The following is a 144,179-nucleotide window of genomic DNA, read 5'->3' as shown; positions in this document are numbered from 1 at the left end:
CTCAGAAGGCAGGAAAACATAGTGATTAGGATTATAAGTATTGAGAATGTCATATCCTTAACTTTATTTAGTTCCTAAGAAGTACATACCCATTTTATAGGTACAGATGTTAAGGCTGATAGAGGAAGGAGAATTCCTCAACAACATGTAACTCAAAAGTTGTTCAAATTAGTCTCAAGTGCAGGTCTAATTGTAAGGTATGTATTAGTCATTAAGGTATGTACTAGCCATTTGCATACTTTAAAGAACAAGAATATTATAAGCAGGAGTTGCATTACTGATTAATAGTATAAGTAAACAACTATACATAATATCTGATATTGAATATATATGATAAATGCGACTAAAAATAATAGCATTAATTTTATTGAGTTTTATGAAACATATGTAAATGCCATTAATGTCTCCGACATATTATTAATGATGCTTAAATTATGTAGTAATTCAAGTCTTGGATCAGGGAAATAGCTCAAAGAGTTGGAGTTTATGTCCTGCATTGAGAGGCCCCAAATTTTGATCCCCAGTGTCACATGGTTCCTAAACATCACCCAACTGGGCTCAATATCACTGTCTTAGGCTCTTGGACCCTGTCTGCTGCGTAGGAAGTTAAAAATATTTTCTTTTTCAAATGTTGCTTATCCCTGAAAGAAATTCCAGGGGTTTTGGGAGAAAAATGGGACAGTTCTCTTTTTAAGGTTCTCTGGAAAAATTCCGGATAGATATTCTCTACTTTCCCCATTTTGGGGTTGTTTTTTTCTATAGCAATGAAGGCCTTCCAAATTATTTGACTGTCCTAACATTGTGTGCCAAATTGGATTGCTTTTGTTCCCTAAATAGCCATTATTGTAGCTAAAGATTTGAAAACCTGGTTAATGATTTTGGTCACAAAAATTTAGAGAAGCGCCTTTTTCTACAATGATTTCTCTCTCAGTCTTCCAGTCTTTGATTTTCAACATCAGTCTTTCAGTCTCTTTCCTGTCTCAACTGCTCAGTCAAAGAAGTAACAAAAGTGAATGGGGGGTCTGTATATGGGAGTTATTTGAAGATTGATTTTATGACTTTGTGCTTCTTTCAGGCTGGCAGGCTCTTGAGGCTTTCCAGAATAAATGTCCAACTTACGTTGCCTGTTTTATCACACAGAATATGCAGGCAAAGTTAGCAAAAGGTAAAGAATTTTAGGAGAGCAGAGAGGGAAAGAGGTACTAAAATATCCAGAGTATGCCCAATGTAGGATAAATTGACACAATTAAGAGCCAGATCAATTTCCTAAAGTCATTTCAGGAGCAAAATTCCCATTTTCCCTTGGACTTGATGATTACACAGTAGCACAGTCCTATTTGCCATTGCTCCGTCCCTTTTCCATACTCTCTCTTGACTGTTTCTAAATTTAGTTATTTTTAGAATTTAATACTAATTTTCTTTTCTGTTCACTCTACATTTCCAAAACTGTGTTACATAGAATTTGTTTTCCAACCATTTTAATTTCTTTTCTGTCTTTACCTTGGATTTCTTCCATGCTCAGATTTACTTCAACTTGACCTGTCAATTTTACTGTCGTTCCCAGGAATTTCACTGGCATCTCAAACTCAAAGTCATTGAAACTTGTTCACCTTCTTTCTTCTCCCCTTTTTAATTTGTGCATTTCTTAGTAAATTTTAACTCCCTATACCTGGTTGCTTATGCTGGAAGCTCAGGAGTCATTCTTTTTCTTTATTTTCTCTTTTGGAATGGTAATTTAAAATGTAGTCCATCTATAATACAGGTTTCTCTGACATCCTTCAGAACCCATTACCAAGATACTCTATTGTACTTGTCTGTCTGATTTACAGATCTGTGTGTTTTCTGGCACTTGGGCATCATTGGAGTTTGGACAAGAGAGCAGTGACAAAATGAGTGAGAAGATTTTAGAAATAGTTAAGGCAAGAGACTGTTATGATTCTAAGACAAATGTTCTCATTATTATTTTATATGTGGTTAATAAATTAGGATCATTAGCATTTATATTCAAAATATTTTTAAGTTTTCATATTATGTTCATATTTGCATGATGAATGCTTGTTGTAAGTGCAATTATCAAAAATAATAGACATTGATAATGGCTATCATTAGTCTATAATTATACTTACCAATTGCTGTGTTCCTTATTAGTGGTTATAATGCCTTTGGTCTTTGCTTTCTATTTATTTTGTTTTCATAGATTTCTACCCTCTCAGTCCGAATACATGTTCAAATTCCAGGTCACTGGAAAGGGACTGTCCTTTGCCTCACAACATCTTTATATAGTGCAGATATTATAAGGACGACAAATCAGAATGGAGTATGGGTTGAGAGGTAGATTAGGGCTGAGTGAGGGTTAGGGTAAGTGGAAATATTGAAACGCGAGGAATCAACTTTAACTTCTCCTTCCCTTTCTCTATATCACATCCTGACAAAATTACTCAAACCCCTCCGTCTTTTTCTCCCCACCAGCCACACCTTCTCTTCTTGGGCTATTTTATTCACCACCCTGGGACTCCACCCCCTTTTATTATGCCCCACTTTTATTTTCTTTTATTTATTTTTTAATTAAGTCACTGTGAGATACTTAGTTACAAAGCTGTTCATGATTGGGTTTCAGTCATACAATGATCCAACACCCATTCCTCTAGGGGTGTACATCTCCCACCACCAGTGACCCCAGTTTCCCTCCCTCCACCCTCCCCGCCCCCCCCCCCCCCCCCCCGTCTGCCCTATGGCAAGCACTTTCCTTCTCGCCCACCCTCTCCCTCCTTCTGGGCACTATGGTCTGCAACACAGATACTGAGAGATTATCATTATGCCCCACTTTGAATCCAGTTCTTACACTTCAGCTTCTTAAAAAGCATAAATCAAATGGATCTTTTTCCCTTTAAAAAACCCTTTGACGTATCCCGCTGACAAATCAAAATTCCTAATATGCCCCTCAAAGCCCTGTATTACCTGATTGCTTCTTCAGACTGCTTTAGCACAGATGCTGGTTTTCTTCACACCACAGCTGGGGTTTCTTCGAGAGCCCGTGAGCTCTCCCACCTTCTGGTGGGGTCCTGCTGTCTTCTGCCAGGAGGTTCTGCTGTGCTCTGCCAAGCCAATTAACGCTTCCTCCAGCTCTTGGCTCTATTGTCACTCCTTCAAAGGGACAATTCTTCAACTTGTTGATCTAAATTGCCACCCTATAGTATATTCTCACAAAACACCTCACTTTATTACGTTTATCAAAATTTCTAACTGTAGATTGCTCTTATCTCTGTCTCCCCGCCAGTGGGGAACTCCAGGCCCTGTGCCTACTTTGTTATTGTTAGCACACATTTGGCATGCAGTGGGCAAAAATATTTATTGGAACAGAAATAAGATACCTGGTGTTATAAATGGAAGAAATTGTTTTCTGAAAAATAACATTAAAGTGAACCAAATTATTTTCTGAAGACTACCACAAAACTCATATAAAATACATTATTAGACAGTACAACAGATGATATGTTTAACTAGGATTTATATGAGATGAAAATCTTCATTAAACTGATATTAAAATTTCAATAATAGCTGAAGTTTTTAATCATCAAACAGTAATTCTTGCATAACAGGTGTCTTGAACAGGCAGAACTCTAGGAATATATTCAAAAAGTCCATTTATATTTTATCTCTCACTCTCTGTTTAAAATGTAATCATGGAAGAAGAGTTTTTTAGCCTCGGTTTGCTTTTACATAGCAATAAAAATGATTGTACAGTCATAACCAACCATGCTTTCAATTCAGAGATTTCTCAACCATCCTTACTAATGTTCCAAACTAGAATCCTGATTTATTCTTTTTTTGTTGTTGTTTATGTTTTGGGGCCACACCTGGTGATACTCAGGGGTTACTCCTGACTTTTCACTCAGGAATTACTCCCAGTGGTGCTGGGGACCATATGAGTTGCTAGGGATTGAGCCCGGGTTAATCAAGTGCAAGGCAAGTTCTAACCCACTGTACTATCTCTCTAGGCAAAAATATTTTGGACTGATATTCTCCTTAGATGGCAATGTATTATTATTATTTTTTCTTTCTGGGTCACACCCGACGATGCTCAGGGGTTACTCCTGGCTTTGCACTCAGAAATCACTCCTGGTGATGCTCAGGGGACCATATGGGATGCTGGGGATCAAACCCGGGTTGTCTGTGTGCAAAGCAAACACCCTACTTGTTGTGCTATAGCTCCAGCCCTGCAATGTATTCTTTGTGTTGGTGAAATTTTTTTAATATACTTTTTCCTTTCTCTGTTTCTGTATTTTAATTCCTCTTTGGAAGCCCACATGATATGAGTAAACAAATGATAAAAATAAAGTTTATTTGTGAGTCTGTTGGTAGAACCAGGAATATAGAGATCAAATGGAAAGTGCAGAGTTGTCTGCTACAGGTGATAAAATAATAACTGCAGATGGAATATAACCTTTCACACCAAAGTCGTGAGTGATATCAAGAATTCAACCAGGTATCACTGTAATGTCTATGAGTACTTTGACTTTACCAGGCAATAAATGAATGGAAAAAAAAAAGAGGAATCTACTAAGTTCAAAGTTCCTAACAGTTACACGAAAACATATTTATAGAACCCCAAATTCAATCAAAGAAATGTTTGAAGTCATTTGGATGGGGGTTTTAGACTCTGTACTAATTATAAATTAATAATATTCAATTTGTGAGTCTGGGATTGCTGCTTAGTGGTAAATGGTTGCTTTGCCCAGGTAAGGTCCTGGAATTAATCACTCAGACACAGATAGAAGAAATTTTTTAAGAAAACCAAACTGACACACATTAAATGGCCTTCTCCTTTAAATTTTGGTGCCATGGATAGAGTGACTGAAATTAGGACCCTTCATAGCTATAGTCGCTGTGCCAGTGTCACAGACAAGGACTAGCTCTATGCAACAAGAAACTTCACCCAGGTAAGGAGAATCGCCATTTCTTCATGATCAGTTGCAATGACCCATTTGTTTGTTTACAGAGTATCCTGGGAATTCTCTTATTCTGTGTATTCCTTAAGGTTCCCTATTCTCCTCAACTCCACCCTCTTCTCTGCCCCCGGAGGTTTGCATTCACTAGAGCATCTGGAGTACAGAGAATGGCAGAGTCAGGGCAGTCCTTTCCAGGTTTCTCTGCCTGACAGGCTTCAGGTTGTTAGTGGCTGAATTCCTTTTGATCCTTCAAGTGAATGCCCAAACTCTCTAAGTCTAATCGTATTCTGACAAGCATTCCATTTGCTAAGACCCGAGTATGTGATCTGGCCTCTTGAAACCAGCCCTGTGGTTCTCCAGTATCATTATTGTCAATAATCACTTAACTTAAATTGTCTACATCACTTTGCTTAAATGTTCCATCTGTATACTGCCAGCACCCCGGTGGATCAAATGATTGGTACCCAGGGGGATACCAGAAATGAATATTTAAACAGGATTTTAGGTTGAGTTTGAACATCATTTGATAAATACATGAATAATGGTTTTTGTTTTGTTATCTTTTGTTGTTTGTTGCTTTGTTATCTTTTGTGGTTTTGTTGTTTGACTAGGAGAAATAAGATATTGGTATTCATTGTGTGGAATAATCACAGTTAGTTTAAATATGATGTAGGACAAGTTATCAAATTTACTCTACTGCACTTATTAAAATCATTACCCTGGGGCCAGAGAGATAGTGCAGGGGTTAAGGCCCCTGGCTTGCACATGGCCAATCCTGATTTAATCCCTGGCACTTCATCTGGTTACTTGAGCAGAGGCAGGAGTGACCTTTGAGCACAGAGCCACAGTAAGCCCTGAGCACTGCTGGGTGGAGTTAAAAAAAAAATCAAACAAAGAAACTCAATCCCGGAGGAGAAAGTAATCATGGAATAATGGGAAGGAACCCTGAAACACTGGGGGAAGGATTTGTGTAGTCTTCTGCAATTATAAAATAATGACTTTGATATTATTGCAAACTATGACACTTCAATTAAAAAAATCTTTCTTCACTTTTTTGTTTACAATAAACTAAAAATTCATACATATATTCTTTATATATGTTGCTTATCTATATAATATAACATAATGTATAATTATGTATGTAGCACATGTGTCATATATAATTTACACTATACATGTGTAGCACTATAGCACTGTCGTCCTGTTGTTCATCAGTTTGCTCAAGTGGGCACCAGTAATGTCTTCATTGTGAGACTTGTTGTTATTGTTTTTGGCATATCGAATACACCATGGGTAGCTTGCCGGGCTCTCCGAGAGGGATGGAGGAATCGAACCCAGGTCGGTCCCGTGCAAGGCAAACGCCCTACCGGCTGTGCTATCACTCCAGACCCATATGTGTATATACGTGTGTATATATGTATATATTATATATGTACATATGTATATATGTATATACATGTGTATATACATATAATTTCCTATTTTATCCATGTATCTGAATACCACATCATTACTTAATTTTACTGATTTATGAGTCAAGGACATAACAGTGGTCTATGGTCAAAATAACCTTTATTTAGCTAGTTACTTCTCTGTATCAGATGCTGTTCTAAGTCTCTTATATGTATCAACTTTTCTTCACATCAATGACATAAGTAGAAGTTGTCATTATTTTTGTGTGCAAATGGAATGCAAGTTCTTGGTACCAAATTCTGCAACCTAAAAGCATATAACTAAGGTTTGATGCTAGGAAATCTGGATCCAGAATCTGCCCCACTAACTACTCTATTCTACTACCTCTGCTTATGAGAAAATGAGGGCATTTCTTTGGGGGACTAGATAGATATAGTTTAAGTGCATTGCTGCTGCAATTCTAAATTAATCAGCTAGAACTTAAATAACTTAGAAAAATTGATAGTTTTACTATATCCCCTATGCTGTCTCTTTTAATTATTTGTTTTTTAAGTTACCTTCCAGTTACTGTCAGATCTCATCTGCATCAACCTAGCAAATCATGTCCAAATCATTTTATACCTGCTTGTCTTCCCTAGTGTTCATATACTTGAGCAAGCCAAATAAATTGAATGTTTTTCTACTGCAGATTTTCCAAAATGTTACAAGACTGGCACCTGTATATTCGGAAGGTTCTAACAGTATTATTTTCTCATTGTATTATTATAACAGATCATAAATTATATTTGTGACTTTCTTAATGAAATAAGAAAAAATGCATTTTAATTGTGTAAAATTCTAACTTCTTAGTCGGCAACAGGATAATACTAACATTCATAGTGTTAGAGTGAATATTATAGTAATATCACGGATGTGAGAGTGATCACTAGTGCCTGGCATATGATAGACATTCAGTTGGTGGTGATGGAATTTAAATTATTATAGAATATGCTTATTATATGGCTTAAACTCCAGGCAGTAGAGAGCGATAGGGGAGAGATATATCTGTATCTCTCCAGCTCTCACTCTAGAGAGAATAATACTTTTCCAAGTCCACACCCTAATGGTTGGTGTTTTACATGCAGAGATATAGTTTGATATTATGAAATTGGTATTTTATAAAATATCTTCTCTGTGTGATTAAAAAGTCTAAAATTACGCTGACCATGTTTTCTTGAGATAGCACAGCGGGAAAGGTGTTGGCCTTGCACGCGGCTGACCCGGGTTCGATTTCTCCGTCCTTCTCGGAGAGCCTGGCAAGCTACCGAGAATATCCTGCCCACGTGGCAGAGCTTGGCAAATTAACCCGTGGTGTATTTGATATGCTAAAAACAGTAACAACAAGTCTCACAATGGAGATGTTACTGGTGCCCGCTTGAGCAAATTGATGAACAATGGGACCACAGTGCTACAGTGCTACAGTGTGAAACCGAGGAGAGGGGAGCGATTTTTGCCACAAGTGCCCTTCATTTCTCCTGAGGTCAGACCCTTAAGCCAAATACTCTCCTTATGAAATGGACCATGTGCATCCTACTTACCTGGAGGACAGGTTTCCATTCCCTGCAGCTCTCAGAATTACTTAAATAAGTCAACTGCATCTTCCAATGGGAAGCAGAAGGTGCCTCACCTCTTTGATACCAAAGCCCTAGGCTGTTCCCTTGATTTCCAACTACCACCCTGTATGGTTCTGTGAGGTATACCATGTCCTCCCTACCTCCCAGATGTTAATGTATGAGACAGATGTGAGTAGCTGCCTTATCTGTCCATTGTAGGGTGTCTATGTTGGTCATCCCCATAGTCTTAGGGTAGGAATTTGTCTTTCACAACAGCGTGAATAGATTGTCAAATAGCTTAGAAGAAACTGAACACCCTGGGTCATTGCATCTCCATGTTTCATGTGGAAACCAGTTTCCTAGAGATCTTGTTGAAAATATCCATTGTGAGGGGCTATCAAGTTAGCACAAGAGCTAGTTACATGCTTGCTTTGCAAGTAGCTGTCTGAGCTCAGTCCTGAAGAGCCGTCTCTGAGCTCAGGATCAGAAATAAGCCTTGAGCACTGCCTGGTTTGACCTCAAAACAAATAAAAATATTCATGTTGAGGACCAGAGAGCTAGAATGGGGTATAAGATGTTTGTCTTGTAGGCACCCAACCCCAGATTTGATTGCCAGCACTCATAAAGTCTCCTGAGCACTGCTAGGAGTCATTTCTGAGCATCAAGCCAAGTGATAGCCCTGTGCGCCACTAAGTGAGACCCTCCCAAATAAACAGAAAGCAAAAATAAATAAAATGGACCTGCAGAGAGGAAGCATGTCATGCCCAGGCCCCAGGATTCTGCATTTGTAACAACTCCAGATAATACAGCTGCTTCTCAGACCACACGCTGAACAAGGCTATAAGAAACACAAAACCCAGGGCAGGGATAACTTAAACATTCACTCCTTCCAGTTGTCAAAGAATCTGGCACACCCAGGCATGACTAATGGTAACTTCCAGGAATTGGGTCATTGATCTTAAGAGATTGGAGTGACCAGGATGTGTAAGATGAAGCAATCCACTCATCTAAGAAAGAAAATGCTGAGAGATCAGCTGGCTAGGAGACCCACAGCTAACTGGAAGGTATTGACCATCTCCTCCCTCTTCGAGCTTCTCCCTGATCAAAGAATATTGTCATTTTTAAAGAAGAAAATAAATGATCTTTGTGTAGTTTGTCACTGGATTTTTTAGGATTTCTTTGGATTTAAAAAAAAAAGACATTGCTGATTTCCACTCAGTTTTTAATAAAGCTTTCAAATATTTTCCCTCGGAAAGTGTGTGACTCAGGGGAAGGAGGAATAGGGACAATAGATGTGTTGCATTGTGCTCTAATAACAAGCAAGCCAGATGCTTTTCACTGAGAAGAGCAAGAGGAAAAAGGAGGGAAGCAGAAGGAGAAGGACTGGATGAAATCAAATCATAGTTTCTCCGGGAAGCTTGACCTCAGTGAAAATCCAAAAGCAGAGGCCCCAAAGGAGCCTTCCCGCTCCTGGGGGACGGTGCATATTAGATTGGCCTTAAGCTTATCAAATAGGCCTTGATGCTAATTTCTCTCCATTCTTGTCAGCAGAGCCCTTATTTGTTAAGCTTGCTTTAATTATGTGCATAATGACTCATTATTTTTTTATGAAGGAAACAGCAAAGGAAACAATTATGTAAATGAACAATACTTGTTGTTTACTGGGGGTTATGGGCTAATGGGCAAGAGCAAAACGCTCAATTCTCACACCCGTAAACAGGTTTGTGCTTGTGTTGCTGATCAGGGTTCAATCCTCGATACCCCTGTATGGTCCTTTGACAGGAGTAATCCCTGGCTATACGTTGTGATAAGAGAGACACCTAGAAAATAAGTAAAAGAAACTCAGAACCTCTATCTCTGAGATCTCTTGAAATATATGAGTACCTTAGATAAACTAAGTGTCCAATAACAAAGATTAAATTCCAAAGGCTGGGGGTATGACTTGAAGTAGAGCACTTGCCTTGCATATGTGAGGCCTTGGTTTTGATTCCTAGTACCATATGGTCTCTGGAGTACCTCCAGGAGCGTGTGTATCCCCACCCCCACCCCTATTCCCCCACAAGCTGCAAGGAGGAGTAGCACAGAGCACAGCCAGGTCCATACAAACCAACTCTAAGCAAACAAACAAAAATAAATTCCAGAAGAACACACCAAAGACCAGGAGTATTCATCAAAACAATAAGCTTTCCTTGCCAAGGATAATTGTCCAAGACCAAACTTCTTCAAGAAATAGCTCTTTTTCAGCTTGTTTTTTTGTTGTGCAATAGTAAGGATTTTTTTTTCCCTGCATTTTTGCTCCTGATCTCCACTTTGGAATGTCTCGGTTTATCTATATTTCATTCATTTACTCTGTTATAATTCAGTGAAAATATTTACCTGCAGGCCCTGTTTGCTTTTTGCTTTAATGAGAATTACCTCCTCCTGATCACATCAAAATTTGGTCTTATAACTAAGACCAAATATCACTGGAGCGATAGCACAGCAGGTAGGGTGTTTGCCTTGCACTCAGGCGCCCCAGGTTTGATTCCTCCTTCCCTCTTGGAGAGCCCAGCAAGCTACCAAGAGTATCTTGCCTGCACGCCAAGCTACCTGTGGCATATTCGATATGCTAAAAACAGTAATAAGTCTCACAATGGAGACATTACTGGTGTCTGCTCAAGCAAATTGATGAGCAATGGGGATGAGAGTGACAGTAACTAAAATAAATTTTTCTTTCTCACTCCAAGTATTCCATATTTATTCCCTATTTGTATTTATTGGGATAGATCAGGAATAAACATTGCATGCCATTTTTCTGTGCTACCCACTATTTCATCCTTAGGAATTTACCTTTGAAATAAGTTGGTGTTAGAAAATGGCGCACTGGAAGCCGGAATGATAGTACTGTGGGTAGGGCATTTGCCTTGCATGCGGTTGACCTGGGTTTGATCCCTGACATCCCATATGGTCCCCTGAGCACTGCCAGGAGTAATTCTTGAGTGCAGAGCCAGGAGTAACTCCTGAGCATTGCTGGGTATGACCCACCCCCCAAAATAAAAAAATACATTAAAAAAAAAGAAAATCTTCCATTAACTTGGTCATTTACAATCTTTTCCCGATCTCAAAACCAGCAAGTGGGGAGAAAAAAAATTAAAAAGAAAAAAAAAACAGCAGAAATATCTATGTTTCTAGAGGTAGGTCTACAAAAGGATTATGCTCAGCAGCTGTTATCAAGGAGGCATAAAACCACATTAAAATTTGTTCTGTATGTTCATTTGAAATTTTAGCTCTGACTTCTTAAGCATCAAGACAAATTTTCAGTGGAAGGGTTCAACTGAGGTAAATGTGAAAATCCAGTAACTACTGTCAGCCAAATTTCTAATTAGTATCAAATAGTACCTAGATGGTAGGATTGGGCTAGAATAAATACCAGGGCCTAAGGCATCATTTTTAGGGATGTAGTATTATCAGACTCAGTGATTTTGCTCTTGACGAGTACTGAGCCAAAAGATAGGCTATAGAAAGAATTTTTTTTGCAGTGAGTTGGAAAGTTGGAAACAATGGTAGTGGGAGGGTGACTTGTGATGAGATTGGTGTTAGAACATTGAATGTAATAAATAATGTAATAAATAATCATAAAACTAGAAAATAAATAAGTAAATAAAATGACAACAATAACAACAACAAAAAACCTTTCTTGCAGTGAGGAATGTAGAAGGATGTTTCAAATGACTTTCTTCCAAAATTCTGCCCTCTGGGAAGAATTTGTAACCTTCAGGGATTTTGTATGCCTGAGGATATTGGGTAGCCTGCAATCACCTGGGTGGCTGTATTTGTTTTGTACCTGCCTGTGGGTCAGACCATGCTGCCTGTGTTCCACAGAATGGTAGGAACATTTTCTCTCTGGGTGGGGATGGTATTCAGGTGTTGGATGCAGGTGAGATTCTTTGGATGCAGGTGAGATTCCTTGGATGCAGGTGAGATTCTTTGGATGAAGGTGAGATTCTTTGAGTTCTACACATACTGCAGTAGGGGGCTTGGATTATCAGCAAAAGCATCTTTTAGTCCTAGATCTGGAAAGTATTACTTTCAGAAAGCTCTGAAACAAGACTAACTGGGAAGACGAGTCTCTCTACAGCTGTAGGGATAGAGCTGTGATGACAGGTCTAAGGCATGACGGGGGAAGATAACTGGACCTGGCTAACAAGAGGCCTTTCAGGTTTGCTGGATTCCTACACTTATTAATGCAAGACTGGAAGTGCCTAGGCCAATTATTAGTCAAAAAAACCTAAAAGATAATTGATTCCACTAAAGAAATATCATTTTTGTTGTTGTCAGTAAAGTGTGGAAGGGAGTCGAAGAGTAGAGTGGAAGAGCCACAATAAAAGACTGTGATATCACACTGCTGCCTGGTCCAGCTTGATGCTGGCCAAGTGAATACTGAGGTCAGGATGGGTAAAAGTTTGCATGAGCCCCTGCAGCCTGAACAATGACATCGTTCCAGTCAAAATGCACCGACATCGCATGGGAGGTGGCTTCTGCCACCCTGGTTTTGGGGAGATCATGATTCTCAGGCTAAGATTAAGGTGATGTTCTTTGATGCAAAAGGAGAAGTCAGTCCCAAGCTCCAGAGTTTCTAGGTTCATTGTCTTGCAGAAAGGAATTACAGGAGATGATAAATAAATAGTGAAGCAAAATAGTTTTACTAAGGAAATCTGAGAGACAGGCATTCCCAGTAAAGGAAGAAATTTGCGCATCCACAGCAGGCATGCAGGTGACAACAGAATGGAGTGACCCAAGTTTGGGATGGCAGAGAATGGGGGAAGTGGGAGGGGGGAAGCTAGTTATACAAACTTTTCCCAAGCTGACCTAACTTGAAGTTCTCTGTGTGAGTAAGAGTCCATTGTCAAGGCACTGTTAAGAAAAGATGACTTTGACCTTTGTTGATCTTCATTCAGAGGCATATTAGGGGGTGTGCCAGTGTTTCTGAGGAATAATTTCTCGATGTCTTTGTCTCTGTCTTTTTGTCTGTCTGTCTGTCTCTCGAACTCTGTCTCCCTGTCTCTGTCTGTCTCTCTATCTCTTCTCTCTCGCATACCAGGAGTCGAACCTAGGGTCTCGTGCATGTGAGTAATGCTTCCTGTGCAATATTCAGAGCAGTATGTATCGACACACATCTGTGGGTCTGAACGATTTCTTGATGACTTTTGAGTTGGCATCTGAAGTCTGGCACTGGGGCCGTTGGGCAGGCTAAGTCTTAAAATTTTTTAATTTTATGACTTCCTGAAATTCATTAACAACGCCTCACCCTACCTGACCGCCTACTTCAGCTTGTTATGTTCTTTATTTTAGTAAACAAACCAGCTGTGTTTGTTTAAAAGGCCCCTGAAGCAGTAAGGTCTGACCCAGTACTAAGGCCTAATGCTGTTGTGTGGGCAGTGATCAAGATCATCAGGACCATCCAGCAGTGCCCGGGATTGAACTCAGGGCCTCACACATGCTAGACACATGCTTTACCGTTTGTTTCACACCCCTGGCCCTGGAGTGTAAGTTTTTATTAGAGTCTTTGAAATACAGACTAACTACTTTCGAATGGTTCCGGTATTAACCATCTACTCATAAGATATAAATTAAGGTGCACACAGTCTATAAAGTAATTGAATCAAATTGCAAAAAAATAGCAATTACTAGACTTGCAGGTTAATGTTGGCTTCATTTAATGGAATGTAAGCTCCATGGAGGGGGAGATGACATATTCATTTACAAAGAATCTGCGCAGTTCCAGACCCAAAAATGTTCTCAGGCTTCATGAAGATACTCTGCCAGTCTCTCTTCCTTCCTTCCCAGTTATTTCTACTCCTCACTTATTCCTCATCGCACATTTTTCTTCTTCTTTCATTCTCTCTTGTGTGATCATATCTCCTTTCTTTCTCTCATGTGGCAAAGTCATGTGACCTTTATAGACTTCTGGTTGAATATTCTATTCTTGAAAACCAGAGTGCTTTAAGATTTGCTTTGTATTGTTATAGTAGCTTTGAAGCTTTGTTTCCTACTCTGTTAAAGAGGAACTCCTGCCTTGAGGGCTATTTTGAAAACTCATGTCATATTCCTACCACACCTAATACTATTCCTGCATGCATGTTTCTAAGTTAGCCAGAGTTCCCATTTCACTAATCATTTTATTACTTTAATTTCTTTTACAGTGTCATTCATTTCTTTCTCCTACTGGTATTGAAAATATTAAAAGAACACATATTCTTTGCTAGGTGTGGATGCATTTATGAGAAAGGTGAAGGTCAAAGACAAATTTTTTTGCAATATATTTCTTCCAGGTTCTCTTCGACAACCCAGTTAGTCCCTTTCAGCTCCTGTTTTGTTTTTTTTCTTTCTGGTGATGCTATATTGCCAGCTTCACACAGAGGATATAATGAGATGAGTCAATATGAGGAAAGTTGATTTCCATAGCTGCTCAACAAAGCAGTGGAATTAAATGATTCTCAACAATGGAAACATCAGACTTTTATCTGAAATATGGCCTATATGAGCCCATGGGAAAATTTGTATTATAGGAATTAAACTCTACAAAAATGAGAGGTGCCAGAGAAATGAAGATCTGAATGATGGGATGGAGGCTCTTAGAAGATACTGCATCAGTTTGCAAGTGGCACATCCAGCTACCAGAATGAGAACAAAAGGGAAGTTGGTGGGGATTGTCAGAGTTGCTTGTCTGGATTCAAAGGCATCTCTTATGAACCTGGAATTTCATGAATTAGGGTGAGCAGCTGGGAAGAACTTAACCTGCAGCGGACAATGAGCAGTCCTTTGCTAATTGCATCTGTCTCTCAGCCATGTCTAAATTTCATGAACATAACATTAGAGAATAAATGCTACTGCTTCATATATACCTTTCAAATCTCATACAAATTCTATTTCCAACTTTAACTTTTTGTATAATGTATAGACCATGCACATTCTGGGAAATGCGGCTCAGCTGTACTAAGCTGACCTGAAGAAACTCTCTCATAGCATTATTTTCCATTTTGCAGTCTCTTTTGGTTTTGATTTAAATTATCTCCCCTCTTCCCACCCCTCAAGAAATGCAAAAATTACCCTTTAGCTATGTTAAGCTTGTAGAGTTACATAAAATAATATTCTTTGGAGACAATATCTTCTATTTTACATATAAAGAGATGGACTTGAATGTAATCACATATTAATTTGTGTTTCCTTACAAAGTGGTAAAGAGACACTAGTAATTGCCACACCCAGAATATTTATAATTTATTCATTTGTTTGCTACTTATCTTGACCTACTAGACTTTAAGTTTCATGATAACAGGAATATTGCCTATCTGTTGTGCTTTGTGGGACTCTGGCACAAGAAGGCCAAGTTTTTCCAAACTTGTGTTCCTTTATTCTCTTTGGGTCAGAGAACTTGTAGGCAAAGACTAAAGTGGGAAGGAATGTTCCTAAATCAATTAGAAGAAATAAGTGGTGGGGTAGTTAAGTACTAATGTTAGAGCCCTACAGTTTCCTTTTTTTATTGATTTTTTGCTGCAATTTTGGTAGCATCGCTGCAGTTGTGTCAAGATTTGTGATTTTGATGCATAGTAACTTATCTTCATCATCACCTAAATGCTTAAGATCCACCTCGACCCCCCACCTCCTTCCTCCATCATTGATTGTCCTTGTGCTACTTCTATTTTTTTAAAAAAATTTATTAGTGAATCACCGTGAGGTACAATTACAGAGTTATAAACTTTTGTGCTTGCGTTCCAGTCACACAATGATCGAGTACCCATCCCTCAACCAGCACCCATTCTCCACCACCAATGATCCAAATATCCCTTCCCTCACCCAGCCTCCCCTCCCACCTCTGTGATGGGGCATTCCTTTTTATTTTATTTTATTTTACAATTCTCTCTTCTTTTGGATGTTGTGGTTGGCAATAGAGGTATTGAGTGGCCATCGTGATCCGTCTGTAGTCTACTTTCAGCACACATCTTCCATCCCGAGCGGGTCCTCCAAACACCCTGTACTTGGTGTTCCCTTCTCTATCTGAGCTGTCTTTTCCCCTGCATGTAAAGCCAGCTTCCAAGCCTTGGGGAAAATCTCCTGGTACTTGTGTTACTTCTAATTCACCTCTTCCTTTCTCCTTTCCTCAACTCCCCCACCCTTATGCTGCTTGGTAATCCCAGTTTTGTGATCAAAGGTCAAGAATTTGTCATTCCCATCTGCATTTGTATGTTCATTGCAGCACTGTTTACAATAGCCAAAATCTGGAAAAAAACAGAGTGCCCAAAAATAGATGACTGGTTAAAGAAACTTTGGTACATCTACACAATGGAATACTATGCAGCTGTTAGAAAAGATGAAGTCATGAAATTTGCATATAAGTGGATCAACGTGGAAAGTATCATGTTAAGTGAAATGAGTCAGGAAGAGAGAGACAGACATAGAAAGATTGTACTCATCCGTGGAATATAAAATAACAGAGTGAGAGACTAAGACCCAAGAGTAGTAGAGATAAGGACCAGGAGGTCTGCCCCACAGCTTGGAAACTGGCCTCACATGCTGAGGGAAAAGGCAGCTCAGATAAAGAAGGGAACACTAAGTAGAGGATGTTGGGAGGACCCATTCGGGTTGGAAGATGTGAACTGAAAGTAGACTATAGACTGAACATGAAGGCCACTCAATACCTCTATTGCAAACTACAACACCCCAAAGGAGAGAGAACAAAAGGGAATGCCTTTCAACAGAGGCAAGGTGGGGTGGTAGGGGTTGGTGTGGGGGTGGTGAGAGGGATACTGGGATCATTGGTGGAGGAGAATGGGCACTGGTGGAGGGATGGGTAAAAGATCACTATGTGAGTGAAATGCAAACACAAAAGTTCATAAGTTTGTAACTGTACTTCACAGTGATTCTCTAATAAAAGATAAAGAGAAAAGAATTTGTCATTCTTCAGTAACTATCTTCTTCTCAGGTTTCTCTGTATTTGTCCTTCTTCCTCTGGATTAGTTTGCTTAACATGATGCCCTCCAGGTCTCTCCAAGAGTCCTACAATTTTCTTGATAAAGTTTGTTTTCCTAACCTGAGTCTAGCTAGTAGCATTGAGTGTGAGATTGCTCGCGTTGGGAGGTCAGTATAATTGAAGGCACATCACCTCCTTTCTTAAGTAAGCTATAGGGAACAGAAGATGAAGAGGCACTGTCTCAAGAAATATAAAATATAGTGTATTGTGGAGAGGGGACGCACCAATGAGAAGATGAAGATAGCTTAGAGTTTATGAATGAGGTACATGGGAGGAAAACTTCGTGGGTTTGATTGAAGAGACAGCAATCAAAGGAAGTAAACTGGAGAAGGTGACTTTGGGTGTTCATTAGGCAAAGAAATCAGGCAGGGTGTTTATTCCCAGTAGAGGAAATTTAAGAAGTTCTGAACATTTAATTAATCTTTTAGCAGCTCTGGTTGAATGAGCTGAGGAGTTTAGTTATTATTTTAACAAATTGAAATCCTACAAGAGTGGATATCGAATCAGATAGAAAGAAAGCTTAATAAAATGAGTTTGTTATTGCAAACGCAAATTATTAGTGGGAGGAGGTTTATTTTACAACATCTCTATTTATCCTCTGTGTGGACTTTATCTCCCTTTGCATTTAGGTTATCAGTAACCTATGCTACCTATTGTTGTTCCTTGTTTTAATGTGATGTTTTGATTGACTAGATGTGAGTGTCTTTCCCCTATTAAATTTTATGGGTCTTTATCTTATTCATTGGGGATCTCTGTTGTTTATTAGATCACTTAAAAAAATCCTTCCTTCCTTCCTTCCTTCCTTCCTTCCTTCCTTCCTTCCTTCCTTCCTTCCTTCCTTCCTTCCTTCCTTCCTTCCTTCCTTCCTTCTTTCCTTCCTCCCTCCCTCCCTTCCTTCTTCCTTCATTCCTTCCTTCCTTTCTTCCCTCTCTCTTTCTCCCTTTCTCTTTCTTTTTCTTGACCCCTTTGTTTCTCTCTTCCTTTTTCATCTTTCTTTCTTCCTTTCTTTCTTTCTTCCTTCCTTTCTTTCTTTCTTTCTTTCTTTCTTTCTTTCTTTCTTTCTTTCTTTCTTTCTTTCTTTCTTTCTTTCTTTCTTTCTTTCTTTCTTTCTTTCTTTCTTTCTTTCTGCTGGGGAGTACAGAAATACTACTTGCTCCTTAAAATACCTTGAATTATACAGTTCCTTATCTTTGTAGATTATTTTTATATTTGTTATTGAAGATTCCAATGTAATGAGAATTAGAAACTCAAGTAGACTGAAAGACAAACTCTCTTAAGGCTGAAGGGCTTCACACATCAATGTAACCACAGTTGAAACCCCAAGGATGCCCTTGACATGGGAAGCCCCAGGGATCGGCACCCCTGAAACCATGATGGGAACGATGAGCTGCTAGCCCAGAAATTCTGCTAAAGCTAACACTTCATTCTCTTGGTTCCTCTGTCCATGCCCAAGCCAAGGCTTACACTTGTCCATCAGGAATAGCTAAAGGAGGGTTGCATGGAGGGAAACCTAGCCTTCCACTTCCCAGGATGGATAAACAAAAGCCCCATCCCTTCTTCTGGGAGTCCAGAGCTAATCATAATGATATGCTTGGCAGGGAAATTTTTCGCTCCAGGCACAGAGTTTTCTTCCTGGAGTTATGATTAAATCAGAGACCAAAGATTATAAAACCATATAAGCTGATCCTCTCTCCTAGGTAGCTGTCATTTGCAGCTTAGTTGCTATGTTCATGTTGCCAAGGACCTGCAGACAGGATGCTGTGATTTTTGTATTTTTCTGATGAATTCAGAAGGCACTGGGAATTTAGAAATTGTTTGTATGAATGCTGAGTGCTGGCTGCCAGTGCCCTTTCTTATTAACCACTTACACCAAAGTGGCATTTTTATGTTCCCTAATACGGCTGCTGCAAACTCATTCTCCCTTGTGACACTTCTGCTCAGAGTTTCTGCAGGTCTCCAGAAACCACTGGTTGTTCTAACAGACGATCAAGGAGCTCAACAAAAGTGTGACAATTGTAGAGGAAAAAGAAATATGAAATTAATTATAAGCTTCAGAGAAATCATTTCATTTTTGACCAACCCAAGATATTCTAAAATCATAGTTGGTGTCAAAAGACCTCATGGGTCAGCTGTCTCTGTTAATATTCACTTCATTCCATTATTGTTTTCCTTTTGGGTTTTAATTTCAAAAAGCTTATAGTCTTTGCCACAGGCAGTTGCAGGTAGACTGTCTAGAGTGTGTAAGAATCATCAATAAATGACAGACAGGTTTCTTTAAATATTTAGTCATTATTTTCTCCTCTCACCTCTTTGTATTCATCTTTCTCTTTTCCTTTTCCCTTTTTCCATTCCTCCTTCCATCTCTTTCTCTCCCTTTCTTTTTCTTCTCTCTCTTGCCTGTCTTCTTCCCTCCCTCCCTCCCTCCCTCCCTCCCTCCCTCCCTCCCTCCCTCCCTTCCTCCCTCCCTCCCTCCCTCCCACCTTCCCTCCCTCCCTCCCTCCCTCTCTCCCTTTCTCCCTCCCTCCCTCCCTCCCTTCCCTCCCTTTCTCCCTTCCTTTATCCCTTCCTTCCTTCCTTCCTTCCTTCCTTCCTTCCTTCCTTCCTTCCTTCCTTCCTTCCTTCCTTCCTTCCTTTCTTCCCACCAGTGCTCAGGGCTTACTCCCAGTGCTGTGCTCAGGAATCACTCCTGGAAGTTCTTGGTGAACCACATATGCTGTTGAGGGCTGAATTAGGGTTTGTCATGTGAAGGGCATGCGCCTGATCCCCTCTATCTTTCCATCCTTCACATTCTTATTTCTATATTTCAGGACTAAAGGTTTGCCCATATTGATATCTTTCATTCCCTTAACATACTATTCTATATATCAGAAATAGTGAGAACACCTCATATTTTTACTTTTCTCTCTTGATTTATTTTAATGTGACATTGTCTAGTTCCAATCTTGCTGTTCCAAAATACAGCAAGCCACATGATTTCATCCTTACTTGTGGCTGCATAAAATTCCATGTGTATATACTATAACTTCATTATTCACTCATTTGTTGTTGGCACTTTGGTGTATTCTATATTCTGTGTATTGTACTAAATACTGCAATGAATATCGCTGTGTATTTATATTTTTGCATGACTATTTTTGTGTTTTATGGATAAATGCCAGTAAGTGTAATCACTGGGCAAAGTGGGAGCTCAGACCTCTGTTATTCCCTTTTTTTTAGAAATCTTTATACAGTTTTCCACAGGGACTGACCCTGACCCAAACAACATTCCTACCAGCAGTAAATGCAAGTTTCTTTTTCACCATATCCCTGCCAATACTGGTCATTTCTAGTATTTTTGACATATTCCGTTCTCACTGGTGTGGGATGGTACCTCACAGTCCTTTTGGTTTGGATTTCTCAGAATATTTTGGATGCGATAATTTAGCCATGGTGATTTTACAGTGGAACAACAGAGTTGTTTGTTAATTAATATATAGTTGTTTGCATAATTAATATACAGTTAATCCCAGAGGTGAAAGATAAACCCTAAGAAGAACCAAGGGTCAGCAGCGTGTGTTTTATTTAATATAACTCTTCTGAGTCATGCTGGAAACTCCTTTCTTAAATTGGAAACAGATTCATACATCTAATACTTCCTATCACCAAGAGGAAACATAATTCCTGACCATTTTCTTTGATTTCTAGAGACATATCCTAGTCTACCTATAAACTGACATAAGAATCTGTGAGCTCTGTGTGGAGCCCAGTCCAGAAAAGTGAACTGGATTAGGTCTAAGCTATGGAGTCCCTTCCACACTGAATTAGGTACATATGCCAAATATGCATTTGCCTTTTCTGGCTGCAGGGCCTCAGCTAGTATTATTTATCAGTGACTTACAAAAAGTTTGACAGATAAGTAAGAGATCCCACAGAAAATTGCACTGAACCAAGGAACCTTTCATAGAGTACAGGGGATGAGCCGTCAACTCATGGCCGTAAGAGTCAAGGTCCTATCGTGTTCCTCACTTCCATAAGCTATGAGACTGATAGGCACCCAGGCACCCGAGACCGTCTTTGAAAGTCCACTGGAGATCCTGGAGAAGACTCAGAGTGACTCACTATGAAGATGCAATGTTGTCTACTAGGAATTATTCTATAATCCAAATCACTGAGTATCAGACGGTGCTTTCTTTGTTTTGAAGATGGAGAAGACATGGACCCAAGAATCAAGAGGGGGAAGCAGCAGGAACTTCCTCTTATCATCAACCCTGGAAGCCCCCTTAGAAAATTTGTATTTTCCTTTTTCTGAAACTCTGGATTCTAAATTGTGGTAGTCTTGGTTTTTTGAGAGGAAATGCTTCCACCAAGGAACTGCACGATTTTTCTATGATCCTATCAAGGCTATGAACACAACCAAGCTCCACTTTATCTCCAAGATCTTATCTCGTCAGACCAGCAGGCAAGAACAGTAGTTACTATACTGGCAGGAATAATTAACCTTGGCAATGAGACAGAAGTAGAACTGCTATAGCACAAAGATATGTTAGAATCTATCTGACACTTAGGCAATCCTACTTTGATTGTTTTTGGTAACTTCTTCCAATTTTAATTGTGTTGGTGCCACAATTTGGAGTGGTCATGGTAACCAAAAGTTTATGTCTGTTCTTTGAGAGAGAGAATTATCTGTGTTATATCAACTGCTTACCTACCTAAACTATTAGAGATGCTAATTGAGGTCAGAGACTCTAGAATAAGTATGGATGAAGACAGACAGGGTGAGTGTCGGTTAATTCCTTAAGACTAGAGTCATGTCATTTGTGGAATATAAAATGACATCACATGAGGCTGACACCCAAGGACAGTAGATACAAGGGCCAGGGGGATTGCCCCATAGCTGGAAGACTGCTTCATGAGCGGAGGGGAGAAGGCAGATGGAATAGAGAAGGGATCACTAAGAAAATGATGGTTGGAGGAACCAGTTGGGATGGGAGATGCATGCTGAAAGTAGATAATGAACCAAACATGATGACCTCTCAGTGTCTGTGTTGCAAGCTATAATGCCCCAAAATAGAGAGAGAATATAGGGAATATTGTCTGCCATAAAGACAGGGGGAGGGTGGGAAAGGGGGGGTATACTCAGGATATTGGTGGTGGGGAATGTGCACTGGTGGAGGGATGGGTGTTTGATCATTGTGAGATTGTAACCCAAACATGAAAGCTTGTAACCATCAATTCAATACAATTTAAAATTTTTTTAAAAATCAAAATTAAAAAAAAAGACTAGAGTCATGAAATCAATGGTGATTTTTCTCCCGAAAATTTCCTTTCTAATGCTGCAGGAAAATAAACCAAGGTACTAGAGGAACGTCTAGAATTTATTAAAATGGAAAGTGAATTCAACTGAAACCAGGAGTTATCCACTGAGGGTACCGTGGTGTACTGCACAAATCCTCCATTTGTGTGGGTTCATTCATTCCTCCAGAGGTAAAAACATTATTGATATGTAACTCTGACCTACGTTTCTTTTATGTTGTATTTATGGGCTAGAGAGAACTGCATTTTCCAAAGTTATGCAGCGAGGAGCTTACCACTAGCACTCCAATTTGAGACAATTCTGAAAGATCACCTTAGTCCCAGAACTCCCAGAGAGTTGACTGAGATCCTTGTTGCCTTATATAGCAATTTCAATTCACCTTCAGTCCAATCTTGCCTCTTGTCTTTCCTCTCAGGTGTTGTTCCTCTAATCTACCCCTCCCCACCAATAAATCTCCTACACACAAAATCTTTCTTGCGGTATGAGACCTCAAGCTTTAAATCCATAATAGAAGGTTTGTGCCAAATCATAGAAATTATAGAAAATAATAGTTCCATCAGGGAATTTTTGCCATTGAACACTCTGGATTTTGAAGTTGAAGGTCTAAGAGATCTGGAATATTTGATGCATGCATTTATTTCAAAATTGCACGTTAGGTTTTATATAAAAATTTAATAAATACTAGCAAGTTAAAAATATTCTTACATGCTTATTTTTAATGAATGGCTGTAGGCATGAATATGTTGAACCTTGTATTTTGATGTTATATAGATAATGGGTATTTCTTTTCACCTTTCCTTCTTCTTTTGTGCAATACACACATTTTGAAGTATGCTGGTCTTGATTACCATAGACCAAGATGCTATTCTGTCCTCCAAATCTCCCAATTCCTAGAAGGGTCAATTAATGAATCAGGTGTGGAACTGGACTGAATGTGCACTAAATATAAATAGACTTTTTATTAAAGTACTATAAACATACTCAGGACTTCTCTTTCTTGGCTTGAGCTTGTGACTTGAGCTTTTCCAAGGTTGAGCTATTTTTTTCTGGGTGCAGTGCGACACAGTTCCTGAGTAAATGTGCATACAGAACACTCAGCATCCATGGCTCTGGGTTGGAATCCCCTTTAGACTGACAAAACCTTCAGTTTTCATCTTACTTCATTAGGGAAGATTAAACAAACTGGATGACAGTGCTAGAGTGCTACAGAGGATATTTGGAAGCCTTTTTAAAAGTCAAATATACTTTGATAACCCTCCAAACTGCTACTGACATTTTAAAACTTGATTATGCAAAGAACCTCATCTCCGAGACTTGGAATTACCTTCTGCCAAAAATAACTCAACTGAGATCTAGAATTTTTTTTTTTTAGCTCTGAGAGAGCAATGTTAGTAGGATTACTTAATGGACCAGAACCCCCATTTTGAACAAAGGTATCATATGTAATTAATGGAATATTTGGAAACCGTCATCAACTGACTTTAGGGTGGTTTAACCTGAGAAGTTTAAGTGTTGTAGGCTTATTATAAGTGGCACTTAAACTTTAATAAGCTTTGCAATGATGATCAGTAAATATCTGAAACTGATGTACTCTTATTTTTCTGTTGGGTTTGTTTGTTTGTTTTGGTATTTTGGCCCAAACCTGGTGGTGCTCATGGGCTTACTCCTGGCTCCATACTCAGGATCACTCTTGGTGGTGCTTGAGGAACCATCTGGGGGTTCTGGGAATCAAACCTGGATGGGTCAGCATTGTGCAAGACAGAAGCCTAGCCACTGTATTATCTCCCTGACCTGAAACTGATGTATGCTTAATAGTTAAAGCAGTGTAAATAATTAGTGGTAAGACAATGTGATATGCTGACTTGAGAGGTGAAAAATAACTTGATAATCTAGATTCATGATTGGCTAAGGAGTATGTTCCTGAACTAAACTATATATTCTGGCAAAAACATCCATTGCCACTAAAAATTTTTTGTGAGTGGAGTTTGGGAAACTATCTAGGAAAGTGGTAAGTGAAATAAATGACAAGTTAATCATTCAGAAAGAGAAGCAGTTGGTATATTACCAGATTGTAGGGGTAACTTAAGGGTTGGAGTCAAAGTCTGGAAGATCTCTCCTGAGATGTTACTGAAATCTTTGAAATTTATGGCAACTACTGAAGGTTAAGTTCTCTCTGGGTTTCTGGAAAGGGATCAGAAGATCACTGAAGAAAAGTCACCGTTGAAACTCCTTAATTATTTTTTTAAATTTTTATTTATTTTTTATTATTTTATTTTTTTAAAATTTTTTATTAAAGAATCACTGTGATGTAGTTACAAATTTATGAACTTTTGTGTTTGCATTTCACTCATACAGTGATCATTTACCCATCCCTCCACCAGTGCCCATTCACCTCCACCAATGATCCCAGTATCCCTCTCACCACCTCCACCCCATCCCCCACCACCCCACCCTGCCTCTGTGGCAGGGCATTCCCTTTTGTTCTCTCTCCTTTTGGGTGTTGTAGTTTGCAATAGAAGTATTGAGTGGCCTTCATGTTCGGTCTATAGTCTACTTTCAGTTCACATCTTCCAACCTGAATGGGTCCTCCCAACATCCTCTACTTGGTGTTCCCTTCTCTATTTGAGCTCCTTTTTCCCCCAGCATGTGAGGCCAGTTTCCAAGCTGTGAGGCAGACCTCTTGTTCCTTATCTCTACTACTCTTGGGTGTTAGTATCCCACTCTGTTATTTTATATTCCACAGATGAGATCTTCTATGTCTGTCTCTCTCTTTCTGACTCATTTCACTCAACATGATACTTTCCACGTTGATCCACTTATATGCAAATTTCATGACTTCATCTTTTCTAACAGCTGCATAGTTTTCCATTGTGTAGATGTACCACAGTTTCTTTAACCAGTCATCTATTTTTGGGCACTCTGTTTTTTCCAGATTTTGGCTATTGTAAACAGTGCTGCAATGAACATAGAAATGCAGATGTCATTTCTACTATACCTTTTTGACTCTCCAGGATATATTCCCAGGAGTGGTATTGGTGGGTCAAATGGGAGCTCAATTTCTAATTTTTTGAGAATCATCCATATTGCTTTCCAAAAGGGCTGAACCAGTCGGCATTCCCACCAGCAGTGAAGGAGAGTCCCTTTCTCTCCACATCCACGCCAACACTGGTTGTTTTTGTTCTTTTGGATGTAGGCCAGTCTCTGTGGTGCAAAATGATATCTCATTGTCTTAATCTGCATCTCCCTGATGATTAGTGACGTAGAGCATTTTCTCATGTGTCTTTTAGCCATTTGGATTTCTTCTTTGAGAAAATTTCTGTTCATTTCCATCCCCCATTTTTTTATGGGGCTGGGGAAACTCTTTCTTTAAAATTGACCATTCAGTTTACTAATTCATGAACAGGAAATTTTACTTCAAGAAACCAAATAATAAACATTTTCAGAGTTTCTAGAGAGCTGAAAATGGCTGAGACCCTACTAGGAGACGAAGACCTCTTTGGTTCACATTTGACTAGACTCATGCATATAGGAATCAAAATATTTGCCTGTTGCCAACCCCCAGTTCCCAAATATTTTAAAAGAAAGATTTGTATTTGAATACACACTTTGGCAAATATATGTAACATATAAACAATATTACTGGTTTTAAAATGATTGTTTGGCATTTCAATTATATAAAATGGATTTTTAACAACAAATTTTTGTCAAGATCCAACTACGATACTCTTATTTATCATCCAGAAATTTTCTAGTAGATCACATATGCATTTATAATTCCAATTTTTCATTCCTTTTGAGGAATAAAAAAGCTGATGTGGGAATTAGTAGTTATTAAACTATGCATAAAGGATCTCATTCAGAATTGATAAACAAGATTTCCAAGTAATTATTATCAGTTGCATTTTTCAGGTATACAAAACTCAGGCAAAAAGACCAGGGTTATTACATGTAGTAGTCTGCAGATTTTATTTATAATTGCAACTTTATTTTCATATACTTTGACAATAATATATCCCAATATATAAGAGGAGATATGGTATACAATAATTTGAAAGTAAAATTGTGATTTTTACTTATTTTTATCCAAAAATCTTCCTAGCACAGTGCTGGCACATACTCCAACAGGAGTATATGGAGAAATAAATAAAGCATGAAACTTTGGCACTAGTATTCAGAGCCACACTTCCACACCCTGGTGTTGGATTTACCACTAACCAAAGACATAGTCTCAGGCAAGTCAGTTTCCTCATGAGAATGTAGTGTCTTTTAGGGTGGTTGTGATAATTAATGGAGTTGATGCTAGTAAATCATTTAAAATAATGTCGGGAATGGTGGTGGTTGGGAGATAATATAGCTGATAAGGTGCTTAATATGTATGCAGCCATTCTTGATTTGATCACACAGTCTCCTGAGCCCTAAGCACAGAGTGCAGAGCTGAAATTAAGCCCTGAGCACAGTTAGATGTAGCCCCCAAACAATAAAGAAAAATGGTATATAATAACTTCTCAATAAATGTTAACTTTTATTATGATTAATCACATTTCATCACACTATAGCTGAGAATATGGATGAGCCTTGATGTTCTTATCTATAAAATACAGAAAACTAATTTGTCTTGAATGGCTATTTCATTCACAAAGACTATGCTACTATTCTTTGTGCCACATCTATGCATTTTACACATATTCATTTGCTTAGTTTACAGGTATTCATTTTGCTTAATAATAGCATAATGATGTAGGTTCCATTCTGATCCCCAGTTTACAGATGAAGAAATAGAGGGACCGAGAAGTTAAGTAATATTGTCAAGGGAATGCAACTGGCTATCAACTGGGCTAAGATTCTGACCCAAACACTTCATTTCCAGAGTCTGGGTTTGAAATGACTACTACTCCATGTTATAGATTCAGTGAAATAATGTTTGTAAAGTCACTTTCCAGTTCTTTACACATAGCAGAAACTTAGGAGATGTCTGCTTCTCCATTGTCCTCTCAATAAATCACTGTTTCACTGTCATCCTTGTTGCTCATTGATTTTGCTCAAGTGGGCACCAGTCTCCATTGTAAGACTTCTTGTTTCTGTTCTTGGCATATCAAATATGCCATGGGTAGTTTGCCAGGCTTTGCCTTGCAGGCTGGATACTCTTGGTAGCTTGCCAGGCTCTCTGAGAGGGGCAGAGGAATTGAACCCAGGTCGGCCTGGTCTAAGGCAAACGCCCTACCCATTGTGCTATCGCTCCATCTTTGCTAATTCCCATGGATTGAAAAATGTTTTAAGAACAATGATTTGATTTGATTAGTGGGTCTCCAGGTTGTCCTAAGATTCCCACTTTTGTGTAATAGCAGCATCGCTGTTTTTTTTAGGGAAACCAGAAATATGTACACATACCTCTCTGTGATTAGATTCTTTGTGGGATATCATTTATATTGACATGTGGAAGATTCAGGAAGAAAGACTCAACATGCAGTCATGCATGTGCAGTGATATCATATAGAACAGATGTCCGTGATGACAATGTGGAGAAGAACAGCTGGAGGACAGAACTGGTGTTTCTAATGATGGACAACAAATCATGGAACTATAGCAGCCAAGTGGATCGTGTCTGACAGAAGTGCACACAACACCGCTGTTCAGATTTCCTTAGAAAAATTTTAGGTGGATCAGTTCTGGGCTGGACTGCACCGTCCTGTGAAATCTATCTAGATAATTTGGTACCTTATATAGGTTTGCAATGTCCTTGACTGCTCAATATTAAATGCTAGTAACTCTGCAAGACATAGATACACTAAAAGCCCAAACCAAAATTTGCCACTTGAGGGGTGGGTGCTGGGAACTTATTACAAATGTCATCTCAAGTCCTCACTGAAGCCTATGAATCAGAATCTGCATGTTAACATGATCCCAATGTACATTCAGGATTGAGAGGTACTGTAACTAACACTACCTGATAAAGAATGGACTTTGGGATAAGGGGACCTAAGGCTGAAATGGAAACTCTGCCTGTACATTAATTATACAACCATGAAATGGTCATATAGATATGGAAGATGAAAAGAGGGCAAAGTTAATCTCTATATGATCTCTTTATGATAAACATCTCTGTTTCTTGGTCTGCAAAAAGTATTTCAACATTTTATTCATGATGTAGATTCAGAGGAGATATGAAAAAAAAAAGTAACTTTCCTTCTCCCCTTTTCCTTCCATCTGAGAACACACTAAAAAAGTCCATTTGGTTTTTTGGTGTCATTAGGAAGTAATTACCGTGGAAAGTTGTGGCAAAATGGAGAGAGGGTGATATTCTCTCCCATAGGTTCTCCTTTGCTTATGATTTGACTGTGTTGGATTAAACGTTTATTAAGTTTAAGGAATCATCTGCTTCAGTGATCAGGAAGAACAGGTTGTTGATTTTTTTTTTTTTTTTTTGCTTTTTAAATTTTTCTTCCTTTACTGGTGAAACAGCTTTCAGCCTCCTTATAGGATGACTCTGAAAATCAGGACCCAAGAAGTTAGCTCAGGAACTTATCTCTGATGAGAAGACTGTAAATGACTTATAAGGGACACACACAAAAAGCAGTATCCCGTCTCTGGAGAGGATAAGTTATGCAGGAACCTTTGAAGGGGACAGGCAGCGCCTCATGAGCAGGGCTGCTTGGTGGTCTTGGATGCTTTCCAAAAAAATAGATATTTTGGAGAAAAAGGCATAATGCCCTAGCAGGCTGTGGGACTCAGGACTTGAGATTAATTGCCACTGGGCATTACTCAACCTGTAATAATTAAATATATTTCATTTCATTGTCTGTCGGTGTCAAAGCTTGTTGTCATGGCTCAACAAAACCATCTGCAAGCTAGAATTTCCTTGTGTACGGGAAGGATGGGTGGATCAGTGGGGTGTGGAGGGAGTGAGAGCATGGAACTTACATGTTGAAAGTGAATAAATTGGAGGAAACTATGCTTTTCTCTTCCCCACTTTTCCTAGCAGGTTTTGAATTAAGCGTCAGCTTTCTGAAGAATGCATTATTCTCCTGCATTGTTCTGAGAAGAGCTGAAACAGAAATCAGAGCTGAGACAAGTAGGTAGGTAGGTAGGGTATGGGATGACCCAGGGATGTAGCAAGCTAAGTACTGAGGATGGTTTTGAAAACTTTCTCTATTTTTTCCTTCCTATATACTCAGGGCTAGGACAAATGGAGATGTTACTGAGACTGCTCGAGAAAATCGACAATCAACAGGATGATGATATATATCATATATACATAAAAGTAGCTTTTCTTAACTATATATATAACTTTTATTATATATATATATAACTATATATAGCTTTTCTTAACTATATATATAACTATATGTATAGTTAAGAAAGTTAACTTTACTATAAACTTTACTATAAACTTTCTTATAGTTAACTCACATTATGTATATATATATATATATAGAGAGAGAGAGAGCACTGTAGCACTGTCATCCCATTGTTCATCGATTTGCTCAAGTGAGCACCAGTAACGTCTTCATTGTGAGACTTGTTGTTACTGTTTTTGGCATATCAAATACGCCACGGGTAGCTTGCCAGGCTCTGCCATGTGGGAGGGAATACTCTCGGTAGCTTGCCGGGCTCTCCGAGAGAAACAGAGGAATCGAGCCCTGGTTGGCCATGTGCAATGAAAACACCCTACCCGCTGTGCTATCACTCCAGCCCCATATATGTGTATATGTATATATGTATGTATATATATATATATGTGGAGAGAGAGAAAGAGAGAGAGAGAGTTAAGTAGTTTTTCTCTGGTTTCCAAGTTTGATATTTTGACTGAAGGTTGAGTTACTGACCATGTAAAGGCTCTGACCAGGTGGGAGGCTGACTGAGGACATAAGGGCCATGACGCAGTGGCAAGTGGAAGAGGAGCACCATGAGTACTAACATGGCCATGGGGCCAGTTGCAGCAAGGAAATTCCTCAACGACTGCACAAGATAATCTTAGCATTGATGGGTATATGTCAGTGACATAGATATGAAGTCAGCTCTTTATCCTTTCCTGGCTCATTTCTCCTCTATTTAATAGGCCATGGCTAACTCTACGATTTGTCATCGAAGAATAGGATACCAAAAGATTACCTCAGAACTAGAGATGAGTGAATTCACCCCGAGATACAGTGACACACGGGACATTATTTTTAGAGGGCTTGTGAATACATCCTTGGTCATGCAGGGGCTGTTGCCTCATGCTGACAATTATATGACAATGTCATTATCCTTCCGGGAGAGTCCTAATCAGGAACAAGACTGCTCACGGGGGACTGTACTCATTTCTGTTCAGTGCAGCACTGTTATCACTCTTCTCTAAGATCTTCCTGGCAATACTGAGGCGACAGGAGCTACATTTATTACAATCATTTCTCCTGAATGGTCTTGGCAAAGCACATCTCGTAGAGATTCTTCGGCAAGATACGGAAGATGGCAAAAGGGCAAAGTTAATCTCCAGAAACCATTGCCCTCAGGTGTGTAGGCAGCTGCAGTTTCCCAGTGATCTCTGAGACTTCCCCTTCAACTGGCAGTTCTCCCTCTTGACACCTCCCACTCCCAGCCAGGTGCACCCAGACTCAGTGGCAGCATCCCAGATCCCAGCACTCCAGCCCTTACCTGACAGTGGTTCCACTAAAGTTCCCTGCTCGTCCGTGTGTATGATTCTAATTTTTATGCAAATTCTTTAGCCCCTTATATGTAAACTCTTAATATTTTAATACCTGTGGTGGGATAGCAGAGAAGTGGTTTTGTTTGGCTTTCTCCAAGGACCCTCTATTACAGGCCGAACGTGCTGGCACCCAGGGCCAATGGCAGCCATTTGTTTCTTGCACTCTCTACCAACACCCGGCTTCTGGTTGTTGACTTGAACTTTCCAGCACTCTGCTCAGCAGGATTTGTTGCAGTGAATTGGGTCTAAATGCCAGCGAGAGGCCAGGTCAGCATTCTGGACTGCCTCGCCACAGCTGTTCTGTGGATCTGGTGACAAGGGGCGGGTCAAGCTGGAGTTCTGGCTGCTCCGGAGCCGATGACCTTGGCTGCAAGTGCGGAGGGAGGCAGCTGAGTCGGACAGGCTGAGTGCGGTGGGGTCCTCTGGAGCAGGACCTTGCATCTGTGCTGGACGCTCAGCCTAGAGCCCAGGCTGGCCCACACTGCAGTCAGACATGGACACCCTCTCTGCTGACCGGCCCCGTGTGTGTGCCACGAGCCTGTGACCTGGAGCGGGGCTTGGTGGAGGTGTTTGTTTTAGAGCCAGGAGGGACTCAAGAGGTCGGAGTTGCCATTCATTTCTGCCTTCCCTGCCCCACACTTTACTTCTATGACGTGGGCAAGTTTGTACACCTTTTTGGCCTTTATTTTCTCAGGCCGATCAATGGAATGATTAATCACATCTGCGTCACAGGGATATTAATCCATACAAAGTATTTTGAGCACTCTGGGTCAGGGTCAGTGTCAAACAAGAATATGTTTTTATGACACCAAGGAAAGGCCAATTGGTGCAATAGTGGAGACTTGGGGAAGAGAGGGGTGTGACTCAAAGGGCAGCAACCCAACTCCAGTGCTCACAGCCAAGTCCTCCTGAGGGGAGGGAGGAAGCCAATAGGTTTTCACTAAGAAAGACTTGGGAGACTGTGGGGCCCTGTGTGGGTGCTCCAGCAGCACAGGGAGTGGGGACAGTCTTTCCTGTGGCAGAGAACATGACCCAGCAGGGCAGAGGAGTCAGCCTAAAGGTGACAGTATCTGGCAGGTGACATAAGCTTAGGAGCTGACTTGGTTTGCTGTGAGCTGCAGGTGAGACAACCTCAAAATGGCCTAAAATAGTTGAGAGGTGGAAACAGCAGTATTAGAGGTCTGGTTTGAGTCATACCTTGGTCTGCACTGCAGCACTGTCGTCCTGTTGTTTATCAATTTGCTCGAGCAGGTACCAGTAACGTCTCCATTGTGAGACTTGTTATTATTTTTGGCATATCGAATACGCCACAGGTAGTCACTTAACGAAATTACAAAGACTTGGAGAGCAGGGCCTATCTTCATTATGAAGTGTTTCAAAGATTGGGTATAGGCTAAGTTAACTCAATATTCCGAAACCTCAGTCTTCCCCTCTGTAAGACTAATCCCCATTAGAGCTGATGTAAGGATCACATTCGACAATGCCTTCCTTTTTTATAGTAACTCTTCAGTGCCCTGCTTAAAATAGAAACAGTACATATGTTGACTGATTAATCAGTTGAAGCGGATCCATTCTATTTTAGGGCAATATAGTCCAGTCTATGTTTGGAAAATCTAGATCCCTTAAGATAAGAGATTCTGCTTCTTAAAGAGCTCCCTCTTCCCTCAATTCGTTTAGTGCTTTTCAGCTGTCTTTTATATTTCAATACTTTCTACAGAAAAAAAATAGAAAAATATAGCTAGTGTTCATATATGAGTGCCATGGAATTTTAAGAGAGTGAAAGATAAGTTGCTGAAAAATTGAAACAGATTATGATCTAATTTGTAAAAGCTATAATACAGAAAAAGTATTGATTTGGACCCAAGAATACAAAACATGTAAATACTACACAAGGATTAGACCTTATTTTAAATGTACACTTGAAGTGCTTTCTCATAAATCTTGTTCAGGCAGGCTTTTGGAATAATGGAGTCTCTATTTGTTTATGTGCCCAGGGCAATTCTTCAAAAAGTGAATAATCAGTGGGAAAGGCCGCTTTTTAATCCTTGAGTCCTCATCCTCCAACCTGACACTTCTCATCAGATCCTCTGTGCAGTAAACAAGTTAGTTTCTAAGCATTTTAAGTTTGACCTTCAGTTTCATCAATCATCAAATCTATGACCTCTAGTTTGCAGGTTTAGTTTCTTCTTTTGGTGTGGGGAGAAAGGGGGAGCCACATTCAGTGGTGCTCCAGGTGTATTCCCAGCTCTGTGCTCAATGATTACGCCTGGCAGAGCTTATGGTAACATATGAGGTGGTCCGGATCAAACAAGGGTCAATTGCATGCAAGGCAAATGCCCTACCTCCTGTACTATCACTCTGTTCCCACATTTACTTCCTATCTAATGTTTAAAAAAATACATAGGCTTTGTTGTTGCCGTTTTCTTAGAATCAGAAAAACATTTGTTAGTTTCTGAGTTTGAAATTGTAGAATTTGGGATAATTGAAATTGCTTGCTATTTAACAGTTAGGGAAGGATGGGTACACCAACTTTAATTCTATGGATACTGAAGCAAACATCAAATGTGCCACTAATGGTTATCTGCCCTAATATGACTTTATTATGTCTCACTATATATTTATTGAATCAAAGTGTTTATTTTTACATGTATTCTATAAGGCATTTATGTAGTTATGAACAGAATTGCTACTTGAATAGTTTATTCATTTTTAACATTCTTCAATTCTGTTTCAAAATCAGGCCTTCTTCCTGCTTGGCAGAAAGTATTATTTATTAATGTGGAATAAATTTTCTTCAAGAACAAACCAGGGTGATTAATACGTGCATTATTAAGCATATCAACTGAATCCTCTGAATAACAAAACATCAAAATGTGAACCACTGTCAGGTGCAAGCTTTTAAAACTTTAATTGATATAATTGATATGCAATATGTTTTACAACAAATGTAGACACAATGGCATCAAATATCAAAGAGGGTTGAGCATCTTTGTATCTTTCAATGATGTTGGCTAACTCACCCTAAGAAAACAATGTGGCATTGATCTCTTGGTTAGCACTATTGTCAATATCAACTAGCACTTTAAAATCAAAGTTGAAATGGTACATTCATTTGCCAAAAAGAGGTTAAAGGCAAAGAAGGTGAATCAACGTGCAAATTAGCATCTGGACCAGTTGCAAACTTCATTTCCCAGATGCGACGGGTTGAACCATGCACCCTTGCATGCAAGATGAAGGGCAAACATGACATCAAACCAAAGTCAATTTTACGAAGAACCCAGTAGACTTCAGGATGGTAAAGGCTGGAGGCTGACTACTACAGTTAGTGCTCGCGTATTGTACTGTGTTACCCTAACCTCCTGGATCCTAACTCAATAGTCCGTGAGACCTATGTCTCTGATGATCCTAACTCTTAGATGGAAACCATCCTTCTTGGTCCTTGGAATGGTTCATTGTGTGGTTAGTCAGCTGCACCAAGGGGTAGCCCAGGACAGTTGTCTGATGTGGCTGTGACACAGTTGTTATTTTTCAGATTTAAGTAAAAACAACACACCAATATAATAACAAACAAGAAACGGAGATCTCTTATATATATCTAATTAATACTTAAAATGTTTATAAATACTTTTCTCCAGAAACTGAAAACACTGTAGACATGATTTCACTAGTCCTCACAATACATTTGTGAGGTAGCATTGGGTGAGGTACGTATGAAAGAGTCACCCCTGTTCATGAAACAATGACACAGATTTCCAGGGAGGGTCAGAGATATCACTGGAAACATGGGAAAAGAAAACAAAGCGGAACCCCACTCTTTCAGCATTTGCAGTCAAGGAGACTGATTGCCTTTCTCTAGCTATGACAGTCCTGTTCATGGATGTTACATGACTGTTTATATCCACTACTGCAGTGTTTCTCAACCTTTATCTGCCCACAACCCTTCTGACTGTTTCTCTTCCGTGGCACCCCTGTCCTATGGGTTGTTTCCCTAGTTTTGTGCCATCCAATGATCACCCTTTATGTAATTTCCATTCATGGTATCCTTGGAATATCCTGAGAGGGACCGGGGGGACATACGGCCCCTAGTTGAAAAATTCTCCACTAGCACCTGATCAGACTCTCTCCCTGAGGTAAAAGATGTCAGTTATGGGCATGTAGTTTTGATGCATGCATGTACATTATGAACATGTGCAAGTGGGTGTGAGGGGCTATTAAGTAACTTTTGTCGAGTTAAAGTTGCTCAAATCTTTTGAACATTACAAAAATTGGGGGGAAATGCACTTGGCAAAATAAGGTTAAACCCACAGGGATTTTACACTAATAAAAAAGAATGTGTTAGAGCTTATAAGAAAGCTGTCACTTAGGTCCAGGCACCGATCTTTACCATATGGCACTGGAAGTTCATAACACCAACAAATCCTACAAGTGATCTTGTACAATAATCCCCACCTGGAAATGTGCTAACTGAGGCTGTGCTCGTAATCATTCAGGATTCTCTGGGAAGAGGCCGGTCCCTCAGACCCAGTATTTATGACTATCGCAACATCCAGACTGCACCTCTCCAAAGGTGTTTTATGGACAATTTGTCAAAATATTTATGGTCAAGGAGGGAAAAATTGGAATGTCTTGTTTCTATTGAGTCATCCTTTATCAAATGGAAAGCCTATGAAAGAATGACCTTAGGGAAGAGGCAATTATTCCATCTATGCAGGGCCAGCGGGAGCATCATGTTTCTGAGAATATTCTCTTTTTGTCTTTTAGAAATGTGAGATATCAGAATTCCCAATATTCCCCGCACCTAGTTGTTGTAAAATCACGTCTTGCTGTTGCTTGGGCTTGGGAATGGTTTCTGTCACAGTGTGGGGTGGCAGCGTGTGCAATGACACTGATCCTAGTGTGTCTGACGGACATCAGAGAGGCTCAGCATGGTGGTGGGACAGTGGGGTTTCCTGCCATGCCGAGGAACGGGGAGGAGCTAAGAGTCAAGGGTTTAAACAGACTCGTGGCAGCAGGTCCAGATTTCAAACTACAAATTGATCCAGTTTTAAGTTCTTATGACATGGTAGGACAATATAACACTTTCTGCAACAGGACCTAACACATGTTTCTACTACATGAAACTAGGAGATAAGATGCTGGGTGCTAATCTTGCATGTTCCAGGACAGCTGAAGCTAAGGAATAAGGCTTTTGGGAAAAAAGACAGAGAAATTAAAGATGACCACACATGCCCTGAACAACCTACTAGCCAACATACCATAAAATAAACACTTCACGAATCATTTCAGTTAATTAAAAATAAAAAGATATGCTACTCCGTGGGTATCTTATTCTGTCAGAATAGAAATCAGGGTTCCTCAAACGCGGCAGTTTTGGGGGGTTGGTCATCTGTACATTACAGGATGCTTAGTGGATCCATGGTCTCTTTCCACTAATAGCACCTCCAGATTGTGACAGTTCAGAACATCACCAGACACTTTCAAGTGTTCCCTGTGGGGTGGGAGGGAGGGGGCAACATTAACTGTTGGTTGAGAACCACTGCCATAAAAATGAATTTGTCTCAAAATTGTGATGTAAAATTTTAAGACTATATACCCAAGGGCAAACATTTATTAAAGAAAAGAAGCAGTGAGGAGAATGTATCATAGGACTAAATGTATTATTATGGAATCCTTCTCCTATGGAAATACCTTTCTGAGCAACTGAAGACTGGTGCCTTGGAAAACATGTATAATAGTTTACAGCCATTCTAGAGCATCACAGCAGTGAACCAGTTACTTAATGGGTATGAAGTAAGATTTGTGGGCTCCAGCAGCATTGCGTGTCTCTGACAGTAACGAAGGGATGGTCTCCACTTTCTCCAAGGGTCGGCCCCATGCTTGTCCCTCCCTGGCCTCCTTCTCTCTCATCCCTCACATTCTGGTGGCATCACATGCCTCTCCTTTTTTTGACTCTGTAACTCAGCTCATTCTCATAGCTGCCTCCTGTAGAGCTGCAGCTCTGCTTGAAGCATGTGGGCTGGGATTCTACTCTGTTTGGCTGGAACTGGCCTCATAGCAGACAGGTGGCCTGGAGGGTGAAACAGGGGCGGGCACGCTTCAATGTCACAGCATCCCGCTACTCGATCCCTGGGCCCACTCACCTCCCTGGAGCACTTTGCTGGTTTCCTTTCATTAATCAGGCAGCCCTGAAGCTTCTCTTTGGCTTGTAGAGCCAGTCAGCATCCTGTCAAACATGACCCGTGCAAGAGAGATTGCAAAAGGAATTGGAGACCTCAGCTTCGTCACTCCCGACAGGGTGAATTTCTACCAAGCACTCATTTTATTTTCCTGCATTGGTCTTTAATGTAACTTCATAACTTAAGGCTTGAGAAATACCACAAAGAAAGCGCTCTCTAAAAGTAACTTCTGATGAAACAACAAAATCTTCGGTTCTTTTCGAAGTGGGTTCTGAGTGTGTGTGTGGAGGGGTGTGGGGTGCAGAAGTCTCCACCATGGGTTGTCTAGCCTGACTCGCTCCATGTCAGCCCATTTCGGCCGCCAATCAGCCTGCACACACCGTGAATGATTCTCTTTGGACCAGAAAGGGGAAGTGGTTACAGCCAGCGGTGAGGGAGGGAAACAGAACAATCATACCAACAAAACAGGGCTTAAGATTGTCGCTCAATGTGCATCAGGAACTTATGAATTCTACTGGATAAGCACTTATAAATAAAGAACAGTTCTTCCACATCCCAGACCTCCTTCCTGTTAGGAGTCATCATAGAGAGGATTGTTGTAGTTTCCCCAGGACCCGTAGTCGTGGTCATCCAACAGCCTTCCGTAGGAGGAGTGCCTGGTGGGAGGAAGAAGGCAGTGGTTAGCTGGAGAATCCACTCGTTGGAGGACGGCCCCGAGCCCCTGAGTCAGGAGATTTGCAGACAGACTCAACAAGAGGGACACAGCTGTCTCTTCACTCGGAAAACCCTCTGGAGAGAGACCCATCCACGCGGAGGCCCCGTCCCACAAACCCCTGTATGTTAGGATTGAACTTTCAATAAAGTTCAGCTGGGTCCGTGCCCCTTTCCTCACTAGAAGAGGAGAAATCATTTCTATGGCTATTTAATAAGAAGTAATAAAAAAAAGGGAAGGTTGTATTTCTGGCATTTTGACAGGTCCAAGATTTATTTTCCCGGAAATCATAGTGACATAATTACAACTACCGCATTTCTCACCATTCCTCCAGACATTTATACAGTGTTTTACAATATACAGCTTGCATAGGTCAGAGCAATCGTATAGCAGGTAGGGTGCTTGCCTTGCACAAGGCCAACACAGGCTCAATCTCTGGTGTCTCATATCCCAATTGGTCCCCCAAGCACTACCAGGAGTAATTCCTGAGTGCGGAGCCAGAAGTAACCCCTGAGCACTGCTGGGTATGGCCCCCCCCAAAGAAAAAAAATAGTGTTTACACATACACATTGAGCATCCAAATACTCAAATTTTACTTGATTCTCAAAATAAACCCATGGGGCAGATATTGTTCATCTTTATTTACCTGATGAGGAAAGTGGGGCTCAGAGATATTAGTTAATACGCCCAAAGTCAGAAAACAGAGCTGCGAGTCAAATCTGTCCCCCTGCATCTAAATCTAGTCTTCCGAATTCAGTTTCTGGGAGTAGATAAGCACCTTAACTCTGTGGTACTGGGCTTAAATAGTCTTTGGTGTGTCATTCTGGGAGCCTGTTCCAGAATGAACATTATTTCTCTAAGAAATCAAAGTGAGATCATTCTTATTCCTCTGTGTAAACCACTGAGTGGATCCTCATCTCACAGTCACTCTAGATCCGGGAGCTGGAGCGATAGCACAGCGGGTAGGGTGTTTTTTTTGCACGCGGCCTACCCGGGTTCGATTCCCAGCATCCCATATAGTCCCCTGAGCACCTCCAGGGGTAATTCCTCAGTGCAGAGCCAGGAGTAACCCCTGTGCATCGCCAGGTGTGACCCAAAAAGCCAAAAAAAAAAAGCAAAGACAGTCATCCTACAGTGTCTGATGCCTCTTATGATTCTAAGCACATCAGTTGTGTTCACAGTCTCTCGTTCCCTCTGCTCCAGCCACACTGGTCTTCACTCCCTGTCCCCTTTTGCTCAGAGTCTTGGTGCTCACTGTTCTCTCAACTTGGAGCGATGTCCTTGAGACACAACCTAACTTGCTCCCTTCGGTCTTTCAAGTCTTGGCTCAAAGGTCACTCACTAGTGAAGACTTCCTCATAAAAAGTCTTGGCTGAAATGTCAGCAGCTCAGTGAAGACTTCCTTCTGAACTCTGTTTGAACTTGAAACTCTCATTGCAGCACACCCCGCTTAGTTTTTCTCACAGCAATATGCATCACCTAGTAATAAAATAGTACTTTTACTATTAAAAGTAAAAGTACTATTTACTATTAAAAGTACTATTTTACTATTAAAATAGTACTTTTAGTAATGAAATAGTACTTTTACTTTTAATAGTAATAAAAGTAAATATTACTATTTACTTTTGAACTATTATTGCTCTCTTCCTTTACTAGACTGTAAGGATAGATTTTTAAAAACAAATTGTTCACACACACATATATAATATTATAGCCTATATATTGGTTTTGTTTGTTTTGTTTTGTGGTCCACACCAGCAATGCTCCGGGCTTACTCCTGGTTTTGCACTCAGCGATCACTCCTGGTGGGCTCAGGGTGTCAGGGATTGAACCCAGGTCGTATGCATGCATGGCAAGTACCCTAGCTGCTAAACTACATTAACTATCATTCACGCCCCATTATAGCTTGCATATTTATAATGTATATAAATCAGTCTATTTACAATGTGGAAACTTCATAGAGATGATTATGATCATTGCAACCTAAAACTAGTAACAGGATCGGGACAACACCACAAAATGAGCAGCTGGTACCTTTGAGGTTCACCTGGTGTGTGAATTATTATACCTTGACATTGGAAATTAGAGATGCTGTTTATAGGCAAATATGTCCACTCTACCTGTTCATTTTCAAATATAGAAATTGAATACAATGAAAACACATTCCTAGAGGCACAAAAACTATTTTTCTAGATCAGTTGTTGAACTAATTGTTGTGGCTCTTCTGAAACTTACTTATAGCAACTTGAACATAAAGTGATCTGCTTCCTTGGATCATTCAAATGCTTCACCTTCAATATCCTGATGCCCAGGGCAGGGTAACAGTACAATGGGTAGAGCACTTGTCTTGTGTGTGGTTATCTGGGTTCAATACCAGGCAACCCACGTGGTCCCCTCATCCCACCAGGAGTGTTCCCTGAGTGCAGTGTATGCTCTGCGCACGACTGGGTGTGGCCCCCAAACAAAAACAAATATTCTCAAATATTCTTGTATCCATTCAGAGGGTTCGCTCAGCTGGCTTTGTCAATGTACCTGGGAGCTTGTGAATATTCCACAGTGTACTTTATTTCCCCTTATGAACCTATGCTCATTTCTGTGGCTCTGAGAAGGAAAGAGGCTGCATAGAGCATGCCATGGGTTTATGGGATCAGGGACAGTGTGATGAAGGGAAATTATGACCACCCACGTCCAACACTTCTTTCCATTCCCCCCGACATTTTAACACCCCCAGTTACAATGCAATTCTTTAGCCGGAGAGTTAACAAAAGGAAGCTACAAAATGCACAAGTGAAAAATCTGAGAATTCTGAAACAGGAGCTAGGCCTGTGCTTTAGTGTGGCTTATTGTTGCAGGCTTGGTGCACACCGACCTCATAAATGTGTTCCCTTTATTAATGGGGTGTCCCTGTTCCACCTGTGTATGGTCATTGAACTTCTCACAGTTTATATCTCTCATATAATTTTATTCCTGTAAAATGTCAGCTTGGCTAATAACTTGATGTCTCTTCTTGAATATGTTTTTAGGCCCCTGTTTCTTTGCTAAAATGAAGAAACTGAAAAAAAACTGTACTGGGGTTGTTAGAAGAATTAAATAATGTAAAAGACCTAACACACACATATATATATATATGCACAACAATTCCTACCCATCATTGCCTTTTCATTTTTATATGAGATTTACATAAGCACATGGCAAATCTGTAAGTAACATTAAGTGAAAAGTGAATATCCCGACACTAGAAGCTCCTACAACTACCCTCCAGACAGTTACAAAACCAGCTTCTCACATTATTGGGATGCTTATTAAAAAAAAAAATACTTTCGGGGCTGGAGCAATAGCACAGCGGGTAGGGCGTTTGCCTTGCACGCAGCCGACCCGGGTTCAATTCCCAGCATCCCATATGGTCCCCTGAGCACCACCAGGGGTAATTCCTGACTGCAGAGCCAGGAGTAACCCCTGTGCATCACCGGGTGTGACCCAAAAACCAAAAACAAACAAACAAACAAACAAACAAAAAAAAACTTTCATTCTGGGGGCCAGCAAGATAGAACAGTGAGCATGGCACTTGCTTTGCACACAGACAACCTGGGTTCCACCTGACCAACACACGCACACAGACACACCCACACCTCATCCCTCTACTCCAGGCACCACCTAAGATCACTTGAGTCCCTACAGTATTAATCCCTGAGCACAGAGCTAGGAGTAAACCCTGAGCACCACTGGGTGTGCCCACCTTGGCCCCAAGCAAAACAAACCAAAACAAAAAAATCCCAGTCTCTTGGATTGATAGTGCAACAACTGCTTCATCTAGTTTCACTACAAAGAGCAGTGCATGAATGACATCATCATCAGGTGAAAACAGTTGTGTTGACTCGGTGCCTTCATAAAGACTGTTCCTCCTCTGCTTTCTACTTGCTATTCCTCAGCACCCCCGAGATGGCAAACTCATTGCGGGGTACACCACATCTTACTTTTCTTCTAATTTTCTGAACATCTAAGATGTAGCTCTTGATGCAATGGTTCTTTTATAAATATTTTATGACAACCACTTGCAATCAGTAGGAAAGAAACAGTGTAAGAGTATCTGCTTGGCCAATACCAGCCGGAAGACGTATGTGCTGTGATAATTCAATGTGCAATGTAACTGTGACAAAGTGAAGATATCTCATTAAAAAAACAAAAGGTCAGTACTACTATTTTGACCTTAAAGACAGAAATTGGAAAGTGAATTATAGCTAAATTTCTCCCATGAGATGGGTGGATTTAAAGCACTCAGCACAGAGCTTACAGTCCCTGTAAATCAATGGTATTGCGCTTATTGGCAATGATCTATTCTATTGTACAGTTTAGTTAGATAGAAAATAGTTTAATACCTTGTCCCAATGCTTCATTCCCAAGCTTTGCTCAAACAGATGCTGCACTCCCCCTGCCTAATCAGTGATACCTTGTTGGTGACAACTGGTACATAAGATCTTGACATTTGCCATGAGAGCGAAATGGTATTTTAGATAATTATGGCATTAGTACTTAATGGAATTCAATTGGCTTTGAACATAGGTGAGGTGTTTTACTTTCCCTGAGTTGCAACCTGTTTTAGTGAACCTTTCCCTGTTTAAGTGTTAACTCCGGTTCTCCATCAAGCCTCCCTCCTTCTTCATTGCCACCCCTCCCAAAGTCCCATCCTCTTTAGTCAAATGAGTTCCACCATTCTATCAATAGTGCTATCAAAGCTATCAAGATGAATAAGATTTTGGTGTTTAGTGGTGGCAAACAACAGATGAACTGGAGACTGTCTCATCGTTAGTAATTAAACCTTGAAGTCTAATAATCCATTAGACAGGTTAGTTTGGGATATCTGGGACGGTCTCTTTACTGGATAATTTTTTTCTTTCCTATTTGAGGATTTCCACATATGATCATCATTCTCTTCTCTGGTTTATTTCATTTATGCATCAAAACCTAACTATCAAACCACCAAACCCTTTTGTGGAGACTGGGGCATAGTTAACTGGACAGATCAAAATCTTTATCCAAGAGAGCTTACATTCCGGGGGGGAACAGAGCAATAAGTAGATAATGAAAAACAACATGGTGGATGATAATAAGTACAAAAGTACAATAAAGGAATATAAAACAAGGAAGGGGCATGAGGAACTCTATATGTGAGGTGTGAGTTATCATTTTGAATATGCTCATGATGGCAAATCTCACTAAGATAAAATTTCAAAAATAAGCTAAAGGAAATGAAGGATGAGCTACATGGATACCTGAGATCCAGAGAAAGACAAATGTGAAGGGTCTGGGGGTAAGGCCAAGTGACACATTGTGTGGGAGCTTTGCAGCTATAATCTTTTTCAAACTAAATTTTTATTCTGGAGTAGTATTAGATTTGTAGAAGTTGCTAAGATAATACAAAGATTTCCCATCTGTCCTTTACTGAGCTTTACTGATGTTATCATCTGCCATAATATATGGCACATTAACATTGTGAATTACAATTCTGAAGCTAAGGAAACTATGGCCATTATGGGTGAATTCATTTACCCATAGTTAATACAGCAAGGCAGAGTGAGTTCCATAACTCAAGAATCTTCTCAGTTCTGTCTTTTTCTATCCAAATCCCAATGATAGAAACATTTTCAAACAATCATTTTTCAAAGTGCTCATTCCATGGTCTGGGTTTCTTCAGAAGCAACACTACTTCACATTTAGCTACGAATAATCACCTTACCCTGAAAGGTCAAATAAGATTTATTTTAAAAAAGTTAGCTGCTAGATGTCAAACTTGTCACAGAAAATGCCTGTGTGCTGGAACAACGGACTATCCTAAGAGAGCTCAGAGTCATGAGGTATAGTCAAAGTCCACAGCTGACCATCTCCCTATGACTCCTTCTTCTTCAAACCTAGTTTCTCCTGATTTTAAATAAGCAAATAAGGCTTCCGCACTCCAAAAATTCCTCGTCACAATCATTCACTAGCAAACAAATATTTATCACACAACTATTATGTCAAGAGACTTCTATCTCTCCAGTGGAGAAGGCTGGCAGAGAAAGCAAAGACTGCAGTGTGGAGAGGAGAGAGGTCCTAAGGTGGTGTGTGCAGCGTGGAACTCCCCCAGGAAAAGGGGGGATGACGGTACCTACAGGAGGTATTTTTTGAGCCGCAGGAATTAGATAAATAAACCAAACATCTTCAACAGAGAGACTAGTATTTCAAAGTTCAGTGTCTAAAGTCAAAGTTGAAATGTATGTGAAGTAACAAGGCACTAGAGTTGGGAAACTCAAGAGCAAAGCATGTATGGAAAGTGGAGGGCGATGCAGGTCTATACAAAACAGGGCCCTCTGATTAGTAGCACTGGTCTCACTTGGAAGCTGATGAGAAATGTCAAAGCAGAGCCCTCCACTGACCTATTAACTCCGATTCTATGAAGGTGAGCCTCAAGAAACTGGATTTTAACAAGCCTGCCCATTGATCATTAGGCACATAGACTTTGAGAATCACTGTAGTGAAGAGCCCCATCAATTAGACTCCAGGGATGCCACAAGCTGGTCTGCAAGAGTCAACCTGTAGTTAACAATTTCAGACTTCATGGCTGGCTGGGCCTTCTTTCTCACACTAACAACAATCAGAGAGAAGCCAGAAGTATGAGACGGAATCACTAGAACTCTGAAAGTCAAACAGGTGACTTCTAACACGATACCTAAGAGCCAGGGGTGGTTTTATCTGTGGATCCAGATTACATTTATTTTTGTGGAGGGAACAGTCTGTGTTGCATGTGTGGGTTACCAGCGCCACCAATTATAGCAGCAGCCACAGTGCTGGGGACAGCAGATACAGTCTTCCGCATGGGGAATTATCTTATGCCTGAACAGTTTTTGAGCCAATTTGAACCAAATAGAACTGACTCACCTCGTACTTCAATCATCACTAATTAAAGATACCCGTCTGCATGCGGCAGGCAGGGCACTTGCTGTCGTTGAAAGTTGCAAACAGTCTCTCAAATAAAGACTGCTTGGAGACAGTTTCTATTTATGAATGTTAACTTGGACACCATTTCTAAGGCATTTTTAGAAGGACAATTGAAACGTCCAAAATAGTATATGGCAGCTCACATGTTAATCCAGGCACATCTCAGAGATATTCTGAGACACATCTCAGAGATTCCAGACTGTTGTAATAAAGCAAACACTGCAAGAGCAAGTTACATGTATATTTTGGTTCCTCAGTGCGCATGAGAATTGCATTTACAATATACTTAGCTTATTAAATGTGTAATTGTGTTGCCTAAAGATATGTAAACCTTATTGTGTGTACCTTAATGTGTATGCTTTATTGCCAAGAAATGCCATCCGTCCTCACATGCTGCTGAAGATAAATGGAGCCCTGTCAAGACTTGTTTGACTCAGGACTGTCACCAACTTACAACTTGTGAAAAGCATAATAAAGGAAAGTGCAGTGAAACAAGGTGTGTTGGGCCTGGAGCAATAGCACAGCAGGGCGAGTGATGGCCTTGCAAAGGGTCAAACCGGGTTCAACCCTTGATACCACAGATGTTCCCCCAAGACTGCCAGGAAGTGATCTCTGACTACAGAACCAGAAGTAAACCCCGAGCAGCTCTGAGCAAAGAGACAAAAAACAATAACAAAAAAAAAAAATCACAAAAACCAAAACACCACATGAACAAATAAAACAAATGCCTCCTAACCCCCCCCCCCTCAAACCCTAAAAAAGTATGTCTGTACACAATTAGAAATCTGAGCTGCTCACTATTTTTGTCCCTCTCCTCTCCTCTGAGGCCTTGATGCCTGCCAACGAGACTGCTGGTAGCTACTGTTTTACTCAGCACCTAAATAGTAAGAACTGTTTTAACAACAACTCCAAGAACTGTAGTTAGTGCTTCTTTTCCCCTTACCTTGTACCCAGCGTTTATCTGTGCCATAATGTAATCCCCACATCAATCCTTCATAGGCAGAAACTAAACACAGAGTGATTAAGAGCCTTGCCCGAGAGTGACGCTCTTAACCCACACATGATCTCACCAGGTCCTCTCCACTCAACATTTTACTTCATAAGCCTTATTTGCTTTCTTTTCTGTAGGCAAAGAAATTAAGGATTGAGGAAATTAAAATTTGCTCAAGGCCACTTACCTAATACGTATTGAACCTATCTGCAAGTATATATGTTCCTACCTCTACATCATTCTGGCTGGCTAAAATGGGCGGGGGGTGGAGGGGTGTCAATAATAGAGAAGAATCTTGAGGGGGAGGGGAATTTCATGGAAGCACCTAGAGATGCTCACTGGCTATTCCTGGCTCTGTGCTCAGGAGTGACTTCTGAAGGTGGTTGAGGAACCATCTATGGGTGCATGGGATCGAACTGGGGTTGGCCCATGCAAACATCTTACCCCTTGTACTATCCCCCTTACCCTAGGGAAGGTCACACTTAGTAGTATAGTGCTCAGGGATGACTTCTCGCTCTGCACCCAGGAATCACTCCCGGCAGGCTTGAAACACCATATAGGGTGTCAGGGATTGAACCAGGTCAGCAGCTTGCAAGGCAAAGGCTACTCACCTCATTCTACTGTATTACTGGCCCTGTGGCTGATGATAATTTTTATAAACCATGGCCTAGAGTGACTTAGGTTACAGAAATAGGTGGTTCTGTAATCAGAGGATAAGATGAAGAAAAACTAAAGTTTACAGATCTTGAAGAATTGGAGTGTGAAAGAAAGAAAGAAAGAAAGAAAGAAGAAGAAAGAAAGAAGAAAGAAAGAAAGAAAGAAAGAAAGAAAGAAAGAAGAAAGAAAGAAAGAAAGAAAGAAAGAAAGAAAGAAAGAAAGAAAGAAGAAAGGAAGGAAGGAAGGAAGAAGGAAAGAAGAAAGAAAGAAGAAAGAAAGAAAGAAAGAAAGAAAGAAAGAAAGAAAGAAAGAAAGAAAAGAAAGAAAGAAAGAAAGAAAGGAAGGAGGAAGGAAGGAAGGAAGGAAGGAAGGAAGGAAGGAAGGAAGAAAGAAAGAAAGAAAGAAAGAAAGAAAGAAAGAAAGAAAGAAAGAAAGAAAGAAAGGAAGAAGGAAAGAAGAAAGAAAGGAAGAAAGAAAGAAAGAAAGGAAGGAAGAAGGAAAGAAGAAAGAAAGAAAGGAAGGAAGGAAGGAAGAAGGAAAGAAGAAAGAGAAAGAAAGAAAGAAAGAAAGAAAGAAAGAAAGAAAGAAAGAAAGAAAGAAAGAAAGAAAGAAAGAAAGAAAGAAGAAGGGAGGGAGGGAGGGAAAAAAGGAATAGGAGTGGAAAATCAGGTGGCTACTGAATTTAGCAATGTTTTCAGAGTGAATTGGAATTTGAGAAAAAGGTGACATAATTGATTCAGTTACTAGAGTCAGAGGTATCCTGTCTCTAGTTGCGAGGCTGCTCTTTCAAGCAGTCTCCTCTTTTGCATTTGTAGAGACCTTGGCTGGGCCTGGGCTATCGTCAATGATTGCAGGCCAGAAGCCAATGGTCCCTCTTGGACTCTTATTTCAATCACTTGCTGCTTCAGCCAAGTGACCTAAAAGACCACAGACAACAGCCTTCTTGTCATGTTATCCTCAGAAGTCTAAGATGATAGATAGGAAAAGAACAAAATTTCATCCAAGGCAAAGTCTCACCTCAGGTGAACACGCACACACACAATCACACACATAACCTACAACAAGTAAGGCAAATGGATTTCTATACGTGACTGTTGAGGCTTTCCAGAATTTCCACAAAATTATACTTAAAGAGGCTTTAGCACAGCTTTTAAGATTCATGAGCATTATCAACCGCCTTATGTTATCATTTTGCGGAAATAATTAACACAGCACCAGAAAGGGGTTTCCCTTAGGGGGGTTATAAACAGAGTGTGCTCACTTTCTCCATCCTTAGTTTCTAGTGCCAGAGATAAAAAGCAACCTCATATTTATACCGCTGGGCGCATTTCTGCATTCAAGGGGTGGACCAACAATACGGGGGAGATAAACAATTACTAATTCAATTTAATCATTCAGTGAGTTTATCTAATGTTGAGAATGCCTGGAGAAAATATACTTTAAATGTTTAAAATAAAAATTTAATGTTATTTTAATCTGCACTCATTAGAACTTTTAATGACCTGCTAACAAAATTTCTTAAGCACAGTAAGTTGTATTTCTCATCACTTCCTGTTTCTGATGTGACCTTAGAGCTTTAGGCAACAAAACTAATGGTGTCAGTCCAGCAATTCTCCAACTGGGTCCATTGCAGTTGACAACTTTGCTGCTGGGGATAACTGCAGTACCAAGTACTTGGGAAGTGCCTAGTGAGCCTCCCAACAATTCTACTGGGTAGTTCAAGTCACAGCACTTATCTTGCAGTGCAAGAGAAGTGAAGGCTAGTAAATTGAACATTCTCGGGTCTGACCTGAACCTATCAGGAAGTGATATAGCTGGGATCCGATCTAAAGTCTACCTGTTTCTGGATTTGGAAGTCTTAATTAATCAGAGTCCCTGTGTATTCTAGATATTAGTAGATTTTAGATGCAAATAAAAATTCTTGCCTGAAGGCAAGAGTTCTTGGATTATTTTAATATCATTTGGACAAGTGGAGACTCTGGTGCCAGTCATGGCTTTGATGACAGCCCTTCAGAAACTCATGGTTGGTGATTCCAAAGTCACTCAATGTAGTGAACTTCTGCCACCATACCACAGAGGTAGAAAGGTTGAAAACCATTGGTCTGCCCCACTGCAGGTCTGTGTTCTGGTTTGCAGGTCAGGTGCTTGTCCACAGGTATAAGAAAGTTAAACTGCTCTAAAGCTTACTATAAATTACCCCTTTGTATGGTCCCTGCCCCTCCCCACCAAAAATAAAAAAAGAAATTTTGTTATAAAGTGGGAGTCATTTTCAAGACTGGTTCATAAAAGTTGAACTAACTTATAATTAAAACACAGTGTCTTTGCAGTTATATACTAGTAATTAGGTCAGCTGAAAAAGAGTGCCATTCAGTGAAAGACAATAAAATTAAGGTTGCAGCTTAAGAAAATAAAGACTTAAACAAGAGAAGATTTTTTTTTAAATAAGGAGACTTTAAGATAGCTTTATGACACCTTTCACAGAGGAAGCAGAAGATCTTTAATTCCTGTTTCTCTATGAAAGCTAGCCTCCCTGTTCTTTCTCCCCTAGATGCAGGTGACATTGCAAGGCCGTCTCATACTTGACATGACCATTAGGTTGATTGGTGCACACTGAGAATGAAGGTAGAGGATGACAGAGGCAGGTAGAAGGGATGAGGTATGTCCTCACTGTGCCTGCGTGACTGTATCATCTTAGTGGCTCATTACTTAACTTACAGCCCACCTTCGTTCTGGCACTGTGTCCACAGATAAGATCTGAGTTCTCATGGGACTGAAATTTGAAGAGCAAGAGAGACAGTAGACAAGCAAACAAATGTATAAAGGGCAAATAAAATAGCAGCGATGGCAACCAGAATAAAAAGACAGCAGGTCTTCGGATTACGTCACGTCATTCAATATCATTTTGTCTAACTTTGAAGACAGAAAACAAAATTGATTCTCAACAGGAGTCACTGTGTGGCGTTTGTCCATTCTCCCATATCTGTGTGCAGATTCTGGGAGTAACATGGTTTCCGTCCCAAGATGTTGATGACGAGTTTGTTGGTGTCTCTCAATGGTCCCAGCTGGTGTGAGTGTGAAAGGGAGCATCCCCTGTGCTGGAAGGGCACGCTGCCCAGGCTCAGTCCTGCTTCATTGCAACCGAGCTGCCAAGATAGGCTGTGGGCACTCTCACGCTAAACTGGAACAAGCAGGTTGGAAAATCAATGAATGGATGGACGAGTGGATGCAAATGACTGCAGAATATCTGTGGTATTTGTGATCTTTATTTAGAAGTTTTCCTTCTTTGTGTGACTGAAAGGATGCCATAGGAACTTTTGCTTTTTGTTCCAATTGGCCACTGGTCACCTTAGTTTCATTATACATCATTTTATTTATAAACTGCCATATCCAAGAGCCTATTGATAACATACAGTGAAGATTCAACGTAACTGAAGCACTAAGAGAATAAACGACAAGAGGAGTGAGTGCGTCCCTGCAGAACGTGATGTGAAAACAGCCACTAAAAGAGCAAGAACTGGAAGGAACTGCATTTCAGGGAGAGGAGCAAGAGAACCAAGGTTTTGGAGAGAAAAAGAACCTGGAGTGTTCGAAGAACTGCACAGAAGGGCAGTGAGCTGCGAGTCAGTGGCCAAGAGAAAAAGAGAGAAGAGGCAGGCAGGAATGGTCATGAAGGACAGTGAGAGCCAGGGGAGAGTCAGAAATTAATTTTAAGTGCAGGGAAAGCATTGTGGTGGGAGTGATGGGGGGTGGGGAGTGATGGGGGGTGGGGAGAGCATACTCAGCAGTGTTCAGCACTTACTCATGGCTCTGTGCTCAGGGGTCACTCTAGGCAGTGCTCGGGGGGTCCTTATACGGTATTGGGAATCAAACCTAGATCAGCAGCTTGTGAGATAAATGCCTTCACCCTGTATTATCTCTTCAGCCCACTGGGGGTTTTTAAGGGAGGTTGTACAGGGTTAGAAGTGCTTCTGTAAAGGTTCTGGCTGACAGAGAAACACGTGTCGAATGACTGTGTTCATCATGGCAGCACACATCCTTCTGTCCCCTGTTACAGACACTGCATGCATGGATAAATCAGACTGTCACCTGCTATTTGGGGTTTTGTAGCTGAAGGTCACTGTGACTTTGAGACTTCGTGATTTCACAGACAACAAAAGTGGGAACCTACGGAGTATCCTAATGTTCTATTTGGCTAAGGAAAGTAAGAAATCAGTGAACATCTGGGATCACATACATTTCATAACACAAAATCTTGAAGCCAAAAATATAGGAATGTAATCTCAAGGGGGGAAAATAAATACATATTTTCAATATTTTGCAGAACCAGTGAAAAAGCTCATTGCAGGCTGGGTAGACAAATATGCATCAGCATTCAGAAATCTTAATTTAAAAATCAGAGTACTCCCCTCTCCCACAATTCATGGAGGAGGGAACTTGAGGTTCAGGAACCATGTGGCTTTCTCAGGGCGATGAGGTAAATTTAGGGCAGAGAGCCAAGGCTTTAGACTCCTGACTCAGGGTCATTTTCATCCCATTACCTCAGCACGCTGCATATTTCAGTCTATTCCTTCATTTGCCAAGGTTTCATCTATTCCTATCCAGTGTGAGTACACGGGGCAGTTTCACGTCCGTTGCGTGCCAGTTCTTCTGAGAGCAAAGATGCTTATCAACATGCCAGTATGCCACGCAGATCTCAGCGGGGCGCCCAACACAATGAAATTCTTTTTTGTGTAAGGGGAGTATGTCTCACCTGATCTTTAGATAGGCGGCGACTCCAAACACCAACAGCACCACAGCGATGACGGTCACCGTGATGGCCGCGACGCTGCCTGTGAAGGGGCAGAGCAGAGGGGAGAGAGAACACCAGGAGCCGTTATTCGTTTCAGACCATTTCAGAGCCAGAAGAGATGCAGGAGTTAATTCTGTTACCGACCCATCCTCATGTTGGCGAGGCTCAGTGGATGATCAATATTTATTAAGACCTTTTGCCAGGCTTAGAATTTAGAGGACAGTTCACAACAATATTTGATTATAAATATGACATCAATCTATTGTTGCTGCCATTACTGTTCACAGGGTAATAAATTTAAATATCCTACAGTGTCATTTTTCCCTCTCCTCTCCCCTCCCCTCCCCTCCTCTCCCTTCCCCTCCTCTCCCCTCCCCTCCTCTCCCTCCCCTCCCCTCCCCTCCCTTCCCTTCCCTTCCCCTCCCCTCCCCTCCCCTCCTCTCCTCTCCCCCTCCCTCCCCTCCTCTCCCCTCCCCTCCCCTCCCCTCCCTTCCCTTCCCTTCCCCTCCCCTCCCCTTCCCCTTCCCCTCCCCTCCCTCCCCTCCCCTCCCCTCCCCCTCCCCTCCTCCTCTCCTCCCCCTCCCCTCTCCTCTCCTCTCCTCTCCTCTCCTCTCCTCTCCTCTCCTCTCCCTCTCCTCTCCTCTCCTCTCCTCTCCTCTCCTCTCCTCTCCTCTCTCTCCTCTCCTCTCCTCTCCCCTCCCCTCCCCTTCTCTCTCTCCTTTCTTCTTCTCTTTTTTTCTTTCCTTCTTTTTCCTTTCCTCTCTTCTCCCTTCTTTCCTCTACCTTATTGTATCCCTCCCTGCCTCCACCCCTCTCACTCCCTTTCTTTTTTTCTCTCTCTTTCTTTCTGTAGATTTTGGCTTGTCTTTCAACTCTTGTTAAATAAGGAAAGGCTTAGGCTGTTTAATACAACTATCACTACCAAGTTATGTGGCTGGATTTTAAATAGCCAGGACCATAGAGCTTTTTCAGTAGAGAGCACTTCAAAAGGGTCATCTGGGAGTACATGCAATCATTTCAGTGATGCCATCAAATCAAAGCATCTTCATTTATTTTGATTTTATTACTCTTTAGTACTATGTTTGATGGGCTGGAGCGATAGCACAGCAGGTAGGGGCGTTTGCCTTTCACATGGCCGACCCATGTTGGATTCCTCCACCCCTCTTTGAGATCCCGGCAAGCTGCCAAGAGTATCGATCCTGCATGGCAGTGCCTGGCAAGCTACCTGTGGCGTATTGGATATGCCAAAAACAGTAACAATAAGTCTCACAATGAGAGACATTACTGGTACCCCGCTCGAACAAATTGATGAGCAACGAGATGACAGTGACAGTGACTATGTTTTGATAATTTTGTACAATATTTGGTAACTCTCCCCTCAAATTTTATGGTATAATTGCTATATATTAATTTAAAATATCAATATTTGATGATCTTCACTTTGCAGAATAGGCTTATTTAACACCAGTCACCTCAAATAATTTTCTTCCTCTCATGTTTCATATTTTGATGCACACTAGGAACATCTTTCTATTATATATACCATTGGATTATTGTTACTTTAGTTGTACCATTTTTGTCTTTAATCTTTAGGGCACTACTTTTAATGTAGAGTTATATTTGCCAGTAAGAGTTTATATTTTGCATGTTTTCTTGCTTGTGTCATTTATTTTCAGTTGAAGTTTATTTTCCTTATTTTTAAATTAAAAATTTTTTTATTACTGAATCATCATGAGGTACGGTACAGTTACAGACTTACAAACTTTCATGCTTGCATTTCAGTCATACAATGATTGAGTACCCATCCCTCCACCAGTGCCCATTTTCCACCACCAATGGTCCCAGCATCTCTCCCACCACCCCCACCCCATCCCCTCCACCCCGAACCACCTCTGTGGTAGGGCATTCCTTTTGCCTCCCTCTCTTCTTTTGGGTGTTGTGGTTTGCAATAGAGGTATTAAGCGGCCATCATGTCCAGTCTATAGTCTACTTTTAGTTCAAATCTTTCAACCCGAATGGGTCCTCCCAACATCCTTTACTTGGTGTTCCATTCCCTATCTGAGCTGCCTTTTCCCCCAGCATGTGAGGCCGATTTCCAAGCCGTGGAGCAGACCTCCTGGTTCTTATCTCTACTTCTCTTGGGTGTTAGTCTCCCATTCTGTTACTTTATATTCCACAGATGAGTGCAATCTTTCTATGCCTATAAGTTGAAGTTTCTTTAACATTACTTCCAAGGCTTACTGAGTAGTGATGAATTTTGTTAGTTTTTGTTTATCTGGGGAGTTCTTAATAACTCCTTAATTTCTAAATGTTAACATTATAGGTTTAAGAATTCTTGATTATATGTGTGTATGTGTGTGTGTGTGTGTGTGTGTGAGTGCATTCCCTTCAGCCTTTTGAATATGACTTGTAATGCTTGTCTAGTCTTTCTGTTGAAAATTGTTGTTAGCCTAATAGATTATTTTGCATGTGATAAGTTGCTTTTCTTTTGTTTTTCACATCATCTCTAACTTTTGCCATTTTTTAACTGAGGTATCATGGTTTACAATAGTATTGATGTCAGTATTTAAGGTATACAATTTATGTACAAAGTTATATACCGTAAGACACCATACCCACCATCAGATAGTTTTTACCATTTTAATGATAATGTGTTTTAGTGTGGATCTCTTTGGCTTTCTTTCACTTGATACTCTTCGGGTTTCCTGTATCTGGAAGTCTATTTCCTTTCCAAGATTAAGGAATTTTTCAGACATTAGTTCCTGAAAACATTTAATTATTTCTTTTCCACCTAGTGTGCCTATAATATGAACTGGTTTATATAATATGAAGTCTGTTCCCTTCACTTTTCAAAATACCCTTTTCAATTTTGTTGTTATGAATTTTACTGCTTTATTGTGGGACTCATGATTCCTCTCCTCCACTTCACCTCCATCATGACTTTAGCATAAAAACATCTTAAGGCATAAAACTAAAATGAAAACAAAAACTCAATATGCAACAAAACTCTTCTTTGGGAAACATGCCACTTTTCAGTCCTGTGTGCTGACTTTGATTTTGTAGGGAATGAAGTTAATTTTGGTGGAAATATAAAGCCTAGTCTGGTAGGTAACACTACTTTTTGTTTGTAGAAATAACCAGGTGCAATTATAAAGTAACATGAATGTTTTATTGTTTGAAACCTAATTCCAAAGGCAACTATTAATGGGCAGTTAAAAAAATCTTTTGAGCAAGTAGCCTTCTGAGAACAACCATACTGTTTCCAAAAATTACAATTTGAAGCATAACACTCTTTTTGTGTGAGCTTGGACTATAAATGAATATAACTCAGGTTTACTTCACCTTAGAAATTCCAAGAATCAATTGAATTCTTATCCCCTCATAGTTAAAGTGACTTTTTTTGGCACTGAGACTGGTATTAGTGACCCCATTTACTGTTTTAGGCCATTGGGAAATTATTTACTACTTTAACAAATGAATGGAACTCTTAAACACCTTGGAAAAAGCATCAAAGATCTGGAGTCTAATTATAGTGCAATCATTATTAGCTTTTGTGTGGTTCTATGCATATTAGCTATGTGATTATGCTTTATTCACTTAACCTCACTCATGTACTACTCACCCACTGCAAAGGAGAAAGAGAAATTGTTCTAGCCTCCCAAACAACGTTGATGGTTGCAGTGAGCACTAAGCTAAAGTCCTCTCCAAAGGTATCACCCTGGACCACACCTGTCTAGAATGCACCAGGTTTCAAAATGTGTTGGCTTTGTCCCACAGTTTTGGAGACTTGCATTTGTAGATTGTTTCCTTCTGATATATATATATATATATATATATGCATATATATGTGTGTGTATAATGTTCCCACTAGCCCTTCCACCAAAGAAATTATAGCAAAACTGAAGAAGCAAATTGGCTTAATTATAGTCTCTTTAGTAACTGCCCCAAAGGGGAAGCACTAATGCTCCCTATGTTATAAATTTTGTATGACAGCCAAGGCCACACTGGTAACACTGACTTTAAGACTGAGTTTGATATGTATAGAGGACTGATCAGGTCATGCCAGTTAAGAACTTTTCACCATTCTGGGAACATATGTACCCATCCATCTCATTGTTCCTAGAATTATTTACAGATAGTATAATTATCAGTACCTTACTCTCTTCCATTTTAAAGTGTAAAGGTTGAATTGTGGACCTGAACGCTCCAATGCACAGGCTGGATAAGGAGAGACCACTCTGGGTCACATCCTCTAGAAAACCTCCAGGCCTATATCAAAACTCTGCACTTGGCTTCTCAGCCTCCAAACAGTGCTGAAATTAGAACAGTTCCACGGATGGCTTCTAACAGCTCTTTTAAGAACTTGTGAAATGAAGATTATTACTGCAAGCCAAACTGATAGAGAATTTGAAGATTTCAAAGATATGAAGATTGCAAGTCAGTACAGCTTTTTATAATTTAAAAAATTTTAAATTAATTTTTTAATTAATTTCTTTAATTAATTTCTGCCTTTTAAAAAAAGTTAGAAAGAGAAAGCAAAGAGCTGATTTCCCTATGATGCCTGCCCTCAGGAGTTTACTCTAGGAAATCGTAGGTTTGACCTTCTCCAGCGTTTTTCCCCTAACTCTAGGCAGTTGGATCTCCTCCAAGACCTTGATTTACTGAATTGATTTATATACCACCTCTTTCTAAAGATAAATCAGGCAGTTTCCCAACTCAAGTGCTGCCTTCTCTTCTCTCCTCTGCTCCCTCCTTTTCCCTCCCATCCCCTCCTCTTTTCACAGCAAGTGATAAAGTGACCCACTTAGATGACAGTAGCTGTTGGAGAACCCCAGTCTTTAAAAGGGGTCTCTTCAGGTCAGCCTTCCTGTTTCACAGAGAATACCCTCCATGGTCAGAGCCCCTTGAAGGCAGATAAGCAAAGGGGCCCACTGGAGGGTGGACACCACCCAACAGGGGGCCAGAATTCAGAAGTCCTAAGGCTGCACTACATAGTCAGATGTCCTCACAGCCTATTCTGCCACCTGTCACTCTTTTCAGAGGGTGCTAGCCTTGGGAGCCAACGGTCCTCAGTAGGGCACCACCAGGCTGTGTCACCATCCTGAGCTGGCCTTTTGGAACCAGCCAGAACCTAACCCAGCACCATTCTGAGCGTTGGGCCACCATGGTTTGAGCCAAGGAGGGGTTGCTGAGGCATCTTTAGCACAGCTTTATTTGGTAACGGAGAAGGTTTGATTTCCTCCTCCTGAAAACAAACATCACTTCCTGCCCCTGAGTTCTGTTTAAATTAGAACAGAATTCCCCCTTTCTTTTTACTTCGTCTTCTTTTTTAAAAAAATAAATGGTGCAGAAAGAAGGGAAATGAAGGTGGGTCTGGTCAGAACAGGATTGCTGCTGCGAAGAACAAACGGACACTTGGTGGGCAGTGAACTTCCATAGGGGAGGGGTAGATGGCGGGCATCTCATATTTTTGGTTGAGATTTTTGAGTTACAGACTATTTTACTCATGAAGTAAAGCTCTGGAGCCAAGAGAAATTAAGAAAGAATCGAAGGGAACGTCTCTATATACTGTAGAAGCCATCGTGCAGAAATATTCACTGTGCTAGCACATCCAACTCTACCAACTTGTTTCACTCAGCCAGAGGGGTGCTGAAGGTTTTTGGGGCTTTCAAAGGGCTGAGAATTCTAAGAATACAATTTTACCATTTTTAAATAATAACCCTGAAAAGAGTAAAGAGACTAAAGAATAATCAAAGCTGCTTTTAAATGATTAAAGAATAATCAAAGCTGCATGCTTGCTTCAGGATAGAAATGGCATCAAGAACTCTAAGCCACCATCATATGCAGATCTCTCCATGAGAGGCCCAGGGTTATACCCATTTCATAGAAGAGAAAGTATAGGTTTAGGGAAATTAAGATAGTGATTCAGATTTGACTGTCTGATAACTGATTCAATTGACATTCAATCCAAGGCTATTTCATTCCAGGCTATGCATTCTTTAAATCATTAATATATTGGTGATGTTCTCCAATCTTTGTCTTAAATTAGCTAACTGCTAATCTTTCTTCCAGGTCTACTTTCCTCAATCCTTCCAAGCAAACTCGGTAATCTGTTCCTGACTCCAAATCTTCCTTGACTATTTCCATGACTTATAGCTCTGGTTTAAACACAGCGGCAGGCTCTGGAGTCTCTGTAGACTCCAAAAGCTAGGGAGAATTATTTTAGGAATATAAGTGAACAGTTAGATAAGATCTTTGAAGTAGTCTGAGCAAGTAAAGTCCCAGAAGACCAAGCTCCTAGTGGCTACCTGGTCTGCTTTGCCTTTGTTCTGAGCATCAGGAAGTCTGGGAACAAACTTTAGCATCCTTTTCAAAGGCCTGTCTCACACCTGCCTCTCCTAGCAGACAAGCCCGTTTTCTTCATCACAGTCTTTTTCGAACTACAGGACATCCTTCACACTCAGACGAGGCCCTGCTGGTACCAAACCCTCTTTCACCTGACCTCAGACTGGCCGCCTATTTTCCAGAACTTAGCGATATTTGCAAAGCTCAAAGAGCCCTCTGGGGACCCTTGTCAATGAGAGATTTTCTTATTTCCCCCCCCCCTTTAAACATAAAAGAAACATTTAATCTGACCTCTGGCGGAAAACTTGCTAGTTGTATACAAAATGAGAATATTAAGATGTGATGGGGTGAATCCAAAGAGCCTTAGGGGGAAAGGAGCTTTATTAGGTTTTTGAAAAATGGTGGCATTACTTTGAGAGAGCTGGAGGTGGAGGAAGTGATGGAGGAAACTTCTCGGGGTGAAGCAAAGAGGACAGTCTTGCTGTGTCTGTCGATGCCCCTGAACGAAATTCTCCTTGGAAAGTTTATAGTCAGCTTATTCAGAAGGGCCTGGCGCGTACTTGGAGGAAGTTCTGGGTAAATGTATGCCTCTGATCTATTTTGAGAAGAGTATTTAACAAACCTCTTGACTGTTTTTCAATATTCTTGCTCTTTTCTTTCCTCTTCCTGCTCCAGAAATTGGGTAAGAAATTGAGAAGAGAAGCAGGTGGCCACTTCAGAGTGTGCGGAAGGTCACTGAGCGGAAAGGAACATTTTGTCTCTATCAAATTTGTATCAAAAGCACGTGTCTGTGCAAGTTCTGGAGGAGGGAGGTGGAGATGGTAAGAACGGGACTTGGAGTTAGACATCCCTGTGAACCTGAATCTCCATTTGTTAGACTAAAAAAAGGTTCTTCCTTATTTATAGAAAGAGTCATTCATCACATCTTTGCTCTAAACAACAGTTTAGACTAATAAGTAATAACAATAAAAAATAATAATAGCAACTGCCCCTTTTTGATGCTACTTAGGGTCATGGCCTGTTTAACTATTATCACTTATTTTAATTCATGTGATCCCGATAAGTACTCTATAAAGTAGGTATTCTTGGTATCTTCAATTTACAGACAACAAACTGAGGCGAAGAGAGACTGTTGGTCCAGGACCATCTGATCAGTACTTTAGAGAATTGTTTTGGAGCCGGTGAAATAGCTCAGGGTTCTATCTACCTTACCTGACATGTGCAAGGTCCTAAATTCCAAACCTGGTAGGGAATTTATGTTATGGAATTTCAGACCTAAATTTCGATCTGAAATTCCATATCCCACAACCCCCAAATACCACTGGCCGGAGTTCTGGAAACCTCCAGGCAATGCTGAGCCATAGCTTGGAACCTGCTGACCCAAGAAGTGCTGGGAGTGGTCTTCAAGTTCTCAGAGCACTGCTTGAGAATCCACCCACACCCAACAAGAAAGAATTAAGGGGTCCAGAGTCGGTTATCCACTAGGCGCCTATGCCCTTGTTTTGGCATTTGGGCTAAACCACCGTGAGCGTTCTGCTGAATGCTGCACACGATAGACTAAATGACCCAAATGTTGAATTAAATAAAGTTCGTGGTTGTATTTCATTTGGGGTGTGTCTTTATGTATGCATGTACGTATACATATGTGGAACTTAGGATATGTGGGCAGAAAGTGAAAATGTAATCCCAGCTTCTTTTTTTCCCCAGTTTTTAATTGAATCACTGTGAGATAGACCCTTACAAAGCCGTTTATTATTAGATTTCAGTCACAGTGTTCCAACACCCATCCCTCCACCAGGGTACATTTCCCAGCACCAGTGTCCCCAGGCTTCTTCCCACCACCGTCCACCCCCTGCCTACCTCTATGGCAGGTGCTTTTCTTCTCTCTCTCTCTCTCTCTCTCTCTCTCTCTCTCTCTCTCTCTCTCTCTCTCTCTCTCTCTCTCTCTCTCTCTCTCTTTCCCTCCCCTCCCTCTCTTCCCCCTTTTGGGTATTGTGTTTATAATATTGATACTGAAAGTTTATTAAGAATATTCCTTTACCTAATTTTAACACCCAGATCTTGTCCAGCATGATCATTCCCAGCTATTATTGTCATACTGGTCTCTTCTCTATCTTACCTACCCTCAACCCCACACACACTTGTGGTTAGTTCCAACCATCAACCAGTCCTCCTAGCCCCTGTTTTCCTGCCCATGGATATTAATCTTCTAATATATATATACATATATATATGTGTGTGTTTGTGTTTGTATGTGTGTGTATTATATACCACAAATGAATGCAGTCATTCTATATCAGTCCCTTTCCTTCTGACTCATTTCACTCAGCATGATACTCTCCATTTTCATCCATTTATAGGCAAATTTCTTGACTTCATTTTTCCTAACAGCTTCATAGTATTCCATTATGTTGATGTGCCATAGTTTCTCTACCCATCTGTCTGTTCTTGGGCACTCAAAACCTGAGCTTTTGGACTGTTATTAGGGAGATGGATCCTGGTTGACCATCACAGAGAGGCAAGCAGATAAAATGAGACAGGTGATATCAAACTGTATTTCTATCTTTCCTTGTAGATGTCTGTAAAAGCTGGGGCAATCTTGGGGAGAAAGGGAAATGAAATAGTTCCTTAAAGGATGGACAGAGATTGAACAGATGGAAATGAGGTCTTGGGTCAAATAGTGGCTAGAGGGGTAAATATTTAACATCTGCAGGCTGTAAGGATGATCTCAATTTGGATACAGCACCTCATCTGGGTCCTATCTCTAGAGAAGAATTCCCTTCCTTTACTTATTTGGGTTGAAGAAAGGATCAAATAAAATGAAGTACTTAGTAAATTATCACACTTACTGTTGAGGTAGACTGTTGAGACCTTTGTAAAGTCTCGATTTAAGGGACAAAGACTAGGATATTGAGGGATTAACTAAATACTTACTTATGGTCACACTTAACAGAGATGATAAAATCAGACAACTTTTTACACAGAAGGTTATAAAAGAAATTAATGAAGACTCAGGGTCCTATAGTGGGACACTTGGGATCAAACCATGGAAAATTCTATAAGCCAGATATAATATTTGACCTTGGTAGTGTGGGAAAGAGTGCCATGAAGGTATTTGGGGCAGAGGGATAATTTGAAAGAATCCTGGAGTCCAAATTTCTCTTGGAAATCATCATAATGACATCTGCACCTTGAGCCCTCATTGCTTTTTTTAACAGAAATTTAACTTTTCACTTTATATGTCAGAGCAGTGTAAATTTATTAAAATATATAGCCAATATTAACATATGTAGCTCTGAGTCGTTATATATGTGTGTATATGTACCAGACACACATATGCAAAATGCAGCTATTCTAATGGTTTCATGGGGGTTGTTCTCCAAGATCTTTAGTCTAAATGTCCCTGAAACCAAGGAAACCAAGTGTGCCTCTTTATTTGTCTAGGATAAACATAAATCAATTACACTGATTTCTTGTGAAAGTAGAGCTAGTTTTTATTGGACTTTAGTAGAACTTATGAAAAAGTAAAGCTCCTTTAATAGGCATATAGCTTGCATACAAATGTTTTTAATTAACACAACCTACATTAGTTTCAGTAAATTGATCCTTCTCACTACCTCTCCCCTAAAGTCTTTAAATCATTAAATTACTGCTTAGTCATTTCTTCACATAGAGTGGCTAAGATGAACTTTATCCAAATTAGTAAAAAAATGCCCCAAGTAAAATCTTTCATGTAAGGCTCATACTCTAATCTAAAAGCTACTTAGTAGGCAGGATTGGTTATTTGTAAGTCCTGGGACTCAAACATTGGGGGAGTTTCCACTTTTCCAACATTTTCAATTTCCAGTAATCAGAGGATACAAGTCTGGGGATTAGCTTTGCTTTTGCCTAAAAATTATTTGCCCACTGACATAGCATAGCTCATCACATACACCAGAAATATGAATCTCTCTTGAGATGATAAAATATTTGCACTGCCCAAGTTAAGTGCTTGTTTCCTTCTCATTCGCTTTTCTTTCATGAGGTCACAGCAGTTTTACCATCAGGACACAGGGATTAAGGGTTTGCATTTACGACACCCGAAGGCACACAAGGACAGTTCACTGGATCCCACGGAGCTGAAGTACCATTTCACTTAACAATCACTATCTTTCCTTGTACAAAGGAGACCTCTCCCCCGCCTGGGATTTATTATAACTAACTGTTGCATTTTCTGGGCCCCAGGTTCCCCTTTGATACCTGTAATGATGAAACTGGAATTCCAAGTTTAGAAAATGTTGATTCTCATTCACTCTCACCATAGCATTATGGGAAGACATTCACGTAATCTACAGCAGCTCCAGGCCCGTGTCACAGAAGATTCTTCTTCATTCCAGCACTCCTCAGACCAAACAGAGCTTGCCCCAAATGAGAATTCCTCTTGAAATGTGGGTGACCCCTACATCTGAGTCCTATTAACAGAATCTCCTTAAGACTGCTCTAACTCAGTCTTGGCTTCCCAACAGTTCTCAGGGGACTTATGTTGTATTTTGCCAGGAACAGTAATAAAAGCCTTAAGAAAAACAATCCTGGTCATAAGTCAAAGCTGTTATCATTTCTGCAGCTACCCTGTGCCTGGTGCTGAGCTCGCATAATTGGGGAAGTATCTCTATGTTGGAATTTAGAAAATAAGAAGCCTTCTGAGCAGTTAACAAAACTCTGATGAACCGGATAGTAGGGAGAAACGAAAAGTGGCCATTGAGTCTGGATTCCCCACATATATACCTCACTATTCTCTAAATGCTTTGTCCAGCATGAAATAAAACACAAAGGTCTCACATTCTGGCTAGAAACACCTCATTCACAAAAGCACTAAATCTAGGACAAAACCTTGGATTTAGAGATTTGAATCAATTGGGGCAATGGAAATGATTGTGGATCTCAAGTCAAGTTTTTATTTTATCCAGATCATGACCTGGAATAATGCAATTTTTTGGTGAGGGAAAATCTATGCGGGTTCAATGAATTAATGTTTTAGTGAATGCCTTATTGCACTGTTTTCCAGTTGTTCATTGATTTGCTCGAGAGGGCACGAGTAATGTCTCCATTGTGAGACTTGTTGTTACTGTCTTTGGCATATCGAATACGCCAGCCACGGGTAGCTTGCCAGGCTATGCCGTGCAGGTGGGATACTCTCCGTAGCTTACCGGGCTCTCCAAGAGGGATGGAGGAATCGAACCCAGGTCGGCCACGTACAAGGTAAATGCCCTACCCACTGTGCTACCGCTCCAGATGATGAAATGAAGGGTTATAGACATTTAAAGATGAATATCAGGTTCCATCAGTGGAAAAGTTGGGACTTGATTCTTTTGACGTCTGATTTGCATTCTTTTAAATTTTGCATCACTTGATCACTTCAAAGCACTAGTAGCTGAAGTAGTAAACATGGGCAAGGTCCCAGCCTTTCCCTCAAGGCAATGTTTGCAAAATTAAAACACTTCCATACCAGTGTCCTGTGTTTTGCCACATCCATATCAACTATACTGCTATTATTTCATCTGTTTTTCAGGTATTACATATAGCTTAACTTAAGTAGTAGTAGCTATACAATCATGAATTTAATGTGTTCTTTGACTTTTTTTTCAATTGCACATAAAAGCAAAAATAGTTTTAATTGGAATAAAAATAAGCTCATCACCATGCATATTCCAAGTAGGAACTTAAGCCGTTTATAGGAACACTATAGGAACAATAAAGGAACACTCACAGAAATACCGTATTTATCTATTTACAGAAAGATGAGATGCTGGATGTGCTGGTCCCTCAAGTGCTGAATTGGGGTCAATCATCTGACAGAGACTGGAAGAGATGAGATTTAGGGCCAGAAGCACCAGTATCACACCTGCCATTGCTCTAGGGAATATGGTAACTTCATGAAGACTGAAAAAGTGTGACAAGGGAGGGAAAACTGTCCAGATTCACCTACTCTTGAGGGCAAGTTAATACATAAAGAAAACAGTTCACTTCTAGATCCCTGATGCTAAGGCTTGATGTCTGTCCCTTAAAATGCTCCCCGTACGTTTCTACCCTTCTCTTGCTTTGGACAGGTTTGCCAAGCCTAGCTGGCTTAGCACAAATTTTGTTTTGTTTGGGGGCCACATCCAGCAATGCTCAGGTCTTATTTCTGGCTCGGGATCACTCTTAAGTGATCACTCCGAAATCACTCTTGGCAGGCTCAGGGGACCATATGGGTTGCTGAGGATGAAACCCAGGTGAGCTGCATTCAAGGTAAATACCCTACTGCTGCATTATAACTCCAGTCCCCATCACAGCTATTTTAACATGACTGTCATTCACTGTCACTGTCACTGTCATCCCGTTGCTCATTGATTTGTTTGAGTGGGCACCAGTAACGTCTCTCATTGAGAGACTTATTGTTACTGTTTTTGGCATATCCAATACACACGGGTAGCTTGCCAGGCTCTGCCGTGTGAGCGCAATATTCTCAGTAGCTTGCCGGGCTCTCCGAGAGGGGCGGAGAATCAAACACGGGTTGGCCGAGTGAAAGGCAAAAGCCCAACCACTGTGCTATTGTTCCAGCCCATGACTGTCATTAAAGAAATGAAATCAGTGAAAATGAATTATAACTTCTACTGGGTTAGAAGAGCCATATGTTGGTTGAGGATAATGGGTAGGTTGGAGAGATTTGTGAGATATAGCCCCAAGTGAAACAGACCATAAAAATTCTTTCTTATTTCTCCTGGATAAGGTGAATTTTTCTTTTCCTTTTTTGAAAATTATAATCTATAGAGTAAATGTCCAGATCTGGCACATCAGCTTACTTGTCTCCTTTAATTGGTCTTTGCAGATACTTCCATTTTGCAGTCAAATCAGAGAGAGGAAAAGAAATTCTCACTAACCTATTGTCTTGTATCTTCAATGCAGTAAGCACTGGGACTGTCAAAAATAAATTAATGAAAAAACCTCCCCGTCCGCCCACTGTGGGGTGGAGGGGGCTTTGGGTGTGTGTGGAAATTCCCTGGGGGTTTTCTGGTTTGGGGCAGGAAGAGGCAAGTATATTCAGAGATGTAAGCCTTTTGGGAACTCTGACTTTCAATATTAATTACTAGCTTTCTGATATTAACTCTGAAGTTATTACTTCTTAAATGTCACATAGAAGAGCTTCCTGTTTACCACTATTTCGCTCAAGAGCTGTTATTTAGTTTTGTGAACACTGGAGAAGATTTTACTGCATCTTCTTTCACTTTATTATTTCGGTGATGGCAGTGAGGCGTGGCTTTGGAGAAAGAAATATGGAGGAAGGAATATAAATCTCTGAGATTCCTTCAGAGATGCTTCTCTGTAGGAGAAGCCTCAGATTTAGGGGAGAAAAGTTTCTACCATTCCATTAGCCTGAGCAAGTGAGAATTTCCACTCTGGTGTGTTCCTGGTTCAAAGGACATAATCAAGAAGGGAAGACATTCTCAAGGCTGAAGACGTGTCCTAATCCTATTTGCCAAGTATAGTGAAACTTGACCTGTTTTTATTTTGGAATATGGTTAGGGAAAAAGAATCACAGTTTCATGTCCCCTGCTCTAACAACTTGGTCAAGGACAGCAATATCAAGTATAGTGACTGCAACCCAAGGACACAGGTATATCCATGGAGCCATTAGTCACTGCAGCTTTGTCTTCCTGCAATTAATCACCAAGGCCAGGTTGGAATTGACTTTTAGATACTGTATTTGATAAAGTTTAAATTTCTTCCAAACTCAAAAGTTTTAGAGTTAAAAACTTGGAAAAGAAAGTAATTTTCAAAGTGATGCTAGTCATTCATCATCCATCATCAAATACTCAAAGGGGCAAGTGGGACATCCATGAAATCAGAGGTCAGTTTTTATATCTTGCCCCTCCCCTAAAATTTATTTTCCTACAGATAGAATCTCTTCTCTGTTAATTCTTTGCATTTTTCCATGGAGTTCCCAAGTTTCATGCAAATTTTCTCATAGCAAATGTAAATCAATTTATTTTTCTTTCATATGTCTTTGGATTATCACTGCCTGTTCCTTGTTATGGATCTTAATTACCGAATTTTCTAAGTATTATTAACCTTTAGTGCATTTTTCAGTGTTTACAAGAATTACATATTAATATATGTGCGTGTATATACATATATATATTTAAGAAAATCAAGTCTAGAAGAGTCAAACTCTTATTGGTATGCACTGTAGAGTCAGGGATATAGCTGCAATAATAGCCAACATTGATTTAATGCTAACTATGTATGAGATGCTTCATAGACTCATATATTTGTCTCATTTAATCCATTCATTTTACTTCAAGGAGTCAAAAACACAATGTAGTCACAGTTTTCATCCTCTGAGAGTACTGGCTTAATGACCCAAGATGAGCCACATCTGACACATCACCTTTTTTTCAGAAAACAAACAAAAACTGAAAAATCAAAATCAAAACCAAAACTTGTTTCTTTCAAGTTGCTACTTTCAGAGAGCTTCTGCGACCACTGCTTCTCTTCCACCAGGTCCCCCTACCCCGACAGGCTGCTGGCAGCTCTTGGCTTCCAACATATGCCACGCTTGAGCCTCGTTTTGAAAGCACCTCTGGAAGCCATTGATCCTCTCCCAGTTTTTCATTTCTACTGACTTGGTCGGAAGACTGTTGTGGAAGAATCAATGGACTTAGGGTGAGTCAGGACTACCTCATTTGGATCTGACTGAGCCATTCAATTGGGAAATGGTCAATCTATCCAGGAGAGAAGTGACTGACTTATTCATGGTAAGATGCCTGGCTCAGAGTCAACCAAAAGCAACAGAACTGGAGAGCTGGGCTACAGAACTGGGCTTACCCTGACAATGCGGCAGGTGGGTGGTGGGGGAGGGACACTGAGGCAATGTGGGAAGGCAGACAGGCTGCTGGAATGTGTGGTGTTAGAATGTTTTAATTGTTGAAGATGCTAGGTATTCTTCATTATAATAAATATACAAACACCAATAGTATCAGCAATTATATGGGGCCGGAGCGATAGCACAGTGGGTAGGGTGTTCACCTTGCATGCAGCCGACCCGGGTTCAATCCCCAGCATCCCATATGGTCCCCCAAGCACCGCCAAGAGTAATTCCTGAGTGCAAAGCCAGGAGTAACCCCTGAGCATTGCTGGGTGTGACCCAAAAAAGCAAAAAAAAAAAATAGTACCAGCAATTATAATAGCAAAATAATAATAGTAATAATGCTATCAATATTAAGTAATAAGTAGTAAAATAAGTCACTTTCATCAACTGAGTCAATGTGCAATGGTCATTAGACAAATTTACTTCCTTGTTGAAATTTACAATAACTCCACCATAAAGAAACTATCCAGATCATGTATTACTGAGGTTCAAAGAGAGTAGTTTCCCTGATATTAACTGATTCATTAATTTTTTTCAAAATTATTCATAGAAAGTTGTTCATTTGTCAGATTCTGTTCTTGGGGCAGGACAATAATCTACATTTAACTGTAAACAAGATTCTTGTCAAAAATGTAGTGGCATCAAACAGGCACTGACTCACCAAATAAATGAAATGTCAGAAAGTGCGAAGCGATCAAAAGAAAAGGAAAGCAGAGTAAAGGGATCAAGGGTGAGGGGATTACGACTGTCAATAAGGAGCATGAATAAAGGCTCAACGAGGAAATGGCAGCTAAAATCTTGATTTAAGGGCTCAAGACATTAAACACTCAGTAGGAAAATATTTTAGGTAGCAGGAAGTGCCAGTGCAAAGGTCCTGAGGCAAGGGTGTCCTGGGTATGTTCCAGAAACAGTCATTTGCAAGTGTGCTTGTGAGAGAAAGTGGAAGGAGAGAAAGGAAGAGGGCTATGCAGGCTCAAAGTCTGCTGAGCACTGAACAGGGGATAGGCCTGGCTTTCACCCTGATTCCGAAGGGAAGTAGCTCACAGATAAAAGTAGTCGAGAAGTGACAAGTTTTGTTTTAGGTTTTTAATGGCTCTGTCAGGCAAGGGTATTGTGAGTAATGAAATCAGCAAAAGGAAAATAGTCCCATGGGCACATGTTCCAAAATCCCTAGTGAAGGCATGAAAATGTGGATTAGCACCAAACTCTGCATATACTATGCTTTCTCCTTACAGTGAAGCATGTATGTAATTTAGGCACTGTAAAAACTTAACAACAATAGCAATAAAATAAAATATCGCGACAATATATTTTAGTAAAAGTTCTGTGACTATATGATCTCTGAATCTGAATATATCTTGTACATGGATATGCCAAAAACAGTAACAATACATCTCTCAATGAGAGATGTTACTGGTGCCCGCTCGAACAAATCGATGAGCAACGGGGATGACAGTGACAGTGACAGATAATATTTTTGCACCAAGGCCAAGGAAAGCTAACCCATGGATTTGACGGAAAGTGTTGAAGTCATGTGAGACAGATGGGAGCAGATAATGTGTTTGGCCGGAGGAATTGCAAAAAGACAGACTGATGGAAGAGTAGAGGAGGGTTAAAATTACTGAAAAATCAGTAATTTGTCAGTGATAGCATAGCAGGTAGGGCTTTTGCCTTGCACGTGGCCAACTTGGGTTCAATTCCTCCTTGGAGAGCCCAGCAAGCTACCCAGAGTATCTCGTCTGCAGGGCAGAGCCTGGCAAGCTACCCATGGCATATTCAATATTGCAAAAACAGTAACAACAAGTCTCACAATGGAGAAGTTACTGGTGCCCAGTCCAGCAAATCGATGAGCAACAGGATGACAGTGATACAGTGATATATAAATACCTACATGGTCATGAGTTCCTCATGGGGAGAGACTGAGTTACTTGATGACTAGAAATAACTGCCTTTCATTTGATGACTCAAAAGAGCAATAGAATTTTACAGCTCATAACTGCCCGCATGAGGATAACATTTTAAATCAGGAGATGGGATGGGATTATCTCAGCAGCAAAGAGAGGACAGCGTGTGTGTCAGGCAGTGAGTAGGGTGGGATTAGTCCTTGGGAGCTCCAGGATAAGGAGATGAGAGGGTGAAGTCAGATAACAGTGAGAAGGAGCTGCAGTTTGCCAGACTGGCAAGAGAAGGACCCAGAAAGGCACGCGTCCACGTCCTGGGCTTGAGTGAGGACAGTGCTTTAAAGATGAAAAACAAACAAACAAGACCATCTATATCAAACTACAACTGATATACAGGTCAGTTGTACTGGGCATAAAAAATTATCCTCTTGGCAACGGGGAGGGCACAGGGTACCTCAACAAGAGCAGTTTTGGCACTTAGATCCTAGTCGGCTCTTAATCCAAGTACCTGCCACTATTTCCTTACCTTTGTGCATAGATTCTTGAATTTTGCCCTTCACTGTCTCAGAGGCAAATTCCTTTCATCTCCTACAACCTAGCTCGTGTGTCTGGGCCCTTCCACAACCCCCTTTCCACAAGTTTAACTCATAGCACTTGACTTATTTTAGAATTATTCATTAATGACTATGAATGGATGAGTCTCTCGCTTAGTAGAAATATGCTTTGTGAACCCAGAGAATAATTCAAAATACCAAACAAAAATGGGGTCTTATTCATGCACAATTAAGGCAGCACAAAAAACTCTAAACAAGAGCAGCCCAAAATAGTAACCTGTGAGCACAGTCTTACAGGGTGCTGCCAGGTCTGTCGAGCTGATAAAGGGCAGTGAACCAATGTTGGTGCTAAAAGTCTTGATGATGGTTTAAAGAGTCTGGGCACTGGGCCCAACTTAGCCACGGAGCCGTGTGACCTTGGGCGAGGCACTCCTAACTTTGGGACATAATTTGTTCATCTTTTAGATGAACAGATTGTATCACTGCTACTCAAAGATTCTCACACCCACCTGGGTTCATTCTCAGATTAGAAACTAACAAACAATCCTGGAAAACAGATATATTTTTATTTATTAAAAAAGTCCCAGTAAATATATTTTTATTTTATAGACCCACAAGGGCAAGTCCTCTTTGTTCTATGAAATGCACACTAGCTGACCTCACTGATGTCCATCTAACCTGCCATGTCTCTATTGATGATTTAATCATCTCTTCGTTCATTGACTCTGCAGTTCTTGCTGCGTGCAATGTTCCCTACACTGCAAAGGTCCATGACCTAGCTCTCTCACTAATTTTGTGCTCTTTCACTTCATTGGCTGAAACTTGAGGTGATTAAGACACAGCCAGAAAGTTATAATAGAACTGTCTTGGAAAAATCTGTCCTCAGACACTAGGGTACTTGTAGAAAATAGTAGATTGTGTCAGATTGTAGAGTTTTTTAGTACAAAGCTCAGAACTTGTGCTCAGGAATATTAATCCACCCCAATTAGAAGATCCTGGGAAGAAGACTGGGAGAACAGAAAAGTGGGGTTTCAGTACCACAGAAGTCACGATAAAGGCCTGAGCTACAAAAGAAAGGAGACATAGGATCCGAGTGAGGCATGCGCTCTGATGGCACCTTCGTTAGAAACAATCCTTAAGACACTGAGTCAGAAAAGCAACATTCACTCTGTTCCAGGCACCATGCAAGCGATGTTATGTGTATGCTGCAAACACAGAAACTGTTGGGCGGAAACTGGGGTAGGGAGAAAGACACGAAGCACACATGGAAAAGCAGTGCTCATACAGATGGTGTATGCATGCTGTGTGTGTGCAGCAGGGGGGGGGGTGTTGTAAGTGGAGGGATCCACACTGGAACTGAGTCTGTCAGCGTTCCTCCTTTGGCTTCTGCAGACGCCCTCTGCACTCTGCACTTTGCTGTCTCGCCCACCCTCCGGGAGACTGGTGCATGTGAGCACCAGTGAGTCTCCTGTCGTTGACTTTGGCGGAAAGCCAGCACAGGGCACTGATTCCCTTCACCAAAGGGTGAATGTTGGGGGCATCTCTGAAGGCGGCATGTCTCTGGGGCTCTCTCTGTCTGTGTTTGAATCACTAGTCCCTCCGCCCACACCTGGGCCACAGCAGCACCGCTACTGTGACCCACTGTGTCCCCCTAAGCCCCAGTCAGACCTTTGGAATTGATTCTTTTATCCTTGTTTTGTATCTGTCTTGCTGGAAACCTCACTGGTGTACCACATCTTTGAAATAAGAATTTGTAGTTCGAGGGGCTGGACTGATAGTACAGTGGGTAGGGTGCTTGCCTTGTAAGTGACTGACCCGGGTTCAATCCCCAGCATCCCATATGGTCTTCCAAGCACTGCCAGAAGTAATTCCTGAGTGCGGAGCCAGGAGTAAGCCCTGAGCATCAATGGCTTCTGAGTGACCCAAAAAGCAAAACAAATAAATAAAAATTTTAAAAAGTTATAATTTAGTAGGACTTTTCTCTTTACTAATCTGTAAGCTCCTCTCGTGGAATCATTTTCTCTCTTCCCCTCTTCCTCCTCAGATTCTTGTAGACCATTTAAGAAACATTCGCTTCACTTAAGTCACAGGCATTTCTTCGACCCCAGCCTAGAATGTCTGGTTCTGTCCTAAAAGTCCCCAAGTCCCCTCTGAGGACACACCCATTGCAGGACACCAAGGAAGGAACCCCAACCTCCATTCCCACCACACGTGGCTCTCCTCTCCTCACTGTTTCTCAACCCAGACACTGAATATTCCCACTAAAGCCGTTTCCTGCCTGAGATCCTAAAGTAGGCAGTCTTCCCACCAATGTCAGATGCATGTGACCTCAGAAACAACCCTAACTCTTCCTGCATCATAATTTTCTTTTCTTTTTTTTTTTTTTGCTTTTTGGGTCACACCCAGTGATGCTCAGGGGTTACTCCTGGCTTTGCACTCAGGAATTACTCCTGGCAGTGCTTAGGGGACCATATGGGATGCCGGGGATCGAACCCGGATCGGCCTCATGCAAGGCAAATGCCCTACCTGCTCGCTGTGTTATCGCTCTGGCCCCTGCATCATAATTTTCAAAGTAGCAAGATCAAGATTAAAAATAATAATAATGCCATAGGGTTGCTGGGAAAATAAAAACAAATGCCATGTTATATGAAATGCATTGCACATAATATATATCAGGGACTCTTAAGAACAAATACAGTCTCTACATCCCTTATCTGGCCCTACTTTCTTTGACTAGTTTCCAAAATGCAAATATCTCATTAATACATAGAGAAAACAATAACAAAACTGACATTTCCTGGCACTTCTTGCTCTTTATAAGTCATCTCATTTTATTCCCATAGCAAACATATGCTATCTTAAAAACAAAACACAACATATGCTATCTATAGAAATTATTCTGTGTCCTTTACGACATAAGAGGAGAAAAGAAAAACACAAAGAGAAGCAACAACTAGGTCAGGAGCCAGAATTCAAACTTAGACAGCTGACTAAAAGTCACATCGTTAACCCTTCTCTTTAGAGTTCCATTTGTTTATATCCCCTGTGACATTGTGTGAAGACAAATCACAATAGTGGCGACTGGCCACAATTAGTGAGATGCCATGTGGAAATTATTAAGTGACTAAAAATAAAGTGCGCTGTCGTTAAAATTCTTGGGATTCAACTCAGCCCGAGCACTCCCAACCTTGACTGAAGTCAACTGTTGGCTTAACCGAAGCAGAGAGCAGAGAGTTCTAGAAGAGACTCACCGGAACTCAGCGCGTGCTCCACTTCCTGCATGATCACCCCGGGGGAGGTGGTAGTGACCTGGGCCTCTTCCTTCAGGTGGGTCACTGCAGCCGGCTTGGTTGTCTGCGGTGTCGTCTCCGTGGGCACAGGCTCAGCCGGGACGTGCGGGGAGGGTGTAGCCCCAGAGCTGTGCTCCTGTGCTGTGGTCTCTGGAGACGTGGGGACGGCCGTGGGCTGGGTGCTGTTGTCGGAGGAACTGTGGTTGGAGCTGACAGAGGTCGAAGCCACCTCTGGCGACGTGACTGGCAGCGGTGAGGGCGATGAAGCTGGAGCCTGAGGGGAGGCGAGTGTGGGCGTCCCGGCGGCGGGAGACTGAGATCCCGGAGCAGTTACATTGGTTTCTGGGGCGCCTGAGCTGTGTTCCACGGGTGATGTTGTTAAGTGGACACCGCTGCTTGTTGAAGAGGGGTTTGTGCTTGTAACCTCCCGCTGGGTGACCAGGCTGGTGGTCTCTTCTCTGGGCGTTGCGGAAACATTCTTCAGGTGTGGAGATGTCTGGGTGGACGCTGTGACCAGGGGTCCAGAGCTGCTCGCTGCGCCACTCGTGGGCGAGGCAGGGGGGCTTTGTGGAGGGCTGCTCCAGGTGACTGTGGATGGGGTCGTCTTTACCGGAAGAGACACAGGCGAAGGCACTGACGTAGGCAAGCTCTGTACCCTCAGTCCTGTGGGAGAGGCAGTAGAGGTTAATGAAACTGAGAGGAAGGCTGTCTCACAGTGCCCTGGGGACGGCTTTCTCCTCACGGGCTGTGTCTCTCACTCTTGTGAAGGTGACTTTTCTAACATTATTTTTCCCCACAAATTGCTGGAATTCCCTTTGTGATTATCAGCAGGAACCAGCCTGAAGGCTTACTGTGGGCAATTAGTGGGTTAGTCAACACAAATCCAGCCAACACATAGAATAAACAAATCCTATTTCCTGCTTGCCCTTAAATAGTGGGACTCTCTGGGGAGGCTGATTTGATGAGACTGTATCAAAACGGAAGATACTTCTGCTCCACTGTACCTCTGGTGATGTGCAGGGTGTGTGAGGGGTGCAAGCTGCGGCTGGCACCTCTCAGAGGCTGCTCTTATTGGCTCTCCCCTGACCTGAGACAGTGAATTCTACATTTCCATATAGGAAAGCTGAGACTGTGGGGAAGGTGACAGGGAAGAACCGATGTGTTGTCACTTTCTAGCAGGGGAGAAAAGACTGGAGATCCCAGAAGCAAAAAACAAAACAAAACAAAACAAAAAACCAGCTGAGAAGAGGAATCTGAGATTTGAAATCTCTTCTGAGACTGGAACCCAGTTCTCCCAAATTCTAGTCTGGGATTTTCATCATATCCTTTTGCGAAATGTTCTGCTGGTGTGTTCAATTTAGTATTGATACTATTTCTTCCTTCACTTTTCTCGATTTATCCAGTTTGTTTCATTAATTCATAAATTCATTCATTCAATGGTGCCAACACTCTGCTAGATACTGGTTTATGATTTCTCTTTTCATTTAAAACATCTTTTGATGATGGCCCCAACCTTTTCCCAACTGACTCCCCCTCCCCCTAGTCATTTTCATCGAAGTGGATGGTTCCTGCTTCCATTCAGCTTCCGGTCAGTCAAAATGAAGATGGCATCAATGCAAATCTTTCCCTCCCAGAGAAAATCTATCTGTGACTCACGAGGAGTCTACCTTGAAAATATATCCCAACCTAACCACTTTTACCACTTCCCCCATTATCACAATGTTATCTGAGCTGATTCATAAAGAATAAAACACGGGATACATCATAACATTGAAGAAGAGGGGAAAGATTCATAGGGGGGATTCAGATACTTGACACTGAACTGCTTAACAATTCGTTCCACCCCAGGCATATCCAGTATCTAATGAGAAGTTGAGCCACAGAACCCATCGGAAAAAAATATTCTCATTATGTAACTGAATTTAACATTTATTTTGTTACCAAAATAATGGCTTACTTTAAATAAAAGGATGTAGCTAGGGATGTAGCTCAGCAGTAGAGCATTGGCCTTGCCTGTGTGACCTTGGCTCTGAGGCCTGGCACCACCGCCACAACAAAAAATTGATAAGAGATTTGCTGATTTGCTAGCCAGAAGTCTGAGCCTCACAATCAGGCCATGTAACAGTTCAAGCTATGGTGGACTCCGGCACCTGTGAAGTATGAAGTGTCTGTCATCTGGATGTCAGAGCATGTTGCAATAGAACACCCCGAGTAAAAGTGAATACAGTCTGTTTAAAGACAAGAGATATCAAAAGATAAAGCTCTCTTCATAGAAGATCATTGATCCTTCTAGAAGAGTCCCACCATCAAAAACTAGTTAAGCCAAATTAGGTCTCCAAAGCCCCAACTCCAAATTCTTTTAAATTGGGGATGGAGCCTCGACATTCAGAATCACTGAGATAAGTCTGAGGAAATATACTTTCTGTTTTCTGATGTGCAGGGCATGTGTTTTTGTTTATATATATATATATATATTTTACTTTGGGGCCACACTTGGCACTGTCCAGGGCTTATTCCTGGCTCTGCACTCAGGGATCAGTCCTGACAGTGATTGGGAGACCATGTGGGGGTGCCAGGAATTGAACCTGGGTAGGCAGCATGCAAGGCAAGAGCCTTTCCCTCTGCACCACTTCTCCACCCACTGTTTATTTCTTAGAGGGGCTTTCCTAGCAGGCATGATGGTTCCGTGCTTGCGCCTGGCAGTATTGGGAGCCACTGGAGACACATCCCTTGGTGTTTGGGGACCAGGCAGATGCAGTGTTTGAACCTGGGGTCTACTCAAATGCAAGACATCTGCTCCACTACTTTTAGGTCTCTTTCTGGCTTAGGACTTGTGTTTTGAGTGGAATGTTAATAAATCAAACAGCTCTGACTTTCAAAGACTGTATGGATTTTCAAAGGCTTTTCAAAAATTACAACGGAAGAGTGCTAAGGGAGGGTCCAGCATAAGAAAGTGATATAACTGAACTTCATGCAAATAAGAGGCAAAGTTGGACAGTGTTTCCTGGAAAAAAAAAATCATTACTGTACAGTTAAGGACTAGAACCTCTGACCTTTGACCCTCTCCTCCCCATTGTGCCCTGGCCACAACAAAGCTGGTCAAAACAGCACAACTGACCTTTCGAGGAAAAAGGAACTTAATATGTAGTACTCCACATACCTTTCCACTGCAATAGGGCTTTTTTTGTGTGTTTTTGAAGACAAAAACTAGTTTTAACCTGTCTTTAAGAAATTAGAAGACCTTTATCTCTACTTTATATTCTACAAATGAGGGGAGTCATTCCATGTCTGTCCCTCTCTGATTCATATCACCTAGGATGATACTCTCCATGTCCATCCACTTATATGCGAATTTCATTATTTCATCTTTTCTAACAGCTGCATAGTAGTGCAGTTGGTAGATGTACCAACGTTTCTTTAACCAGTCATCTGTAGATAAGGGCCAAGAGGATCGCTTCATGGCTTGGAAGTTGGCCTCACATGCTGGAGGAAAAGGCAGCTGGGATAGAGAAGGCACCACTAAGTAAATGATCTTGGAGGGCTCAATCAAAATGGGAGATGTGTGCTGAAAGTAGACTATGGACCAAACATGATGGCCACTTAGTACCTGTATTGCAAAATATAACACCAAAAAAGGAGAAAAAGAGTAAAAGGGACTTTGCTTGCCACAGAGGAAGGAGCTGCGAGATAGGGGAGGGATGCGGTGACAGTGGCGGGAAGGGATACTGGGAACATTGGTGATGGCGAATGGGCACAGGTAGAGGGATGGATACTCAATCATTGTATGACTAAAACATAATCACTAAAGTTTGTAAGCCTGTAACTGTATTTCACAGTGATTCATTAATTTAAAAAAATTAAAATATTAAAAATATTAAAAGAAAATAAAATAGAAGAGGGGCCAGAATGATAGTACAATGGGGAGGGTATTTGCCATGCATGTGGTTGACCAGGGTTCAAATCCTCATACCCCAGATGGTCCCCCAAGTCAACCAGGAGTGATCCCTGAGCACATAACCCTAAGTGCTGCTGGGTGTGACCCCAGAACAAACAAACAAACAAACAATAACAAAAAGAAAATGGAAGAGTTACAAGAATCTATCAATTATCTTTCAGGGGGCTTAACCTGTAGTGCTCAGGGCTTACTCCTGGCTCTATACTCAGCGATCACTCCTGCCAGGCCTCAGGGGACTGAACCCAGGTCCACTGTGTTCAAGGCAATGACTCACCCACTGTACTATTGCCCCAGCCGTGAATCTATTAATTTCTAAATTAGAGAAGAAAGAAACATTGTTTCAAAAAGAGAGTGACACTGTCATATATGGCGGGTGCTGTCTCAGCAGTGAAGGCCCGAAACAGGACATTGATTCAGGGACAAAATTTCTTAGACTTGGACCAAATGAGAAGAGTAGGGGGATGTGGCCAACTTCAGGGGAATGTAAAATTCCTCACTGAAGGTAAAACAAATGGTAGCCTTTCCTCAAGTTTGGTGAGGTCAAAGCTTTGGTGTGTAAGAATGTTAGACAAACTATTGCTCAGAAAATGGAAAGCAGATTCTTTGTTGGGGAGAAAACTATTTGTCTCCCTGTATATTGGTCTTTACCTCAGGGATAAAGGGTTGTAAAGTTATAAATGATATAGTTATAACTTCTTGATATATGAAAGAACTATGTCTGGGGCTGGAGCGATAGCACAGAGGGTAGGGTTTTGCCTTGTATGTGACCGACCTGGGTTTGATTCCCAGCATCCCATCTGGTCCCCCGAGCACCGCCAGGAGTAATTCCTGAGTGCAAAGCCAGGAGTAACCCCTGTGCATTGCTAGGTGTGACCTAAAAAGAAAAAAAAAAAGAACTATGTCTGACTTACTTGCTCCCCGATTCTTGCCTTGTTAGGACTAGGAGGGGCCAGAGGGCCAAAGACTGGGCAGGAAGACAAGCTCTCCCACGGAGGGAAGAGTTGCAGGATTTTCCAGAGTAGACAGTCTGCACATGTGCCCCTGATGCTTGGCCCCAGTGGGGTCAGGAATAGGGCTTTGCAACATCTGCCTCAAGTAGACAATGACCGTGCCCTGAATTGGGTCTCAGAAACAGCAACCTGGGTCAGGTCCCAGGCTGCCTGATTCCCCGTGCTACTCCCCTACCTCCCTGCCCTGTGTCCTTTCTTAACCTTGGTTTGTAAAGTACCTGAGAACACATGTTGACAATGCTTTGGCAAATTTGGTGAAACTTGATCAAAACACAGTGACACCCTCTCCAGTTACTGCCAGGTCCGTCTGCCTGCTGCCCTGACTTCATGAGTCACTCCAGGCCTACCTGGCAGAGCCCCGTGGGTGTTGAACATCTGCAGGCTAAGCAGCACTTAAGGGTTATTCCACACAGCCACCAAAGGCCAGTGGCACTGCCTGGTTCTCTTTTAGGGATTGAGAAGAGGAAAGGAAGCTTGCAGCAGCTTTTCCTGCACTGAGATAAAATTTCAAATCCTCAGGGTCTAGAAGGTTCTCTATGGCTCAACCTCAATCTGCCTCTCCAGTGTTAGTTGTAAACACACCATGTCTTCAGACATACCAAGCTTTTCCTCTTCTCTGCCTGAAATACTTCTGTGTGTCCTTCCTACTGGTTTACCCTGTTACTTAAGGAACTTTGCAATTCCCCTTCTAAACTCTCCCTGTAACATCCTCCACTTGGATACTTCACTGTACTTTCAGCACCTCATCTTTTAATTTCATAGTGCTGAATCTGGCATGTGACCACGTAATTGCTGGTGGGAAACTTTTTTATTTATATAATATAAAACTTTATATTCTAAAATTCCCGTGGCATAGGGGATTTTCTCACCAGAGGTCCATACTAGAAAATCTGCTTTTAGATCTAGATATTGAGCGAGTGAATGAGCTGAGTGCTCTGCATGCATTATCTCATTTAATGAAAGTCACTAACGCTATTATCTTGATTTCACAGCTGATGAAATGAAAGATAAGAAAGGTGAAATAACTTCTCTAAGGCCTCTCAGCTAGTAACAGGTACCACTTGAACCTGACACGATCTGGATCCCCATTAAGCTTTTAACAACCCCATTGTATTGTACTGAGAAATGCAAGCATGTTTCAGAAGCCCCTTGTTTGTAAGGCAATCTGAGTTCTCCTCTAACTTCCAGAATCAGTAGTCCAGTGCAGGCTACTAAAGTGATCTTTAACAGGGTTATCTGACCATATGAATTCATTCCATTTTTCTTTTCTTTTGGGGTCACACTGAGCGATGCACAGGGGTTACTCCTGGCTCTGCACTCAGGAATTACTCCTGGTGGTGCTCAGGGGACCATATGGAATGCTGGGAATTGAACCCGGGTCGGCCGCGTGCAAGGCAAACACCCTACCTGCTGTACTATCGCTCCCAGCCACTATAAATTTCTGGATCGGCTTCTAAGCAGACTTTTGCAATTTTTGCTTGCTTACTTCCATTTTGGAAGCTGCAGGATTTTCTCTCTGTCTCTGTCTCTCTCTCTTTTCCTCGCTGCCTGATGCTGACCAGTCATCCATCCTGGAAGTCCTGGTTGGTAGTCATCTGGCCCAAACACAGGCTGGCCTTGTGATTACTGGATCAAATGGATTAATCTTTAGCAAGCATTTGAAAGAAAATTGGAAAATAACCTTCAAATAATACATGTATTTTCATGTAGCTGCTAGGTCTTTAAACTGAAATATGTAGCTGTTAGGGGGCTCACATAGAACACACCATATTGTCCTGCCTTTGCTTGGGATTGCGGAAGGCACCAAACACTCCAGAAGGTTCATATAACATCTGCAAAACTGTTACTAATCAGTCTGGTACAAACATATGGTATTTGGAAGCAATCATATGTTGGACAGAATTGTATGTCCCTAAGTTATCAGGCGTTTTTTAAGAAGATACTCGTTCTGAAGTAGAAAAGCCATTTTCTCTGGAATGTTTTGTTTATAAAAAGGAGATAAGATTTTAGTCCTAGAAGAGGAACAGGGCTTCTGTAATCCAGCCACTGAATCAGAATCAGACCTAATGCATGACTCAACTTCCAGAGCCACAAAAACAGGACTAATAATGTTGCCGGGTTCCCTGTGGGTGCTGCGAATGCTAATGAGAGAATAATATTTGTGAGAATATTGTACTTTCTGGGGATAGATATATATCCCCACCCCCAATGCAGCAACTGCATTTTTCAATTAAATTCACATCAAAGCTCTTTATCTTTGGGGTTGAGGATGTAGTAAAGGTGTCAGGAACAGATTCTTGTATGCACAAGGTTGGCCAAATGGCCCCAAGCACTGGAGAACCCAGACCACAGCTGTGCAGTTCCATAGTGCTGGGACTGAGCATTGAACCATTCCATTTGTTCTGTTAATTATTGTTGCGAATGGTCTCTGGGCCCCCAACCACTGCTTAGGAATCTCACCCTGCCCTTCCCCCAATACCTGATTATCTTTAATTTGGGGGTTACTGTGGTGTTTGACCTCAGGAGGAGACCATGCTGAGCAATGATGTCAACTGGTGAAATTTTGAAGATACCATTTTGGCTTTTTTGGGGTACCTGTGGTCTACCCAGAGGCCTGCAGTCCGCTATCAGGAGTCCCTCCAGTGGCCCCAAGACTAATGAAACTAAGGAGATTCTGGGGCCAGGATAGAGACTGACCTGTCACCTTTCCTTGTTGCTGTTTTGGGGCCATGCATGGAGTGCTCAGGGCTGACTCATGACTCTGTCCTCAGAAATCACTCATGACAGTGCTTGGGGAACCACATGGAATTTCAGGGATCCAACCTAGATCAACCATATGTTCGACAAGTGACTTGCCCACCGTCCTGCCTCTCCAACCCCCACATTTCCCAAGGAGCTTGGGTATACCTGCTTCACATTTCTGGAAGGATGTAGGTGAGGGAAGGGATGAAGGTATCGATTCTGTTGATTTGTAGAGATTAGCTTAAAATCAGTCACTCAGATGGTTACCCTCGGTACACTGAAACTGGAGTTTTCTACCCTGCTTATTCTGGTGCTAGTAGGCCATACTCTCTGACCTGGGGACACAATTAAGTTTCCTATGCCTTTCCTGCTTGTTCTATTATAAAAATTTTTTAAAAAGTCTTTTTTAATGGGATTGAAAAGTAAAAAGTGGGATGTTTGTAAGATGCAGTGGTTCCTTGCCTGCTACGAGAGTAACATCCTCTTCCTTATATCTCACGGTGTAGAGGCCCCAACACAATGAAGTCACTCCATGACCCTGCAGTCTCCGGAAAGGATTAGAACTCAAAGTCTATAATAAAACCACTCAACTACTGTAGCTATTTAAGAAAGGTAAAATCTTGCCATTTTTGACATGATTAGCCCTGAGGGCGTGATGCCAAAAGAAATTAGCTAGAAAAGGGCAAATATTGTGTGATTTCACTCATTGGTGGAATATGAAGAGACAAAACAAGACAGAAACAAACTCTTAGATACAGAGAAAAAGCTAGGAGAGGAGAATGTACAGAGAGGGAAGGGATACTATGGTGGACTTAAACTTTTAATCAGTGTTTTACAAACTGTATTTATTTTGGAGGGGCAAAATAAATACTGTTTTCTAACCGGGTTAGAGCCCATTATGTACAAGTACCACATCTTATCCAAACTCCTCTGTGAGTGGGTGTTTGGGTAGGAAAACGAGACTTTTGCTAGTGAACATGATGCAGATGTCAAATATGCTGTATGCTTGAAATATCTATTGTTATAAATCAATTTTACTGCAATAAAACTTTTTAAAAGAAAGAAAGTCTATAATATCAGCCTGCTTTGACTCAGAACCTCTTCCATTAGAAGACCTTTTTAGCCTGGGAATTGTCCAACTGGCTGAGGAAGCCCTGATTCAACTGCACCACTGCCTTCTCTGCCTACACACACTTGCCCTGACCTTACCTTGCCTCCAGCAGCTCAGCCAAGCATCTGTGACACCTTGGTGTACACACAGCTAGAGCTCTAGGTTGTCACCTTTCAAAGGCTCTCTACCTTTGGAAGTGGAGTTTGTTCTTGGGAGGAATCCTGGAATACATCCTGGCATTCTTAGTGGTGATTCAAATACTCAGTTTGAGTCATCACAGGACAATGCCCATAAAGTGCAATTAGATATCGTATTTCTGGTTACTATATCACCAGTGTCCATTACCTTTCACCCTGGGATCAGGAGGGAGGACAGGGACGGCCCCAGTGCAGACACATATCCTCATTGGATAGGGAGGGAAGTCAAGGGAGATTGACTTCGAGAAGAGTCTGCTGATGTAGACTGATGTTCCAAAATAAGACAGCCCTTGACTCATGACTCCTGGGACTCAATAATTTCCTTCCTTTGTCACATTTTCTTCTAAGGGTTTTCATCAAAGGTGCCCATCAGTATGAAAGAGTATTGAGATACACAGTTACAAGGTTGTTCATGATTTGGTTTCAGTTATACAATGTTCCAACACCCATTCCCTCACCAATGTACACTTCCTACCATCAATGTTCCCAATTTCTTTCCCTCCCACTCCCCCTTCCTGCATCTGTGGGAAATACTTTTCTGTCTGTCTGTCTGTCTGTCTGTCTGTCTGTCTGTCTGTCTGTCTGTCTGTCTGTCTGTCTCTCTCTCTCTCTCTCTCTCTCTCTCTCTCCTCTGTCTCTCCTTTTGGCCACTATGGTTTGCAATGTAGATACTGAAAGGTTATCATGTATATCCCTTTACCTACTTTCATTATTCAGTTCTTGCATGAATGGGTATTTTTCATGTTTCTTTATGTCTTTTTAAAATGGAACTATATACATAGAATACAAACACATGTGTACAAAGCAACATACTTTACAGGTGCATAACCAGCATTCTGATCATAGAACTTCACAGAAACTTTCAGCACACCAGAAAGTTCCATCATTGCCAGTCACTGATATGATCTATAAAAATTAGGTCTCTTATTCTGACACTTTTCTTACTGTAGATTATTTTTACCTGTTTCTAAACTTTCCATGTGGGGATGCATAAAGTCTAGGATTTTTTAATACAATAGTACCTGCTGTACTATTGCTCTGGCCCTATGTCTGGATTTTATCACTCTTTTGGGATTAACTTGTATGCATTAATAACTCATTTTTTATTGCTGTGTAGTAATATATTTAATTGTGTGAATATATCACAAGTCGTTTACTTGTTCTACAAATGATGGACATTTAGGCTAGTTTTATTTAGCATATTACAAACAGGCTACTTTCTACATACTTTGTTAATTAACATTATTATAAGCGAAATTTTAGATAGTTTACATATTAAGTCACTTAATTGTTCAATACACATACATTAATATCATTCTTCTCATTTTATAAATAAGCAGCAAATTGACACAGAAGGGATTAAAGAACTTTCGGTGTGTTACAACCAAGTACTCCACCTTGGATTTAAACTCTTGAAGTAGTTTATCTTAAAAAATTGCCTTCTTAATTATCTTGTTATATAGCTATATGTTAAAAGTCAAACATAACCATAAGCAAGCAAATATTCTAATAACTTTGTCCTTAATATATGCATATTGGAGAGAGAAGAATGTGTCCATTCATAAAATTACTATGAGAATTATTTTTTAAAATACATATATATATATATACATATATATCACTGTCACTGTCATCCTGTTGCTCATTGATTTGCTCAAGTGGGCACTAGTAACATCTCCATTGTGAAACTTGTTGTTACTGTTTCTGGTATATCGAATACGCCACGGGTAGCTTGCCAGGCTCTGCCGTGCGGGTGGGATAAACCTTTTTCATGGACTATCAAGCACAGTAGCTTGCCGGGCTCTCCGAGAGGGATGGAGGAATCAAACCTTGGTCAGCTGCATGCAAGGCAAATGCCCTACCCGCTCAGTTCCAGCTTGGGGGAATGAGACTGTTAGAAAGCAAGGAGACTTCTAGAAAATTTTTACATCCTTATAAAGGGAACATGTAAGACAGGGCTTCTACTCTTTCCCTATCTCTCAAGTGTTTAATATAGATATGATGTATGGCACAATGGCAGCAATCTTGTGAAGAGAAATCCCCAAAGGATGATAAAAAAGAGAGAGATAAATAACCTTTATCCTTAATGATACTGTTGATCTTGCCAAAGTAGTGTGGGATGCCTGTCTCCAGACTTCTTATTAAATGCAAAATATTGTCTTCGAGGACTCAAGCACTGCTAGTCAAGCTTTCCTTTAGTGGAAATAGAAATGACAGACCATGAAGAAGGCTTATCATAATACCTGATTCACAAATAAGAGGTCCATAAATATTAGTTTATTATATTGACCTCTGTGTAGCAGGAAGCTGCGCCCCAAATACATCCTCTCATTTTAACCTGGTAGTGATTTTCAATGGGGATATTGTTTAGGTTTCATGAGAGGAAGATGATTATTCCTCCTGGCATCAGCTGTGAGCCCCAGGGATGCTGTACCTTTAATTAATAGGCAGCCGCACCTGTCAATTTCCCAGCAGGTATTCTAGAGACCAATGTGAAACCTCAGCTGCCTTACACATTCGCACCGAGGCAGCAGAAAGGAAAGGGAAAACAGAGATACGTATTATTTGTATTTGACTGTTAACTTCTGGGGGCATTTTCCAATAGTATTCTTGAAACTGACTGCAGTAGGCCAAGGAAGCAGAGGGATAGTACTTGCAGTTATCCCGGACCTGTTCCATATTCTTTTCTACAAGCTGCCCTGCCATTATCTGCTCTGAGCTCTAATCAGAAACACATTGGGATGGCAACGAAGCATTATTTTTAGGTTTTAGGCATCATTCATTAGTTTACTTCGGAAAATTTAATTGGATAACTGAAGAGCTGGAGCGATAGTGCAACGGGTACAGTGTTCACTTTGCACTCGGGCGGCCAGGGTTCGATTCCTCCGCTCCTCTCGGAGAGCCTGGCAAGAGAGTGGTGTATTCTATATGCCAAGAACAGTAACAAGAAGTCTCACAATGGAGACATTACTGGTGCCCGCTCAAGCAAATCGATGAGCAACGGGATGACAGTGATACAGTGAACTGAAGAGCTATTACAGGGATTAAGGTGCTTCCTGCATGCAGCCAACCCTTGGATGATCCCTGGCACCACATATGGTCCAGTGAGTATTTTCAGGAGTGACCCCTGAATGCAGAGCCAGGACTAACCTTGAGTACTGATGGGTGTGGCCCCAAACTTTCCCACTCCCCCACCCCCGACTTAAACTTTGGTTTGTTTAGTTCCAATTGAGCAAATCAAGCACAAGGGGTAGCCTTGAACTCTACTGCATGCGACCCCAAACTCCTCCTTCCCCCCATTCAGTTGGGCTTTTGTTTGTTTTGTTTCAGTTCAGTAAATAGAGCACAAACTAAGATGTAAACATTTTATTTACAGGTTTCCTTTTGTTGTTGTTGGTATTAGAACAGCCTAGGATCGAATCTTCTTTGCCGCAATATTCCTTCCAAGGAACTAAATCATTTGAAATGAATATGAGGAATGATGCCTTATGCAAGAGATGTTGTGGCTAATGAATTTTAATTAAATACTTTGAAATGAGGGGGACTAACTCTTTGAAGAAATTTCATGCTGGGTCCTCATTTAATATGACTAATTACCTTCTACCTGATAGCCTGAGGTATGAGAAAGCTTTCTGACTCTTAGCACACCTAAAACTCTAGCTTCTCTTAGGTCCTTGCTCCCTAATAGCATTCACTATTCTAGAAAGATGTATCTTGATTTTCTAATTCATGGTGTTTGCATTTCTGCTTAACATAATATAAATCACTGCTCGGGCACACACAACCACATGAACATTATCTTTGTGTTTCATTTGTCATCCAGCCTCCAAATGCTGCTGTCCTCAGTATCTTTCAAATGCCTGCAGCAGAACCACCTCTGCTAAGGGAAGTGTCAGCAGCATCAATTGGGGAGACGCCACTGGCACTGTTACTGGAGCACAGCATATTCTGATGAAAACTTGGGAATCCATTAAAATGCGAGTCCACAGTCACTGCTGACAGATGCTATTAAATACATCAATCTGCACGGACAGAATCTGGCGACATGAGCTAACTTGAGCAAATTACTGAAGCTGGCTCCACTGGTAGCTCAATTTAAAGAATAATTTTGCTTTTGGTATGCATATTTAGGATAACTAAGTGTTGCTGCTTAGGAAAAAAATATTCAAAAAAGTAACTCTGCCCATTTTAAACTTTATGAGTCACTTCTCAAATATATGCCTATGTTCCCTCTGGCAACGGTGGGATTAAACAGTGACACCCTAAATGCACACAGGCAAAATTTGAGGCAGAAGCAATTTTACCTCATGGCTTTATTTTTACAGTGACTTCAGGTCTAAATACCTTGCATCTTCTCCTGTCTCCAAGTGGCTTTTGGGCTTAATGCTCAAAGTCTGACAATCAGGCGACCTTTCCCCATCAAATCAGCATCCCTGGTTTCTCTAATCTGTCATCAACCTTCTCTTTATCCAAGTTATTTTGGTTTTGCTTTTAAGTAAAGATTGTGTTGGAACCGCAGATTGTCCAGGGGATAAGATGCTTGCCTTGCATGTAGCCGACCTAGTTTGCATCCTGGCACTGCATATGGTATTCTAGGCACTTCTTGGAGTGATCCCTGAGCACAGAGCCAGTGCCCTTGAGCACTGCCAGGTGATGGCCCCCAAACTTAAGGAAAACAAAAGCAAAAATTGTGTACATTTATTATGAACAACATAATTATTTCTTATACACGCAGAGAAATGATCACCAAAGTCAGTATGTCATCTTCCTATAGTTAATTTCTTTTTCTTATGGTTATGAGAGCATAGGAACATGCTCTTAATAAATTTCCAGTATTGAGTATAGTGTTGTTAACTGAATGATCAGTATAGAGTTATTAACTGAGCTGAAATTAGAGTTCTACACTTACTTATCCAATATGTACCTTTAGCTGACATTTCTTCATTTCTTCTATGCCCCAACCTTTATAATTACTCTCTTACTTCTATGTATTCTCCATTTTCAGCCCACACATAGAAGTGTGTGGCTTACCATATCATATAGCAAGAATATCCTCCAGGTTTGCTATGTTGTACAAGTGGCTGAATCTTCCATTTACTAAGGCCAAATAATATTTCATTATTTCATTGTATGAAATAATGAAATTTCACCTACCTCCCTACCTATCTGTGCTGAATTTTTTATATCAATTTCTCCAAAGTTCCACCACGTACAAGAGGCAAGGCTGGGGTTTGGGTCCAAATATGTCTAATAATTCCAATTATCTTCAGGTCTTTATATAAGAAGGATCTTAATCCTGTAGATATGAAGTCAAAATACTAGAGGAAATACCTTGTTTGCACTGTGGTGAAATATTAAGCCACACATAAATACGCACAATATAAATAATTATCAGAAAGAAGAACATTTTAGGCTTAGCCAAACATAGAAATTCTTTATATAGCCAGCCAGAAGAAAATAGTGGGGCCAGTTGTTAAGACATGGGACAGATGTCCACACTTTCCTGGGTAGTCTGTCTGCCAGCAAGTCTACTCACACATTTCTCTCTAACTCAGAGACTGTTTTAGCGTGAGGGAGTCTCATCTCTCCCTTGAAGTACTTATCAAGTGTTCAGCCAGCTCTGCAGGCTGAAGCCGGCCCTTTGCTTTGCCTAGGCTATGGGCCCGTACATGCATTCACAAGTCTTCATCCAGAAAATCTACCTTTAATGAAGTCCTTATCAAATAATAGCATATAGAAAAGTCTAAGTGACTATAATATCAGAAATAGCATTTCTATTCTCTGTGTAATTGAATCAAGAACATTTCAGTTCTGACTTCTCCCTTTCAGAAATCTACACTTTCACTCAAACCTAAGCAACTAATAGCAGGATAAAAAAGATATAAGCAAACTCTCTGAACCATGTAGAGAAAATTAATTTTCATTTCTATGTATGATCATACATATCTAGAGAAGAATATGCCAAGTAACGGTTTTGCCTGATTTCTATTTTTCACTATAAAACAGCCAAAATAAGTCGAGGTAAACAATAATTAAAAAAAAAAAGAAGAAGGAAAACCAAATTCTCCTTTTTAAAAAGAGGTTGTAAACCTCCCAGTAATTAGCAGGACAGCATCTGCAGACTCACAAATGATCCCCAATGCCATCTTTCCACTGCACAGAGGATATTTCTATTTGAGTAACATTTTATCATCAATTTCAACAGGTTTTAACTGAAATCCAGAAATTTCAAAGCATTCTCCTGAAGGTTCACTTGGGGTTGCTAATGACACTAGTTAAAGCTCTAAGTTTTGTTTTCATTATCCTGTTGTGCAATCTTTTAACCTTCACTTAAAAAATTATTTAGAGCCTACTAAGCAACAAATAGCATGTTTGGCGGTTAGCATAAGGCCTTTGTCCTTAGGGAACTTAACATTCTTAACATTAATCAAAGAAGTAAGCCAATGACTAAGCCTCAGGGCGAGTGCTGTCTAATTAGCAAGGTCTAGGGCATCCTCTCACAACCTGGTGCCCCGTGGTCCTCTACAAGGCCCCAGGATACCCAAATACAAGGCCACAGGTGATCATAAAGGAAATGAAATTACAGGCTACAGGCTAATCTGTAGGATAGAGAGATCACAGGATGGAAACAAGATCAGAATGAGACAATAATGTCAAAAAAATGGTTGAGAAATACTGATGTGGATACTGAGCAAGCATGCTGAAGAAAGCTTAAGCAAAATGGGTCAGGGTGTTCGGAGTCCAAAGCAAACCTTTTTGAGGGAAGTGAAAAATAGAGGGATAGCAAAAAAGGAGAAAAAAAATATGAACAGAAAGAATTTAATGTATAAAATCCCCAGAAATCAGAGAACATGAATTCCTATGATGAGAACCTAGAATGCAAAATGGGAAAGGGTGACACAAAAGAGATCATCAGAGAGTGCATCGCACGAGGCCTGTTAAGACACATATGACTCACTCCGTTATCGACAGAAAGTTCCAATGTCACATATATGATGGATACCACTGATTTTGAACAAAAGGGTTAGGTGATCAGTTTTATGTTTTTGCTTTTTTTTGGGGGGGGGTCACACCCGGCATTGCACAGGGGTACTCCTGGCTCTGCACTCAGGAATTACTCCTGGCGGTGCTGGGGGATCACATGGGATGCTGGGAATCAAATCCGGGTCGGCTGCCTGCAAGGCAAACGCCCTACCCGCTGTGCTATCACTCCGGCCCTTCAGTTTTATGTTTTTGGAAGATAGTTGTTGTAAGAACAAAGAGCAGACTGGAAGCCGAAAAATCTGGAGCCAGGGAAAACAGCTAGAGACCGTTTCAGATAAGCTACCTGTCTGCACTAAAGTAGTGGCTAGAGAAATGGAGAGAAGTCGGGCCACTCAGGATTGTTCTAAGAACAGGCAAATTTCATGTCAATCTCAATACTACCTTGGAGCACGTGGCAAGTACTCAAGGATCTTCGGATTCTACATGGAATTCTGGAACCCATTTTGACTCTTCTCAAATCTAGACTCTTCTGTAAACATGGCCATACTGATTAATTTCTAAGCACCTTGGTTTTCTCCAGTGTAGAAAAGCAATAATAACAGTATGCACCTCTCTCTTTTTTTTTTTTAATTTTATTTTTAGGTCATACCCAGAAGTGCTCAGGGCTTATTTCTGACTGGCTCAAGGAACTAAATGGGATGCTGTGCTATCTCTCTGATTTCATTTGTATACATCTCATAGCAAACAGAAAAATCATAGCCAATACTCTTAAGTACTTAAATAGTGTCAGCCATGTAAAAAAACACTCAAGTTTTATTATTAAATGTATTTGGCATTGCACTGTCATTTCCTCTATTCACAGTTTCATTGCAACTTACCCACTTTCTACCTCATGATGGCATCTGAAAGGATTCCTGCCTTATTCTTTGTCCTTTACCTCATTCTACTTTGTACATAACTTCTAGGTGAGTGTTTAAGACACTTTTATTATGTCATTCCCTTTTGTAGATCTTGCAAACCTCTCCAAATTCTTAATCTAAAATGAAAATCCTTTCTTAATTCATTTTTTATTTATTCTTTTCTAGACTCATTTCCCATTATCCCTGAAGATATGTTTGAGTTACAAGAATCAACTTTGCAAGGAGTTTCATTTCATATTTGCTCTGTTTTAGGAAGATGCATTTGCTCACATTTATGAAAACTACTTCTCCCAAGAAACTGAGCACCAGGAAAGAGACCTATGAGGTCATTTTCCCAGTGGTACAATATTCCCAGTATGTTTGGTTTACAAATCTGTAGTAGTGACAAATATTGCAAGTCATTTGCGTTGCCTTTATTGATTTATTTTGTCTTTTGTAGACTGAAATGATTCATAGTAAAGGTTCAGATGTATGGTATCCAGTAGCAATGAATGAGCTAAACAAAGGCACCCAGCCTTATCAGAGAGTAATTAATGAAGGGAAATGACCTTGCAAGACCATGTCATGCTAACTAATGTCAACTATAGGAAGCAATAGTGACTATTTTAAGCAGATTTGTTGTGTTTTAGTATGGATAACTTAATTTCTAAGACCAGGAGGTGGCAACATTTTTTTAAAATTCTAAGTATTATGGACTTAAATCTGCAGGCCTATTTTTTCAACATTGTCTGAGATATGATTAAATTACATGGAAGCATGCATACAGTTTGCTTTCAAAATGTGTTATGCAAAAACCACAGCATCCTTTAGTCTAGAATACGTTTGGCCCTCTTAGGTAATAGGTTTCTTATGCCCCCTTTCTTAGGTAATACTCAGAACCTGATGACCCCATGTATTCTAAAGTGTTTATAAGGTTTCTTATCTTTACCTCTGACTTCAGGGAACATGAATCATTTCCAAGTCTTAAATTAAGGTCAGGATTTTCTTTTTTTTTGTCAATATCTTTCTTGCTATTTCTTGTACATTTTCCAGAAGCTTTCACACAAAGATTAATCCATTGGTACTCAATTTATGATTTAAAAGGAACCTCTAGAGAAACCCCTCAGGTTCTGGAGAGTCTCTCTGTCTTTGTGCAGTTCAAGGCAGGGATTTAAATATGCTCTTAAATACGTCATCATGTCCAGAACTGGAAATCTGTTTCATGTACTTTAGTATCCTTTAAGACAGTCTCACCACCCACCCCATGTTTCATTTATAACTCATTATCATGAAAATAAAAAAATGTTCCTGGAATGCAGGCCCTTATCATCTGACTTCACTTATTCCTAACACTCTGCTGTGTATAGGCTGTAAAATAACATCTCCTTATATGCTGTTTTGTAATGGTTGACTGTGAAGTGTCTTCCCTGCACTTCCATAACATCTTTTTTGTCCTCTTGTCTGTCTTCTCCATGTTCAGTTGTTCTTACATATAAGTGCTCCCCACCACAATAACATACAATCTGATAGCTTCAGTTATTACCTTTGATAAACACTTAGTGATAACTTTTCAATATCAGAGGGCTTTAGGGATAAACAAAGGCAGACAAGTGCCAACTGGTAAAATTATCCTGATTATCCTAATTACTGTTCTTTGTTGACACCCATTATGTAGGCTATTCCCTATCTTCAATTCTTAAACTCCCACTCTCTGTTGTGATTTTTCAAGATATTCCAATTCAGGTGGTAGTAAATTGGACCTTCTAAAACTTTCCCTGGATGATTGTAAATTGTTGTATTTTGGATTAAAAAAGACCTGTGGTCATTTGCTATTCCTGCATATCTTAGTGTCAGATCTGGCTAATGTGTGTTGTTCTGAGGTCAGTAGTATTCTGGTAGAGCTCACTACTTCCTGTACTGTTGTTGCAAAAATTCTTCCTCCTTCAGCTAGAAAAACTGGTTTTGTAGGCGAGATATCAGTGAAATTACTATCTCACAGGTGAAAGTCATTTCCTCAAGGGCCTACTGCAGGCTTTGCTTGCTTGAATTAGCCACTATGTCAATGGATGTGCTCCTCATTTCCACATGACCAGTCTTCTCTCACCTCAAGCCCAGGATATCCTAAATTCAACATATAATTTTTACAGAATTTATGGCCCTTCCCTCATGGGTCCCAGTTTCATTCATAGTGCCTTTAACTTCCAAGGTAAGTTTAAAGTTTAGGAGTCATCTTTTGCACATTGTCCTCTAACTATTTTTACCTGTTCTATGTTCTAGTTTTAGTGGTCCTATACTTCTAATGTCTTTTGTTGCTTATTGGCTCTGGTCTTGTTAGCTTTCTCTATTCATCATTTTTCTGAATTCCCTCTAGGAGTCCCTTCCTGGAAGGCATTGTGCTAGCATCACCAATCTGTGCCACACAGCATTTCCAGGTAAATCTCCCTCAAGATTGAGCTGCTTTGATCAGATAGAGAAGGGAACATCAGGTAAAGGGTATTCTGAGGACCACTCGGGATGGGAGATATGTGCTGAAAGTAGACTACAGACCAAACATGATGGCTACTTAATACCTCTACTGCAGACCACAACACCTAAAAGGAGAGAGAGAACAAAAGGGAATGCCCTGCCACAGAGGCGGGGGTGGGGGGATAGGGTGGGCATGGTGGGAGGGATACTGGGATTGGTGGCGGAGAATGGGCACTGGTGGAGGGATGGGTACTCGATCATTGTGTGACTGGAACGCAAGCACGAAAGTTCATAACTCTATAATTGTACCTCACAGTGATTTGCTAATAATAAGAAAAAAATGAAAAAAAAGAAAAGATTGAGCTGCTTCAGTGTCTTTCCCTTTTCCAGAGTTTCAACAATGCCTCACTGTCTTAAAACAGAGCCTAAGCTGCTGTTCACAGTACTGAAGGTTCTTTTCTCAATGATCTTGGCGTCTGTACTACCTTTGTAATCTTAGTCATTGCACCTCACCCCACACCTGTCACTTCCAGTTAAACTGCACCTCTATCTTCTCTTGGAATTCTCTCAGGCCCATTATGCCTGTTTAAACCTATAAATCTGAACTTTATACTCCAGCACACATGCCAACTCCCTTATGTCATTTTTTCGAAGTTTCTAGCCAGAAGTAATAGCCAAGTGTTTATGCTTAGAACAGTGCCTGGAACACAAGACATATTAATTTGATGAATAACTGACTCTTACATGCTTTCAGAACAACCTATGCTTGTCTAATGGCACTTTCCTCCCTGCCTGGATGCACAACTTAGCTCTCATTCAACAGCACCACGATGTGCAAGGTGCCAGGCCTAGGAGTGAGTGGAATGAATGGCTGTCTCTCCATGCAAGGCAAAAATGTTTCTGTACACACAACTGTCCTTCACCCCAGAGTATGAGCACATGTACCATGTATGTAACTCTGTGTGTGTGTGTGTCCACTGCACATCTGGTTGTTTTCTCTCAAGTTGAGATTCCCAAAGGAATAGACAGTATCTGACTCCTCCTAAGTTTGCTCTCAGTCTCACATAGGTCATCCATGTCCTACAGCGAACACTGAATTCAACAGACATGATGCTTTTCTGAACAAGTGAAATCAAAGCAAGTCTTACGAGGGTGAGTATATGGTCATGTGTCTCAAATAACTGAGACAAAATATTCAGTGTTGCAATTTCTTCAAAATCTAGAGGATTCTTGTGAATAACTTCTCCTCATGATCTTCTTATCTACCATTTAAAGTAGAGGTTACTTTATATTCATATTCGTATGCTGTCCTAACATAATCACTTTCTGGAGATATAATTATTAGACTATTCATTGGTTTTCATTTATGGTATAAATTTTTCTTTGAGTATTTTTTTGGGGGGAAACCCAGTTGTGCTCAGGGTTTACTCCTGTCTCTGCATCCTGGGATCACTCCTATTGGACTTGGGGAACCATATGTAGTGCTGGGGATGGAACCCAGGTTGATTATGGGCAACATATGTGCCCTACCTGCTATACTTCTGCTCTAGCCCTCTAGCATGAATATTTATAGTTGATGCAAATGTGTACACAAATGCTGCATATCTTTTCTTCTTAGAACTAACAAGGGGTGGAGAAATGGCAGAGAGAATACAGTGGTTAAGGCATGTGCCTTATTAGTGACTGTCCCCTAAGTGCCCTAGAGGCAGTTCCTGAGAACAGGCTAAGCATAAGCCTTCAGTACAGGTGAGTATGATCCCAAATCAAAAGCAAACAAAAAAGAACAAAGGAGTGGAATCCTACAGTGATCCCCACACACTGTGATTCTATTGTCCAACAACTGCTGATGGGCCAAGTAGACACTTGGCCCCAGTGAACCAGATTCTTATCTCAAGGAACCTTACTTGCATAGTCTGTCAGAATTAATGTTTGGTTGGAAGGGCATCTCCCCATATCCCATAAAGAAGAAGGGAAATCCAATTTGAAAAAGAGTAAAACAAACATAAAGAATGAAAATCACAAATACTGGGTATGTACCAGGTATATCTCATTTCATTTTCAATGAACTCCTCTATATCCAGGCTTCACAGTCAAGACAACTAAGTTCGAAGCTGTGATGGATGGACATGGCAGAAGATGAATGTAACTTCAATGGTCTATCTCTTGAGTCCAGCTTGTTAGCTTGGCATTAAATGGTCATGCTCCATTTATCAACAGGGGTACTTCTGAGAAATCTATCATTGGACAACTTCCTTATTTGGAATGTTAGAAAGTTATAAATATAGATGGAATAATATACTACATTCCCCAGAGGCTTCCTGAAATAGCCTTTTGGGATCCCCTATGTGGCTGTCATTGACCAAAAGGACATTCAGTGACACATAACGGTATTACTCCGAGCATCGGAGCAGAATGAGGAACCTCTTGTGTTTAGAGAGAGAGCTAGCTGACTGACTAGCTGGGTTTCCAGGTCTTGCTCTGTGGAGATGGAGACTTGTCTCAACTTTCTGCTTCTGTCTGCTATGGAAGACCCATTCCTTTCTTCCTCTCTGCTGAAATAATTTCAGAAATTTCCATTACCTACAATCCAAAGATCACATACAATAGGTGGCTTCCTTCATTCAAATTCTTTTTGACATCTTTAGCTATGTCACTGGACTTCATGCACATCTGCTCTATTGCCATTCCAGCAACCTCTGCTTCTCTTTGTGTTGGTTTTCTCCACACAGGTACGCATGGACAACATGGCTTTGCACCTGCAAATTCTACAACTACACATAAAAATCAGTTACTTTGTGTAAATGTGAGAAAAAAAATTAAAGTAATTGGAACAAGGTGTCTAGGACTTCATTTAATTGATAGCCTGGTTAAATTATGAGGAAATATTTTTCATGTGATCTGTTGTGTGTTGTATGCGCAATTAATGCTTAGAGTGTAATTAGGCAGTTTGAAAATTAGGGAGGATAATTAAATCTGTCTTTTGCCTTTTATACTGTAAAAGAAACCCTTCAAAACAACTGAGAAAGGTAGAATCTAGCCAAATCCATTATTTTACCAGGAAAGCTTTTGGCAAGCTTTAGCTGGCATCTAAATCTATATTAATCTCCAAATGGGTTATGCATCCCAGACCCGATGCACTGTAAAATGCCATCTTTCAGCATTATTATTAAAGAAACAAGGCAAGACAATGAATTATTTTGTTAGGTATATAATTTAAGTCTAGTCCTCGTGCCTCTTGACTTCCTGCTGGATGAAACCAAGTGATTACTTGTTTGCACTCTGAGTTCAGATAGATCAGGAGTAAATCACCTTCCACTAGCTACTAGCTCTGCAATCTGAAGCGAATTACTTTTGACATTGGACATGCAACTTTGCCTCCCCTTCTCTCCCCCACCCCTGCCCCGGCCATTCAGTTTCCTCATATACAAAACAGAACCAAAGAAATATCTACTGCTCAGAATTTTGATAAGGATAAATGGAAGAATCTTGCTGGGAAGGGCCAGGTATCAGGGTGAAATGTATCTGTAAACTGTTTTACTGGGGGTGCCAATTGTAAGACCTGACTGTCCTCTGACATAGCGCCATTTTGCAGGTAGTCACAGAGCCAGTTTAAGTAGATCCAAGTGACACAGAGTGACACCAAAGTACTGTGAGCTAACAGCTAGTCAGGAGGGACCTGGCATGTTCGCTACTTGCTCTAAAAGGTGCTGAGTGTGGGGTCCTGGATTTCCTGTCTGCAGTGCAGCTGCCTGCAAAGACACCACATGGGCTCACTGTGTCCTGTGGGATGTTGGGGCAGAGGTACAGCACAACTATATGATGCTTCTGCTTTTGCTGTGCTGTAAAACGAAACAAAAAAAGCTCTCAGTCTGACCCACAGAGTCCTATTTTCTACACTCAGCAGTTATGGAGTTTGGGCAAGCCAGCCCCCCAGCCTGCTTACTCATGCCCTTTGTGTCCTTCGGGGAATTTCATTTTCCCTTGTCATCTCCTATGACAGGAGTTGATAAAGGTTTTCTTAAGGGGCCACAGAGTGAATGTTTGGGACATTGGGGAGATATGTGACCTCTATTGCCCATTTCCAGTGTATTTTTAAAGTCTATTAAAAATGAAAACAAAAAAAAAAATCCAAGCTAGCCAACCTTTTTGTTAACAAGTGGCAGAGGGCAGCCTGTGATCTCCCACTGTCACGAAACTAGGGGCGTTCTCTGAGAGACAGTCACACACAGTACTTAAAACAAGAACCAACTAGATTCATGAAAAGTTAGAAAAGTTGAGAAGAAGTAACACTAGCTACTCTTAGATTTAATGCTTATCATTGTATCACTGTCATCCCATTACTCGTCGATTTGCTCGAGCAGACACCAGTAACGTCTGCATTGTGAGACTTGTTGTTACTGTTTTTGGCATATCGAATACGCCATGGGTAGCTTGCCCGGCTCTGCTGTGTGGGCGAGATACTCTCGGTAGCTTGCTGGGGCTCTCTGAGAGGGGCGGAGGAATCGAACCCGGGTCAGCTACGTGCAAGGAAAACACCCTATTGCTATGCTATCACTCTAGCCCTTATACATAATGTATATTGAGCTCTAAAGATAAGGTATCTTGCTAATATTCAAAATAATATTCCCAAATAATGAAGAACATTGTGCTATGCATACAGCATATAGTATCAAATTGTCCACTGTGCTTCAAGAAGTCCTTCTTTGCTATGACAATTCTTTATGCTAGGCTTCTTGATAGAGAATGCCAAAAATTGATATAAAGGTGTAAGGAGAGAGATAGGAACCTCACCCTCACTCCCTCCAACCTGAGGGCTTCTGAGGAAATGGCTCTGGTGCTACTAGCCTTCAGAGGCTGTGTGAGTGTTACATTTTTTAAATGTGTGCCAAAGCATGACAAAGGTTGCTAAGCCCTAGTTGAATCATTTATTGTTTTTAAAAGCACAATTTTGGTATATAAGAAGGTGTTACTTTTTTTTTTATTATTATTAACACTGCCTTGGATTGGAACGATAGCACAGCGGGTAGGGCGTTTGCCTTGCATGCAACCGACCTGGGTTTGATTCCTCTGTCCCTCTTGGAAAGCCTGGCAAGCTACCAAGAGTATCCCGCCCGCATGGCAGAGCCTGGTAAGCTACCCATGGCGTATTCAATATACCAAAAACAGTAACAACAAGTTACTCACAATGGAGACATTACTGGTGCCCGCTCGAGCAAATCGATGAACAACGGGATGACAGTGCAGTGCTACAGTGTGACACTGCCTCGGGTCGGAGAGGACTAGCGAGTTAGTGGGTTTTTAAATGTTTTCGTCTCTGGGGCCATACCTAGCAATGTGAGGCTCTGCACTCAGGAGTTACTGCTGGCAGGGCTCAGGGGACCGTGTGGAGGTCAAACCGGAATCAACCGTGTGCAGGCTTAGCGCCCTACAGCTGTTCTGTCTCTCAGGCCCTGGGGTTTAGTTTATTTATTTGTTTGTTTATTTATTTATGTCTTGCTTTATTCTGTTTGGTGGTGCCAGAGACTGACTGATGTCAGGTCTTCACACCTGCAAGCCTATATTCTATCCACTAAGCTATATCCCCTCAACCTCACAGATTGCATGTCACAGGTTACAGTATTTTCAGCACTAGCATGTGAGGAATGGGGTCGGAGGGGCTCGCAGGTTTTGTTACTGACCCCAGCAAACTGCAGAATGGTTTCTCCAACAGGGACAAAGAAAAGTTCTGCTAACAGATGAGCTCTCACTGGCTCAGACAGCCTCCGAAGACAGAGATGAGCAGAACATGCCAGGAAGGCACCGACAGCATAAAGAATAAAGACACTAAGTCTGAGAGGCCTGTTGAACTGGGAAGTGAAGAGTTAAGAAGGAAAGGCAAGTCAGAAGGAACTAATAGTAATTCAGCAAATTCTCAAACATGGCTTTTAGTTAAAAGGCAAACTTGCCCTGACCAGCCCTAAAGACAGGTGGAAAGATAATAAAGAAAGAAGTAAATGGGACCGGGAGTAGGGGAAACACAGAAGGTCAAGAGCTGGGGCTGCAGAAACTGCAGAGGGGAGGAATTTGGGCCAGCAATCTGGTCAGCAGGTCTAGCAGAACCCGTTTGGGAGATGGAGGACAAACCCTCACTGGCGTCTAATGGCTGGACCAGGACACCACCAACAGCATCCTGTGTCCTAGGAGATGTCTAACAATGGCTTTAAATAATCCACAGATGCAACAATAATGTGGACCCGTTTTGTTTTCTGGGTCAGGCAAGTTGACATTTAAGAAAGTTTTCCCTCAAAAATGTTATCAGTTAAGACTTTAAAAACTCCCTGCATAAAAGGGTAGAGATGTTAGCTAGTTAAGAGAAATTCATTCCAGTACCTATCGGTGATCAAAGTCACACTCTAACAGTCTCACAAAGGAGGAGAGGCAGTGCAGATCAATGTGCCTGATGAACATTTCAACCCCAAACTGAATTTGGTTCATCTCGTTTTCCCAACAACTAGATGAGTAAAAGAGTTGTCATTGTTGCAACATGACATTATCTGGTTCCAGGAACAATTTTGTGGGTGTGCTGTCAGAGGTGATTTGGGGATCTAATCTCCCCCCACCCCATTAAATAATTCATGAAAATGTAGCGAGAGATGCCTGAGACTAACAAGCTCATTTTCTAGGGTCAGAGAACAGAATTAATTCTCTGAATAGTGACTGATTGGCACATGGGATAATAATGCTTTTCAGTGTAAAAATAATGAGAATGAAATTCTATGTGTCCAGGAATAACGGCGAGTTAATCCAAGCATATAATTTGGAAATTTCTTTTAAACTTGGACTAAAATTTTCAGCAAATGTTACCAAAGGAAGTGTTTCTGAAAGTCATTGTCTTGGAGTAAGTTCTCATTCCCCCAGTCAAGGCCTGCATTGAAATCTCAGTCCCAGGCCCCCCGTGACAGGATTTGAACAAAGAAATGCATGAACTAAGGTTAATGGAGGTGATTGTTTACAAGAGAAAGTTGGCATTAAAATGATTTTTCTTGGGGGCCAGAGAGATAGCACAGCCGGTAAGTTCTTAGCCTTGTATGTTAAGGTTTGGTCCCCTACACCTCTTATGAATTCCTGAGCTCCACCAAGAGTAATCCCTGAGCCAGGAGTAAGCCCTGAACACAGCCAAATGTATCCCCAAAGCATAAAAAAAAATTTTTCTTGCCCGAATTTCATAGCTCTTTACAATGCACAGCTCTTTAAAAATGTAATAATACAAAATGTAATAATCCCAAGGCATTGTGGAACAGTTGATTATATAGATGTTGGTACAGTACCAGTTTGTTTCTCTCTTCTCAACATATAAATCTAATTAATATAATAAATGGAGTCAATAGGACTAAATATCAGTGTTGCACAAGCTTCTCCGGTATGGAGCTGCCTCTAAGATGTCTGGGAAATGTCAAAGCATAGTGCGGGGCCTTTCGTTCCCTTGTATTACCAGACACGGGCTTGTCTTCCAACGACCAAAAAACTCAACAGGCAGAACAAAGGAACTGAGATCACAAAACCATTTCTGGTTGGAGACTCATGTCTTACGTATTTGTTTTGTTGTTTGCTTTCCAGAAACAAAACCAGAATCATAATTGCTATGATTGAGCAATTGTCTGGTTAGGTCTAATTAGAGTTCATTCAACTGTAAAGTCAGTGTTAACGGTGCTTTCTTTTCCTCTCTCTCGAATTTTATTTTATTAAAGCACCATAATTTCTAGTGGCTTTGCTGGATCGGGAAGGGAACAGGAGAGTTAGAGGGGCCCAATCCGAGGGCTGTGACTTGGGGTTCCTGGCCAACTCTTCAGAAACTCCTATCTAGAGAAGAAAGCTGGAATCTACAGTGTGCGCAGCATGGTACTTTTTTTTAATGCTTAAAAATAGTAAAAAAAAAAAAAAATTGGTTCAGTAGCCAGCTCAAGGTTTAAGCCACTGCAAGAGTGTCCAGATAGAGTAGTTGCTGTTATTAGACACTTAAGGTGTCTCTTTTTCCTCAGTTTTAGTTCCTTCCAACACTCAGATGCAGATGAGAGAACAGGACCCTCCTGGGGACTTAAAAAGTAAAAACCCCAATTCCTGTTGTTTTTTTTTTTCAGGATTCTGAGATATTTATGTGGGAAACAGACATGCATAATATAATGAGATCACTTGCTCTCTTAAATGCTTTAAAATTGGCTTAATTTTGCATATTTTTTGGGAAAAAATGTTATTCTCTTCCATGTTTATTTTCCAGAATTATCTAATTGGCAGGTCTTGCGAACATTTCTATGGCAAGTTTGTTTTATAGTGTGTGTTCCCCTGGGGTAACTTCCAGGTTCTGTGCTTTACTGATGCAAAATAAAACACATAATAAAAGTTTAAATCACAAAAGCTAGTTCTAAAATCTACACAAATGGGAAAGAAATGAGTTAAAATACCCAGTGTATGATGGGGATTATAGTACATTTGTATGTTACTTTCCTTAAGTTTTAGAATAACATTATGAAATACTATTGTCTTCCTGTTACAAACAAGAAAAATAAGGCAGAGAATAATAAAGATCAGATGATAGAGAAAGGGAAGTGCTAATATGCTAAGCTGTCACTTGCTTGAAAACAAAGCCCATATATCTTTATAATGTGTTACCAACTTCCTGGCATCCCTTACCTTTCATATGCACAATAGATATAGATATAGATATATAGATACATATACAGATATATAAATATGTATTTTTTTTACTTCATCTTAATATCTGGAGCACAGATGCATCATCAGAATTACATCATCAAGGACTTAGTTTTGTCTAAAAACTTTCTTGAAACTAAAGTGATATTGTGCTATAACATTATATAAGCTTCAGGTTGCATCATTAAATATCAACATCTAGATATACTTCAATAAATTCCAGAAAGGCTAATTCTGCTCTTCACCATATAACCATATAGTAGACACATTTTAACCTGATTACTCAACTCCCATCCATACACCCATAAACAATAATTTGGCCTTATAGTAAGGACCGAACATTTAAAATGGAATTATCCAGAGAACACAAACCTGTTAATAAACACAGATTGTATCCATGTTAAAGTCCTTGCAGACCAGAATAAGGAACTGTGGAGTAATACTTTATGTATTAACAGAAGAGTTTTTACAAGGGTTTGTTTTACAAACGGCAAGTACCCAAATATAACTCTTGATTCCAAGAAGCTATTACAGCAGAATATCAGTGCTTGCATAATGCTCTGAAAAGCTACATGCAGAGAATTTTGAGAACATTCAGACTTAGCTTGAAGATGTTCAAAAAGGCAAACATTTCAGAATGGTTTTGACTTAGATTTGTGTTTCTTTCTGAAGCTGCCTGTATTATTAAGAAATAGACACTCAAAATTCAATGCTAAATGCAAGGTTCTAAAAGAAACAGGTATCAAAACCACAAAAAGTATTTCCTTTTAGTTTTTGATGATTGAGTAAAAAAAATCATAAAAAAATAAAACAAAGCAACCCAATCAACGTTTGGTACAGAGCTTAGAGATTCCCTAACACGAGGACAAGATCTAGTAGATGACAAGGAGGCAGCAGCCTCCCCCTGTATCTCTGTTCTCTCACAAAGGCGGTGCAAGCAGCCCTGTGCCACTAGCCATGACTCAGGAATTTCAGTGTTTTCACTCCTGCTCGGCTCGGGGAGAGAGATGGGGGAGAGAGATGCACAGACTGTCACCACCCCTGCTCAAATGTCCACAGCCTCAGTCAGGTCCCGACTGACAGTGACCTCAAGGAACTACATGTGCATAAAGAAATGATCTCGGCACAAAATCATTGTGTTAGTGTCTATCCTCTGATTTGACTAGGGAGGCCACCATCCAGGTCCTCCAGGAAAAAATGTGTTCTAATAAGCGGAGACTCCTCCAAAGTCATGAGACCTCCCCAAGAAAGACAAGTCTAGACCAGATTGGGAGAAATTTGGGACTGGGCTATGGATGTCATTAAAAGACATCACCCACTTCTCATTGTTAATGTCTTCAATGGAGGCAGGCAAGGAATGGATAATCCCATAAACTAGAACTCAGACATTAGTGCTCACCTAGGATGATGACTTCACTTGGAGCAAGTCCAGCCTAGAAATATGACCGGATTGCACCATATATATATAAATATATAAATATATATATATAAAGGCAGCTGCCAGATGGACTATTATTTCATGGACCATTAACAGAGAGGCAAAGTGCTGCTGACAAAGGACAATCAGCCATTGGCTGTGAAAAGCATTCTTGTTTCAAAGGTGACGAATGTAAAGGAAAAAGAAGTGGCTGAATTAGAATTGATGAGCTATAATAGGCGACTTGTCTCTGAATGATCAGTCCTCAGGCCTCTTTGTTCTCCACTAGACTCTGGAGAACCAACTCATGGAGAAACTTGAAGGTCTGAGTTTGAAGTCCCTGAGCTAACAAGCAGGGTCTGAGTCCTACATGATTCTGACCTCACCCCAAGCGTTTTTGGGAAACACAACTAAATTTGCCTTCGGATTAGATTTTAATTATTATGATAACATGCAAATGAAATCACCGACCTGAGCATGTGCAGTCAGGCTGGGAGTCACCTGTGTGCAATGCTTGTCAGTGAGGAAGATGATGCCCTTGGAGTCAAAATGTGCTCAAAGGACATATATAAGGTTGGTGGTCCACATGCCTGGCAATTGGAGAATTACTAAGGGCAGTTAGATTCAATGGTCTTCGAAGCCTAGACTTAATGGAATGTGAGAAAGGGATGCTGACGACTTTAAATTCCATAGGACTAGCCCTTTCCTCTTCCCCCAATTTAGAAGGCCAAGACTTTTCCACATCTATTCTTCTTGTGCCACTGCATTAGTGTGGAAGCTCGTCATGCCTGTTAGTAAGTGCTTAGCTGGGTCCTGGTGGCCCAGAACTCCCTCCACACTTGAGAATAAGGACAAGGTCACAGAAGACAATATCCTGATATGCTTCCTTGGGTCAGGTTGACCCCAAGGGACAAATTAGGTTTAGACAGTGATGATCTGGAATGTCTCATCTCTGTTGTCACGCTTCTAAACTCCCATACATGTAGTGCCACTTCTAAGGCTGCATAAACAAGGTATCATGTCTAATTCTTGAGACAAGTTTCTATGAACTCAGAACATTCCAACAACTAAATTACCAGTGAGGAGAGATACTCTCTCTCTCTCTCTCTCTCTCTCTCTCTAGTCTCTCTCTGTCTTTTTTTTCCCTGTCTCTGTTTTCATCTGTCTGTCTCTATTCCTATCTCTCTCTCTGTCTCTCTGTCTTTTTTCTGTATCTGTATCTGTATCTGTCTGTCTGTCTGTCTGTCTGTCTGTCTGTCTGTCTGTCTCTCTCTCTCTCTCTTTCTCTCTCTCTCTCTCTCTCTCTCATGAACTCTTGGTTGTGCCTTCTGGCTGTGAACTGCCTTAAGAGTGACCATAGAGCATAGGGATTTATTTTTCAGTGTTTTTGAGGTATTACTGGACCTCTCTCTTATCTTGAGAAAATCTGTATCAGATTCAAGGCATTGAGGGGCACCCAAAAAGAAGTAGCCTGACTGCCTGCTGGGAGGTAAACAAAACTATCTCCTCAGGAGTTGGCTTCCATCACACCATTATTTGATCTTTTGACCCTCATTTTCTTTGAGTTCCTGTCTATAAAGAAAGACATCTCAGAAGGGCACTTCCAGACCAGTTGATTGAGAAAACAAATGCCTCATTCCTCTTGAAGTTTAGGCTGTTTTTTCAAGCAAGAAAGACAGAGGTGGAAATCTAGTCTGTCTCCCTGCTCCGTCTTCCAAAGGCTATGGAGGCCCACCGTGTGAGTCTGGAAAGGAAACATACACACTGGGCAAGATGATGGCACTGGAAGGGCCCTAGCAAAGTACAGCAGGTAGGGCGTTTGCTGGGTTTGATTCCCTGCCATACGATGTGGTACCCTGAGCACCACCAGAAGTAACCTCTGAACACAGCTGGCTATGGCCCCAAAACAAAAACAACAAAAGATGATGGAGGTGGAAATGTTTTCACCCAGTTGTGATGTTTACTTGTATGCAACTTAGACAACAGAGTGCTGTGTTCAACACGCTGCATTTTAATCCCATTGTGTATGTTACCTGGGCCTGTCCTTCCCTTCTTAGTGCCTAAAGAACCTCCGTAAGCCACCTGACGCCTGGGAAGTGTCCCCACCCCAACATAACAACAAGGTACCATACACTTGTCCATTTCAGCCTCCCCCTCCCCACTCTGCCCTGGAGAATTCCTGAATGTGAAGTGGAGCTGCAGAGGATCTGGGCTTCTCCTCCCCCTCCCTCATCACCAGAACGTGTCCCGTGTCCACATACCAAGGCCTATTTTGACAATTACTACTGGCAAAGACACACTTGGCAACCGAACATGGTTTACTGGGTGTCTGTATTCATCTGGGTCTGGTTCTCGCTATGAAAGATTATTTCTATTTTTGAACATTGAACACGAGCAGCTTTTGTAAACCATCTCAGAATCTATTATTGTCTTTCTGAGCAATTTTAAAAAATTAAAAACAACAACAAAAAAACATTTTTACAACTGTGGTTTTTCAATCCCAATTTATAGATTAGAACCAGACTGTCATGGTAGAGAATTACAAAAATGCAAATTTGATTCCTATGCATTTAGGCTTAGATGTTCCGCTATGGGGCATCTAATGTTCCGCTATAGGCAGTGACCTGGAATGACAGAAGTGACAACTCTCCAGCGGTCACTCATGTACTTGGAGATGCTCTCAGTTCATCACAGTGATTTGTTTTTCAATATGGAAAGCACCAATACTCTCTGAATGAGTAGCAGCCCCAAATCTTACAAAATTTGTCTTTATTTGTAAGACTCAATTTTGATATCACCCCAAACTTCAACTTGACTTAATTCTCTGCAAAGAAATTACAACATGTATTTTGCTACCCTTAAGACATAGAGAGACAAGCAAAGAGTCAAAAGGAAAACTTCCTTCTTTTGTTCTAGAAAAGCTATAAAATGCCAAGCAGGTCAAGGAAAGCAAAAGAAACAACTTATCTAAACTTTTTTTTTTTTTAATAGCCTGTAGGGACTATTATGTGAGGGCAATGGAGCTGGTTTCACAATCAATTACTGTTTCTTTTCATTTAAGTGCCAGTATTATTTTTTCCCTCCTTTTCCTGTGCACACTGAAAAAAAAAACAGGGTATGAGATTAAATATTTCAACTCTCATCTGAGGGTTAAAATGGTACAGAGTTCAGAAAGTACAAAAGCCTTACAGCACCCATGTAAAGAGTGAGGCACAAGACGAGACTAAATCAACTTTCCTATTTCCTGACCTGTACAGATTTAATTATCTAGACCTGATGCTTTAGTAATCTAATTTCCCCATGATATGATGCTCTTTTTCTTAATTTTTCTTGAGACAAATGCTCTAATTTTATTTGTAGCTTTTGGGGGGAAAAATAAAGTTCAATGTCTAATTTTTCTGATATATTTAGAACAATGTTCCTCTGCTTTCTAGGAGATGATGAAATAGAGAACTAGAAATGGGACAGAATTCAATAAATAAATTATGGTTGGTTTGTCCTTAAATATCATAAACTGCTGAGAAGAAATGAAATCACAGACGTATATTAATTTTATTTTGAATGTTGTCCAAGAAATGGTATTAAAATGAAAGAAGTTTGCTAGAAGAAAAATGAAAGGATAGGGGAAGTATCGAGAAGACCGGGAATAGTGAAATACCAACATTTCCTTGCCAGCCATTTTCAAATCACCAGAATCCTGTCTTTGCCGCTTTATCCTGTGCCGTGAGGTACTTTAGTGCCCTCCCAAAATCCTGGGAATTAGCTGGGTGGCGCTTGATAATGGTGACATTTTGTTCAATACTCCAGTCACTGTTTTTTTTCTCAGCATATTAAAATATCCCCCAAAGAAAAACCACAGCTCACTAACAGCATAACAAGAAGACCTTACAGGTAGGCATGGGTTTGGTTGGATTTACAACCTTCTTTTATGTCTTTTCAGAATTTATTTAAGGCATTGGGAGAGACAGAATATGTAAGCCTATGAAATTTTCTTTGGAACCGAAACCTTTTTTTTTTTTTTTTAAGGAACAACTTTGAGCTTGAGTTTTCACCATCCTAGCCATGTGCCAATGTCAACTCTGGCAGCCCTGCTCAACAAGTTCTCTCCTTAAGTGCTCTCCCCTTAAAAGCCAGTGACCTTCTAGCTCCCTCATACAGAGTCCTAAGGTGTCCCTATAGCCAAAAATAGGTGAAGAAATGGAGCTATTGTGCAGATCATTTAGGTCAGAGCCAAAACTGGTTCTGCTTAAAATTGCCTGACTGTTCTCATTTCAATCACTGGACTTGACATTGAGAGACAGTTTCAGGAGTTATCCAAATAACAAACAACCAAGATACTCCACCAAAAGTAATGTGAAGACTGAGCTTGTCAAGTTTTACAAAGCCCCCCACACCTGGATATATTAATGTAAATGAATATGCTGGGCTGGCAGGGAGGGAAATAAAATCCTCCTGTAGTTTATCGTCTTGACTTAAACTGACAGGCTCATGGCATTTGTGTTTGCACTGTATGTGAAATTTTTATATCTGTGTAAAAGGCTTTTGACTGGGGGGTTGAGAGCTGGAGAAATGGTACAGCGGATAGGGCACTTGCCTTGCATATAGCCCACTTGCCTTCAGTGCAGCCGGATATGGTCCCAAAACAAAACATAAACTAATAACATTTTGACTGAAAAGGGAGTTTCTGATCAAAGAAATAACAGCCAGGTTGATTTGAAGTACCCAAATCCCGCAAAACTATATACCAAGTCTTCAGAACTTGTGTATCCAGACTCACACACCAATCCATTAGGGAAGAAATTGGCTCATCAGCCCAGTCAGATTCGAGATTCAGATTCTGGATGTGAAATCACAGAAGGAACCTGCTCCACACTGCAGCGTGCCAAGACTGGGGGTGCAACCAAATCATCTGGATAGGCGCCAGCCAAGCTGAATACTGTAGCATAGGCACCACTCAAATTGGAATCAGATGGTGTTAGTATAACAGATAAAGAGAAAGAATCTCCTCAAACACACTATAGTCATGTCTTGCTTTGTAACTAGGCCTGCGGGAACCTGTCTTCCCTCTCCTGGTCTATCTCAGCAAAGGGAAACCCCCACCTTCAATATCTGATAACCTCAGGTACCTGGCCAAATGCCTCTTCACCCCACCTTTGGGAGTCAACCCTTGGCCTGCCTTCAACAAAAGTGCTGTTAAGTTGGTTTAGCAAGAATTCCTGTATTCTTCATGTTTCCTCGTAGGGGTTTTCCAGTTACTGACTCCCATCCAGCTTTCTGACATTTAAACCTCCATTTGTCCTTGCTGTACTCAAAATGGAGTTCCATCTCTCTTCTCTTTTGCAAGAGACGTAACACCTATGACATCAGTCTTGAATAAAGTCTTTGACATTTTAATAAGTGTCAGAAAAATTTTTCTTTAACAATAGTGCCAGTGCTGCATTGGGAGCCAAAGGTTAAGATATTTTGGTGACAACAAATGTCAGTGCTTAGCAGGGAGTTTAAGTTTTCCTCTTTGTGATTACTTTGTTGAAACAAGCTTTTCCAAAGAAATTTTAGTCATTTATTTTACTTGTTTTCCCTACTCGTTTAACAAAGAACTATAATTGACTATTTTAATTTAGAGACTTTATCTTTAAAAATGATTTACGTTGGACCCATTTCACATTTATGGAAAGGACTGACTATGTTAGTTTTGAGACTTTCCCTTTCAAATAGTTGTTTTTAGATTTACAAAAACAGTTGCAGAGACAATACAGAAAGTTGCCGTATATACTCCCACCCATTTGCTCATTGCTAACATCTTACTTTTGGCAAAACAAATAAATTATAATCATTATACTATTATTAATTAAACCCTTACATTTCATGTAATTATTATTACATAAACTTTATTCCAATTTTATATTTTTTTAATTTACATTCCAGGAACAAATCTGATACCTAGACTATAATCACTGTGTAGGTTTTCCCACTGTCCCCGATGTATGACAGAGAATAGTATGTATGTGTGTATTAGCATGTTAGAGCAAGACCCCATTTCCCCTTGTTCTACTCCTTCATAGCTTTTCAAAGAAAAACATTAGCAAGGACTAAAAAAGTTTGCTGATGATTTGGTAGTGGAAGGTGAAGAAAAGTAAGGAAGAAAAACTTATATGACGAAGAAGAGAACACGCTATTTAGTAAAACCCCCCACTCTTATCAGTGTTACCCCTTCTTACACAGGGTAGTGGCTCACGTGGCCTCTGCTTCACCAAGCAACCTCTCAAACTCAACAAATTAAGGTCATCTCTTCTCAAATCCCCCAACTCTTATGCACCCTTCCACGATCACCTGGTCTAGCAAAGGCCCTCCTAAGACTCATCTGCACAGACAGTACATTTTATGACAAATGAAAAATAAATTTTCAGGGGCCTAAGAGATATGACAGTGGGCCTTGCCTGCATGCAGTTGACCCAGGTTTGATCTTCAGCACCCCAGATGGTCCCTCAAACACCTTCAGGTATGATCCCTGAGCTTAAAGGCTGGAGGGAACTCTGAGCATGGTCAGGTGTGGCCCAAGAACTAAAAAGAAAGAAAAAAATTTTCAATCACAAGTTTTTTTACATTCAGGACATAAGGGTTTATTAAAAAACTTTTCTACCTGTAAATTGTGGAAAGTAATGCTCATCCAGGGACAATATAACTGGAGAGTGAGACAAATTATATTGGCCTGGGAATCTAGGATGCTAAGTGGACAAGTGGGAGCCGATTTTTCCTAAATGTTCCTACTGATTTCACAGTCAAATTAACAAGGCAACCCTAGGTTCTCTCACTACTTAGTTGTTTGCCTCTTACTGTCCCCCTGTCTGTGCCCTCAAAGGTTATTAGGCAATGTTGCTCCTAAACCTCTCCGAGAAGTGGAAACTAACCTAGAAGTCTCTGGACAGGTGATTCATTCATTCATTTGTTTGTTCAATTACTTAACAAGAAATTCTTTGTGTATAATTGCTAAATCAGCAAGTTCCTGAGTATGATGCATCTATTATTTATATTTGAATTCAACAGGTAATTTCTAAGCTCCTACAGAGTCTACAACTGGACTAGAGCCTAGGAATTAGGTAGTAAATTAGGTAATAAAAACGCACAGGTTATAGATTAGGTTATAGATTTTGCTGAGACATTTACATCGATGATTTCTCATTAAATCTATAAGATATATTTAAACAATTAACACAAAATAAGGTGTTACTCTAAGCTTAGACAAAAATCAAAATATCAAGGTACACAATGAGGCCTACCATGTATGTATATATTTTTATGTGTGTATATGCACATCTTATGGTGTCCTCATTTCTTATTTTATTTTATTTTTATCGAATAACCATAAGATACAGTTACAGAGTGTTCATGTTTAAGTTTCAGTCACGCAATGATCGAACACCCATCCCTCCATCAGTGCACATTTTCCACTACCAATGTCCTCAGTATCCCCCTCGTCACACCCCTTCCCCTGTCTCTATGGCAGACAACTTCCCCCATATTCTCTCTCTACTTTGGACGTTATGGTTTGCAAATACAGATACTGACAGGCCTTTGGCCCTTTTTCTGCTTTCAGCACACATCTCCCATCCCGAGTGATCCCTCCCACCATCATTGACTTAATGATACTTTCTCTATTCCAGTTGCGTTCTCCCCCAACTCATGAGGCAGGTTTCCAACCATGGAGCAATATTGTCCTCATCTTTAAAAAGTGGACCACATACAGTGGTGTGAGCAGGTCTAGAATCTCTCCTGGAAACGTGGACCTTATAGTTAGGTGCTCAGCGATGCTCAAGAGTCACTATGGCTATACCAGTGACGGAGATGGGTGCCGATGAGCTGGTGGGGATGGAACTCATTGAACTGAGCATGGACTCAGCACATACTAGGCATGTGATGCACTTCAACTCTCTCTGACTCTAAAAATTAGGAGCCAGGGGATGCTTCCCAGAAGGAGTAGCCTTATCAGGAGACATACAGGATGGATAAGAATGATGTTTAAACTGATCATGAATAAAAAGCATAGCCCACAAGAATAGGAGGTCTGCTGGAATGTGTTAGGAGCTGCGAAAGACAGTGTGTCAGCTTGTCTGTAGCATGGAGACTTGTGCGACCTCAGCAATTGTGCGGGGCGAGCTGCAGCCCGTGTTTAAGATTCTGGATGCTATCTTCTATGCAAGCACAATAGGAAGTGCTGGGGAGGACAAGAGTTAAGTATCTACTTCCCTTCACAAATGAACACGGTGAACTGTGAATAATGCTCACTGACCTGCCTTAACAATCCACCACCCCATCTTTGCTAACTCACTAGCCCTTCCCACTCCCTCACACCCGGTCACTGAAAGCAGGAGAGAAAGGCAGCATATCCCTAACATTACATGCCTTTCCTAAGCAGAGTCTAGTTAAAGCTTCTCTCACAGAATAAAGGAGACACATCAGATACCACAAGAGTTCCGCTGCATACATGCCTCTTCGTTCAAGGATAACCAAGTATACTGATTCCTGCAAACCTTGTGTCTGCACCTAATCATGCCTCCTTAACAGCAAAGACTACGTTGTAAAACATTTCAATCATTTTGACTTTCTAGTGATAATCTGGGCTCCTGTTTTATAAGTAGTATAAGAAAGGCTCCTGTTTTGTAAGTAGTATAAGAAAGGTTTTTGTTTGTTTTTTTGTTTGTTTGTTTTTTCTCTGACACTTTAACATGCAGGCAAAATGGCAAAAAAAAAAAGTGTAACAACAACAATAAATGAGTACAAAAACAATAGTGCTGGGCATTTTGTACTAAATAATCTGGTGCCAATGCATAAATTCACAATAACATTTGTCAAAATCAGGAACAGAACTATGTCAGGCAGCAATGACAGATAGGTGGAGAGCTAAGGGGATGTTGCATCTGTACTAGAAACAAAAGAAGCAGAAGACTCAAGGAGAGGTGTAGAAAGGAATTGTTGGAAGCTATGCTCCTTGGGCAGCTGGCCCTTTCAAGAGCGGAAGGGATAGTTCAACCAGACTCCAAGATCTAAGAGTCTCATCTGTGCAGCTGGGTCCTCGTTCCAGGTCTATTGTTAGCTAATTTCCCTCTCAGAGCTTCCATTTCTACACTTCAAAATGGCCTTGGTAGGAGTCAAAGAGATAGGACAGGAGGTAAGGCACTTGCTTTGCATGTGACTGCAGCAGCTGCTACCCAAGTTCAAATTCCTCCGTTAGATCACACAGGGTCTCCTGAGCACTGCCAGAGGTCGCTCCAAACCCCAAAGTAAAGAAAACCACCACCACAACAAAAGAGACCGGTAGAGCAAGTTCTAAGTTCCCTCATAAGTTAAACATTCTTATTTCCATCTCGTTAGACCAGTACTATCTAACACAGTAGCCACTAGGCATGTGTTGGTCAGATAAATGAAATAAAATTCAAGATTATGAAAGCTGCAGTTTCTCAGGGGTCCTACTCGCACTTCAAATGCTCAATTCATGCTTCTGCTAATGGTTCCTGTGTAAGGATGCATAGGAAGAGAACATTATCACTGTAAGTTTTCTTGGTCTGCTCTGCTCCAAACCTTTCTATGAAAGGAGAAACACCCTTCAGTAGACTAAAGTAAACATCATTCATGTTCTTAGGAATTGATTTTATTTTAAGATTAACTATTGCTACCATACATATTACAAAGTTGAAATTTATTTAATACAGAGTGGGAATTTATTGAGCACCACTATTCTTAGAATTGTGTTGGTCTTTACTTTGATTTAATTCTCCCCAGAGGTCTCTCCAATCAGGCTGTTCTTATTCCCATATCACAAAGGAGGAAAACAAGATTTAGAGTGACTGTGCAAGTTATTCAGAGCTGCATTCTAGAAGTGGTAGGACTTAGCCTCTTAATCATCATAATCCAAAGCCCCAGATGTTTCACCTTGGCCCCAAGCTTGGTCTCTGGTCTCCTGTAACCAAGCCTCATGGATTACTGGCAATCCCTACATGTGGGCACTAGGCCTTTGCACATGCTTTGTCTATGGTGTTTTTCCTCTTCCCTTGTCTTTGCTTAGCAATTACCTACTTATTCTCAAAGAACTAAAAATATCACATTCAATACGCAAAATAGTCTCCCTATTTTCTTTGGGTTTCCTCCATACTCTATTTCCGTCTCAAACACAGAAGCCACTAGGCTGCTTTAGAATATCAGTTATCAGTCTAGTTTTCCACCAGTATGAATCACTCAGTATGAAGTGATGAAGACTGTGCCACACACATTGTTATATACACGCCCCCCCCCCCCAATAAAGAGAAGGTGCTGAGTCAAGGTTTGATGAGTGAAAATATCAAAATATCTACGATGCAATGTCACCTCCTTTTCCAACTTCCCAGCTTTTCTAGATGCTTCCACTCCCTACAACTAGACGCATTCATTTTACACCCAGAGTTACAGTGCCTTGAGATAGGGAGCAAAGTTAAATACATATGAGAATACATCCTAAATACATACAAACTCATTTTTTAAAAAATTAGTAGCTTTTTGCAAGTCTTTCTAAAAGCAGACCGTATTTTTCAGACCAGCAAGTAGTAACTTCCTGTGAATTTTGGTGAGGCTCTGCCTGCATTTTCCACCTGGCAGATGGCTGGGCAGTGCTCAGAGGTCACAAGAAGAGTGCAGTGTGGCTGTTGTCTTGCCTCAACAACACCCTGAACAGAACTATAGCTGCGTTCTAGAGTCATTCACCAGGGCCTTGTGGTGTGGTCAATGTGTGGCCAAGCTAGGGTCACAATACCATTGGTCTGCTTTATGCCAGACACAGAGCAGAAAAACAAACAACTAATTATGGCCTTCTTTATCCCCTAAAATCATATAGACACCTATTTTAGGTCATCCTCTTGCATCTTCATTTTTAAAAAGAGCTGATCTAGGGAATGGAGAGATAATACAGTGGATAAGGTGCTTTTCCTGCACAAGTTTGTCCCAGGTTTGATACCTGACATTCCGTAGCATCTCAAGCCCCACCAAGAGTGATTCCTGAGCACAGAGCCAGGAGTAAGCCCTAAGCATGGCCAGGTATGGATCCAAAACAAAAAGTTTAAAAAAGAAAAGAAAAGAGTCAACTAGGTCCCAATCTAAAACTTAAATAAACTCTAACAAATAAGCATAAAACAATAAAAAAAATCAGAAAAAATAGGAAGAGAAAAACAACATAAGGTCAATCTACCATTTGTCAGGATTGTTCTGCATAAATTAATCACTCATAATCCAATAATCATAAAAGAAATGTCAGTGGTCATGCTTTACTGATAGAAACACTGAAACACAAAACAAAGTGCCAAATAATGGAAAGACCATGAGTTGAAAGGCAGGGAGATCAGGATTCGGATTTGGGTGCCTTTTATTTGGGGACTTTGGACAAATTCCTGCAATTTCTTAAGCTTTTTTCTCATTTGGAAATGCAAGCAATACCAACCTTCCAGCACTGTTGTAGCACTGTAGGTAGAGAAAATGACTCTAAGAGCATCTAACACTTTCTTTGATTTCATGTTACTTTTTCTTCCCCTTGTACCTTGTATGCTCAATGGTAGAGATGGGATTCAAACCCTAATTCCTTGCAGATCTGGAATGAGAACTTATCTGAGCTGCTTGCTCCTCCCCCAAAGGGAGGGAACGTCAAGTTGGCTGAACTTAAGTGGTTCTTCCTTTGTGCTGGGCAAATACTCTACTATTTCATATATCTACGCCCAGATGTAAATCTTTTAGAAGTCAAAATCAAAAGACATAAATCATGCATCTCCCAGTGCATTATGTGCCTTCAGCAAAGTCTGATCATAAAAATAACCCTGCCAAACACTTAATGTCATAGAACTACTTAGGAAAAAGGCTTAGCACTGGCAAAAGATAATAGAATAATTACTGTGTTCCAGTTCCTAGGGAATCTGCAAATACTCAGTAATTCAGGGAGTTACAGCAGGTTTATCCTAAACCTCTCTCAAAGTCTCCTGTTTTGAAGCAGGCAAACTTTTCCTCTGTGAAGAAAAAAAAATGCAATTCTATGAAAAAATTCCTGCAAAACACTGTAGCCTGCATTGAGAGCTGGGATGATTTCTATCTCAATAGTTTATATGCTGGTCAGGAATATCTGGGCTTTTCTTGGTATGAAAATTCTGGTAATTTGGGGTAGTAAATTTTTGAAACTTCTAGATTTCATTTCTGTAGCATAAATTGAAATTTCCAGCAAAGTTTTGAACTTTTAGAAAATTCTCCAAACCTAGAGTTCAAGTGATAGGTTATTTGTCTTTATGGTCTCCCTTTGCAGAAAGTCACACTCCAACACATAAGTCTATGAGTCTCTCCTGGAAGCACCATCCCAGTATGTATTGCTCTTCTCTGCCACAGCTCTGAGTACACTGGAAATGCAGCTGGGACTCACAGGCACACACGTGCCATCATGAAATTCACATTGAGCCCTGGTTTTCCTCTTCTCTGTGACTGTGGATGTGTCACCTCACTTCTATGAGTCTCAATTTTCCCCACTTACTCTATAGGAATACTAATCAACTGCCAAGAGCTCATGAGGTTTAAGTATCATTTTGCACCTGAAAATGACAATTTGCATCTAAAAATTCTGAGGCCATGACAAGGGAATACCTGAATGCCTTTGTCAGAATTTAAAGAGCGGGAGTCTGTATTTTCTACTTTAAAATAAACATTCAGATTTTTCATTAGTCATTAATTGGGGATAAGATTTTTTGTTGTTGGCTCACTTTTTGTTTTCGTCCTAGCCTAGAATTTGGAGAAGTTTACTCTCATAAGTGACTTCTAAAATACTGAACTGAGCTGAATAAAAATGTAGCTTTCAAGGTAGTCTCTGTAGTAACTGCAAGAGAAAGAACAGCATGACTAACATCGCAGCCTGACTCCAGAGCTCCCACAGACCGCTCGGTGACACATCACTAAGCCAGGGGAGCCCAGCCCTGACTTAAAGGACAGCCCGTGCAGGGAGGGTGACCTGAGGGCAAGGTGAATACAGGCAAGAGCAATCTGTAGGCTAGAAACCACAGACCGAACAAAATGAGCTGCATTACTTTTAATCTACAGCAGTCCAGCCCTGGGCATCCTGAGCAGAACATGAATTTTCAAAGACAGCAAATCATTTAGCAGTCAAATTAATCTCAGAATGAATGTTCTATGTTCTTAACCTCATTGAGACAGAGTTCAAGTACTGAATACAATCCGTGAATCTTCTCCTAAGAGGGGAAAAAAGGCATGTCTTCACATACATTCAATCACGATCACGATCACGAAATCCCGTTAATCATCGATTTCTCGAGCGGGCTCAGTAACCTCTCCATTCGTCCTTTCCCTGAGATCTTAGAAGTCTGTCTCGACTGGGCCCTCCCAATGATGTAGCACTGGAGGCTCTTTCAGGGTCAGGGGAACGGGATCCAGCTTGTTACTGGGTTTTGCATATGAATACACCATGGGAAGCTTGCAAGGCTGTCCCATGTGGGCAGGAAACTCTCAGAAGCTTGCCAGTTTCTCCCAGAGGGAGAAGTAGGCTACAAGATATCACTTCTGGGAGCTTCCTTTGAAGTCTCTGTATGTTGGCCATTGATGGGATTACACACACCTGGGTTCCTCTGCCGGTACCTTCATGCAAGAGGCCCATCCGAACGTGTGGAGAGGAGCCTTGAGCATGGCTGTAGCTAGGTTCCGGTGATCTTTGGCCGCTGGGAGCTCTGCTCAGGGTGAGGAGGGAAGCTTGGAGCCCATCCAACTACGAGGGGCCCCGGGGAAGACAGCCAGGCGTGCGGGCAAGAGACTCTGCATTATACTACATTCAATGTTGGGTATAATTTTATGTGTTTAGGGTATAGTTTTAGTGTGAATTTCCTGGACTCATTTATGGACCATCTAAGTGTTGGTGAGAACCACCACCACCACCACCACCACCACCACTCTCTCACTCTCAAAATCTTATAGCCTACTTCTCCCTCTGGGAGAACCTGGCAAACTACCGAGAGTTTCCTATCCACATGAGAGCCTCGAAAACTCCCCATGGTGTATTCATATGCCAAAACCAGTAACAAGCTGGGTCTCATCCCCCTGACCTTGAAAGAGCCTCCAATGCGGCATCTTTGGGAAGGAAGAGTAGAGAGAGGCTTCTGAAATCTCAGGGCTAGGATGAATGGAGACGTTACTGAGATCGCTCGAGAAATTCGATGATCAACAGGATGATGATGATGATGATGAAGTTTTGGTAGATCTTAGATTAAAATTTTTAGACAGACTATGGAGACATGGAATTCATCAATGCTAAAACTGTTTGAAATGTGTTTTCCCCTAATTTTAAAATACCACAACCAGCTTTAAGTTGAGAAGGCTCAATTATCTATATAGTTCTTATCAGAGCATTTAGTCTGTCATCCCTATTCAATCTAAACAAGCTTATGAATATCTTATCCATTTTCCGTAGCATAAATTGAATTTAAACCTTGAAAAAATGCCAGGTAGCAAGAAAGCACAGAATCAATTAATCCACTATTCCATTAAAAGCCAAATTGCTAATGCATTCTGAATGAAACGTCACTCTCTGGGGCTTAAACCTGAATTCATAGATGACTTCTGATCTGCTAATCTGGAAAATTTGTGGTGGATGTGGTCACTATTTCACATGTAGGAAGCTATGAAGCTAACCCCCTAAGTTCTGAAAAACTGTAAACCAATGATAAATATTTACAAACGAAATTAATTTATTTTTTGTTTGAAGGCCACATCGGCAATGCTCAGGGATTACTCTTGGCTCTGCACACTGTAATCACTCCTGGAGGTGCTAGACAGACAATGTTGGCCATCAAACCCGCATTGGCCAAGTGCAAGGAAAGTGTCTTACCCACTGTATAACCTCTCTGGCCCACAAATTAAATACATCTTAAAAAGAAAAAAACTAGTGTTACTGGTGTCTGATGCTAAGAAAAGTGCATTTGTAGAAGAGAATCTATTTTCTTCTAAAACTAAGGAGTATAATTCTCATATTTTGGATTTCTGGTGATGAGAGTCAACATGCTTATTGCCAGTGAGGAATTGGCCTCTGTCACTTATTCACCTTTACCAGGATCTGTGGAAATAGTTTTCTTGAACGTGCAGTGGGTTGGTTCATGTTTTTTGAACTCAAAGCTAGAATAAACTGTGGATGTTGAAAACAATCAGGCAGAAGCACAGAGCTTACAGCAAGCTCTGATGTACGCAGTGTTTGCTGTGTGATTTCAAAATAGCAGCAGCAAATTCCAACAGAATTTGTTTTGTTGGAAAGACACATCAAATTTTGGTTGTAAGTCAGCAAGAGCTCCATTAACAGAAGTGGTCTGATCAAATCCAAGCTTCTACTTTGGTAAAACTTAACCAGAATTGACACAGTTTACGATAAAAGTGGAATGTCACATTGACTAAGAAAGATTCGGTGCTGCATCAACTAGTGTGTGTGTCAACACACCTTGTCTATCGAACTCAAATTTTTATGCTTTCCTAGAAAGTCAAAGAGAACTTGGGTTTGTTCCTCAGAGCTCCTGTCTCTTCATGCACCATCTCAATAGGCTTTTGCCTTTTCCAAGGTAGTTCTTGTTTTAATACTGAATGATGATATATCACTGATTTTTAGAATTTGCTGTGGGTGTTGGGCCTTGTAATTTCAGAATTTGTAATCTATATCTACTTCTAGCTTCTGCCTCAAGATCCAGGGGCAGTTCCAACCCTTACCACTATTGAAGATGAGGTGGCCAGGCTCAACCTTAAGAGTTGGTTGACTCCAGGCCCAACCTGAAGAGAGTTGGTAGCCTCCAAACTGACTAAATTGGCTGTCAGGTGAGACAAGCTGCTTCACCAGATGCAACCGACTTTCCTTCCTCTTCCTGTTGGGCCCTTCAAGGTTCATCTGCTTTCCTCAGTCAGAAGTTTCTAGAGAGCCCAAGATGTTCTCAGGTGTCTGTGGTGATGTGAATTGCTTTTCGAACTTTAATCTTTTTCCTCACTTCCTTCATTCCAGAAAAATGAACACAAAGGGCAATCCTTTGTCCCAAGCATGGGTCCCAAAGCAGATACACAAGCTGGTGGACCTGCTCACCCCTCATGTAGTCTCAGATTTTCAGATTAACTCCTTTAATCTAATTGTTTTAGGAAATATTCAAAGCTTCTCAAGCTCTTCACTGTTGGACACCGACTTAGAGTCCCAGACTGAGTACACTGTATTGGCAAAACAACGCTCTGGGAATAAAAATATGTGAGAGGTTGTTTTCTTGCTTTGTAACTTCTCATCTCAGCAAGAACTCAGTTCTCATCAAGGAGTTTTGTTTATGAATCAGAGATTTTATATATATATGTATATATATATACATATATATAAAGTTCCTTTAAGAATAATTTAAATCAAAAGGCTTTAGACAGCAGGGTTCTCACTTAGAATATTTCCCTTGTCTACAGAAGTCAAACTACCTAAGGAGTTAAGTCTCCTTTTAATAAGTTTTTTCCTAGGATAATAAGTTTCAAATGTTTATTTTTCACTCTGATTTAAAGAAAAGGTAGAATTAAACATACACTCAAACACATTGAATAGGAAGCTATAAAATCAAATATATATCATGTTCCATTAATAAACATCCTTTATCCTTGTTACTAATAAGAAGACATGGAAAGTAAATGGTTATGTCTGTTAAATTTATGGAATGTCCCACTTTTTATGGAGAGAGAGTTTATTTTGACACTCAAAAAATATATACATCCAGTGAATATTAATCTACTTATTCACTTTAAAAACACTTTTTTTAATGTAGGAGTAATGCTATTTATTCAGCCACTGATTAAGCTGACTGAAGCAGACATAAACTCCACATGACTTTAAAAAAAAATTCTACCTGGTGCTATTTGGCCTCCCCCTTTTTAAAATTCTAATTATTTTAGTAGGGAGAAAGTAGGAAAGAAAGGAGAGAATACATCCCCCACAAAATACATACACTTTGTACTCATAAACACACATTTCACACTGCTGTGCAGAAATTTATTGCTCTAAATTGTCATTATTCCTACTCATTCCTCTGAAAGATTTCTGTGACTTCTTATAAGATATGTCCAATGATATAATAAATAGAATTTAGGAAAAATACTTTTCAGGAGAGGTCCAGGTGCTCCATTCCTGTAGAGAAAAGGCATCATAGCTATAATACAATAAGCTACACAAAAAAAGAGAGAGGCTACTTGCATATCATATAAACTTTATCCTACTTGTTTTCTGATTCTTCCTTAATTTTATAAGTGGCAGAGAAGAGAAAGGTAGGCTCAGGAATTGCCACATGCCTTAATTTATGCTATTGGCTTTCAAAGGGTCTGCTATACTTAGAATCATTTTCTTCCCTCTCACCCTTCCCTCTCTACCCTCCCTTCCTCCCTTTCTCCCTCCCTCCATTCCTTCCTTCCTTCCTTCCCTCCTTCCTTCCTTCCTTTCTCCCTCCCTCCCTCCTTCCATTCTTTTTCCTTTCCTTTTGTCTTTTTTTTAAAATCTCACCCCCAATATAGTTTTGTTTGATTAATAGTCAGGATGCTGTTTCTCTATATTATAATGATAGTCTGGTTGAGAAATACATGATTAAACAGTTTCAACCAGTATTCTTCCATCAAGAGGAAGAAATCAAAAGTGAAAGAAACAAAAACATACTTGAGGTGGTAGCAACTGCTATCTAGAGTAAAAGTTGCTATTAATTGACAAAACTATTAATAGTTTCTTAACTAGTAGAAGGAAATAATATCGCTAATAGAGGTTGAACTGTGTGCCCCTTTCCCCTACAAAAAAAAGATAGGTTGAGGTCAGAACCCATAATATCAGTGACTATGACCTTACTTGAAATTCTGAACTTGGCAGATGTAACTGAGATAAGTTCATACCATACTGGAGTGTGTATAACCCAGCAGGAACAATCAGCTAGTGCTATCATAAGATAGCATATCATTTATGGCATATCATATCATAATCTAGGTGGATGCAGATAGGCACAGCAGATGGAGCCATGCGATATGGAGCTAAAGGCTACCATTCGTGCTTCCACAATCTAAGGAGCCTCTGAGGCTACTAGAGGCAGAAGAATCTCACCAGACTTTTGAGCTACCATGACCTTGAGAAACTCTGATTTTGTATTTTTAGCTTCCAGGATAGTAAGACTGCAAATTTTTGTTGTTTTTGAGCCCTTGTATTTTGTGCAATGTCTGATGACACTTTTAGGAACCTAAGACAATAGGTTCATTTTAAACGGACTATATTTAGCCCAAGATTGGGGAGTTCGCATTGTCCAAGGGATCAAGTAGTTCACAGAAGTTTGGGAAATAGGGACGGGGACAACTCATTACTACCAGGTGAGGAGACAGGAAGAGGCATTCACTTTCGACTCGGGAGAAAGGAGGGCACTGTAAAAACGCCAACAAAAAACATTCCTTTACTCCTGGTGGATGGTAGATAAATCTCTAAAGCCCTTGGTTCAAAGGAAGAAAATGTCCTTCCAATGCCAGGGAAATCAAGGGAGGAAAACAAAACTCCTTTTGTAGTGCTGAATCAGATTTCACTGGGAAAGAAGGGGGGGCAGCTGCATAAAACCCCATTTCATTCCCGGAGACATATTTGCCTTCGAGCATTCCTGTTTATTGGCCTTTTCCAGGCTCTGTTTTGACAGAACATTTGAAAGGTTAAATTGTGAATTGCAATGTCAAAATAACCCACTATAAATACATCGCATGTCCTCTCTCACTGTGTACAAAACTAAGCCAAAAAGGCAAAGCCCCAGGGGACACAAGCTGGTCATCTCCTTGAAGAACTCTTCCCCCGGGGCTCCACTCTGGCCAGCTCACGTGGGATCCTTTTAAAGCCCAGATTCATTTAGCTAGAGGGAACTTTTATCTCATGAAGATTCACAGGTAGGAGAGGTTGCACAAAGACAGCAAGCTTGTGTAGACAGTAACTACAATTCTTTTCGATTTGGTTTTTGTAAAGAACTGGCACATTTAGTTTTATTTGTTATTACTATCACTAGTTCAGGAAGGACACCGTTTTATTTAGTTAGCTACTTTACATACTGGACTGCGGGTAGGGTGTTTGCCTTGCATGCGGCCGACCCAGTTTCGATCCCTTCATCCCTCTCGGAGAGCCCGGCAAGCTACCGAGAGTATCCCGTCCAAATGGCAGAGCCTGGCAAGCTATCCATGGCATATTCGATATGCCAAAAACAGTAACAAGTCTCACAATGGAGATGTTACTCTCTTCACTTGAGTAAATAGATGAACAACGGACAACCGTGCTACAGTGCAGTGCTACTTTATATATTATTTTTTATATTATTTTAATCTCACCACGAGAAACACAGTTCTAAAGTTGTTCATGAGGGGTTTCAGTCATATAATGTCCAACACCCTTCCCGTCACCGATGTGCATTTCCCACCACCAATGTCCCCAGTTTCCCTCCCACCATCCCACCCCCACTCTCCATAGCTTGTCTCTATGGCAGGCACTTTTCTTCTTTCTCTCTCTCTCTCTCTCTTCCTCTTTCTCTCTCTTCCCTTTCAATCATTATGGTTTATCACACATGTCCCTTTACCTACTTTAGTCACTCAGTTCTTGTCCAGAGCAATCATTTCCAACTATCATAAGGACGTTGTTTTAGAACCATGATTTCCCTAGGCCTTCTCTGTTGCTTTCTTTTCATGATTTCGTATCGGTTAACAATATGTAAGTGTCAGGAGCATACAGTACATGTCCTCCACATAAAAATTCTAGTACCATTCACCACTATCAAATTTACACGTCAGCCCTCTAATCCCACTATCCTTTTCCTTCCCTTGTGCTAACCATCATATTATTCTGAATACAAGAGTGGGTTTTTGTATTGTTTGTTCATTTCTTTATGTTCCACATATAAGTGAAACCATCAAAAGTATATGAAAGCATTTTTACAGTTGCGCACATTCAGATACTCTTCTGTTCATAGCGGCTATTTACAATAGCCAAGCATGGAGTCTCTCTCAGTGGTAGTAAAGGTGTTTTGATATACACAAACAATGGAATGAACTCCCTTTGTAGAGGGAGACAAAATCTTGCCTTTCATAAAAACACAGTGGGGATTTAAAGTGATTATGCTAAGCTAAAGAAGTCAGAAAGAGAAACACCAAATCTAGATGGTTTTACTCATACACGGAATATAAATTGAAGTAGATTAAATAGGTGAACAGAATTCAACAAAAATAACATCTCATTTTTTCCATTCATCTATTATTATTAAAATAATGTGTTGATTTTCAGCTTTCTCCACTAGAAATCAATACATTTTGTGTTATTATTTTTTCAGTATCATTATAAATTTATTAGTTTAAATAATGTATTCAAATCCACTGCAATTATTATTTCTACCAACGCTCAAATTGTTTCATTTTTTGGCCAGTGGGAGCCTCATTAAGTGGTTCTGAGACCTTTTGAGATGAGTCTGGTATTCTTTGATGGCATTTTTGCTGTTATTAGCAAGATATTTCAGATTTATCTTAGACATTTCCTAATTCAGATGTGGAATTAGCTTCCTAAGGGAAGGAGGCTTTATTCTGTTTAGTGAAAATGGAACTTCAAAATTGCAATCTGAGCACCTATCAGTCTTGTAAGCAGATCTGAGTCTTGGAGGACTTCCTTTGGAGAGGAGGAGGCAATCTAAAATGACCTGAATGCATCTTGTGTGGCAAGAGACTGTGGAAAGAGAATTTAGGATTATTTAGGACTGCAATAGTCCAAGCAGAGATAATAAGGTTTTCAACAACAATGCAACTCTGGGGATAAAGAAGAGAATCCCAAATTGCAAGAAATTCTAGAAACTAAATTTACACAAGAGAATTTATCAGTTGATTTGGTAGTTGAAGGCAGAAGTGTATGAGGTAGGTAAAAGATGAAAGACCTGGGTTCATAGTCCAGCTCTGTTTCTTATCAACAGCATGATCCATGGCTCAATACTTAATTACAAAGACTCAGTGAACATAAATGTAAAATGGAAATAGTAGCTGCCTATCTGTTGGGGATCTTGGAAGGATTAGATGGATTAGATGAAGATGCAGATAAAATAAACCTAATATAATGTGTAATGACTAGCGTATTTAAAAACACACAAAAAAAGAAAGCATTATTGCCACAGGTCTACTTTTATCTTTAATGTGAAAGGTTGGTCTGGGTCACATCAAAGCTTAGAATATTTTAATTTAAAATTGCTCCCATAAGTGACCAATTCTGAAGATTGAAAAAACTAAAAAATAACTTCAATATTTATCATTCAGCTCATTCTCTTAAAATACTACCCAAGACGGTTGTGCTGATCAATGATTTATGCAGCACTCTGGTTTTAGAAAATATAATATTACTTCAAGTCAATTCCTTCCCAGAATCTTCCTTGTCCATTACATCAGTGATATCCTGTAAGTCTTTCTGTGGTATTTGCTTTTCTAAAATATTATTCTTTAAGGTATCCCATCAGAAGGATTTTTGAATAAAAATTTGAGGGCTAGAAATAATTTAATATAGCCACATTCATTGCTGATAAAGAATTAAAATACTGGTACTATCTTTACCTTTTGTTTGTTGTGATAAAGAATTAAAATGCTGGTAATACCTTTACCTTTTGTTTGTTTACTTTTTATTTTGAACCACTCCTGGCTCAGAAGGATCACTTCCGGAGGGGCTCACAGGACCATTGTGATACCAGAGATAAAACCTTGGCTGGCTAGCTGTGTGCAAAACAAGCACCCTATCTGCTTTACTATCTCTCTAGCCCTTACTTAAAAAAAAAATTAAAAAAAAAAAACTATAAGTAATTCAAGCTGTTAAAATATTCAGGCAGAATCAAAATTTTTATGCATAGAGAGCATAAAAATTGAAAATGATCTGAAGCTCGTTTGCCAGAAATGACCATTGTGTCCTACTAAGCGTTTCTCCAGGCAGAGGCATAAACAGAATGTTTAAATATTTTCTCACAATGTCCCTTTTATTGTGTAGCTTGCTTCTTCAATATGTTTTGAAATATAAAATTACAAAATATTGGTTCAATATTTTGTTACCTTTTTTAGCTACCAGTAGTACATAATGAACCACCTCATTCTTTAAGCAATTGCTTTATATGCCCAGCAGAATAAATTGAATTTATTGTCTATCAAGCACTTTATAAACATAGTGTTGCCCAAGAATTAATATTAAAAACTTCTTAACCAAGATAAACAAACAGGACGTGGAATTGGGTGATAGATACACCCTCATCAATTTCACATGTTTATAACACGTATAATACAATGTTTTAATTATCAGAGCTTGGGAGTAACAGTTTTCACTGTTACAAAATAAGAGGTAACTGTCACTGACACAGCATTTTTTTAACCAACATTCTTCCTGAAAGTGAATTAAAAAAAAAAAACAAACAGAAAACAAAACCATCTCTCCTCTCTCGGTTAATCGTCCAAACAAGAACTTTATTCTCATTCTCAGTGGTGTAGTAATTTTTGCTTTTCTCGGCACCCACACTTGTTGAGATTTGGGATATCACAAATCTTCTCTTACTGATGTGTGTTTCTTTTCCTTCCACTGAGAACTTAAGCTCTGCTTCTCATTCCACCGGGGAACATGCAACACCCGTGGATGCAGGTTGAGAGAAGGTCACCTATCTCCTGGGTCACATGCAAACACAAGACACAATTCTAGGTCCATCCTTCAGCACAAGGTCTCTTCTCTGTTTATTCAATGCTGCGTGCTACACGTGACAGTCCTCCCTCAAGGACAGTGAACCTTGCTGAACAAGCAAGACACGCTTTTATTTTTAATTTTTTGGGGGGTGATCAGGGCTTATTCCTGACTCTGCATGTCGGGATTACTCTTGGCAGGCTTGAGGGACCAAAAAGGGTGTCAGGAATCGAACCCATGTTGCCATGGGCAAGGCGAGCACCCTACCTGCTGTACTGTTGTTCCAACCTCACAAGCCACGTTTTTAAAAGAAAGAGTTGGGGGCTGAAGCGTTAGTACAGTGGGGTGGGCATTTTCCTTGTGTGCGGCCGACAGGAGTTTGATCCCCAACATTCCATAAGGTCCCTTGAGTGCTGCCTGGACTGATTCCTGAATACGGAGCCAGGAGTAGTTCCTAAGCATTGTTGAGTGTGACCGAAAAATCTTTTTTTAAAAAAGAAAGTTATCCTTTCCCTCATCGTAGGTCTACAGGTTATTCTTCAGGTTGACAAAACCTGAAGATTTACCATTATCCCTAAAGTTTATAAATGAGTATGTTGTCATTTCAAGCTCATGTTCTTTTCAGAACCTTTAAATAATTAAATGTTCCTATTTTCAGTAAGCTGAAGAGTATTGTATGTATCTATAGAATGATGAAGCTGGAAGATTATGACAGTCTGAATGGTTTCAACATCAGCCATGTCAAGGAAGTTAGCATTTGGTAACAAGTACTGCTATGATATAGATTTTATTTTAGTTGGGACTTCATGACATTTCTATGACCTGGATTCAATTACTTGAATTTTAACCTCACCAATGAAGGCAGAATATGGGGATTGATAGGCCAGAAAATTCCCATTCTGCTCCTGAGGTTATCAGTGATTTACACCCCTCATATTTTAGCATTTGAATTTACATAACCCTCTTAAATCACTGTCACAGTATCACTGTCATCCCCGTTGCTCTTTGATTTGCTCGAGCAGGCACCAGTAACGTCTCCATTATGAGACTTGTTATTACTGTTTTTGGCATATCAAATACACCACGGTTAGCTTGCCAGGCTCTGCCCTGCGGGCGGGATACTCTTGGTAGCTTGCCGGGCTCTCTGAGAGGGGCTGAGGAATCAAACTCTGGTCAGCCTCGTGCAAGGCAAACACCCTACCCGCTGTGCTATCGCTCCAGCCCTTTTCAAATATGAGTGGGAATTGCCAGTCATGCTTCCCTTAGACTCAAATCACTTTTCATCATTAGGCTATTTTTAGCTAATCAGAAAAATGATTTTTAGTCACTCAAACATGTTGAAATAGTGGAGGAGTCTTTATTTTCTCTAGCTGAGCTTAATGGTGACATTTTCTTAATAGGCAAGAGAGTTTAAGAAGTTTCAGCTATTTTAAAGTAATATTCATACCCCCACAAACGTTTTGTATTTAGCTTGAAAATAACTGATTCAAAATTTTAGTTTTAATCTCTCAACGAAGAACAAAAGTCTTTTTGCGTTTCAAAGCCTACTTAAATATGACCCTGATAGTAAGAAAGTTTGTCAGCTTGGAGTGGGGGATATAAAAAAAATTAAAAATTTTTTAAAAATTGAAGTTTTTCATTTTTGAGTTCCCGAAAAGTGCATTTTGATCACAGAGTTCAGCAAATATATTTTGAGTACCCCAAAAGTGTCACACAGCATTCAGCATTGGGAGATTTATTAAGTTTTACCAAAAAGGTGACAGGTGACATTTAAGCAAAGGTTTTAGGGCAATGAAGGCATTAACCATGCAATATCTGGAAAAATTATGTCTAAACAGAAAACCAGCGGTTGCATGTTATTAGGAAGTGAGTGTAGCTGGTACAGCTCCTTTGCGTAAAGGAGAGGCTAGAAGTTCAGGTTCAAGCATAAATGGGACGCCATTCATGGAGATCTTGATGGTCACTTCAAGGACCTGGAGTTTTACTGTGAAGATGATCAGACACCATTGCAGCAAGAAAGTGAACAGGGCAGTGACATCATCTAATTTGTTTCCAGTGCGTCGGCTGCTATGTAGAGAACTCTCCTTAGGAGTGAAAGGGTAAAGGGCTGCCCTGACAAGCCCACCACAGTATTCCAGAAGAAAGCTACCAGCAGCATCTTCGGTCAGAGGAAGTACAATACACTATTTTTCATTATTAGGCTATTTTTAGCTAAACAGAAAATGACAGCAGTGGTTTGAATTCTGGATGCATTTTAAAGGTGGAAAGCAGGTTTTCTTAAAGGGGGGAGAGAGAGAGAGAGAGAGAGAGAGAGAGAGAGAGAGAGAGAGAGAGAGAGAGACAGAGACAGAGACAGAGACAGAGAGACAGAGACAGAGACAGAGACAGAGAGCCTAATATAGCTCATAATTTTCGCCTAAGCAAATAAAGAGCTGGGGTTGTCATTAATTGAAGTGGAAAACATAAAGTCTGGGGGGAGGGGCGGGGGGAGAAGCCCAGGAAATGAGATTTGGATATGACGAGTATGAAATGAATTATTAACTACTCAACTTCTGGCTTTCTCCTGACCAAACAAAAATTTATCATCTTCACAGAATATAAGTTTCCCACGGGTAACTTATATACACTGCTGTAGCAACTAAATACTGGACAGTGTTCAGTAAATGTAGGTTCTCATGTTAATTTAACAAATATTTCCTGAGTATTTATGCATGATTTTCTCTATTCCAGAGGTTCTTAGACTTTTCTTCTAGTTGAATCACCCAGAGAGCTTTAAAATTCCAAATGTATTTCTAGTATTCCAAATACCAGGATTGAGGGTCAGACCACGATCTTTATGATAACACCAGAATCATCCTGGAGGGTGGGACAGGCATCTTTAAGTCTTATCCTTAAGTCTGTTCAAGTGATTCCAATGTGCAGTCAGCTTGGAGAATCACTGATCGATTCCACGTAGTAGAAATAACAGCAGGGACAAACCAGCTAAAATTCCTGGTCTCGGCACTTTAGTTCTAATAGTAGGAGACAGACATACAAAATAAGGCTAAACAAAAGAAATGGTTTTGGGTATCATCCGCTTAATCAGCATTTGCTGGATACTACTGGGCACCCAAGTATATATATTGTCACCACTCTACAAGAGAGAAGAAGCAAATCCCCGAGCTGGCTTTCTGTGTTTGATTCCAAAGACCCTTCGTCCTAGTGTAGAACAGGAACACTTGCTCTCAAGACACCATCTTGAAGGAAATATTGCATACTCCATCCTCACCTGATCATAGCAAGGCTGAGTTTTCTCTTTGTACGTGTATTTAAATGTGAGTCTGCTCTCTTTGAAGTGCGGTTCTAGGAAGGCTGCCTGGGCCTCCTCAAACCACGCAGTTGAATTTATCTTGCATTTTTAGGACATTTCCCAATTCCTGAACCCTTTCACAATGCAGAGGGCCTCTTAATTACTAGCCATATCAGCTACATTTTCATCTGAAAGGCTCAATTGGCAACCTTTCACAGAACTGAAAAGTAAAAGATGCTTGAGTCATCTAAGTTTGAGGAAGGATCCTTTGTCAGACCTCCCACCACACATCCACCAAATGCAAAGATAATTTTTCCATTCCTGGTAGCAGCCTGGAATCAGCCTGACTTCAGCTTCTCCTTTGTCCCTGGTGTAGAAATTCGGAAGTCTCTTCCTACTGTTACTACTGTTCATTTCCATTCTTGCTTGTTTCAGTTTGGGTGCCACACTGAGAGGTGTTTCAGGGGTTATTCCAGTTCTGTGATCGCAGGGGGGGGTCACTCCTGATGGTGATGGACTATTTGGGATTGGGGATCGAACCTGGGGCATGCAACGCATATACTCAACCCATCCTGGTAAGCTATTTCGCTCCGGTCCTACATTACATTTCTTACCCAGTTATGCCTGTAATTTGATGTCTTGCATCCTTCACCACTGATATTTCGTACAATATAAATGATACATGAATATTTACTCTCAAAAACTGTCGATCCTTCCTTTGCTCAGATCTATCTGAATTGTTCTCCAAGAGGAGAATTCCAGGGATCTCTCCTCTTGAATATCATCTCTATCAACATTTTAATTTTTAAGAAACATCATTCGGGAACCCCACTGGCTGAATACTGCAGTGTTAGCCTCTCTCAAAGCATATCCACGGGCAACAAGAATCCATGGCAGAGCCTGAAGCCAATAGTACAGAGAATAGAGCACTTGCTTTGCACCTGGCCAATCCAGGTTGGATGCCCAACACCCTCTACGGTCCCCGGAGTTATGCCAGGAGTGATCCCTGAGTGCAGAACCAGCAGTAAGCCCTGAGCACCAGGGTTGTGGCCCAAAAGATAAAAACGAAAACTACATGACAACAAAAAAGAATTTTCATGACTGGCAGATTCATGACCCATCTACTCAGCTAGACTTCAGATCACGAGATTTCTCTAGGCTCCTCCAATGAATCAGTGGCATCCAGCCCCCTCAGACCCTGAGATCTGCTAAATCCTCTCGTAATATGACACAGCACACACATGATGTGACACAGCACAATGGAATCAGTAGTCATCAATATATCTCTAATTACATATAGACAGTGCATTGTAGCATGAATATGGTGAATTAAAGAAAGCATATTTTATCCTGAAGATGGTTACTACGCTTCCTGAAGAATTCAAATTATAGTATACAGCAAGAGTCACAGAGTACAGAGTGCATGACAATGAAAACAGTGGCAGCAGACTGGCATCTGTCTGCAGCCTCTAAGGGATCACAAAAGCTTTGCCAATGAAAACTGAAGAGATACCAGTAAACAAGTCATTATGAATATAATAGTGGGTGATTAAACTCATTTAGTAATGAGAGTGTGCCTCTGGACTAGACAAAGCTGGCAAAATATACTAATTTTTAAAGTAATACATAATTTTCCAGCCCTACTGAAGAAATAGAATATGTCTATTTTCATAAAGTGGGAGGTCTGAATGATAGTTTAAAATTTATAACCATGTCAAAAAATCAAAATATCAAATCAAATCAAATCTCTCCTACAATTCCTTTCATGTTCAACACCTGCACTAAAGTTCTCATGTCCTTATTTCCTCCCTGATGGGAAAGAAAATCAGGTGTCAGAATTTGGGTTGGAAAAAGAAAGATAATATCATCAAAGTTGTATTTTACCATTCATCTTGTTTTGTACTGAATAGACATGTTTTCTAAGTATCACACCTGGCAACTTCCCACAGATTTTTCCTACTTAACAGTAAGTTACTTATTCAGCTATTTTGCCTTAGGTGTAAAAGGTGCAGATTTCTACCACAGCCCAATTACTTAAAAGAATTTTTAAAAATCAATCTCTCTTGAAATTCTGCCTAATATGGCCCTTTGGGTTCTGGATAGCCATCGCTTTCAAGTCAGACCAACAGACCTACCCTGTGATAATTATCTAAATCGTATATAATTAATATTTGTTAGATGCATTAGAATCCTGGAACAGAAAAGAATACTAAAGTCCAAAACGAATTTATCACTATCTTTTTTTTTTTCCTCTCTTGGCCACACCTGGCTGTGCTCAGGGCTTACTCCTGGCTCTGTGCTCAGAGCTTGAGCTCAAGTACTCCTGGCAGTACTTGAGGGAACCATAGTTCTGCCAGGGATAGAACCCATGTTGGCAGCTGGCAGCACACACAGCAGGCTTCTAACCAGCTAGGACTCTCCGGCCTCTGGAACGATCTTTCTTAAACAGCTGCCAGTTAGATTCTAATGATAGCCCACCATTTTCTCCTGGTCTATATAGTCTTATTTGATAAATTTGCTGTGAATTTTAAGGAAGCTCCTTTGTATGTAATTTACTTCTTTAAACTTTCTGCTTTCAATGTTCTATCTCTTTGGCTCTTATAATTCTGATCATGATGTGCTTTGGAGTATTTTTATTTGGGTCTCTTTTGGCTGGGACCCTTTGGACTTCTTTAATCTGGATGCATGCCTTTCTCAATTCTGGAATTTCTCAGCTTTGTTTTCTTTAACTAATGATTCTTCTGCAGTTAGATTCTGAAAGATTTCTAGTTTCAGTTCCAATGCAAGAGTAGTGCTACCACTTAGAATATTCTGGGTTGTATCAAAGGGACCACTCAAGAAAATCAACAATCAACAGGATGATGATGATGACGATGATGATGATGATGAAAGGGAGAGTCAGAATATGGTGAGTTAATGTGGCTTCAACAGACTATAGCAATCCCACCTATTGTTCCCAGATATATAATGCAGGGTTAATTATATAATAGGTATATAATCAGATTCAAAATATTACATCAGAGAGTCACCACTGAGTCCTAATCCTTATAATTGCTGAAAGACAGTTTCTCTGAAACCCCCATCTTCCCGTGAACATATTGTTTGTATTTATTTTATTATTCTAGTTTTATTATTTTACATGCCATGGATCAAGCATAGGGTCTCATACATTCAAGAATGTGCTCTATAGCTAAACCACATTCCTAGGATTTAGATTATTGTTTTAAAAAAACCAATGATATTCTGTGATTTGAAATACTGTTAATAGCTGTTTTTCATGCATATAATTCCAATATCACACCCATCACCAATGTGCCCACCCCTTCCCCTATAACACTAATATCTCTCCCTCTCAGGTTGTTTTTTAATGAGATTATTCAGGCAAACTCATGGTGGGTGAGGCAAGCTTCAAATTACAGCTAACCTTGAAAATCAAATCTGCCACATTGATATTGTACACATTAAAGGTCAAGGGTAGATAAAATAACAAATTCCCTGTTATATTTGAATTCAAGATAAACAATAAATCATTATTTAGTTTATTGTTGCATGGGAAATACTTAGAATTCACTATTTTATTGAAAGAAAAATTGAATTAGATGCCTGGTATTTTTGTTTACACCACTACGCAGAGTAAAATTAAAATAGCTTATTTATTCAAAAAAATTTTTTTTCAACATGAGATACACAGTTACAAGGTTATTCATGATTAGATTTTTTTGTCATACAGTGTTCCAACACCCTTCCCTTCACCAGTGTTCATTTCCCACCACGAATAGGGACACTGGTGGTGGGAAATGTATCACTGTATCACTGTCATCCCGTTTTTCCTCGATTTACTCGAGCGGGCACTAGTAGCACCTCTATTCCTCCCAGCCCTGAGATTGTAGCAACCTTTCCTTACTCGTCTTTCCCAATGATTGGAGGCTCTTTCAGGGTCAGGGGAATAAGACCTATCATTACTGTTTTTGGCATGTTGAAATGGGAAATGTACTGTAGAAAATAGATGATTTTCAACTGACACGATACCAATTTGAACCAATGAAAAGCACAGATGAAAAAAATAATGTAATTGTCTATGTCTTTGCAATGATTTGCATTACTTACAAAATAGAAAAGATCTCAAGGTTTATAAACATTAAAGTCTGTAAAGAAATTTTTTACGTTACAAAAAATTGTGATGAATAATCAAATCACCACATATCAGAAAACTTAATATTCTACTAATCTTCATCATTTAAGTAATTTAAACTGACTTAAAAGCAACACCATGAACAGCTGCACAGAGCAGTCTTATTTTGGAGTCACCCTGTTTGGATATTTATTAGTTCTGCACTTTCACAGAAAAAAAGAATCATTGCTTAAGGCATGAAGACACTACTTGCCCATCTCTTTTCAGAACTGCCACAGTCTTTAAAAGGACGTGCTCATTTTTCCAAGCAACTGTTTTATTCAATATCTTATTAGAAAAGCAGACATTCTATTCTAATACTAATGTATCCAACTTCAGTGACAGTTACTTTCAAAAGGAAGCACACTTGTAAATTCTCAGGCAGATTCCTTCTATGTGGGTATTAAGAATCCCATCTGAAATATTTTTTTAAAAAATCTCTTCCCATTGTTTTTAGTTGGTACTCCACTAAAAAAAATCATGTTGCATAAAAAAATTTGCTTTAAGAGTGTACATACTTGGCCAATATTTTTGCCAGATAAACATGAACACAATTAGATGAAATCCAAATCTGCTTATTAAGTTAGGAATTTGGGAAATTATTGATCATGTGGGTTCTGGAGAATCATTCTGGATTACACTGATACCATGAGTCACCTTTTCTGAAACTGTTTGATTTAAATAATCCAAACCCTGTGGCCCTGAGAACCCAACCTTATGTTTTAGTTGAGTTGGGCTTTGAGCACCTGTTTGCAAAGGACCTTGTGGAAGAAATCAAGTTCTTGGTGAAAATTTGCTGTTCTTTGTTATCAAGCCTTTTTGAATTGTTGTGCTAAATTCGAGTTGGCACATTATTAACCTTTTCAAATTAGGCATTTAGTAGGCTCAGCTGAATATTTTCTTAATTTGCATATGAAAGTTTGCCAGAACAGCTGGCATTATGTTATGATATTAATTGCAAACTTTGATTGCTCTAGTCCAAGCATAGACTTATCCACTCTGATTTTGGCGATGATGATCTACTCACTGTCCAGTAGAGTCAACTTTATAAGAAGAATAACAATACTAGCTAATACTGAACACTTTCTAAATCCAGGGTGTTATGGGTCTATTCAGTCATTTAACACTTTCATCAACCTGATGAGGTTTGATTAGCACAGTTTGGTTGATAAGACAACTCCCGGGTCATTAAGTTACTTGTCCTAAATTCACAGTCCTAGCTTTAGGACCCAAGCAATCTAGCTGCAGAATCTCTGTGCTCACTACTTTGCAACACTCCCTTACCAAGTCTCTCAGATAACAAAGAGAGCTTCCATCTCATCGGGTTGAATTTCAGGTGAAAGAGGTGTCACTTCTTTGTGACACAGACTTGAGTTGAAAAGAAGGTAACCTGGCTAAAAGAATGGAAGCAACCATTCATATTCCTTGCCCCACAGGCCGATCTCTCACCACACCACAGGGGTCCTAGTGTTCCTCTCAACATGGTGCATGCAATTTTGGTTTATTTTTTAATATATTTATTCCAACAGTTATATTAAGGCTTTAATATGTTGATGAATCAGGACCTGTAAAAAAAGAATAGTCATGAAAAAAACAAGGGTGGGGATCTCCCCACAAGGAAGACATTCCAATTACTAGTTGCCTAGAGAAGAACTATCTGTTTTGTCATAACATAAGCACAACCTCTAGCTAGGAAGCAGGTAGAAATCCAGTTCCGCAGTCTTGATCACCAAAGAACTCTAGGTTTTAATAAGGGGGTAGACTGCAATATTACTTTCCCTGGGCTAGAAAAGGCATAGACAGAGCTAAACCCATGGCAGAAAAAGTCGGATTGTGGTGGCTGTGCTTCACTTATACGTGTTTCTCTTTTTATTTTCTCCTTGAGAATTTGAAAAGTCTTTTGAAACTGCAGTACAATCCTGTTATCTCATGAGAGACTTGTTAGGCCAATGGGCCACAGAGCGTTGATGGGCAGCAGCAATGGTAGGAATGAAGGAAAAGAATCCAGAGGTGACACTGAGATGAATAAAGCTACCTGTGACCCGCTGTCCACCATCCTGCCTGTTCAGTTCTGCAGCCAAGTTTTGAAGGTCCTGGCTTCCATTTTATTTTATTTAATTTGAAATTTTGTTTTTATAGTGGATGGAAAGCTCCCCGTGGCATATTCCATATGCCAAAAACAGTAACAACAAGTCTCACAATGGAGACGTTACTGGTGCCTGCTCGAGCAAATCGTTGAACAACAGGATGACAGTGCTCCAGTACTAGAGTGGATGGAGTCTGGGTCACTCCTGGTGGTGCTCAGAGGAACATATGTAGTTTCAGGGATTGAAGATCAAACTGGGGTCAGTCACATTCAAGGGATGCTGCTTAATCTCTGTACTCTCTCCCACTGCTCACTTGCATTTTAATGTGGAGACAGTACTCTTGCGTGTGTTGTAGGTATAAGGGGGTGATGGACAGTACAAGGTTGCTTTCTTATTAATTGATTTGAGGGCCATGCCCAGTGGTGCACAGGGCTTACTCCTATCTCTGTGCTCACTTACTTCTAACTCCATACTCAAAATTCAGCGATCACTCTTGGCAGAGCTCAGGGTGGAAACCAGGTCAGCCACATGCAAGACAAGCATCTTAACTGCTATATTATTTCTATCCCCCACCCTTCTTTTAAAAACAAGTAAATAAATGTAGTGATCTACTTTTTTTCTGGGTTGTTGACAATGCACATATATTTGTAAGTGTCCATTATGCAAACTGAAAGAAATGCTCTGTATATACTGAGTAGGTATATTATGCTAAAAAAAGAAAAAGCTGTAGAGCCAGAGCGATAGTCGAAATAGTACAAGCAGGTAGGGCTCTTGCCTTGTACAAAGCACGTGACTAATAGGGGTTCAAGTCCCAGCATCTCACATGGTTTTCCCAGCAATGCCAGTAGTTATTCCTGAATGCAGAGCCAGGAAAAAATATCCCCTGAGCATGGTCAGGTGTAGTCCCCAAACAAAATAACAAAGTTGCCTGCAAAACCCGTTTCTGGCTCAATAAAGTACCATCTGAAGGTTTTAAACATTTTCTAGCAGCCTCTAAAGACTGGTAGAAGAGAGAAAAGAATGAAAGAAAAGAAACAATGGCCTTGTGAAACTAAGTAAAGCATCGCCCAATTGAATAGAATCCACCATTAGGGAACATCTTCTTTTTGATTAGAAGAATCAAATTCTTCTAAAAGTTTCTGATTTTTTTCCTCTTCTCTCTCTCTCTTTCTCTTTTTCTCTCCCTCTTTTAATTTTGGCAGTGCTCAGGGCTATTGCTGGCTCTGTGTTCAGGAGTCACTCCTGGAGGGGACTCTGGGGATCAAAATTGGTACCAAGAACCAAACTGGTTAGGCATAAGAAGGCAAGAGCCCAAGCTCCTGTTCTACCCTCTCTAGACCCTAATTATTTTCCTAGCTCCATCTAATGCTTCCTACTTCATTTTTTTTCAAGTTTTCCTCTTTTATTTTTAACTGATGGAAATGAAGACTAGCACTCTTTGATCCTAATGCTGACAAGAAACTGCAGAAGTCTCCAAACAACTGCTATCAGATGTTACACTAGTTTATTATAAAAAAAAAAAAGTCTGAAATAGCTATCATCATTATTTTAAGTATTATTTATTTTTATAGATGTTTATGTTTTGTGTATGTATAAATATGAATTTCACAGTCATGCTTTAGTATGTATTTGTATTATGCAGCATTAAATATATGTGGTTTACCATAAGACTAAGCATCACTTGTATCACTTGTCACTTGTCATCCCATTGATCTTGGATATAGTAACGACTGAACATATGCATGATATAATAATTTGTTCAATAAACACCTATTATTTGCCAATAACAAATAAATAAATAAATAAATAAATACAGCATTGCCAAGAGAGCTTCTCCGGAGTAGCCGCCAACATATACATGCCACTTGCACTTCAGAAACCCTCATCCCTTTCTCCATCACCATAGCACGCATTTTTTTCCTAGAAAAGTGATCACTTAGCTCCCGAAAACAACTTATTTTGGTATGAAAACATCTCATGAGCCTTTGTGCCTAGTTTTATATTATTTTCCTGACCACGGATTGCTAGTAGCTCTAATAACACATAACCCCAAGAGAAATTTCTTCCAAGGCATGAACCATATAAGGGAGGATGAGGCCTCGTTCCTCTCTGGGAAATGTACACAGCAGAGTCCTAACTACATCTTCTCGGGTCAGGAAAGCCCCCAGAACTGGCCGGCTGCGATCTTGGTTGTGACCTCGGGTCTCTTGAGGCTGGAGTGGGGATGAGGCCATTTCTGCATCTCAGCCGCTGTTCTCTGTGGTGGCAAAAAGAGCTCGTGTGCTGAACAAACTGCGCCTACAGTTCACTCTGGCTCAGGATGGCCCTCGCTGCTTATTTCATGGCCCGATCCACATGCAAAGGACCTCCCATACAGATGTTTTCATACTAAACTAAGTTGTTATCAGGAACTAAATTATCACTTTTCTGTGTGCCTTCCTTCCCAGCCACCACCACACTGCCCCCCTGTTAGACAGTCACTTCGGGGGGGACTTTTATTTTTGCATGCTGGGTGTGAGAGAATAGTAGCCCTAAAAAGCGAGATCCCAAATGTAGAGCTACAGATAAATAATACAGGGTAAGTTTTATATTGTAGACGTACATTTTATTAATGTATATTCATCCTATCTATTAGAGCTCTAAAATTGGCCAATGAAAAAAAGCTAGAGCTGCTTTGCAAAATACGTCCATACACTGTCTAGTAGAGCTAAATCTGGTCTTGCCAACTGTCAGAGCTGTTCAAAGAAAAAGCGGTGGGGGAGGAGATGGGGGGGTGGAAGACATCAGGGAGAGATAAAATTAGCAAACCCACCTACCAACTGGCTATCCGCGGGCTCACCCAAGATTTTCTCAGCCTTGCACCTCCCGATAAGATTTGTAGTGAGGCAAGAGTAAAGCATGCATTCCGTAAGCATGTTTAGAGTAAAGCATGCATTCCGTAAGCATGTCTAGAGTAAAGCTGCATTCCGTAAGCATGTCTTGTTTCAGGCGCCGGCCGGCGGCGGCAACACCACACAGCCCCCGAGGCCCAGAGGTGCTACCTGGGCGCCAGACGCCAGAGCCAGGTGGGGATTCCCTAGCCTAGAGGCTCAGCAAGCAAAGGGGAGGGGGGCAGCAGCCTTAAAGTCTTAAGTTAGGAAACTTTTCCACCAAAAGGCATTATCCTTTTGTGAACTGCCAGGAAACTCCTAGCTTCTTTACAAGGGGGTGTTAACGCTGTGCGCCCACAATGACAGGAACCCCAGGAGCTCGGGAGGAAGAAAAACACAGATTTACAAGCATTAAGTCCCAGCGTCGTGTGCAGTGTGCCTCTGGAACATTCCTAGCTAAACACACCAGTGTCCGGCGCGTTCGAGCGTCTTTCACCGGTGCCCTTTTCGTCGTCAGTTATTCTTTGCCGGGCTGCATTTTCTGGAGGAAAGACCGGTGCACATCCCAACTCTACTTAATGCTTAGTTGTTTGGGATCTTTCCCAGTCCCCGGAGCAAGCCAAATCAGTTCTCGGCTCCAGCACAGTCCCTGCCAGAGGTGGGGGATGTCACCAGGCGGGGTAGGGGGGACCACATGGAGCGGCGGCGGGGGGGGGGGGGGTGTGCATGGGTGGATACCGGTTTTTAGCCAAGTTCATAGTTCCTGCACGGCCAGAATTTGGGGGAGGCTCCGAAGCACTGCATAGAATAGAACTGCACCCCCCTCGGCGGTGAGCTTGAGCTGGAAGCGGCTGGGGCAGCAGCCCGGCGGTAGTGCCGCATCACCCCCCAGCGTACCTAGCGAGGGACACTGCAGATCAGAGACCGCCAGGCAGCCCGGGGACACACAGCAGCGCCGCGGGGCGCAGCCGCCGCTCTGAGCCTCCTCGGAAGCGAAGCCTTCCCCTCTCCCACACGACACTGCACCCGCTTTTTATTTCCTTACCCCCTCCCCTCCACCCCGTCCCCGCTCCCTGCCACACAGGATCCCCCTGCGTCAGGCTGTGACCCGAGAAGCCTAGAGTGGCCGCGGCGTCCAGCCAGCGTGCGAACGGGTCGCTCGGCCACCTGTTCCACGAGCTTGGGAGTTTGTGCGCGCTCGGGCTACGGCGGGAACGACCCTCTCTCACCTCCCCCCACCCCAGAGCGCCCCGCACAGCCCGCGATCCCCCCCAAGACCCGCGTCAGTTCCACCCCGAGTGCGCCCCGCGCCGAGCGCAGCCCCGGGGACGCCGAGACGCACTTGCCGGGCTCCCAGCCCCGGGCCCGGCTCCCGGCGCTGCAGCAGCCCCCCCCCCCAGGGGAGAGCGCCCCCCCAGTACCTGCGGCGAGGATGCACAGGGTCCAGAGGGTCTGGCCGATCATGGCAGGCGGTGCTCGGTGCCCCGCGCGGGGCTGGCGGCGCGGAGAGAGGCGGCGGGGCCGGCGGGAGGCGAGCGCGCTCAGCTGCGGTTCCTCGGGCGCCCCGCGCGCTTCTGCTCCATCCCGCGCCTGCCGCAGCCAAACCCCTCCCAGCCCGGCCCCGACGCCGTGACGGGCTTCCCCCTCGCGCGGCGCTCGCGTCCCGGGAGTCCCGGCCCAGGGCGGCCTCTGCTGGACGGTCGGGGCGCCGGAGCCCGGATTCCCAGGGATTCTGCACAGGCCTGGCGACAGGGCGCCGAGGGATGGAATAGAGGGGAGGGGGACTGATCCCGGGGCTCTCTCTCAACTTTTCCAAAGCGACTGTAGGTGGCACCTTGGAGACCCCACCCCCGTGCATGAGCTCACACGTTTCTTTCCGAGTACCCCCGCTCCTCCATTTCTCCCCAGGGTTCTTGCTGGCACGTCAAATACACGCACTTGCAACCTCTCTGCACTTGTGGTGCCCGAGCCGGGCTGTGTGCTCCTCCTAGATGCAATAGCCCTGGCATCACGTACGAGAGAATGGGGTGGGTTAACTAGGAGCCTCCGTGTTCTAGGGCATTGTGGTTTCTTGTAACAACGTGGGGATACGTGTTCTCATTCCCTTTGCTGCTGCGAGAGACAGACACAGAGATGAGTAATGTGGCTCAAGGTGACGTCAGTGGACTCCCTCGCTGGCAAGTTCATGCGCTAGCACTCTAATAAAGGCTGTCATTTCCGGAGTTGTGGAGGCACCTTGGACAACTCTCCAGTCGAGCTCATGTTAGAATCATTTGACTTGGACACTGTTGTAGAGTCATTTCCAGGTAAGGAGAAGGATGCGCAGATGGTTCACGTGTTCTCTGGGGAACATTAGCTCATGGTGTAAATCAGACACCTGCCTTGGTAGCGGCGTCTCACCTAGTTCTGGCTACCCTCTTCAAGATCCAAAGGTTCTGCGCATTCACACAAATCAAAGCTGACCTCGCACTTCACTCCCCTTTGATATGCGATTTCTCACTATTTCCATCAAATTGCAAGTCTCCTGGTATCTGTGTTATCATTAGCCTTCCTGGAGGACTGATTTGTTCAGAACAATTAGCTCCAGGAAACAACTTTCTTTTTCTGACTCCTTCCTCATTTACCAGTGCTTTGGCTTTTATTGTCTCACCCTTTTGGGGCCTGATCATGTAGTTTTTCTTTTGTCCGAGTAAATTGATTGATTCTTGTTGGAATGAGAAATGAGAGAGATTTCAACCAAGTGCTCAATCCCTCTTTCTCTTCCCTGTCCAGAGAACCGACAAATTCCATTTATTAAACAAATTCTCTGAATGTTTTTGACCTCGAGGTCCTTCCAGTTCCTGGAGCAATCTACATGATTCTGACTACTTTCTGCATCTGGGCTGTGGTTGTCATGGAGGCAGGGACCACACACAAGTGGGGTTTTGCAAGGACAATCCATGTGGCACTGGTGACTTTAAATAGGGCCAGTTAAGTAGCCAAGTTTATGACAGAAATAAAGGATTTCGCTAAACCACTTCATTGAAAAAAATAATTGAAATTCAGAAAAACTTAATGGAGCCTTCTGGAGAGCAAACCATATGTAACTCTAACTTTGATATCTAAGATGATGCTTTGGTAACCAAAGAATGATGTTCTTCACATACTAACCAGTGAAAATACATACAGACACAGAATAGAGTTGAGAACAATTCCTTTAAAGCTATTAATTTCTATGAAAACAATTAAAGCTTTTCATTTGTGGTCTAATTTATGGTTCATTTAATCAAGCACCTAATCACTTCCTAGGTCCCAGATGTTGTGCAAGACTGTAGAAATGTAACAGGTTTTACTAATCAGGGTGAGCTAGGCTATGCCTATTTGATACATCACCTCTAAATCCCAATGGTTTAAGCAATGAGTTGAGTTCTTGAGGTCAGAATCTGCTGTGGGGACTGGAGAGATAGTACCGCAGGTAAGATTCTTGCCTTGCAAACAACGAACCCAGAGTAAATCCCTGAGCACAGCCAGGTGTGACCCCCCCAAACAAAACAAAACAAAACAAAACATGCTATGGGTCCAGAGTAACTGAAGCAGTGTTGCACCTTCACATTTATTTGAGAAAACAGAAGCAAAAAGTGGAGAATTGATTATTTAAATTCTCACCACCCAGAAGTGATGCTAACGCTCATTATGCTTTGGTGAAAACAAATAATATCCAATTCTTTTTCAATGTCTTTCATTTTTTTTAAATAAAACTAAATCACTGTGAGATACTCAGTTACAAAGTTGTGTATGATTGGGTTTTGGTAATACAGTGTTCCAACACCCATCACCAGTACATTTCCCACCACCAATGTCTCCAGTTTCCTCCCCCCCACACCACTTAGTCTGCAATGGGCACTTTTCTTCTCCCTCCCTCCCTCCCTCCCTCCCTCCCTCCCTCCCTCCCTCCCTCCCTCCCTCCCTCCCTCCCTGCCTCTCTCTCCCTCCCTCTCTCTCCCTCCCTCCCTCTCTCCCTCCCTCTCTCCCTTCCACTCTCTATCCCTCTCCCCTCTCTCCCTCCCTCCTCCCCTCTCTGTCTCTCTCTCTCTTTCTTTTTGTGCATTATGGCTTGCAGTATAGTTACTGAAAGGTTATCATGTATATCTCTTTTCCAACTATCATTGTCACAGTGGTCCCTTCTTTATCCTAACTGTCTTTTCCCCCTCTCCATCCCCCCTCCCACCCCCACGCACTTGTGGCAAGCTTCCAACTGTGGGTCAATCCTCCTGACCCTCATTTCTATTGTCCTTGGGCATTAGTCTCATACTATTAGACTGCACAAATGAGGGCAGTCATTCTTGTCTGCTCCTCTCCTTCTGACTCATTCACTCAGCATGATGCTCTGTGTCTGTGAGTTTCCAACAGAGAAGTGGCATGGATGCGCGTAGGACTCAAGTGTTCCAGTGTTCGGTGGCCGAAAACCAATTCCCTGGCCAGCCCATAGGACAGACAGAAGAAAGAAAGGGGGAAACAAAGAAGCAGGCCCCGTAGTCGGTTTATTTCTCTCTCCTCCCCAACACAGTCTGATCTCTCTCCTTACAGCACAGAGTCATAGTTTTAATCATAGTCCCAGTCATCTTGGTTCCCTCATCCTCGTCCTCATTATCTTCATCTTCCTTATCTTCTTCCTAGTTCTCCTAGACCTCAAAGTCTTTAATCTTCCCCCTTAACCATAGTTATATAGAAATCATGAAGGGAGGGGTACACATAGGCGGGGCTGAACATTGTCATAACAACAAACAGAGGTAAAGCCACTCCTTCAGGGGAAGTTCTAGGAAGTTAACTCAGAACAAAATCTCATCTGAGGGTTCAGCTACTAGGAGATCTGCTCAAGAGCAGGATTCCATCTAGGATGTATTGCTTTCCCATTCCCTCAGCTAGTCATCCATTTAAACAATCATAGTAAATTTACTTCTTATAATATTTCTAGTCATTTTGTATAAACACAAAGATATATTGAGTTTAAAGCTTGGCTCTTTCTGGGGACATCTCGCAGTATGTCCCAGACTACAGTCCTCAGGCCAGGTTAGTCTTTCCTAAACCCAGCAGGGTCCTTATTCAGTGACTTCTTTTTGGGTCATGACAAAGTTTGTTTCATGATCATGCTCTTAACTTATTATAGTTATGGTGCTTAGCTTGTCCCCTTTTGATGCCAGCATGGCGTACAGCTTGCCCTGGGTCCATCCAGTCCCTTCATCAGGACCCTGTTTTTTGGAGTGCTAGGAACCAAGGGCAACTGAGACTTAAGTCAAGTAAATATGGATAGATGCCCAGGAGTAAATATTATTTGGAGTCAATTAACTCTCATGTTACAAAAGCATAGCATCAACTGTCTTCTTGTGTCTATACAAAAAGGACATTGCTAAATAAACCATGCAAAGGACAGAAAGGAAAGAGAAAAGCAATATAGGATTATTAGTGCTTGATGGAATTGGGTGTGCCTCAGGGGCACTGTTGTGGGAGTAGCTCAATAAACCTAAGCTCCCTGTGGGAGGAGCACAGACAACCCAATGTTATCCAACACATGTATAAGCAAATTTCATGACTTTATTTTTCCTGGTGGTTGTGTAGGATTCCACTGTCTAGATATACCATTGGTTCTTTATCCAGGCATCTGTTCTCAGGTTATTTCCAGATTCTAGCTATTTTCAATAGTGCTGCAATGAACACAGAAGTTTATGCTCAATTTTTAAAGTGTAGGGAGGGGGTCAGGGATGTAGTTCAGTGGTAGAAAGTGTTTCACACACTCACACATGCGCACACACACACACACACACACTAAAGAAAGAAGCAAGGAAGGAAAGACAGCAAGCAGACAACACATGTTGTGCCCAGATAGACAGCAGCAGACAATTATATATTCTGTAGTGTTTAATTGCCCCTGCCATTAGGGAGCCTATAATTTAGTAGCAGGGAGTAAAGCATTGAATGGTTTCAAAACTATAGACAATAATTTATGTTAAATGTTACAAATACTAATATCCACCAACATTTGTTTCATCAATGTATTAAGAACTATTTCAAACATTTTATGCAATCTGTTTAAACATAACACACCATAAAGTTATTGTTAGTTTGCAATGAAAAACCTAGTATATATTTAGAATTATAAAAGAAGTGTAAAGATGTATAAAAGTAGTATAAAGGAAATGAAAAGATATTATTGCAGGGAGACTTGCTCCCCTCAGTGGGGTCAGGCATAAAACTTTCCTATAACTCTGTAGTCAAACCTTGTAGCCAAGGCCAGGTTATTCATAGAATTCTCCTAGTTCTTTTATAATACTCCACTGGGATAAAAATCTAAAATAAATCTTCCCCTTACTATCTTCTATTTTTTTTATTATTCAAATGATTTCTGGTGTATAGACTTCTAATGTCTTACAAAAAGTGCTCTTGGCTGACTTAGTTTTTATGTTCTGAATTAATTATAACTTAAAGATAATGCTGGGTAATATGTTAGAAAATATAGGTATGTTGCTCTGGACTCAGATACATAATGGCACAAGAGACCCAGAGTAAGCTGCTCAGAGAGAAGAGCTTGTGGTCGTTGAGTGGTTAGCAGCTGCGTTCTGAAGTTTAGCCCATGACCCCTGAAGGCTGAATTCTAATTCCTATTTTGCCATCTACTGAGTGATTCTTGTACTTGGCACCTCTATGCCTCAGTTTCCTCCTGGCATTTTTGGTAAGGATTGCATAAATTATATATGTGAAAGACTTGGCAATGTCCTAAATGTCAGCAAATTCTAGCTGTTATTGAACGAGAAACTTTCGGTGTAAAATTTTAGAAGTTTGAGATTGAAGGAAAAAAATCGGAATGACTGCTGCAACTACTTTTTCACAAATACAGCTTTGTGACTTGGGCACTGCCCTCAGGACTAATTCCACTCTTGCTACATCTGAGCTGCAAAAACCCCTCTCTGCAGGGCCACTGACAGCCCCTTTGCTGCCTCACCTTCTTCCCCAAAGGCAAGAGGAATGCAGCCCTTCCATATTGTGTATTTGGCCTTGGTTTTATTTCATCTTCTAGGTTTTATTACAAAGTATTTCTATGGGCTCCACTGTACTTTCTCAAATCATTTTGCTGTTTCCCTCTCTCTCTCTCTCTTTCTCTCCCCACTCTATCTTTTAATTGTTTTTATTGAATCACCATAAGATACAGTCATAAAGCTTTCATGACAGTGATGGGTTTCAGTCATACAATATTCCGCCCATCCGTCCACCAGTGTACATTTCCCACCACCAACATCCCCAGTATCCTTCCTTTTATCTTCCCTCCCCTCACCCCGACCCCCAGCCTGCCTCTATGACAGGCACTTTTCTTCTTTGTCTCTT

General features: G+C 40.9%; 1 protein-coding gene across 1 annotated transcript; it reads right to left on the bottom strand.

Annotated features, from left to right (window-relative positions):
* Window positions 1-33,827: 33,827 nt before the first annotated feature.
* On the bottom strand, window positions 33,828-138,657 carry PARM1 (prostate androgen-regulated mucin-like protein 1). The gene is made up of 4 exons (XM_055140217.1): window positions 138,245-138,657; window positions 72,179-72,880; window positions 51,202-51,280; window positions 33,828-37,775 (listed from the first exon to the last, which is right to left on the bottom strand). Exons 1-4 carry the CDS (start codon window positions 138,285-138,287, stop codon window positions 37,691-37,693), a joined length of 909 nt encoding a protein of 302 aa, XP_054996192.1. The 5' UTR covers window positions 138,288-138,657; the 3' UTR covers window positions 33,828-37,690.
* Between the last annotated feature and the right edge of the window lie 5,522 nt (window positions 138,658-144,179).

The sequence above is a fragment of the Sorex araneus genome, chromosome 5 (assembly GCF_027595985.1).
Source record: "Sorex araneus isolate mSorAra2 chromosome 5, mSorAra2.pri, whole genome shotgun sequence".
Taxonomy (NCBI): Eukaryota; Metazoa; Chordata; class Mammalia; order Eulipotyphla; family Soricidae; genus Sorex; species Sorex araneus.
The sequence above is the reverse complement of the archived record's forward strand: the minus strand, read 5'-3'. Positions and strand labels throughout refer to the sequence as shown.

Bases quoted from the DNA above. Each gene is read 5' to 3' on its own strand.
- PARM1 (XM_055140217.1), bottom strand. From the start codon at position 138,287: ATGATCGGCCAGACCCTCTGGACCCTGTGCATCCTCGCCGCAG. The intron at 72,881-138,244 runs GTACTGGGGGGG...CCTCTCCCACAG, and splicing joins CCTGTGCATCCTCGCCGCAG to GACTGAGGGTACAGAGCTTG. The intron at 37,776-51,201 runs GTGAGACATACT...TCCTCCCACCAG, and splicing joins GCCGCCTATCTAAAGATCAG to GCACTCCTCCTACGGAAGGC.